Below are 144,179 nucleotides of genomic sequence, written 5' to 3' on the forward strand. Positions count from 1 at the left end.
TGAATGATATGTGCCGGGTCCAGGCTGCAATACTGATATCAAGAATGCTCTTTCCCAGGAAAAGTCAGGGCCCTATGGAGTTCAGGCAGCTTTCTCAATCCCTGTGGTGACGGGTAACAGAAAAGTGATCAAACTGGTGAGAAATAAAAAGGGTTCAATTAAATCTACCAATCTAGTGAGTATAGCTTGTCAACCTCGAAACTCACCAGTGTCTCCTGTTATCTCCACAAGGTTAGCTCTACTCAATATCAGATCACTAGCCAACAAATCCTTGTTAGTAAATGACATCATTATGACCTATAATCTAGACTTCTTACTTCTTAGTCAGTACGTTTACATGACACTTGAAAAAATCGAATTATTGCCTTAATCCGACTATAACTGGACAACTGAAGTGCATGTAAACACCTTAGTCCGACTGAAATCGGAGTTGAGAACTCCGATTAAGACACCCAGATAATGCGATTGGAATTCGATTTTCTCTGTCATGTATACACCTTAGTCGGAGTATAACTGGACAATGCATGTAGGCATGCTCCACAACCGTAGAGACGGCACCAAGTGGAGCAGAGAAGCCGCCCGCACCCGGCAAAGTAAAGAAAAAAACCCAACATCAGCGCCGATTCAATGCATTTCACACAGCGCAACTGAGAAAGAAAGGAAGCCCGTATCCTATTCTCAGCACGCATCCAGACCAGACTGGTACGTCTGGTCGGGAACTGCAGTTGAGAATTTATTATTAAGCTTATAAGTTGTTTATATTCAGTTTTTTAGGAGGTGACAGAAACGTCAACAGGACAGGAGGCGTATTAACCTGCTGAAGCAACGGGTGACGGCGCATGAGGGGGCGGACCCCGTCAGTTATTCGGTTTTTTCAGTTGCATGTATATTGAGACAAGGACAGAACTCCGACTTGACGCCAAAATCGAATTATGAGCATAGCTCGATTAAGCTCTGCATGTAAACGTACTGAGTGAAACATGGTTGACTGAATGTAGCTGTGCTACTGTCATGAAGTTCACGGACTCACTTGCTGTAACTTCACGCTCGGTTTTATTCAGGAGCTACACAGTTAGTCAACACGTAAACATACTGTTGCTACTTCTTTAACTAGCCACAACGATACTAGCATTACCCAGAAGCCCCCACTTCTCTGAGCCCACAATGCACACAGCGACACCTTGTGGTGTAACACAATATAACAATCCAAACTGAATCACACCACATCTCCCCCTTTTAAAGTAGCTCTGTGAGAAAGTACTTAATACTTTAACTGTAACTTCTAATTGAAAATGAATTATATTAATGTCAAAACAGTTCAGTATAATGTTCAAACTCAAACACATTTCCCATGTTTCTTAATAAACAAAAATAGCATTTCACATGCCCTCACATATGTCTCTTTTCTTTTCTTTCTTCTTTCAAAACATATTTAACCCATACATGACATAGGAAATCAACATTGTTATTTCTTCTCCTCTTTTTTACTCTTTATAACTTCACTTTTCAACATAGTCTCTGAACCTGATAGGTGGTTTGATTGCTCTCCCAGCCAAGGTCCTCTTTGGAGTAGACCTGGGGCTGTGAGGCACAGCAGGAGTTGCAGTGACAGAGGCACCAGGAGGAATCGAGACCTGGCCCATGTCACAGGAAGAGTCAGTCCTTAAGTCACAAGTCTCTACTGCTCTAGGTGGCACAGGTGACTCTGGCACCACCTGAATGTGTCTCCTGTTCCTGCGGGCAAGCATGCCTTGCTCCGTCTGCACATAATAAGACCTGGGCTCTGGTGCCTTAGCAACGACTTTTGCAGGAGTTTTCCAGCTTTTCTCTCCATCAAGCTTGATGTTGACACTCTGACCAGGCTGTAGTGCAGGTAATGGTTGTGTAGAGTGGCGCCTGTTATAGAAGAAGCGATAGGCAGCTTTAGTTTGTTGGTCCTTACGTCTGACAGTTTTGTAGTCTATTGGACTCGGATTCAGCTGCTTAGGTAGAATGGGAACTGTAGTCCTCAGCTGTCGACCAATCATAAGTTGGGCAGGGCTCAAACCTGTAGCAGAGATCGGAGTGGCACGGTAACTCATCAAGGCCAAGTGAGGATCTGGCTGGCGCAGAATCCGTTTTGCTGTAGCCACACCCCTTTCTGCAGCTCCGTTGGCTTGGGGATAGTGTGGACTGGATGTTGTGTGTTCAAAGTTGTATGTCTTACTGAACTCTCTGAATTCTCCTGAGGTGAATTGGGTGCCATTGTCAGTTATCAGCTCCAATGGGATCCCCCACCTGACAAACATGCTTTTCAGGCGAGTGATAACTTGTTGACTGCTGATAGTCGGCAGATGTGCAATCTCAATATCACGGGAATAATAGTCCACAACAACAAGATATTGTTTACCATCTTGTTCACAAATGTCTGCTGCTATTTTCTGCCATGGACCTTGTGGCAGTGGTGTGGTCATTAATGGCTCTTTTTTCTGTGTAGGTTTGTTTCTCAGGCAAAACCCACATGTTTTAACCAGTTCATTAATGTCTCTACCAATACCTGGCCACCACACCGACATATTTGCTCTCCTGCGGCACTTGGTGAGGCCTTGATGACCTTCATGAATCTGAGAGAGCACAGTCTCCCGCAGTGAGAGAGGAACAACAATCCTGTCATCATACAGAAGGAGTCCCTCGACTTCTGATAGATGAGCTCTGGCGACATGAAACTTGTGCAATGTGTGTGGTATTTGTGATACCTCTGCAGGCCAGCCCGCATTGATGTAGCGAGCCACAGCTTGAAGATCCGCATCCTGGCTCGTAGCCTCTCTGATAGCATCCAGTCGATCAGCTGTTATTGGTCTTGTAGATATCACTGCCTGCACATAAGCTTTAACCCTAACCCAGACATACAATCATCATGCAGAGGGTTGCGGGACAAAGTATCAGCCACAACCAGCAGCTTTCCTGGAACATGCACAGCTTCAACATTAAACTTCATCAGTCTCATCAACAAACGCTGAATTCTCACAGGTGCTTTGTCGAGGTCATATGAGTTAATCAGCGGGACAAGTGGTTTATGGTCAGTTTGCACACAAAACTTTTCCATGCCTTGTAGGTACCTCACAAATCGCTCACATGCCCAGACACTAGCAAGGCATTCCTTTTCGATCTGTGAGTAACGTTGCTCAGTCTCTGTCAGTGTTCGTGAGCAGAAGGCAACCGGCCGGAGCCCATCTCCCTGCTCCTGGTACAAGGCTGCCCCCAGGCCATAACTACTGGCATCCGCGCTTACCACAGTTGGTTTGCTTGCATCATAGTACGCTAAAACTGGCGCGGTGGTCAACATGGCTTTCACCTGTTTGAATGCCTCCTCTTGTGCAACGTCCCAACTCCACACAGCATCATTTCTCAGCAGGCTGTTGATTGGGTGCATGACAGTTGAAAGGTCTGGGAGAAACCTTCCCAGATAGTTGATCATCCCAATCCTCTGGCGTAGCTCTGTCACATTAGTGGGGCTAGTCAGCTCTGTGATAGCTCTGACTTTTCCTGGGTTGGGCTTGATGCCATCTTTTCCAATGATATGTCCAAAATACTGAATTTCAGTTTTTCCAAACTGACACTTGTCCTTGTTTAGTTTCAGTCCTGAAGCTCTAATAGTCTGCATAACTGTGTTGAGGTTTTGGTCGTGGTCCTCTTTATCCTTACCAAAGACCAGGATATCATCCATCACCACCACTGTGCCTGGATGATCTCTTAGGAGAGTGCTCATCTTTTCCTGAAATATTTCCGGGGCGGAGGTAATTCCGAACGGAAGCCTCCGGAAACAGAATCGTCCCACAGGCGTGATGAAAGTTGTTAATTTTCTGCATTCCGTGTCGAGCGGTATTTGCCAAAACCCGCTTGAGGCGTCAACAGTGGAGAAAACTGTTGCGCCCGAGAGTTGTGGTGCAATGTCCTCCAGTGTGGGTAAAATAAACCTGTCACGTTTCACTGCTTTGTTAAGTTTTGTTAAGTCCACACATATTCTTGGTTTCTTGTTCTTTTTAATCACTGGCACCATAGGCGCACACCAGTCAGTCGCCTCCTTTACTTCCTCAATGATGCCAAGTGACTGCATTCGTTTTATCTCCTCTTCCACTTGTGGCAGGATGGGAAAAGGAATACGCCGTGGTGTAGTGATGCTGTAGGGCTGGGCATCAGGCCTAAGCACTATTTTCACAGGGTCACAGTTCAATAGTCCAATGTCCCCAAAAACATCCTCATATGACTCAAGTCTCTCCACTCTGCGCACAAGCCCCATTTTGATAGCAGTTTTCCGTCCAAGCAGGTTAGTGGTGAATGGTCCTCCCATCACGTATATCCAGAAAGTGTAATTCACTCCCTTATTCACACAATCAGTCATAAATTTGCCTTTGCAAATGAGTTCTCCACCAGGACTTGTGAAAACAGCTTTAGTAGCTTTCAAGGGAGGGCGCTGTGGCAGGCTCAGGTAAGTGTTTTCTGATATAACAGTTATATCAGCGCCTGTGTCAATTCTGAATTGCACAGTAGTCCCATTAATGCACAGATCTTGTAGCCATTTGTCATCATCAGGATAGTCCTCTTCTGTGACAGCCCCTAAAAACCACGCACTGCCGTCATCACTGTCTCTATCTGTAGTCTTTACAGCTCCTACACACTTTGTTTTGCACTTTATCTCAAAGTGTCCGATCTTGTTGCATTTACGGCAGCGTTTTCCTGTTGCAGGACAGGCACCATAATCATGCGTTCTGCCGCACCTCATACAGTCTTTTCCATAATCTGTTTTTGCTGCACTTCTAAACTGTGGATTTGTTCTGTCTTTAGCATATCTCTTTCCGAATGGCTTGAATTTCTTGAATTTACTTGTAACAGCACTTACTTCATTTTCAGTCGATCTGTCACGGGCGTTTTGCACTTTAATGAGTTCGGACTGTCGAGCAATGCTGATGGCTTTTTCCAGTGTTAAGTCCGGCTCCAGTTGTAGTTTCTGTGACACGTCACTGTCCGCGATCCCGATGACGATCCGATCCCTTATCTGTTCATCTTTTGTAGCTCCAAAGTCGCAGTGTTCGGCCATTTCGTAAAGATGTCTCACGAACGCCTCCACACTCTCCCCCTGTCGCTGAGAGCGTCTGTGGAAACATGCGCGCTCGTGTATAGTATTCCTCTTAGGCACGAAATGTTCATCAAACCTTCTGACTAATTCTCCGTAATAGTCAAAATCCTCTTCTTCCATCTCCGGGAATGCGAACGTGCTGAATATGGGCTCTGCCTCCTTCCCCATAGCATATAACAAAGAGTTTACTTGCACTTCAAAGTCTTCTTGGTCAAGTTTAGTAGCGATCCGATATCGAGAGAAACGCTGTCTCCATGTCGGCCATGCCGACGGCCGGGTGAAGTCAAACGACTCTGGCGCATGAAACTTTGCCATGATGCCGCTGCTCCAAACTTGTTTCTTCTCTCAGTCGGCTGGGAAACCACTCTGACACCATGTCATGAAGTTCACGGACTCACTTGCTGTAACTTCACGCTCGGTTTTATTCAGGAGCTACACAGTTAGTCAACACGTAAACATACTGTTGCTACTTCTTTAACTAGCCACAACGATACTAGCATTACCCAGAAGCCCCCACTTCTCTGAGCCCACAATGCACACAGCGACACCTTGTGGTGTAACACAATATAACAATCCAAACTGAATCACATCACAGCTACCATTCTCAATGAGGCTGCACCAACAAATTTCAGTTTTATGAATAAGTGTCGAAGTGGTAAGTAAATCTGTATTTCAGTGCAAGCAAACTATATTTGGTGATTTTAGCTATTTTGAATATCTCTGTTTTTTAGTAAAGGGGGATCCAAAAGTTATCTTCCTAATTATTTACAGACCACCAAGATACCCAGGAAAATTCTTTGATGAGTTTGCCGAACTGCTGTCAGTTATCTGCACTGACTACAACTTTTTTATCATAACAGGGGATTTTTTTTTATTTTTTTTTTATTAATGTTTTTATTCATTTGACAGTTAAAAGTACATACAATGAAAAATAAGGATTTTTTCTTTTTTTTCCAAAAACAACAACCACTTATTCCCTCCCTTTCCCAGCCCTCCCCAATCCTACAAAATGTTGTCACAGATCAGTAATAACACACATCCTTCCTTCTTACCGTAAACAGACATGCAAATATAAAAGTACCTAGACAATTAAGAGAGAGTAATAAAAATAAAATAAAATAAAAAATAAAAAACACCACAAAACTGAGAAGTAATATTTTCAATGGGTTGAGATGAAATAAGGAGGGAAAGGAAATTCAAAAGTCAGTTGTCAGAAGTGAACATTTCACTTGTCCTGTAGTGTCTTTAATTTAGCTATGTAACTAATCATGCAGCCCCAAACCGAATCAAATTTTCCAGGTGTCCCCCTCAGATCGTATTTAATTTTCTCCAGATCTAAGTACAGCATGAGGTCCTTAAGCCACACGGAAGCTTTGGGGGCAACTGGTGCCTTCCATTCCAACAAAATTCTTCTACGTGCTAATAAAGAAGCAAAGGCGATACTATCCTTAAACTTTTTCCTAATTGTTTGGTCTGATAATACTCCAAAAATAGCCAGTTCTGGACAAGGTGTCAATTCCATATTTAGTGCCTCTGCAAGATGTTTAAAAACAGCCGTCCAGTAAACTTGCAGACGGGGACACGACCAAAACATGTGGGTCATGTTTGCTGGTGACAAGTGACACCTATTGCATGTGTCTGCGACATTGGGATAAATTTGGGAAAGTTTGGAATTGGTAAAATAAATACGATGGACAACCTTAAATTGTATCAGATTAAGCCTGGAGCAAGATGTGCTGTTATTTACACGAATTAATGCTGAGTCCCAGTCACCGTCATCGATAACCCTGCCAAGTTCTTGTTCCCAGTCTTTCTTGATTTTATCAAGAGATGTCTCTTTGAGATGGGATATTAAGGTGTACATTTTTGAGATAAGGCCTTTCTGATTTGTGGGAATTTCCAAAATTGATTCAATTACTGAGTTAGGAGGGATATTGGGGAAACAGGTACTATTGGATTTAACAAAGTTACGAACCTGGAAGTATCGGAATAGGTGAGACTTGGGAAGGTTAAATTTTTCACATAATTCGCTGAAGCTAGCGAAGACATTGTTAATATATAGATCACTTAGCCTGACAAGGCCTGAGCGCTGCCATAGAGAGAATGCATTATCAATGTTGGGAGGGAGGAAGAGATGATTGTTATGTATGGGGCTGTGATTAGACAATCCTTTGAGTCCAAAAGTACATCTAAATTGGAACCAAATTTTAAGGGTGGAGACAACGATTGGGTTACATGTATATTGGGATGATTGAAAGGGCAATTTTGATGTAAGTAGAGCTAGGAGTGATGTAGAACAGGATTTAGCTTCTAGTTTACACCAGATTAATTCAGGTTCACGAATCCAGAGAGTCATTTTGCTTATGTTAGCTGCCCAATAGTAGAGTCTTAGGTCAGGGAGTGACAAACCACCAACGGACTTATGCCTTTGTAAAAACTCTCTCCTTATCCTGGCGGTCTTGCCTTTCCATATAAAAGATGAAATTTGCTTATTTATAGCACGGAAAAAGGAATTGGGTAAAAAGATCGGCAAGCATTGGAAAAGATACAAAAAACGTGGAAGCACGTTCATTTTGATGCAATTTACCCTGCCTGCTATAGTTATATGCAAATTACACCATCTTTCCAGATCTGATTTAAGCTTGTCGATTAGGGGTGATAAGTTGTTCTTGTAAAGATCTGACATCTTGCGGCAGATATGCACACCTAAATATTTGAAGCTGCTTTTAGACACTTTAAATGGGAAAGACACATCGGGGATCTCAAGGGCTAAGTTATTTACAGGAAAACATTCGCTTTTTGAGAAGTTCAACTTATAACCGGAAAATGCTCCAAAGTTGTTAAGCAATTCAATTATCTTGGGGATGGTGGTTACTGGATCAGAAATAAACAATAGTAAATCGTCCGCATACAAGGAAAGTGTATGTTCCAAACCACATCTGTGGATTCCCTTACTAAAATTGGCCGATTTAAGTGCGATAGATAAAGGTTCGATTGCCACCGCAAACAATAGTGGACTCAGAGGGCACCCTTGGCGGGTTCCTCTGTTGAGTGTGAAATATTGGGATTTCATCCCATTAGTGCTTACGGACGCTTTAGGGGAAGAGTATAAAAGTGAGATCCAGGATATATACTTAGACCCAATGCAGAACCTCTTCAAGACCTCCAACAGATAACTCCACTCCACCCGATCGAAAGCCTTCTCCGCATCCAGGGAGACCACCACTTCTGGTGTCTCCCTGGATGCGGGAGAAAAAAGAAGATCGAGGAGGCGGCGGACATTGGAAAAAGAGTGTCGGTTTTTCATAAACCCGGTTTGGTCGGGTGAAATGATGCTCGGCATAATTGATTCAAGTCGTAAGGCCAGTGCCTTAGCTAAAATCTTATAATCGGCATTTAAGAGGGAGATAGGACGGTAAGAGCTACAATCAGAATCTTCTTTACCCGGCTTTAATAATAAGGTTATAGATGCCTCGGTGAGAGTTTGAGGCAGAGCACCCCGGTCCAGAGAGTCATTGAACATGTCTAAGAGGAGAGGGATTAATTTATCAGCAATTTTTTTTAAAAAACTCTACAGGGTAACCATCTGGGCCAGGGGCCCTGCCACTTTGCATTAGTTTAACTGAGTTTGCTAATTCACGAAATTCTAAGGGTCGATCCATTTCGCTCTTCTGAGTAGAAGAAATGGGTGGGAAATTTAGGTTATCCAGGAAGCTCATCATGTTTGTTTTGTCAGTTGGGGATTGTGAAGTATATAGTTCAGAATAAAATGTTTTAAAGGTTTCATTTATGACGGATGGCACTACTGTAAGATCACCTGAAGGAGTTCTAATCTGTTTAATTTGCTGGGATACTGATTGGCTTTTTATTAGGCGTGACAGATGGCGTCCTGCCTTCTCACCGTGCTCGTAAAGAAATCCACGTGAACGTAAGAGTAATTTTTCAGTTTCTTGCGTTGACAGCAAGTTATAGTCCATTTGAAGGTTTTGTCTCTCTTTGTCTAATTCAGGGGATGGAGATGTTGATAATTTTCTGTCCAATTCTGTTATGCTTTCCATGAGTTGTTCCTGTTTTTGTTTTTTGAGTTTATTCAGTCTTGCAGAATAAGATATAATCTCTCCTCGGACTACCACCTTTAATGTCTCCCACAGTAAAGATGGGGATATGAGATTAGACTTGTTGGTAACAAGAAAATCATCGATTACTTTGGAGATTGTTTGGCAAAAGTCATCATCGTTTAGCAATGTACAATTCAGCCTCCATGGAGGGCGTGTCTTTTGTAAAAGTGTAAACGAAAGGTCGAGTAGCACTGGAGCATGATCAGATACCACTATCGTTGAGTATTCTATGTTATCGACAACAGGAAGAAAATAATTATCAATGTAAAAGTAATCAATTCTTGAGAATGTTTTATGGACCTGAGAGTAAAAAGAAAATTGTTTTTTATCAGGATAGAGAAAGCGCCAGGGATCCAAACCTCCTATTTGATCCATAAACGTTGAAATTGCTTTGGCAACTTTAGAAGGGGAGACCTGCCGTGGGCAGGATTTGTCTAGCAAAGGGTTTATAGTACAGTTAAGGTCGCCTCCTAAGATTAAGTGGTGGGAAGTTAAGTCTGGTAAAAGTGAGGTTACTTTCCTAATAAATGCCTCATCATCCCAATTGGGTGCATAGAGATTAACAAGAACAACAGGTACATTAATAAGGGAGCCTGAGACTATAACAAACCGGCCTTGGTGGTCAGCTATGACGTTTGTTGGGTAAAACTGTATTTTTTTATGTATCAAAATCGCTGTACCCCTTGCTTTGCTACTAAAATTGGAGTGAAAACTTTGGCCAACCCATGAAGCCTTTAACCTATGGTGATCCTTAGCGATCAAATGCGTCTCCTGTAAAAAAGCAATTTCTGTTTTAAGATGTTTTAAGTGAGAAAATACTCTACCCCTTTTTACTGGGCCATTGATCCCTTTAACATTCCAAGAGACAAATCTCAGACAAGATACCCCTTTTTTTGTAGTATTAGCCATAAACAAATTTGTAAGTATATGGTAGGAAAAAACACTGTTTTGTAGAAGGACGTAGTGTTACAAACGTACAAACAAAAATATAAATAAAAGCAAATCTGTAGGATCCCCCACCCCAGTACCCCAAAACAAAAACCCTTAGAACAGGGAACAAATAAACACACCTAGACCTCCCTAAGCTTGTCCTAAGAACGAGAACTAGCAGCGGGACTCCATAGACTCTGTTACTTCCGTGTGACATAAATCTGTGAACTAAACACTCACCGAGCAGATAGGGCTCCTATATCTGCAATTGTGTCTACAATGTGCATTTAGGCGCAAAATAAGAAGATATAGCTGGGGGCAGTAATACACCCATATCAGCATTCAAATTACAAAGGAATAACCTAAGTAGCCCCTTGGAATTACATCTTGTCCATATCAAATAAAAAGAAAAAAAGAAAATAAAAATGTAGATTTACAATTAAAAAAAAGTTAGTCTAATAATAGCTTTCAGGGGGAAAGAGGAGAAGAGAAAAAAAAATATATATATATTTCAATTACAGAACTGACTGATATGGTGCCAGACGCCACATCATGTTATTCGGATGAATAATAGCTTGGATACAATAAAGTACAAAGTTTTACTGGCGCATCTGTTCCATACCTGATCGTTTATAAACGTCCAAACTTGACCGTGCACTGGGTCCAGATAAAGCCAGCATCCTCAATAAGTCCACTAACCAGTGGGAGCAATACGCTCGTTGTAAAAGTCCTGGGCTTTTTGTGGAGAGTCAAAGTAAAAGTTCTCATTTCGGAACGAGACCTGGAGACGGGCAGGATGCAGCAGGCGGAATTTGATTCCTTTCACGTAGAGAGAGTGTTTGATGGCGTTGAATGCAGCCCGTTTTTTAGCCAAAGCAGCGCTGATGTCTGGATACACTCTCAGCTCGGAGCCGCGGTAATCCATCTTGTGTTGCCTGGCCCATCGGAGGACTTGCTCTTTCTCTTGGAAGCGGAGGAATTTGACGATGAAGGCTCTTGGTTTCCCCGCGCCGGCATCACCTGGTCTGGGGCCGAGGGAGCGGTGAGCTCTCTCTATCTCGGGAGGGCTGTCGAAAACGTCGGGCCCCGTCACCGTCATCAGCAGGTTGGAAACAAACTTCGTCGGGTCTTGGTCTCTCTCGCTCCCTTCTGGTATGTTGATAATCCGCAAATTAGAGCGCCTGGACCGGTTCTCGAGGTCGTCCACTCGTTCCAGGAGCACCGTGGCTTGGGATTGTAAGGTCTTAACCGCGGCTTCCATCTCTGTGATTTTTTTGAAGTTTTCACTCACCACAACTTCAGTGTTAGTGAGGCGGTTGTTAAATGACGTCACCTGCTGACCTAGTGAATCCACTGACTGCTTCAGAGATTCAGTTGATTGTTGAATCAGGATAGCCATGTCAGCTTTGAAGCTATCACGTTGTTTGTTGAAAAGAGCCTCGAGGTCGATCATGGTGACTGGGTCGGAGTGGCCTCCGCTGTCGGCGCTTCTGTCTCCCGGGTCTGGAAGCTCCGGCGCGGCGGCGGCCATGCTAGCTAGCTTAGCTGAAATGCTAGCTGCCCGAGTTGTTACTGACGATTGAGGATTAGAGTTTGAAGAGCTCATTACGTCGCAATACTCTTTCCCACAAAAAATAAGTAATGCACGAGTCAGCCCTAGGAGAAGCACTGTAAAACTGGTAGACTTGAAAGGTAAATGAAAAGTTCGGCTGGAGCTCCCTGCTCGCACGTCTGCTCTCTACCTCATCAAACCGGAAGTCCATAACAGGGGATTTTAACATTCACATAGACAATAACATGGACACAAATGCCAAAGAACTTTGCTCTCTTCTTGACACTTTTGGCCTCTCCCAACATGTGAAAGGGCCCACACACACCCAAGGCCACACTCTGGATCTGGTTATCTCTAGAGGTGTTGACATTACTTCTGTTGATATCAAGGACTTGGCTCTTTCTGATCATTTCTGTGTGTTCTTTGACTTACAGATAACTCCGGACATGCAGTTACCCTCTGTATCTGTTAGGAAAAGGTTCATAAATGAGAATACCAGTGTTAAGTTTATGGAGGCTATAGTCATGCCACCAACTCTGAGTGCAGAGACAGTTGATGAACTCCTGGATAATTTCAACTGCAAAATCTCAAATGTCATTGATACCATTGCACCTATTAAAACTAAGATGACCTTGACTAGACAGAGAACACCATGGAGGAACATGGTAAAGGCTCTGAAAACAGAATGCAGGAAAGCTGAGCGTAAATGGAGAAAAACTAAACTTCAAATCCACAATGACCTCTACAAACAAAGTCTTTGTAATTTTAACCATGGGTTATTCAAGGCTAGACAGCAACACTTTACTGAAATGATTAATAAGAACATCAACAACACTCGTGCTCTGTTTGCTATGGTTGATAAGCTTACAACCCCCCCAAAAGAGATAGCTTCAGAACTCTTTTCCACAGAAAAATGCAATGAATGTGCTTACTTTTTCAATGAAAAAATCAAATCCATAAGGCTAAATATCAACACAAATCAGCAAAATAATACAATGATGCAATCCCTAAAATCACCTAGGAATAAATCAACTGTAATGTCAGAGTTTAATACAGTTGACCAAAAAACCTTAGAAGAAACAGTTCAGCATCTTGAAACATCGACATGTTGTCCTGACACAATACCATCTGACTTTTTAAAACTATTATAAGCTCTGTCCAAACAGATCTGCAGCAAATAATAAATTGCTCACTTCAATCAGGCACATTTCCTAAACCCCTGAAAGTAGCTGCCATCAAGCCACTCTTAAAAAAGAGATCATTGGATACTACAATTTTAACCAATTACAGACCCATCTCAAATCTTCCCTTTATAGCTAAGATCGTTGAGAAAGTGTTTTTTAATCAACTCAGCAACTTCTTGAACTCCAGTGGACTCTTTGACAAATTTCAATCAGGCTTCCGACCTCACCACAGTACAGAAACAGCTCTTATTAGAGTGTTAAATGACATAAGGTTGAACACTGACTCAGGCAAGGTGTCAGTTCTGGTCCTGTTGGATCTCAGTGCTGCGTTTGACACTGTGGATCACAGTATACTGCTGGACAGGTTGGAAACCTGGGCAGGACTCAGCGGGACAGTCCTAAAATGGTTCAGGTCCTACTTAGAGGAACGGAGTTATTTTGTGACCATTGGTAGTTATCAATCCGATCGAGTGGCTATGACATGTGGAGTTCCTCAGGGGTCAGTCCTTGGACCCCTTCTGTTCAACCTGTATATGCTGCCTTTGGGTCAAATTCTACAGAACTCTAATGTCAACTATCATAGTTATGCAGATGACACACAGATATATCTTGCACTGTCTCCAGATGACTGCAGTCCAATAGAGTCATTATGTCACTGTTTAGAGCAAGTCAAAAATTGGATGAGCCAAAATTTCCTTAAGTTAAATCAAGAAAAAACTGAGGTAATTGTTTTTGGAAATAAAGAGAAGAGGGTTGCTGTCAGTAAACACCTTGAGTCACTGTCTTTAGAAACTAAAGACCAAGTCTGAAACCTTGGTGTGCTGATAGACTCAAATCTGACCTTCAACAGCCATATCAAATCAGTCACCAAATCAGCCTTTTATCAACTTAAGAACATATCAAGAATTAAGGGTTTTATGTCCCAAACTGATCAGGAGAAGCTGATTCATGCTTTTATCTCCAGTAGACTAGACTACTGTAACAGTCTTCTGACTGGTCTCCCCCAAAAAAGCATCAAACAGCTGCAGCTCATTCAGAACGCTGCAGCTCGAGTTTTAACCAGAACAAAGAGATCAGATCACATCACCCCGGTTCTTAAGACCTTACATTGGCTCCCAGTCAGCTACAGAATAGATTTTAAAGTTCTGCTACTGGTTTACAAATCACTAAATGGTTTAGGTCCAGAATACATGAATGACATGTTAGTAGAGTATAAACCCAGTAGAGCTCTGAGATCTACTGACTCAGGTCAGATAGTGGAGCTCAGAGTTCAGACCAGACATGGTGAAGCAGCATTTAGCTGTTATGCTGCTCACAAGTGGAACAAACTACCAGCAGAACTGAGATCAGCCCCAACTGTCAGCACTTTTAAATCCAGGTTAAAAACATTTCTCTTTTCACATGCTTATAGCTGAGAACTTAAAACTTTATCTATTTTCTTTTATTTTATTTTTATTTGCTCTTGCTTTTAACTCTGTTTTTAGTGTTTTGTTTGTTTTTATTCTGTCTTATGCTTCTTTTTTTTAATGTTTTGTCTTTATGTAAAGCACATTGAGTTGCCTTGGTATGAAATGTGCTATATAAATAAAGATGCCTTGCCTTGCCTTGCCTTACAGCAGAGCAGAGTGACTGACAGACCCGTGTTTTGGACCAAACACTCTATATAAGTGATTGCCGTCGGAAGATATAACTATTTAAGGGTGTGTTCCAAGCAGGCTTTTGAACCCGTAAGTCACGGGAGAGACTTTATCCTGTACTCAAGACCGGGAGGATCAGATGGTTTGGTGATGAGGAACTACACAAACTTTATTTTGTAAGACTAGATGTTGACTTAAACAGTGACATGTTGGATATAAACACTAAGCACTCACCCTTATTTATAATGATTATTGAGTTACAGTGTTTAATTTGTGCCAAGATCTGGCACCTCGCCAGTTGGGACTGTACCTATTTGCAGAGGTGTCAAAAGTACATTCTGAACTTAAGTAGAAGTTGTAGTATATTATCCACCTGAACATTTTTGCTTTAATATCTTGATTTATCTCATGTTCTTCATGCACTGAAAAAAATTTGGAGTGTTATTTACTTAGGAAAACCTAGGAAAGTTTTTGCACTTAGAAATTGTAAGTAAATTCTACAAGGGCGATCATCAAGTAAACCTTACTTGCAGGATACAAGTTACTTTTACTAGCAAACCTCAAGTAATTTACTGATTATTATTAATATGGACATTGAATTTTACTCTCTCCTTCTTTGTAAGTTTTACTCAGACTCTGACTGCTGCAAACTGAAAAATCTCACCTAAAATCAATGGCCTTTCAAGGTAATTTTAAATACCTTTTTAAGTTTTATTTATGGACTATATGTAAGTAACATTTACACAGCATTTTACATATTTTCTGCAGTTTAAATTGCCTAAATTTGCTCTTAATGTTTTTGTGTATTGAAACAATGACTTTAAAAATGAGGCAGCTGTGAATTCAACACATTTATTTTTCTGTGAAAAAATATGTTTTTCAATCAAACATGTTCCACAAGGTTTGCAAACAATACAACACTCACACCTGTGACCCTTTGAAAATGGCCCCACAATCCAACAGTTGAGAACCTCTGGTTTACCTTGAAAATGCTGATCTAACTTTCCTTCATTCCTTTTCTCTATTCCTTCCCTTCTTCCTCGACCCGAAGACAGCACACATTCATTAAGTGCAACAAGTTGAAATAAAAAATAACATCATTAAAACGAGAACATAGACAAATAGCCACATAAACAAATGTGCCGTTTTTTCTTTTAGTTCCCTCTTTGAAAGGACAACCCTTGGGTCAAACATGTGCACTGAAGCTATAAGCTTGTTTCGCAGAGACAGGATCTTTGGGGACAGCTTAAGGACATCAAGCTCTAGAAGAAGCTTCTGGAACACTTCAAAAGTGTGCTTCATTTTTGGTTGGTAACTCAAGTTCATGGCATAAACAATGCCCATCAGCAGGAGACAGGCCTTTGTGACACTTCCATAGTTGTCAAGTACCTCAGTCCCTTCAACCAATCGACACATCAGCGTCTGATGCACCTTCATCTTCTTCTCCTGTGTGGTAGACACAGATCCTCAGGACTTGCTCAGCCTGGTCCTCTTGAGCTGCCTCTCTGCTGATACCCTGTAAAATATATGTGGATCCATGTTCAGGTGCATAGTAGAGCTTAATTTTTTATTCAAGTTACAGACTACTGTCAAAAATATAAATATTTTGATAACAGCTTAAGTTTGCCATCACTTTTACATTCACAAACAACCTGTAGTAAATCAGGCCTTATGGACCTTATGCACAACTCCAGTGATTCCTGAACTTTATTTCCTGTCTAATTATGGGAAACACTAAATAATACAGATGTGCATGTAGCACGCAGAGGAGAGGAGAAGAGAGAAGGTGGGAGGTAAGAGGACAGAGGAGAAGAGAGAAAATGGGAGAGGAAAGGAGGAGAGAGAATCAAAGAGAGGAGATAAGAGGAGAAAGGAGGGGAGGAGACAGAAAAGAACACAAGAAAAGGGAAGAGAGAGGAGAAAAGAGAAGCGAGGAGAGACAATCGTTACCTCAAATTTTCGAATATCATCGTCTCCAAAAATGATGCGGAGCTTTGCTGGCGTGCCCATCCTGGCAGAGAAAGCTGTATCAGAAACACAAAAAATATTTGTTAATCTTTGCAGACATTCATTCTAATGTTAAGTTTAACTTAACTTTTTTTTTTTTTACCTGAATAGCCAGATGACGTTGTTTTTGACACTGCTTGCTGTAGTTGCTGCTTGAGAAGGGACTGTGTCAACAGCAGAAAGTCGGTGGTTTGGGCTTAAGGACAAAAAAACATAGACAAGATAAGACATTAAAACTACAGAATACAACATTAAAACTACAGAATCATGTAACCAAAATAAACTGTACCATTGTCAAACCCATGTCGTTTTGATAATGTGCTTTCAAAATATTTTAAAATATCACTTTTACTTAAAAAAAACTTGATTGAAAATCAATATAGTTCGATTGAAACTCTGGTTCAGACAGACCGCAGCAGAAGGGGTGCGTTTGATTTCATCTCCGGGCTGCCCAGCGGGCACACAAACAGCGCGTGAACGTCATTCATAGAGGCTCCGCCCGCTCAGTTCTAATGTGCTGAGCGTGAACACAATCAACGCACCCACCGGCGTGAGAGAGAGGAGACGCGGTGGTGTGTGTTTGCTGCTGTCAGGAGTCAGGTCTTGGGTACCGTTAAACTTCAAACAGCCCAACTACTGGTGGGGAGAGAAGCACCGCGCCGTGTCACAGCCTCTGGCCACAGCCTCTGGCCACAGAATGTGATGTCTCTCGGTCAAAGCAGGTCAGGAACAACGGCCCCACACCGGTGGCCGTGGCCCGCTTCGGCAGAGAGATCACCACTTTCTGCAGCTGTAGGACACGGTGCTCGTGCTTTGAGCTGCAGGAGCGAGTCGCGGGTGAACGTGAAGCAGCTGAGCTCCAACACAACCCGTCCATGTGCCTGTGTAAAGTTACGCCAGCGCGAGGGAGAGAGAGAGGCAGGCGAGGCCGCGATGCGACGGTTACACTGTAACACTGGATGCAACGGTTAACAAGTGCCCCCCGCCCCAGTCAACAAAGGAGTATTACAGTAACGTTAGGCTACTACTCGAGTAGTGACCCCGAACCTTCGGATAGTTAAATATGCCACTCGTTGCAGCCCTAAACATGTCCGGCCACATAACCACCGTCAACTTCACATTAAAGGAACGTGCTCGACCTTCCGGAAGCTACACGTTTCATAAACACAAAACAAACCACTCGTTTTGTATAAACCTATGATAATTATCAAAAACGATGATATTTGAACTTTTCATATGCAGGAAAACCCCTGAATGACTTACCTTAAAGGTGATTTAGCCGCTCCTGCTGCCATTAAACCTGACCGCCGTCACCGTCTTCAAATGTTGGCGGTTATAGACGCGCATGCGTCCTGGAGGCGAGCATGGTCACAAGGCGCATGTGCGGATTCATAACGTGAAACACTATTAAAACTTACTTGATATTTCTAAGTTCATGTGCAATGACATGAAACCTTTGAATATTATGTGAAAATATCTAATAAAACTTACTCTTCCCACACTGTTTATTTATTACATGAATGACATATATAGATTTACTTGAATAATTCCAGTTCTCACTGATACTTACAATTACAAAATAAAAATTGTGACAGTTAACCTAATAAATATTACTACACCACAAAATCATTTTTTTCAGTGTGGTGTTTTCTTAGCCTAAAGGTTAAGGGGTAGGTCAGAGGTCATTCACCATTTGGATAGGAACTTCATTTGTGATAAGTAACAGTTTATATTCAAATAGAATAAATATAAATAAATGCAGATCATACAAGAGAGAAAGGCACACATACAGTCTTTACAGCAAATATAAAGATGTTTGGATTATGTGTTCAGTAGTCTAATAGATGAGATAATGAGTGATTCTTGTGAAATGTACCCTGAGAAATGTGTTCCTTGTCATTCACCTTTTTCTGTGGGCCATGGTTTTTGGGGATACTTATCTATGTTTAAGTTAGCCTGGTCAAGAGGTTAAATGTCAGAAAGCATAGGTTAGATTCTGTTTTTAGATCCTGTCTTTGTCTGACCATCTTAGTCAAGACTACAGTATATCCTTCTGTTGGAGAAGGTGGAGTTTTAGAATTAGAAGCGTTTTTGAACACTGTTCTTCTTCTTGTAAACAAACTCTTTTTGAATGCAAGTGAAGACGTGTCGGTGGTGAACACTTCTTTTCATCAACACATCAATATACCACAAAGTGTTACTAAGGATGTATTCACATCTGGTTCATTTGGAGCAGTTGTTCCAAAACAGGGAGCGTTTTACGCCAGAGATTGTAGCGGTTTCGTTGCTGAATCGGAACAAAGAAAATTAACCACAGGTGTGAATATGCCCTTAGTCAACTTCTAGTCTTACAAAATAAAGTTTGCACAGTGTCTGCATGGAGCTGACCTGCTGACAGATAGTGACGTTCCTCATCAGGGACGTGCACATGACTAGAGGGGCAGGGGCTCAACATCAGAAAAGGGCAGTATGTACAATTTTTTCAGGCCTTAATATCAAAATAAATAAATAAAAATAAATTACATTTACTATGTAGTTGGTAGAGAAAGCCTGCACGCCTTCAGGACTGCAGTCAACATGCTGGACCAATTTCCCAACTTCCCGAAACAGAGTCATGACTTCTGAACTGGTAGGCTGAGGCTAATATGGTATTGGGTGCACATTAACATGGCTTGCAGAAAAAAAAATAGAAGTAGGCTAAGCCTACAGGCTACACACACACAACCAAGAAATGACTACTCTGACTGCTACTGTGCATATTTCAGAACAGCAGCAATATTTACCACAGCAAAGTCACAATTACCAGTAACTCAATATCTGGAAACAAATTCAAATAGTCAGTGAAATCAAGCTGAGTGAGTGATTCCTCCTGTTGCTGTTGTTGTTCACTACATTCAGGTGATGTTAGACAGAGGAGGGGGCGGGGCTTAACTCTTAACAAGCAGTCAGCTAAACAAACACAAATGAGCGCTTTTCTGAAATATGGCTCATATTAAACTCGTTGAATAAGTGGAAGACGACTTGTCAGAACCGACAAGGAAGTTATGTTGGTGGATTTATAACTCACCAGATTCGACACAAGTCGCTCCACTGTCACGTCTCATATATGTGCGGCACACACAGAGTTATCGACGAGGCAGCATCTTCTACTTCTCTCTCTCTCTGGACGTGCATGTGAGGGAGCGCGCATCGGGGGGCAGCCCCCCCCCCCCGTGTGTGGCTGTTTTTTTTTTCACCAAGGAGTGTTTTGGGTGAAAAACTAATGCTTGCAATCAATGCGTTGAGTTTGACCCCTCACAAGTTACTCAAAGCCAAATTAAACATTTTGGAATTTTATGAAAATCCACGGGTACCTTGGTCAAGTATCTGATAAAATGCCCTTACGATGAGGATATAAATCTTTAAAAGTGAGGTGACAAAATGAACACGCTGAAAATGATGATTTCTGCCTGGAAATAATCCTTGGTTCTCCCAAAAATCCAGTTTGAGATATGGAAAAACATGACCAAAGCACGATATCTATAGATACAAGGGTATTTCTTGTTTCACTACAAGGGTTGTGTAACCAATCATGGTCCTCTGCGTTGTATTTGGTATGGACTTCCCCGGGTGACAATGCAAACCCTTTTGCCAAGAGGTCAATAACTGCTTGGCAGTCAGGTTTGCACATCTATTATAGGTGAGTGAGTGAACCGCAGACCTCCCGTTACAGTTGCATCAGACATTTATAAATCCACCATATTTTTATATAGTAACATCAAGTTAAAACCTGTCTTAGCATAAAGTAAAATAGGTTTGTTCAACAGAGAGCATTGTAGCACTGTATAATAAAGAGCAATACCAGAACTGTAGCATAACATAATAGCATAAAGCCTACTAAATTCTAGCTGTTTTAGTCTTTGTCAAATATAATCAGTATAACATGTAACTTAACGTTTTCTGCATTGTGTTAGTTTTGTGAAATGTGAGAAAAATACTGTCAATCATTACTAAACAATCAAGTTTCAGGTCTAATATTGCTTATTTTCTGACAAGCTAACATTAGTTTTGTCATTTGGTTTGGTTAGTCACACAATTAGCCGTATAGCCTATACTCCTCGCTCCTTCCGACTGAAGCTACCACTAAGTGATATATTGTGTACCATGTTATGCTTTGTTTTGTCCTTGTCTAAATGTTGTTTTAGTGTGAACTGCGGGACTGCAGATAGAAATTAGCTTTAGAGAAAAATCTGGGATATTTACATTTTGTATGTTCATGAATATGCAGAGTCCTGTTACAATTTTAAACAAATGAAAACATTTCTCATCATAAAGTTCATCTTATCTGATCTTACTCTAGTCTAAGCCATGTCATAGGCTGGAAGACTGATGTTTGAATCCACAATCAGACGACATCAAAGAGGCTGTCTTTACAGCTACCAATCAGTGACCTGCTTTATTGTTCAAACGAATCTTTCTTAAGTCACGAGGAAGAACAAATAAGATGTGGGTATAAATATCCCCCTCATCAGCACAGAATCATCAGCGACTTCTCACCTGCAACTGAATTTACTTTGCAAGTCAAGGTAAGGTAAGCTAAGAGGTTAAGTAGCATTGCTTTTAAAATCACAATTTTGGTGTTTATTTAATTGTTGTGTGTGTTTGGCTAAAGGGTTCATGTATGTTTGTTATTTGCAGCATGTTTTACACACTTGTCTTATAGTATCTCAGATTGTTGAGGGTTCGGTACCTATTTCATTACATCTGTTTAATGCAATTCTTCTCTCCTCAGAACCAGAACAATGAAACCCAGTTCAGCCCTGCTGCTGCTGCTGCCTCTCCTGGGGATGTGCTCAGCTTATAACTACAGTAAGTGAAGTATTATCAAGTGTTAGAATTACAGTAGTGTATGTAGACTGCATGTCCTTGTAGTCACCTAAAAGAAATGATGAAGTGTTGTGCAGTCAAGGTCATTGAGTTTGCAGAGCTGTGTCCAGTGATAGAACAAATATTCAAATCTTTTAAATGAAAGAAACATCACAGTAATGTGTGAGTGACCTCAATAACCAAATGTTATGTCATTTTTCCCATTCACAGAAAATGTGGCTCTGCGTGGTAAAGCGACTCAGTCGTATCTCGGTCATCCGTTGGGTGTCGCCTACAATGCCATCGATGGAAACCGGGAATCAAATTATTTTGCTGGTTCATGCACCTACACCGTCACACAGACCAATCCCTGGTGGAGATTGGACCTGCTGGACTCCTACATCATCACCTCCATCGTCATCACCAACAGAGGAGACTGCTGCCCAGAGAGCATCAACGGGGCACAGATTCACGTTGGCAACTATTTAAGACACAACGGCCTCGCAAACCCACTGTGAGTCCACGTTGGTCGTAAATGATGTAGATGAGAAACCTAACTTTGCTCAAGAATGGGCTGTAACGAAAACCATACTGCAATTGCAATTCGAATCAATTGCCTGCCATATCACAATTTTGATAATACTCTATTTTTGCTTGGAAAAAGGAATTTGAACTTATAGCTACAGTGGCATTAAAAGTACCATCCCAGGCGACTCATTTTTGGCAAAATTTTGGCAAAATCATAAACATCTGAGTATATCTGGTAAGTATTAGACAGTAATCGATGACATAAGTGATTTGATGGGATTCTCCCATCAGAGTGGCGTCCCTAGCAATGGTGATTCCTGATTGGACCGGTTGGGTGGGTGCTTATCAGTTGTGCAACCTGCATATGGACTAGCCAGGTCCTACATCTTGCCATTTTTGTCCATTCTTCGTATGGCCTGAAGCCATAAATCTCTTCTTTTCTGTCCCCCTTGCTTAACTATTAACATTAACAGAAATTTTGACCGGGGGTGGCCCAAAGTTACGATAGAAGACAACAACCCTACGTCACTTGAAAGGCCACACCCCCTCACCGGTGAAAACAAAGGAGAAATCGTTGATGTGTATGCCGAAGAGTTGCAGTGTGGTATATTAACTTAAAAGAACCCAACATAAGGTTTTCCCTTCTCTCCTTAAGCAAGTGGAAATGAAATGATCTCCAAAAGACATAAAGTTACAGACACATTCCCTTTACATTTTAAACTATATAATTTTTTTAATTCTATATAGTAGTAGCCCCCTCTTTTGGAAACTATTGCAGTGTACAAACAGCTTGTCTGATACCAATTGGTCAAAGTTATCTGAGAGCTCAAGTCTTCTGGGTTTCCCATTCTTTTGCAGGCTGTTGCTTGTATTCCCCTTTTCACTCTAAAATTGTAGAAAACAAAAAATAACACACTGATATTGTTTAAAATATTGTTTCATGTTTAACTTTATGCCTTTTGGAGATCATTTCATCTTCTACTTTCTGAACTGTTCACATTAACAGAAATTTGGACCAGGGCTGCCCAAACTTTTTGCATGCCACTGTATAGAGAAATAAGTAAAAAGCAGGTAATAAAAGTGACTCAATAATTGTCTATACTACACTACTCTGCTCCACCCTTTCCAATAATGATACAACAGTATTAAAGCGCTGCTTCCTCTCTCCCTCTCTCTTTCAGGGCTGCTGTAATCCACCAGATCCCAGCAGGCAGATCTCATAGGTTTCCTTTCACCACACGTGTGGAGGGACGTTACGTGACTGTGTCTCTTTACGGTAAAAAGAAGACGCTCGCACTGTGTGAAGTGGAAGTCTACGGTTACCGCTCTCCAACTGGTGAGACATTGTTGCCAAGACCACAGTCACAGCAAAATTCAAACCACATTCACTTCATAGATGCAAACCTCATTCACATCGGGTTATAATTGATATCTACTTGTTAAAACAACAATTATGCTAATAGCAATACACTTTAGGGTTAAGACATACACACACTATTTTCCTGCAGATAGCATTGAGGAGAACTAAATGTTTGATGGCTGATGTCTGCAACTGTGCCCTTTGTGCAGGAGAGAACCTGGCGATCTATGGGAAAGCTGCACAGTCTTCACTGTTTTCCACAGGCTTTCCATCTAATGCCATCGATGGGAATCGAGCCGCCAACGCGGACTCAGGTTCCTTGACTCACACAAAGCTGGACCTCAACCCCTGGTGGCGAGTGGACCTGGGCAAAACCTTCAAGGTGTTCTCTGTTGACATAACAAACACAGACTCGTCCTCCACCCGACTCAACGGAGCTGAGATCCGCATCGGAGACTCTAATGAAAACAATGGCAACAGCAATCCAAGGTAATCTACAGCCTATTGATGAAACCTGTACTATAACTAGCTGTCATACTGGAACAATATTCAAGATCAATCAAAAAAAGTAAACATATTTTCACTTATCTTCTTAGATGTGCTGTTATCTCAAGCATCCCCGCAGGTTCCACCAAAAAGTTCCAGTGTAATGGGATGGAAGGTCGCTACGTCAACATCATCATTCCTGGGAGAAAAGAGTACCTGCACTTGTCTGAAGTGGAAGTGTATGGCTCCAGATTAGATTAGGTTAGAGGGGCCACAGCTGCATTAACCAGGCAAAGGCCCAAGAGCCAAAATGACTCCACATTATTTGGGTTGTTTTTCATTTCTTTTGATTGATTCATTTCTTTGATTGATTCATTTCTTTTGATTGATCTTTTTCAGTCCTAGTGAGAAAAAAGACGTTCATCTGGAAGTAACCAACTCACTCCTCCACACAGGCAAGCTCCACTAGTTCCAGATAAACAGTGGTTATGGTTATGTTTTGGGGGTTAGGAGGGCGAGTCCTAGAAATTTGACATATTTGAGCATTTTATAAAAAAGTAACACAATAGTTACTTTTCCTGGTAATTATTTATTTTTATAATGTAGTAACTCAGTTACTAACTCAGTTACATTTTGGGGAAAGTAACAAGTAACTATAATTAATCAAATGTAACGTGCCCAACACAGCTAATAACTGATAGATCTGACTCAAACTGGCAAACAACAGAGACTGATATATGAGGTGGTTCCTAAGTGGGAGGGGCAGAAGATGTCTGAAACGCTGACAGGGAGGTGGCAGTACACCGGACTATTTTACTATGTTATTGAAATCACTATGCCTGTAAGTTGTTGCATATAAAACAACATTAATCATTTAAATAAAATATCACTTGCATTCATTTCTTATGGCTCTATGTGCATCTTTTCTATAATGAAACCTTTTTTGCACAGGGCGCCTTTGTTTCCAGATGCTTGTACCTGTCGTGGTGTTTTCTTCCATTATGCTACAGCCACACTGTTTCTGTACAGAAGACAAACAGCTTTGCCCTTTCTATCTGCAAACATATACACAGCCTTCCACCTGCCTTGAAAACCCCTGTTTTCAAAGTCCACCTTTCGTTGAGCCATTTTTGGGGGGAGAGAGGTAGCTGAGAGTTGACCACAGGTGACTAGCTCCATAAGGATGCTGATGAACATGTGGGGAAAGGACTCCAAACCCCTGGCTGTGCATTGTGGGATTTGTAGTAGATTTGTAGTGTATTAGTGGTGCATGCAATATACCGACTGGCCAGCTCTCAAAGTAATTAGATATTATCATGCTGGCCAAAGACAATTCCATCCGCCGGCAGGTTTTCGCCCACCGGCCTTAAGACAAGATAAGACCGCGCCTCCTCCTCAAAAATAGATGTCTGTTCATTTTCCGTTGGAGCAACTGTATTTCCAGCCTCACCTTCTGCTTTTCCAGCTCCAGCTTTTCCTGCTCCATTATCAGCAGATCATCTTCTCTCTTTAGAGAATAATAATTTGTGCATTAGCTCAGTGCATCATCACACAGGTTCTCTCATTCACCAATCATATTTCCAACACACACAACATAACACCACCTGGGAACTCTCGCCTAAGCTTCATATGAATGCTAGAAGCGCAGACAATGGAGTACAGTATACAATATTTACAATTACCACCTTTTAATTCTGCATGTAAGTATAACTTAAATTAATCTGTCAACCGACCGGCAAAAGGTATTCAGACACAGCTGTGTGCAGAATGTAAATATTTTATGTTTTATTGTCCAAGCACCTCCATCTATCAATTCGTATGTGTTACATCACATTGAAGGTATTCATTTCCTACCTTGCAGTTCATATTGCCATGTATTTTCTCCAGCTCTGAGGAAGGGGCTACTTTGACGGTGTGCTTCTCTGCAATGATGATGACGGCAGCATTTGTGGAAGACGTCCAAATGAGGGCCAAGCATGTACCGTAAGTGTTTTTGTGTGTTTTCCACATTCTCATTGAACTTCTTGTACTACTTGTTTATTATTTAAATTACATCAGAAACCTTTTGTTTTTGTAGGTAGCCTACTAGGAAAGGGCATTTATGCTCAGTCTCAGCTGAATGCAGCAAAGGAGAAGACGACTAACAAGAGTATCTTCAGCCTTAATGAGCAGGTGTGCATAATATATTATATTAAGAGGCATGGCATCATGGTTAGCTACCACACAGAACCAGACTAAGACAAACAACAACACACACACACACACACACACACACACAAAGAAAAAAAATAGATAGAAAGAAGATGAGGAGAGAGAGAGATACTGTTTCAATATTTGCGTTAATAAAAATACCATTGAAATTCTGTTCTGTTGATCTTTGATAATCAACATTGTTTCAATATTAGTTGAGTGTGGAAACTGGAAGAGAACATCAGCGCATGGAGAACACAGAAAAACGGGCTCCCTCAAGGCTCAGTTCTAGCCCCAACACTGTTTAACATCTACACTAATGACCTACCCAGCACCAAATCCCGCAAATTCATCTATGCAGATGACATTTGCCTGGCACTTCAAGCACCAGACTTTGATCTACTGGAACGGGTGCTCACTGAAGACCTCACCAAACTGGACCAGTATTGTAAAACTTGGCGGTTAAAACCAAGCCCAGCAAAAACAGTTTGCAGTGCATTCCATCCCCACAATGCAAAAGCTGCCAGAGAACTTAACATCCACCTGAGCGGGCTCTCACTCAAGCACGTCCCAAATCCAACCTACCTTGGAGTGGCCCTTGACAGGACCCTTTCCTTCAAGGATCACTTAAAAGGAACGGCGGCCAAGGTGAAGTCCAGGAACAACCTGCTCAGCAAGCTTGCTGGTGCAAAATGGGGCGCTTCAACCTCCACACTCCGAACCTCATCACTGGCCCTTGCATACTCAGCGGCAGAATATTGTGCTCCTGTATGGTCCAGGTCGTCCCACACACTACGTGGACACCCAGCTTAACACAACCATGCGAATCATTACTGGAACAATACGCTCAACACCACTCCCCTGGCTCCCCATTCTATCAAACATTGCACCCCCACACATCCGGCGAGTAGCATCCACTCAAAAGATGCTTCAAAAGGTTGAAAACTCCCCCCACCTACCAATCCATGAAGACATTCTAAACCCACCCACTGCTCGACTCCCATCCAGACGCCCCATCTGGAAGAACACTCCACCAGCTGACTTCACCACCCAATCAGCCTGGAGAAAGGAGTGGGCGTCCAAGGAGGTCCCTAATAAACACCTGGTGTCAGACCCTACTCAACAGGTCCCCGGCACCGACCTCCCAAGGAGACAGTGGTCAACCCTCAACAGGTTCAGGACTGGACATGGCCCGTGCTTGGCCAGCCTTCACAGATGGGGCAGCAGCCTTCACAGATGGGGCAGCAGCCTTCACAGATGGGGCAGCAGCCCTAGCCCACTGTGCTCTTGTGGAGAGGAGCAGACCATGGAACACATCATCGAAGCCTGCCCTCTGCAATGACTGAGAGGAGGATTGGTCAACACTGATGGCAAGACTAGATTACGGCTCATTCGCAAAACACCTTTCAATGGAAACACCCGCAAATAGCGAAGTTTCAGAAATATCGCTTTTATTTTGCAAAAATCTGTAATGGAAACGCAGCTATTGATGCATCTCCATGACAGCACAACAAATGAATCCTGGGACGTCATTTTGCTAATAGATACTTTAAAAAGAAAATTAATTCTTTAAACTTACATGACCTAACAACTGAGTGCATGTTTGGGAACATGTGTGTAGAATTGTGCACGTCACTTACATATTAGAAATATTTACTGTAAATAAACTCCTCTTCTTCTTACAGGTCGGAGCTGGAACGATGACCAATGCTCCTTCAAAAGACCTTTCATCTGTGCCAAACCTTTGGGACTGGCAGTGTCTGTAAACATCAGTACTGACTGATCATCACACCAGACTTCAGTGACAGCAGTGTGAACTCACACACACGTGTCTTCTCCTGAATTTATAATCAAATGAGTTCAGTTAATCACAACTAATCACAGCACAGTCGTTGTTTTTGATTTGTGTGTTCAGGGATATAAGATCAATCTATAACTACAGGCAGGTCAGAGATTTGACCTGGTCTTGTCCTCTTTCTCTTTCTTCCCATCATTTCATTGGTTCTAGTTCTTTGTTCCTCAGTGGTGGATTGTTGGATTTCGATCCTTCAGTATAAACTGTATTGTGTTGCTGAATCCAACAACTTTTGAAATTAACAGACAGAGCATCAGGCAGTAGTCAAGGTACTTTATTTGTCACATATACAGCTAGTACAGTGAAATTCTTTCTCTGCATTTAACCCATCCCTGAGGAGCAGTGGGTAAGTTCATACAGAGTCAAATAATGACTGCTGGCTCTGCCCTGTTCAGAGATCAGTCATGTTTGATGTCCAGGTGGATGCCAACAGGCCCGGGGACCAACTCCAGATTATGAGCCAGTGCCTTTGGTCAGGGGCACTGACTGGAGGATTAACCTAGCCGACATGTTTTTAGTGGTGGGGGAAACCGGAGCACCCAGAGGAAACCCACGCAGACAACATGCAAACTCCACACAGAAGTTTGGGATTCGAACCCAGGACCTTCTTGCTGTGAGGCAACAGTGCTAACCACTGTGCCACCGTGCCCCCAGTCAGTCAGTCTGTCGTAGGGACAGATACAAGAAATCTTTCCTGCCACATGCCATCACACTGTATAATAACAGCTGAAAAACTCTGGTCATAACCTACAGTCTCTACGCACCTTATTTTTATACACACAGTTACACACATTGCACATTCTTCTTGCACTAAAATCAACGCTGCCAATTTGTTTTTGTATATAATTTTGTACATCACATTTTATTTTATTTGCTATTGCTATTTTATTATGTATAGTTTGTTCTTTATATTTTACTATTTTATTATGTATAGTTTATATTCTTATTCTTTATATTCTTATACTATATGTTGTTATCGTCAATGTGTGTCTGTGTAATGCTGCTGCTGCACTGTAATTTCCCAGATTGGGATCAATAAAGTATATCTATCTATCTATCTATCTATATCTATCTATGTCATGTCCATTTACTGTCAGACTAATTGCATACACTTTGATACAACCAGGGAAATGAAAACAACACAGAACTGAGCATGAACAGAGGAGAGAAAAAAAAAACAGCCACAGACCAAACCTTCTGAATCAAATAAGCAGCTGCACTTTGTTTAACATTCGATACAGTTATTAGCTTTATACATCCAACTCCACTGTTACTTAGGTTGACACACTGAGACACACACAGCAATAAAAAAAAGAAATAAAATAAAAGGAAGGACGGAAACTAAGACTAGAAACCTTTCAAGGCCCAAATCAGCTCCAAGTTCAGATGGTTAGCAGACTCAATGAGCTCCGATGTTGTAAATGGTTTGTTGGTTCAGCCTCTCAGAACAGGCAGAATCTGGGAATCAGACAGATTTATGTTTGGAAAAATCATAAATTCTATCCACAGTCAGAATACAAGAGCAAAAAAAGGACATTTCTCCATTAAAATATCAAATTGGCCAATGGTTTAGTATTCTTCTGTGCAGTTGTAGTATTTGCAAGAGCTCACAAAGGTAGAAAGAGAGGACGTGTGAAGTAGCTTAAACCAAAATACTCTAGTGAGATACTGGTACAATGCTCAAAGCTTTTTTTCCCCTCTTTTTTTATATATATATTTTTTGGGGGGCCTTTTTTCTGCCTTTATTTTATAGTTGGGAAAGTGAGTGAGCAGTTTCTTTGGAATCAACCTCTGTATGAACCAATGAGCATGGAGCTGAGAGCTGCAGACAGGAAGTGTTGTGAGACCAATCTTTTCCTTGTGGAACATGTTGACAGACAATACTAAAATATAACAATTTCACCAGTTTTATCTGTTACAAATGTATTATTTTCGACCAGCAATGGTCGGGGCCGGGCCAAATTAGGAAATTTTAAAGTGAAAGTTGCAAAGCCATAGCACATACAGTATGGTTGATAGTTTTGAAATATAGGAATGCTGTAACACCACCGTCAGGCCTATTGTCTTGTGTTACTAGTTGAGAACATCTGGCATATTGAAATGGCATCATCATCACCCTTGCTGTGTCTTGAACCCACATCCTCTGGCACCAAGAACCAGCTCCTAACCCACTGAGCTAATTGTCTGTAAGCGTGTATGGACGTACGCTGGGTCATTGCGCTGACCAGCTTAGTGTGGTCTTTAGTTGGGGTTTTTCACCCAAAAAACTCCCTACTGGAAAAAAAACAGCTACGCCCATATTTCCCGCTCATCGTAATACAATATATATATATTATATATATTAATATAATATAATTTATAGTCTATCTTTTTTACTTTGTAGAACATTATACAGACCCTCCAGGATTTCACAAAATCTATTGAAAATGTATAATTAATGTTATTTATTATGCAGATTTGGAGCAAGCGAGAAAAGATACCGGGCATGCACCAGATTTCACATACCAGCAAAGACTGAAACAAATTTGCCCACACACTGAGCATCACTCTCCATCCAGCATCCAGGCTCTAAAAGCGATTGTTCTTGAAGAATGGAAAAAGATAGATGTTGCAATGTGTCACCAACTTGTTCATTCCACACTAGAAGACTTGGTGCTGTCCTTAAAAATCATGTCAGGTCATACAAAATACCAGTGGTAGTAGCTTTTGTTGTGTGGTGTATTCATTTTTTAAATTTAGGTAAAACTAAAGATTTTGTAATCTAAGTAATATTATTAACCTTACTTTCATTTATGAGTTAAACAAATGCAATAGTATGTCTCTGCAGACCCGGAGACCGCAGATTCAGACCCGCACGTTCAGGCCCCTTGTGGAGACACCTACTGGTTGACTGTAAAACTGCAACTCAACAGGGCAAAGTCAAAATAAAACACCAAGAATCTAATTGTTTGTGAAGTTTGGATTACTTTTAAACAATTTAAAAAAATTTATTTAAAATTTAAATAATTAACCTCCAATGAAATGACATGCTTTTAAATGTTCTGTTGCATGGGGTTATAATGACAAAACAGTCTTAAAATAGCCTACAATGAATTGAATGAAATGAAATGGTTTCAAATGGTTTATTGCACAGGCTTTCACAAATAGTCTTTATATCATGGCAGTGCTCCTTCTTTCCTCATCTGCCTTTCCATCCTCCTGCAGAACTCGTCCACTTCACTGAAAACAGACAAAATGATAAATACTGGAATAGAAAAACCATCAGTTTACATTGTTGACTGATGCCTGCAGTGTGTATACTTTCACAAGAAACCTTACCATGAGAAAAAAAAAAATCCCACAGTCGTTCCCACATGTCTGGCGAGGCAAGCCCTAAAATGAATAATAAGTTTTAGTTTTATTTTTGTTTAATTTAATGCACATGGTATTAACAGTTTCAGTTTCATTAAAAACAAAACGCCAAGAGAGCTTCTAGCAGAAAAATGCTAAGCTTGGTTAGCATTTGACGTGCATACAGTTAATTGAAAACGTATTATAAGTCAAACGTTCGTTACGCTGCAGATGCATTTTCAACAAAAACTTTTATGACATGAAACAAACGATGTGATAAACGTTCAATACCTTTTTTTCTGGGGTCTGCACGTCCATGTTCCGAGTAGGTAACATTAGCATAACACAAACCAGGGGGCTCTGTAGCAGAAAACCAAGGGGTGTGAATGTGCGGGTCCAAACGTGCGGGTCTGAATCTGCAGACACATGCTCCTCAACAAATGTTTTATAAAACTCAGTCTTGTCAACATTTAGCTATTTGTTCTTGTGTTCATTTAGATATAGATTAAAATCTTACTTTATTTATACTGAGCACTGTAGCCTACATACAATATATGTCCAGGAGACTTTGTCCTGTCCTCGAGACGTGAGCGACGGAGGATCAGATGGTAGAATAGGTTTAGTGATGAGGAAAGTCACTATCTGTCAGCAGGTCAGCTCTATGCAGACACTGCACAAACTTTATTTTGTAAGACTAGAAGTTGACTTAAACAGTGACATGTTGTAAGCACTGTATACTCACCCTTATTTATAATGATAATTGAGTTACAGGGTTTAATTTGTGCCAAGATCCGGCACCTCGCCAGTCAGGACTGGTACCTATTTGCAGAGTCAAAAGTACATTCTGTACTTCAGCAGAAGTGTTAGTGTTTATATCCAACTGTCACTAATATCACTGTTTACTAAGGATGTATTTACATCTGGTTCGTTTGGAGCAGTTGTTCTGAAACAGTGAGCGTTTTACGTCAGAGATATCAGTTTTGTTGCTGAGTCGGAACAAAAAAAACAATCCACAGGCGTGATATGCCCTAAGTCAACTTCTAGTCTTAGAAAATAAAGTTTACGCAGTGTCTGCGTGGAGGTGACCTGCTGACAGATGTGCAGCTGATAGTGGCTTTCCTTATCACTAAACCTATTCTATGATCTGATCCTCCCTCGCTCATGTCTCGAGAAAGTCTCCTGGACATATATGTACAGTGCTCAGTATAAATAAAGTAAGATTTTAATCAATATCTCAATGAACACAAGAACAATGGGCTCTATGCACAGCTCCACTACTTCCTGAATTTAAGGCAGCTCCTTTATTTCCTGTCTTACTGTGCGTTCACACCAAAAGCTTCCAAAGCGTCAAAACGCTGGAAGTCAATTCATTTTCAATGAGAGCCCGGCGACACCGAGCGTCCAAAGCGTCAACAGGCGTCGCCGTGCTTCCAAAGCGTCCAAAGCTTCCAAAGCGTCACCAGACGAGAAGTTGAGCCAGGTTTAACTTTAGGGTAATTAGCTATGACGCGGTTCGGCGGCAACCTGTCAGAATAGAGATGTCCGTCGGCTGCCTTTTTTTTGTATTTCGGCTCCCCAATGACCAGCGCGATCGAACTTTGACATCAGTCACCTGACGAGCGGCCAAAACGGCTGAAAATATTTGCCGTTTTGGGAGCTGTCTTGTCTGACGCCCACCCTCGAGCGTTTTTGGCGCTTTGGAAGCTTTTGGTGTGAACGCACAGTTACATTATTGGACAAACTGATGAATCCAGGTGTGTCTGACCATTGTGACTACTCAGACACATCTGGATCAATCAGTTTGTCCAATAATGCAAGACAGGAAATAAAGGAGCTGCCTTAAATTCAGGAAGTAGTGGAGCTGTGCATAGAGCCCATTAACTAAATCTTGACAAGACTGAGTTTTATCAAACATTTGTTTAACTCATTAAATGAAAGTAAGGTTAATAATATTACTTAGATTACAAAATCTTTAGTTTTACTTAAATCAGTTAAGCAAAAATGAATACACCACACAACAAAAGTAACTGGTATTTTGTATGACCGGACAGCACCAAGTCTTCTAGTATGGAATGAACAAGTTGGTGACACATTGCAACATCTATCTTTTTCCATTCTTCAAGAACGACCACTTTTAGAGCCTGGATGCTGGATGGAGAGTGATGCTCAGTGTGTGTGCAAATTAACATATCGTGTTTGCAATCAATGTAGCACATGCTTGTGCTTTTCTTCAGTTTTTGTTGGTATGTGAAATCTGGTGCATGCCCAGTGTCTTTTCTCTCTCCCTCCCTTTCTCTTTTTTTTCACCAAGGAGTGTTTTGGGTGAAAAACTAATGCTTGAAATCAGAATCATGAAAAACCCTGAGTTTGACCCCTCACAAGTTACACTCAAAAAAGTGAATGGGGTGGGTTGTGCACTGTATATTATTTTAATGTGTTCAGTTTACTTAAAATACATATCTTTGTTGAGTTAAAATGTGTTTTTCTAATAAACTCAATGTAATTGTGTGTTTCGTTATGTGTACAAAATAATTATGTGTTGGTTAAACACAAACCATTTAATTTAAGTGAATTATGTGGAAATACTAATTACATCCAGAAGGTGGCAGTAAGAAGAAGATTAAAATGCTTCAGACTGCGCATGCGCAAACAATCAAATTTTCCTTGATTTTCGCGGTGAAGTTGCCAACGGTTTGCCGTCAACAGAGGTAAGAGGACATTTTATTGTTTCATTTCATTCATACTGAGCATGATTTAGTTGTGTTTGTGATACAACACTCGTTCTATATTTGTGCTTGTGTTTTAGAGAGCTGAGGGTCTGGCACTTTTACTAGCTTAAGTCGCACGTTAATGCCACGTTGACGGTAGGTCGGTCTGCTTTTATCCCTGTGAATACGTTAACCGTTAATATAATACATCCATGACGTTAACACGTTCACTGCTTCATATTTAAAGTTTTCCATTTACAAACTTGTGGAGGGCTTTTATTTTGAAACAGGACAGGAAATGCTGCGTGTGTTAACAGCAAATTAACGTTGGGCTACTCGGTTGGTCGAGCATACCGGGACATGTCACGGAGATGCGGACGTGCTCATTGGACCCGCTGGTTCACCGGCAGACCGAGAGGACTGCACCAAGTCTATCCCCGTTAACGTAAACCGAGCCACGGCTGAGCTAAGCTGCTGTCGCGGCTGTTAGCCGTTAGCTGCTAACGTTAGCTGTTAGCACGTCGTCCCCTACAAGTCAGAACACCGAACCGGAGGAGCAGCGCTACAAGCCGGTTCATGGTGCTTCGAGACATCGGTGGCATCAGACAACTCGTATGGTTCGTGTTCACACACACGTGTGTTTCCACTCTGGTCAAAACCGTAGATGAGTGACACGTTTCCATGACGACTGACCGGAAAAAGACATGTCATGTTTACATGAGAAAAATTATTTAGTTTAAATTTTTTTTTGGTCGTTTGAAACAGCATTTGCGTGTGCCTTTTTGAGTTTATATTTAAACACCATCTCTATAGAGGTGTATTGTAGGCCTATATAAATATTGCATTATTTTATTCATTTCCTGTTTGTCATTCATTTCCTATGCTTATAGAAATGCAAGGTGTAGTGTGTGTCTATGTGAAGTCCTAAACTAATTTTCTGTATGTTTTCTCTCTTTAGAATGAAACAAAGAGACTGGAGTGGATTCTCGGGGCACGTTGTATCCACCTGAATGAAGACCCCAACATCCTCTTCAAAGAATACCTGATTGGTAATTTTAATAGTTTAGTTTCTACCTGTATTAAATCAAATCCTGAATAATGAATCATGTTACTTTGTTAAAATTTGCATGGAGTCAGTTTGTTTAAGCTTTTTTGGAAACCTAAATACACTCACAGAGTATTTTCTTAGGCACACCTGTGTAATCCAACAGCTCTACCATACTCTACTCTACTTTTACTAAGCTTATACATGTTCATTTTTTATTGACATTGTCAGAAAGGTGATAATTCTACTTTGTTTATTATTGAGTAAGTAAGAAAAGTGTTGTGTCTACCCTGTTAAAATACTTGAGGGTGGCAAAGTCTTAAGAACATTTTCTGACGCAATGTAAACAAAAACTTAAAATGTATAAGCTTAGCAAAGTAAAAAAAAATGATGGCATTACTTTTGTATTGGATTGCATTAGATTGTTGCTAAAAAAAAATGCTTGTTGAGTGTATATTAGAAATATCTGTGAAGGTTCTTGTTCGTCCAGGTCATAGTTATCTCTCAGAGTTGAATCCGGTCATCTCCACTTCAGTCGGTCAGTCAGTTCATGCTCTTCTGACTAGATTAAGCTAGTCTGACTATGGGGGGGTCGTGGTGCACATAATGAATGCAGTGTTTCCCTTACATTAATTTATTAGTGGCGGCCCGCCGCAAATAGATTTTTCGGCTTTTGGCTCGACCAACGCAATATCGTTTCGTTCCTTTTTCTCCGCATAGTGCTCTTTGTCCGTTATTGGCGTTCACACACACAGAGAGAAGCGCGCATGCATGACAGCAGTACATGGTCAACTCTGAGAGATATATTAGAAGTATCATGCTATTTTCATTAAGGGAAACCTGAAAGGCAAAAGTTAATCTTTGGAATTCTACAAAATCTGTGATTTCATAGATTGGTTGTGTCCTTTCTTTCTCCCCTATGTAAAGGATACTGATGGTGCTGCTGTCCAGAGGGAGCTTGAGCAAGTTACCCATGGCATCTACAGCATCAGAGTTGAGGGAGGTGATGCCACCACCACACCTTCAGCTGATGTTGGCATAGTGATCGAGGATGTTGAAGTTCTACATGACCTGGGAGACGTCGCCTCGGCATATGAACTCTTAATGGGTGTAGCACTGAACCTCAGTTATCCTAAGGAACTGTACTTCAGAGGCTCTTCCTTCAACTGGATGCTGGCAGACTCTCAACCAAGGTACAGATGCTCAAGAACAAACTGTATGAATGAACCAAACATTGATCTGGATGCCGAATGTGAATAAAATGGTTATCTGTTAGAAAATAGCAGAGTTGTTTATGCTGCATTAAGGTGGTTTATAATTGTTAATGTTGGGTAACAATACTACATCACAAGTGACATGTTTGTTAAAGGGATAGTTCAATATTTTGGCAAATTGGCCCATTGCCATAATTGCTGTCGTCATAGCAGTAGGTTCGTTACCTTTAATTGTCGATGTAAGCTATTTTTAGAACGGCAGAGCAGAGCCGTGAGCTGCTCAGAGCTACGCTACGGAGGCTGAAGGAATTTCTTGGTTTCCCTCATCAAACTCATCAAATACACAATCCAACAACTCCACAACGCTCTGGTGGACAAGTTGTGACCTGCACATTCACCACGCTATGAGATAACAGAACGTTACGAGACAGAATTGTTTTAGAGGTAAATTCATGCAAAACCGCTGATGCACGTTGCGTGCAGGGACAGTTTTTCAGCAAGCAGACTCTGTACCCTGTATTTACCTCGAAAACAGTTTCGTAACGTTCCATTATTATCTCATAGCGTGGTGATTGTGCAGGTCACAACTTGTCCACGACAGCGTTTTGGAGTTGTTGGATTGTGTACTTTATGAGTTTGATGAGGGAAACCAAGAAATTCCTTCAGCCTCCGTAGCGTAGCTCTGAGCAGCTCACGGCTCTGCTCCGCCGTTCTAAAAATAGCTTACACCGACAATTAAAGGTAACGAACCTACTGCTATGACGATAGCGATTATGGCAATGGGCCAATTTGCCAAAATGTTGAACTATTCCTTTAATTTAAGTACATTTCAGGGTATTCCCTCCACAATATTAAAATAAAAGTTGACAGCAGCAGGTGTCATGGTTAAATTATCATGCTGTTACAAAAAAAATGGAGAACTGCAAGCCTGTTGTATTGTGGGACTGCAGTTGGATGGTAGTTTAAAACTGTTAGTGTTGAACCATGCTGCACCATAATGTCTTGTGGGGTATTATTTTGTACCAAGTGGCAACAAAATGTTGAATGTATATTGGTGAATAAAGGAAATAACAAAAATATGTTGGGTTTACTAAATTCATTTGTGTGGAACCTGTTGACAAACTAGAATTAGGTCAGACTAATAAGTATAAGTTAAATTGGATGAAAACCTATTTTAATAAATTGAACTTAAATGTATTATGTTGAAAGGACAAATGTAAAATATGTAGCCTGTAAATATATTATTTATGTCCATATAACATAACTAAATTAGATTGGGTGAGCTTAAATATCTCTTGTTGATCAGAAGTAATTTTATCTAGTTGGGTCAATTCACATTGTGTTAAGGTAATACAAATACATTAAGTTAGATGAACCTATCATTTTTGCTTTAAACTAACATAATACACTTGTGTGGAACCTGTTGACAAAATAAATTTAATTAAAGTCAATGTTTCATTTTTTTGAGTGTACTTGCGGCCAAATTAAACATTTTGGAATTTTATGAAAATCCAATTACAGGTACCTTCGTCAAGTATCTGATAAAATGCCCTTACTATAAGGATATAAATCTTTAAAAGTGAGGTGACAAAATGAACACGCTGAAAATGATGATTTCTGCCTGGAAATAATCCTTGGTTCTCCCAAAAATCCAGTTTGAAGCACAATATCTATAGATACAAGGGTGTTTCTTGTTTCACTACAAGGGTTTGTTTGGTACGGACTTCCCCGGGTGGGGTTTGAACTCTGGTCTCCTGTACCCCGGGCGACAATGCAAACCCTTTTGCCAAGAGGTCAATAACTGCTTGGCAGTCAGGTTTGCACATCTATTATGGGTGAGTGAGTGAACCGCAGACCTCCCGTTACAGTTGCATCAGACATTTATAAATCCACCATATTTTTATATAGTAACATCAAGTTAAAACCTGTCTTAGCATAAAGTAAAATAGGTTTGTTCAACAGAGAGCATTGTAGCACTGTATAATAAAGAGCAATACCAGAACATCACTGTAGCATAACATAATAGCATAAAGCCTACTAAATTCTAGCTGTTTTAGTCTTTGTCAAATATAATCGGTATAGCATTTTGTAACTTAAAGGGACAAGAGGAGTTTTTATTTGGTTATAAAAAAGTCTCATATGAATGTGGATGAATCTACGTTACCCACACTTGTTAATGGGCCCATTTTCGATAAATATATCGTTTTGTCTCTATCGTTATTTTGTTATTATTATTAGTGGTGGAAATGCTGGGCGAGCCGACCAGCGGTTCCTTACTTTCAATTTTACAGACACTGCCTGGCGGGACATGGGAATATCGCCGCCAAATCGCCGTTTATGGTCGGAACTACGACGGTCTTCAAACCTCCGACTTTCATTCTTGATGAATGAAAACATTCTTGGCAAGACGTGCCTCTTGCGCCGGTCCAAGAATTTTACCGTGCACGCAGGTGCATTTCAGGTCTAATATTGCTTATTTTCTGACTGCTTTAGAGCAAAATCTGGCATATTTACATTTTGTATGTTCATGAATATGCAATAGGAGTCCTGTTACAATTTTTTTTTAAAAATGAAATGAAAACATTTCTCTCTCTCTCTCCCATCACAAAGAGAGAGAGAAAAAAATAAAGTTCATCTTATCTGATCTTACTCTAGTCTAAGCCATGTCATAGGCTGGAAGACTGATGTTTGAATCCACAATCAGACGAAATCTTTCTTAAGTCACGAGGAAGAACAAATAAGATGTGGGTATAAATATCCCACTCATCAGCACAGAATCATCAGCGACTTCTCACCTGCAACTGAATTTACTTTGCAAGTCAAGGTAAGGTAAGCTAAGAGGTTAAGTAGCATTGCTTTTAAAATCACAATTTTGGTGTTTATTTAATTGTTGTGTGTGTTTGGCTAAAGGGTTCATGTATGTTTGTTATTTGCAGCATGTTTTACACACTTGTCTTATAGTATCTCAGATTGTTGAGGGTTCGGTACCTATTTCATTACATCTGTTTAATGCAATTCTTCTCTCCTCAGAACCAGAACAATGAAACCCAGTTCAGCCCTGCTGCTGCTGCTGCCTCTCCTGGGAATGTGCTCAGCTTATAAGTACAGTAAGTGAAGTATTATCAAGTGTTAGAATCACAGTAGTGTATGTAGACTGCATGTCCTTGTAGTCACCTAAAAGAAATGATGAAGTGTTGTGCAGTCAAGGTTTGCACGAGTTTGCAGAGCTGTGTCCAGTGATAGAACAAATATTCAAATCTTTTAAATGAAAGACAGAAACACCACAGTAATGTGTGAGTGACCTCAATAACCAAATGTTATGTCATTTTTCACATTCACAGAAAATGTGGCTCTGCGTGGTAAAGCGACTCAGTCGTTCCTCGGTCATCCGTTGGGTGTCGCCTACAACGCCATCGATGGAAACCGGGAATCACAGTATTTAGCTGGTTCATGCACCCACACCGTCACACAGACCAATCCCTGGTGGAGACTGGACCTGCTGGACTCCTACATCATCACCTCCATCGTCATCACCAACAGAGGAGACTGCTGCCCAGAGAGAATCAACGGGGCACAGATTCATGTTGGCAACTATTTACGAGATGACGGCATCGCAAACCCACTGTGAGTGCACGCTGACAAAAACAATATTGCAATTGCAATTTTAATCAATTGTCTGCCATATCACAATTTTGATAATACTCCATTTAATTGCTTGGTAAAAGGAATTTTAACTTATAGCTACAGTGGCATTAAAAGTACCATCCCAGGCAGCTCATTTATGGCAAAATTTTGGCAAAATCATAAAAATCTGAGTATACCCACACGGAAAGAACCTATAGGTTTTAATAAAGGTTTGAATATATGTGACATATCAAATTGGCCGTTTTCATATGCATATATGCTATATATATATGGTGCATATATGGTACATATGCACAGATAAACTGCATATAGGTTTCATATATGCAATATATGGTCCAAAGTCCGACCACGAGGAGGAGGATACTCACATCGTCATCGTGGAGGGTTTCTGCTTTACACCTACAGACCTTTGATCGACGTGCTGAACCAACGTTACTTTATTTCCATCCCGTACAAAGAATGCAAGAAGAGGAGGTGCTCGAGGAACTACTCAGTGCCATAGTAGTGGCATATATCCTCATACGTATATGTGCATATACAGTATGAAACCTATATGCAGTTTATCTGTGCATCAGCATACATATATATAGCATATATGCATATATATGAAAACGTATATATATTCGTATATACGCACATATATTCAAACCTATAGGTTATTTCTGTGTGGGTATCTGGTAAATATTAGACAGTAATCGATGACGGGGCGGCAGTGGCTCAGGGACTCACAGTCACTATCGTAGTGTCCTTGGGCAAGACACCTTACCCAACTTGCCTCGTGTGCATGCGTATGAATGATCATGGTGGTGGTCGGAGGGGCTGTTTGGCGCAAATTGGCAGCCATGCTTCCGTCTGTGTAAGAAGCAGGGGCCAAAGTCTGGTCTACCAATCAAATTAGTCTCAGACAACTGTGGTTGATTGGCCCGTCTGCGCTTCATCCAAATCCGGGTCGCGGGGGCAGCAGTTGGAGCAGGGATCCCCAGACTTCCCTCTCCCCGGACACTTCCTCCAGCTCTTCCGGGGGGACCCCAAGGCGTTCCCAGGCCAGCCGAGTGACGTAGTCACTCCAGCGTGTCCTGGGTCTTCCTCGGGGCCTCCTCCCGGTGGGACATGCCCGGAACACCTCACGAGGGAGGCGTCCAGGGGGCATCCTATACAGGTGCCCGAGCCACCTCAGCTGGCTCCTCTGGATGTGGAGGAGCAGCGGCTCTACTCCGAGCTCCTCCCGGGTGACAGAGCTCCTCCCCCTCTCTCTAAGGGAGCGCCCCGCCACCCTGCGGAGGAAACTCATTTCGGCCGCTTGTATCCGGGATCCCGTTCTTTCGGTCATGACCCAGAGTTCATGACCATAGGTGAGGGTGGGAACGTAGATCGACCGGTAAATCGAGAGCTTCGCCTTTCGGCTCAGCTCCTTCTTCACCATGACGGACCAATACAATGACCGCATTACTGCGGCCGCCGCACCGATCCGCCTGTCGATCTCGCGCTCCATCCTTCCCTCACTCGTGAACAAGACCCCAAGATACTTAAACTCCTCCACCTGAGGCAGGAACTCTCCCCCGACCTGGAGGGTGCAAACCACCTTCTTCTGGTCGAGAACCATGGCCTCGGACTTAGAGGTGCTGATTCTCATCCCAGCTGCTTCACACTCGGCTGCAAACCGCCCCAGTGCATGCTGAAGGTCCTGGCTCGAGGGAGCCAACAAGACCACATCATCTGCAAAAAGCAGAGATGAAATCAAGTGGCTCCTGAACCGTACCCCCTCCGGCACTTGGCTGCACCTAGAAATTCTGTCCATATAAATAATAATGCAATCCCACAGGATGCCACGTGGGACACGGTCGAAAGCCTTCCAAGGCAAGGCAAGGCAAGGCAAGGCAATTTTAATTGTATAGCGCGTTTTTACAAACAGTTTGTCTCAAAGGGCTTCACATGACATCATAACAACATCCTCTGTCCTTAGACCCTCACATCGACTGAGGAAAAACTCCATGGAAAACCCTTTTAACAGGGAAAAATTGGAGAAACCTCAGGGTGAGCAACAGAGGAGGGATCATCACCCAGGACGGACAGACGTGCAATAGATGTTGTTACAGACAAGAAAACAGTTTATAACACAGAATGTGGGAAACATGGAAATGTTAACAACAGCTGAAGAAGGAAGCTTCTAGTAGGCAAGGGAGGCAGGGAGAGCAGACCAGCTTAATGGGAGGACTGGATGGCAGACTGGTTCATAGGAAGGGAGGGCAGACCAGCTTAATGGGAGGACTGGATGGCAGACTGGTTCATAGGAAGGGAGGGCAGACCAGCTTAATGGGAGGACTGGATGGCAGACTGGTCCATGGGAAGGGAGAGCAGACCAGCTTAATGGGAGGACTGGATGGCAGACTGGTTCATAGAGGACAGACCAGCTTAATGGGAGGACTGGATGGCAGACTGGTTCATAGAGGACAGACCAGCTTAATGGGAGGACTGGATGGCAGACTGGTTCATAGGAAGGGAGAGCAGGCCGGTTTAACAGCACCGTATTACCATTCTCTGTGGAAACACAGAGAGTGCGAGACACCAAGGGCCAAACTACAGAGTGCAACAGATAATGATAATGACAGTTCAAAATGTGTTCAGTAAACTTTATTGTCAATCACACAATGTAACTGACAGTTACACAGGGGATAGAAATTTCGTTTCCCCAAACTCCAAATGTGCAATTTAAAAACATTTAATTTTCAAGCACCTTAATAGTGTAATTATTTTTCTTTTACAATATTCAACCTGACCGTCCCTCGTGCTCCTACTGGCCCTCATTTATCAAACTTGCGTACACCAAAAAAATGGGTGTATACCAAATTCACCGCAAGGATTGGCATTTATCAATCTCACGCCAGCTCTGACCAGGTGTACGCACATTTGGAACCAGCGTAGAACATGCAGGAAGGAGAAGATCATTAGAGACTTTTTCTTGTTTTTATATATATATATTTTAGGGGCTTTTTCACCTTCAACAGACAGGACAGTTCAGGGGGGGGGGGGGTGACACGCAGGACAGGGCCGCTCGACGCGGGACCCGAACCGGGGCCGCCCGCAGCGAGGACCAAAGCCCCAACACATGGGGCGGGTGCTCCACCAACTGATCCAAACACCGCCCCTATCATTAGAGACTTTGATCAGTGCTGTTGCAGTGCTATAGTGTTCTCTGAATCCAGATTGGAAAGCTTCAAAGAGCTTGTTACTTACATGTATGGTGTAAGACAACTTCCAAAAAGATGTGTCCATGATTCTAACCATTCGTATTCGTAATGATAAACATTTGTATGTCAATAAAAAAGTTGTACACAAAATTCTGCTGTCATACACATGAGTCTGAGAAATTGTTCGGGTTAGGATTGTTTTTATGTGAGTATGAATCTAAAAGCTGTGAGTGTAAAGTCTTGTGAATACAACTCTAATTTCTACGACTACAAAGTCTTCACTGTGAACACGAATTCAAGTTTGTGGGTACGAGTAGAAAAAGTGTTGAAATGACGTCACATGCAGGTCACGGGAAATTCTATGAAAATGGTAGCTTTTTTAACAGCAATTTCATGTTTCATTTGTATTATTTTAACAACTTAAAGCAGAAGTAAGCGGAATGTTTGTGTTAATATAAGTCTTAATAGTTATATCTTCCAACGGCAATCACTAACATAGAGTGTTTGGTCCGAAACACGGGTCTGTCAGTCACTCTGCTCTGCTGTAAGCCAAGGAGAAAACGTCTTGTATACTTCCTTGTATCCTACAAGCTTTACCCAATGAGGAGGGAGAACGGCATAAAGGGGCAGTCCTCTCTGTGTGTGCAGCCAAGGGATGCGCGTGAATGTGGTGACGAAGGGACGAGGACCAATAGATCCATGACGAGGGCGGGGGCTGCTAACTAACGAAGTTAGCCAAAACGACCGGATCATTTACTTCTGCTTTAAATATGGTCACATAACAGTTAACCACTCACCATTATAAATCAACATAAATTACAGCTTACTGTATTTTAATATTTTTATTATATTATATTAAAAAATGCTTATGATGGTTGGTGTTAATGATCATTAATTGGTGTTACCCACTGGTCATTGGTGTTACTAACGAAAACTAGTGCACATTTGGAGGGTGCTCCAGGGTGCTGGAGAGGAGAATTCGGCCGATAGTTGAACCTCGGATTCAGGAGGAACAATGCGGTTTTCGTCCCGGCCGTGGAACACTGGACCAGCTCTACACCCTCCGCAGGGTGCTCGAGGGCTCATGGGAGTTTGCCCAACCAGTCCACATGTGTTTTGTGGACTTGGAGAAGGCTTTCGACCGTGTCCCACGTGGCATCCTGTGGGAGGTGCTCCTAGAGTATGGGGTCGGAGGCCCTCTGCTGAGGGCTGTACGGTCCCTGTATGACCGGAGCAGGAGCTTGGTTCGCATTGCGGCAGTAAGTCAGACCTGTTCCCGGTGCGTGTTGGACTCCGGCAGGGCTGCCCTTTGTCACCGGTTCTGTTCATTATTTTTATGGACAGAATTTCTAGGTCTGTATCGGTCCGTCGTGGTGAAGAAGGAGCTGAGCCGAAAGGCAAAGCTCTCGATTTACTGGTCGATCTACGTTCCCACCCTCACCTATGGTCATGAACTCTGGGTCATGACCGAAAGAACAGGATCCCGGATACAAGCGGCCGAAATGAGTTTCCTCTGCAGGGTGGCGGGGCGCTCCCTTAGAGATAGGGTGAGGAGCTCTGTCACCCGGGAGGAGCTCAGAGTAGAGCTGCTGCTCCTCCACATCCAGAGGATTCAAGATTCAAGATGAATTTATTTGCCATTTTATGTTTAAACATAATTGGAACGTTCTGTGGTGATGTGTGTGTGCCAGCTCACCGGGAGGAGGCCCCGAGGAAGACCCAGGACACGCTGGAGTGACTACGTCACTCGGCTGGCCTGGGAACGCCTTGGGGTCCCCCCGGAAGAGCTGGAGGAAGTGTCCGGGGAGAGGGAAGTCTGGGGTTCCCTGCTCCGACTGCTGCCCCCGCGACCCGACTCCGGATAATGCGGTGGACAATGGATGGATGGATGGATGGATATTTATTTATTTAGTAGTCGGGGCCTGCAGACCGTCCTGGCTACACCTGGACTCCAGTAGCCTACTGCTGATACCGATGCCAACATTTTTGGTGGTATCGGAGGCATTCCCAATACTGGTATCGGAAACGGAATAACTCTACTGGGAATGTTAATACGCTGACATAAGCAGAGAAATTATTAAAAACAACTGAAAACAGCTTCATTGTATTTTCTTCATGGGAACATGTGAATATGAGTTTTGAGATTTAACAGGACAACATCCCATTCATGTACTCTCATCTACTTTGCCTTTCTTCTATGAAGTTCAGAAAAGGGTGGATACGTTATAGCAGGAATATTGTAGGCCTACACTTGATATAAAATGTGAAGGTAATTATCTCCTCCATCATTTGAAAATGGCTTCTATGTTCCTAAAAAGAGTTCATGTTGTGACATTTCATGGTACGTAGCTTATCTTTGTTGGAAAAATATTTACACATTTGATCGAAATGGGTTACTGGGAAAGACTATTACAGTGTAAGATCTTATTACCGTGTTAGTTATGTTGAAACTACCCATACGTTTCTAAGGAACAAAGCCCACTACACTTTGCAGGCAGCAGAAAGGTAATTATGGGTTAACTACGGTGACATTTCCACTGGGCAAGACTATTACAGTGGAAGTTCTCATAACCATGTTAGTTATGCTGAAACTACCCATACGTTTCTAAGGAACAAAGCTCACTACACTTTACAGGCAGTGGAAAGGTAATTATGGGTTAACTACGGTGACATTTCCACTGGGCAAGACTATTACAGTGGAAGTTCTCATAACCATGTTAGTTATGCTGAAACTACCCATACGTTTCTAAGGAACAAAGTCCACTACACTTTGCAGGCAGCAGAAAGGTAATTATGGGTTAACTACGGTGACATTTCCAGCAGTTGCCAGATCTACCATTTGCTTTTGGGAAACAGATATTGCAGCTAACCTTAAGGTAAGACTGTGGAAATTACAATTACATCAGGTTAATCACACTGAAAGTACTTGACTATATCATGGAAACGACAGGCTATTTACTCTGTAATTACCCAATACTTAGCAGTAATTCACTGCAATTCTACTACTACAACTTGTCTATTTTACTAGGCTGTCATTTCTTTGCTATATTTCTTGACATTACCATGCAATTAATTGTTATTTCTGGGCTATATTTCTCAACATTACTACACAATTGACCATTATTACTGGGCTATTTCTACACAATTAAAAGTTATTTCCTGGCTATATTTCTCAACATTACTATGAAATTGACCGTTATTTCTAGGCAATTTCTTGAAATTACTACGCAATTAATTATTATTACTTGGTAATTTCTTGACATAATGACATAATTAACGGCCTGGAAATTAAAGGGTTACCGCTGCTTCCTCTCTCCCCTCTCTTTCAGGGCTGCTGTAATCCACCAGATCCCAGCTGGCAGATCTCATAGATTTTCTTTCACCACACGTGTGGAGGGACGTTACGTGACTGTGTCTCTTTACGGTCACAAGAAGACGCTCACACTGTGTGAAGTGGAAGTCTACGGTTACCGCTCTCCAACTGGTGAGACATTGTCGCCAAGACCACAGTCGCAGCAAAATTCAAACCACATTCACTTCATAGATGCAAACCTCATTCACATCGGGTTATAATTGATATCTAGGCCTACTTGTTAAAACAACAATATGCAAATAGCAATACATTTTAGGGTCAAGACATATACTATTCTGTCCTCACTCTCGCGTATCTGGACAAGGCTAGACAGATAGTGTACAAAAACTCAGCCAAACCGTCTTCAGGTGTATGGTTTTTTACTGATGAAGTTTCTGTTAAACTGAACAATACAGAACAGAATTTACTTACATACATAATATACATAAACATACATAAAATACTGACACTGTAAACATGTTCATAATCACTTTTTACAAACAATACTACTCCAAGGCTGAAACATGAAGAAAACACTGCAGGCTTCTAGTTTTAGACTGAAGCACATGGAGAAGGGAAAATGAAACTTAAGGAAAACAAAACTTAAAGAAGTGACCAATACCAAAAGTCACCAGTAGGTGGCAACAAGGTCAGGGGCTCAGCACATACACGCACTATTTTCCTGCAGATAGCACTGAGGAGAACTAAATGTTTGATGGCTGATGTCTACAACTGTGCCCTTTGTGCAGGAGAGAACCTGGCGATCTATGGGAAAGCTGCACAGTCTTCACTGTTTACCCTAGGCTTTCCATCTAATGCCATCGATGGGAATCGAGCCGCCAACGCGAACTTAGGTTCCTGCACTCACACAAAGCTGGACCTCAACCCCTGGTGGCGACTGGACCTGGGCAAAACCTTCAAGGTGTTCTCTGTTGACATAACAAACAGAGACGTTGTCTCCACCAGACTCAACGGAGCTGAGATCCGCATCGGAGACTCTAATAAGAACAATGGCAACAGCAATCCAAGGTAATCTACAGCCTATTGATGAAACCTGTACTATAACTAGCTGTCATACTGGAACGATACATTCAGGATCAATCAAAAAATTTAAAGAAACATATTTTCACTTGCCTTCTTGTAGATGTGCTGTCATCTCAAGCATCCCCGCAGGTTCCACCAAAAAGTTCCAGTGTAATGGGATGGAAGGTCGCTACGTCAACATCTTCATTCCTGGGAGAAAAGAGCACCTGACCCTGTGTGAAGTGGAAGTGTATGGCTCCAGATTAGATTAGGTTAGAGGGGCCACAGCTGCATTAACCAGGCAAAGGCCCAAGAGCCAAAATGACTCCACATTATTTGGGTTGTTTTTCATTTCTTTTGATTGATTCATTTCTTTTGATTGATTTATATACACATTTCCTTCAGTCCTAGTGAGAAAGAAGACGTTCATCTGGAAGTAACCAACTCACTCCTCCACACAGGCAGGCTCCACTAGTTCCAGATAAACAGTGGTTATGGTTATGTTTTGGGGGTTAGGAGGGCGAGTCCTAGAAATTTGACATATTTGAGCATTTTATAAAAAGGTAACACAATAGTTACTTTTCCTGGTAATTATTTATTTTTATAATGTAGTAACTCAATTACTAACTCAGTTACATTTTGGGGAAATTAACTAGTAACTATAATTAATTAAAAGTAACGTGCCCAACACAGCTAATAACTGATAGATCTGACTCAAACTGGCAAACAACAGAGACTGATATATGAGGTGGTTCCTAAGTGGGAGGGGCAGAAGATGTGTGAAACGTTGACAGGGAGGTGGCAGTACACCGGACTATTTTACTATGTTATTGAAATCACTATGCCTGTAAGTTGTTGCATATAAAACAACATTAATCATTTAAATAAAATATCACTTGCATTCATTTCTTATGGCTCTATCTGCATCTTTTCTATAATGAAACCTTTTTTGCACAGGGCACCTTTGTTTCCAGATGCTTGTACCTGTCGTGGTGTTTTCTTCCATTATGCTACAGCCACACTGTTTCTGCACAGAAGACAAACAGCTTTGCCCTTTATATCCGCAAACATACTCAGCTTACCCACCCCTGTTTCGTTTTCGTTTAGCCATTTTTGGGGGGTGAACAAGTGGGGAAAGGACTCATACTCACTTGGCCCTTGATTGACATGCCAACCCCTGGCTGTGCATTGTGGGATTTGTAGTGTATTAGTGGTGCATGCAGTGTATTGATGGGCTCTTTTCATCCTCTCAAAACAGCCCTGTTCAGAACGGCTGGTTTCAGTGCCTGTCCCTTTAAATGCAAATGAACCACTGCTTGCTCCGCCCCTTCAGCCAGTCCCAGGTAGGGGTGGTATTATGCAAATTCGAGTCCTAGTTACATCACTGTAAGACAACTGAGGGAATAGTTGTCAATTCTCACATTTTGGGGGCCGGAAGGCAAGACAAACACCCTAATATATAATACTGGTTTTGTGTTCTGTTGCCCTATTTCCACCACCCCGAGGCAATAAACTTACTCTGCCTTTTGCATCCAGGTTATTGTGTTGCATCCCTTTTTCCCTACTGAGCCAGGGTTGTAACATAAGTAAACATACATACTTCAAAAAGTGATATTTCCATAATCCTTTAAGTTTGACATATGTGGCCTATTCTAAGGCATGTTCCTCACTTTTCAGCACAATACAGTAGGCTACTACTACGATTAAAAACATTGAAAAAGACCAACACCACACATTCAGCTTCTGTACATAGTTTCCCCTTGTCTGGTCCCATCTCCTCTTCTGTCAGTGTCTTCTTCCATCTGTTTGACACATTTAAAAAAAAAAAAAAAAAAATTAACAATTTTTATTTATTTGTTTTAGTTATCAATGTTAACAATACATTGCAATACAATCTCCTCTGGATTATGGAGAACAAAAAAACAAAACAAAAAACAAACAAACATAAAATACAATCATCAAGAACAGAGCCTGTATACATTTATATAAAATCAAGTCTCTCCTTATATAATAACCATTTCCCCCATCTTTTAGCAAATAAGTGTTCTTTCACTTTCAACTTGTATGTGAGATGTTCCATCACTAGTATATCGTCTATAATTGACATCCATTGTTTGTTACAGGGGGGGTCAGTCTTGAGCCAGTTTTTAGTAATGGCCTTCTTCACAGCCACCAAAACAAATATTAATCAGATATTGGTCTCCTATATGCACCGATCCATCCAAATGTCCGAAATACAGAACAAGACAAGACTTAGGAATCACATATCCCAGCACATTACAGAGAACTGAGTGAACATTCAGTCTGAGGACAGACACAGAATTAACAAAGTGATCAAAAAAGCAGGTCCTATCATTGGTTTGCCTCCTGACTCCTTAGAGGTGGTCATGGAGAAGAGGAAACTCTGCTGCATTCTGCACAATAAGGACCACCCACTCTATGTTTTCTTCCATGAACTGAAGAGTTCTTTTAGCAACAGACTGCTGATGCCGAGATGTTCCTCAGAAAGATTCAGGAGGTCTTTTGTACCTGGTGCAGTGAAGTTTTTTAATGAACATTGTTGTTAATTATTGTTGTTTTCTGTTGTGTGCTATGCTGAGTAATGCATTGCATTGCACTTATTGTACTGCCTGAGTTGTCAGTGCTTGTCATGTTGTAGTATTGTGTGTTGGATGTTGTGCGTACAGAGTGACAATCAATTTCCCTTCAGAGGGATTAATAAAGTCAACCAACCAACCAACCATTCCCCCAGAAGGGCTGTACATTTGTGCATTTCCAAAAGATGTGTGTGTGATCTGAATCTATGTCATCACACAGTCTCCAGCATGGCTGGTGAGTACCTAACTGTTTGCTTTTGATTCTAGGTGTGATAAAATATCGAATTAGATTCTTCCAATTAAATTCTCTCCATCTCAGTGACTGTGTAGTAGTTTGGTGTGCTTTCCACAAATCATGCCATGTCTGTTCTGCCTCCCGCCAGCAGGAGGCACTGTTGTTTTTTGTGTTCATTTTAGATGTGTGACAACAGCTAACAGGAAATGTGAGGGAGAGACAGAAAAAAGAGAGAGGTGATAGAGGTGTGCTTGTGTCTGCGTCCTTCCATCTTTGTTGTTTTTCAGAAGGCATTGTCTGTGAGTATTTACAGTGTTCAACATATTTTCAAGCTGTATTGTTGCTGTTTCCGGTTTGGAGACATTTGAATTTATCACAGTTGATTGAGTTAGCATTACTGGCATGATTAGCTACATAAAAAGTAGCATGTGGTTTATTGCTTGCATTTTATTTAACTTTATACAATGAATAAGCAAGTAAACTTTGTTTGTGAATTTCTCTGGTACTTTAAAGGGGTAAATTACCTAAAAGCTGTATTTTATTATTTTTTCTTGCAGTTTCACTCTGTGGTCTTGTGAAGGTAAACGTCTAAATAAAGAAGACAATACACCTGTCATCTGTCCACGAGTTTATCTGTCTGCTTAGCTGTGTTCAGGCCGAACAGTGAGAGCAGAACAAGCCTCATTCGCCAATATCTTCTTAAGAATCTTCTTAGATTCTTTCTTAAAGCAGATATCAGTGGAATGTTTTTGTTAATATAAGTCCTAAATAGTCCTATTTTCCGTCAGCAATCACTTACATGAAGTATTTCAGCCTAAACACGAGTCTCTCCGTCACTCTGCTCTGCTGTAACCCGAGGAGAAAATTTTCCTTGTGGGATACAAGTGTTATCCAATGAGGAGAGAGAACGGCATGAAGGGCTGTGTGTGCAGCCAAGGGATGCGCGTGAATGTGGTGACGTAGCACGAGGACCAATTGATGCCTGACAAGGGCGGGGGCTGCTAACTCATGGTGCGTTCAAAGAAACTCGTACTTTGTGTTTTTCCTTCCTGTGAAGTCATACCAGTTCGATCTGGTACGAGTTCACGGGTCGGAAGTTACGAGTGGCCGTTATAGGGAACTTTCACAGACAACAGGATGGTAAAAACACGAGCTACGGGTTACCTGGAACGCTACCAAGTCGTAGTTGTGACTTGAAGCTGTAACTTACGGTTTCAAAAGCCTGCCTTGAACGCAGCATTAGCCGAAACGGCCGCGAAGCTGATATCTGCTTTAAGTTGTTCTTAATTAAGAAGTTCCTTAAGAAAACCCTACGTCAGATTCATCAACGTGTTCGTAAGCCTCAGAATTGTTGGCAGCTGTGTTCTTATGCCATCTCCTCGTAAGTTGAGGGCGTGTGCCAGGTGAGTCTAATTAACCCTTATGCCTGATGGGGACAAAAATGTCCCTTGTCATTTTTCAACTCTTGATTGTCTTGCAGTGGTTAGAGTTATTGCCATGAAATTTGGTAAACGGTCATCATTTTTCACAAAAAAAAAAAAAAAAAAATGGAACGATACACCTAACTACCCTAACTAAAAAAAGGTACACTCTTACCACCTGGGGACAAAAATGTCCACGGACAAAACACCATAAAAATAGTATACCTTCATATTTTTTTCCAGTTTTTTTTGCATAGATCTTCTAGTCTACTTCTCCTCTATTGATCCATACCAAATATTCAATTAATTTCAGACTTTTAACCCCTTAAATGCCAGTATATAGGGTCCTAAGAAAAAAAAAATGGCTAAAAACGCACACAAAAAGGGGGGTATTTTCAAAATACTGAATGCAAACTGGATATGTTGGGTGGAGATTTTACCAGGCTTGGACATGTCATTGATTAGTAACACACTTGATTTGAATGGATTTTTATTTTTTTTGCAATCCCATTTTCCACTTTTTACGCACACTCTTACCACATGAGGACAAAAATATCCACGGAAATAACGCCATAAAAATAGTATACCTTGATATTTTTTTCCAGATTTTTTTGCATAGATCTTCTAGTCTACTTCTCCTCTGTTGATCCATAGCAAATATTCAATTAATTTCAGACTTTTAACACCTTAAAATCCAGTGTATAGGGTACTAGGGAAAAAAATCGCAAAAAACGCACACAAAAAGGGGGCTATTTTCAAAATACTGAATGCAAACTGGATTTGTTGGGTGGGGATTATTTCAGGCTTGGACATGTCATTGATTAGCAACAATAATGATTTGGGGGAATTTTTTGTTTTTTGGTAATGTCAGATTAAAAGAAAAGCTCCCATAGACTCCCATTATAATTTATTATAATGGAAGTCTATGGGAGTTTGACGACTATTTCCCCATTATCCTTTTAATGAGGAAATAATGACATAAAAATACTATAAATCTCACATATATGGATAAGGTGGCCTCAGACACACAGTCACGCATGCACACACGCAAGCATGCATGCACGCGCACACACACACACACACACACCCCTCAACAAGACTGCTCCTGTGAGCGACTGTACGTTATTTCTAATTCACTCTGATCCAGGTGTCTGTTTGAAGTAAGGATCAAAGTAATAGTTTAAATGTCTATTTTTACATATAGGCCATATAGGTCATCATTTTTCAAAAAAAAAAAAAAAAAAAAAAAAAAATTCGAACGATACACCTAACTACCCTAACTAAAAAAAGTTACACTCTTACCACCTGTGGACAAAAATGTCCACGGACAAAACACCATAAAAATAGTATACCTTAATATTTTTTTCCAGTTTTTTTTGCATAGATCTTCTAGTCTACTTCTCCTCTATTGATCCATACCAATTATTCAATTAATTTCACACTTTTAACCCCTTAAATGCCAGAATATAGGGTCCTACAAAAAAAAATGGCTAAAAACTGCTCCCATGACCTAACAACAATATGACCCGCAGCAGGGCAAAATGTAAACACACCACCACTGAGTTCATTCAGCTTATTCAGGGATGGCACATACACACACACACACCAGCCTTGGTCTGACGTTTTGTCCATGGACTTTTTTGTTTGTGGACATTTTTGTCCTCAAGTGGTAAATGTGTACGTAAACTGAGGATGAGCTGGAGAATTGAGTCTGGAGTCCTCTCCTTCCTCCACCTCCCATGAAGAGATCTCCAGTGCTGAATGCCCTTCCCCCCCGGCCTGACAGCTCAGTCTGACAGCTCAGTGGTTAGTGAGGAACGCCCTCGTGTGGATTGAATTGAATTGAATTGAATTGAATTGAATTGAATTGAGGAACGCCCTCCTGTGGATGTGGAAGGACAGGCAGGTCAGACTGGTGCTTCCCAAGCTGTGTTTACATTTTGCCCTGCTGTGATTTATGGCTCATATTGTTGTTGTTAGGTCATGGGAGCGGGCATGAGGGGTGGAGGGGGGTGGGGGGGCAGTGGCCTATATGTAAAAATAGACATTTAAATTATTACTTCAAACAGACACCTGGATCAGAGTGAATTAGAAATAACATACAGTCGCTCACGGGAGCAGTCTTGTTGAGGGGTGTGTGTGTGTGTTGTGTGTGTGTGTGCGTGTGGGTGCGTGTGTGCATACGTAACTGTGTGTCTGAGGCCACCTTATCTATATATGTGAGATTTATAGTATTTCTATTTCCTCATTAAAAGGATAATGGGGAAAAAGTCGTCAAGCTCCCATAGACTTCCATTATAATAAATTATAATGGAAGTCTATTAGGGTTAGGGTTAGGGTTCAAGTCGGGGTCAAGTCCAGCGTGTTCAGAAGGGTGGAATTATGGCAGACAGATGCTGGTTGCAAGTCTCTAGGACGTTATGAGCCGTCAAAGTTGGCCATTGAAAGGAATGGGGATGGGATGTGGGTGAAAATTTGCCAAAATGTTTTTGTGAGAAAAAAATTAAAGAACAATTGGAAAAAAGAAAAGAAAATATAGAACATTAAGAAAGACTAAGAGGCATAAAGAACTATTAAAAACAATGGAGGAACATCTCAAAAACATCAAAAACACGAAAGAACATTATACAAAAATGAAAAATGAGCATGTACATCACTGTTGGGATGTATCCATTAATGGGGCAAGGGGGGAACTATTTTTTGCCAGTAGATCAGGATGGCAGCAATGCTGTCGCAGCCTCATCAGGATGGACAGCACATCGGCGTAATTCCTCAAGATTGTCCCCTCAGCAACACATCTGCCCTGCGCGACGTTTCAACACGCACTGTGGGCCGGATTCACTAAAGGTTTGCGTGTATTAAAACGTGTGCAAACGTGATTGCACATGCAAACACACGTGGAACCTGATCTACTACAGTGTTGCCAACTTGGCGACTTTGTCGCTAAATCTGGCGACTTTCCAACCCCTCTTGGTGACTTTTTTTGTCAAAAGCGACTAGCGACAAATCTAGCGACTTTTTCCCGTGATATTACAAACGTTTCTGGACCTGAAATCACGTTATCACAGCTGTTTTCAACGAGCAGCGGCGCTGCCGCGGGCACTCACAGGTATTCAGCCTACACACAGTAGTGTCACGGAGCAGCCTCCGCTGCATTCAGAGACGCACTGCTCCACGCCACAGACATAAAGAGCGCCGCTGGCCGCTGCCGCTGGCCGCACCCCCCCCCCCCCCCCCCCGCTGAGATAATGACGTCATTTAGCGACTTTTAGCGACTTTTACGGCAGCCAATAGCGACTTTGCTTACTGAGGAGTTGGCAACACTGATCAACTAACCGGGCGCACCGAGGATTGCGTCTCTTACACGGGCAGAATAGCACGTGCGATCCATTTAGCGTGTTTGCCTTGATGAATATGTAAATATGGGCGTTTCAGCCAGAACGCGCAAAATACTAGGAGGAGTAGATGCAAATCGATTTATTTAGCGCACGCAATGTGATTTACCAAACCAGGAAGAGATTGCGGTGGCTGTTTTTGCGTCTTTATTTACCACGTCTGAAAACCATGTACTAACTGATACAACTTTGTGAAAACGTATGTGTTTATTGGTTTGATACCTGTCAGAGCCCCGTGATCTTACATCTCTGCATTTCCTCACGTCTGGGTAATTCTGTAACAGTTTTTCAGCCGTGTTAAAAGTCTTTTACGCGCCGTTACGCACGTCACACGTCAGTCCTGCAGTGCGCTCCTCTCCTCTTCTCTCCTCTCCTCTCCTCTCCAGTACCTGGCTGCTCAGCTCCGTCTCTCAGTCCCGGTCCCGGACGCAAAACCCTCATTTGAATACTGCGGGTTTGCATGTGTTTTCATTTAGCGGGTTACTCTTAGTAGATCACCTGTTTTGCGTGCACTAACCAAACACGCAATATTTTAGCAGGTGCAAACTGAGACTCCACTAGTGATGTTAGATACCACAAATTTCCTTTCTGATCCGATACTGAGTAAAATTCAGGCTGGTATCGGCGATACCGATCCGATACCGATACTTTGTGCAAATGCACCTAATGTGCCTGGTAAATCTAATAAAATAAAATAAAAGTAAGTCATAGCTTCCTAAGGATGCAAAATTTCAGAGTAACGTATTTATTTTAAACTCTGAACTATATTGAGGTAGTGGCCTCGTTTAGAATATAGCCGAAAATAGTGTTTCAAACACTTAAAAAAAAGAACATATGTAAAATAATAAAACCATAAATAAAATAAGAAAATTATAAACATATTATTTATACAATTTTTTAAATGTATTTATTTATAATATTGTTTATAAGTTTCCCACAGATATTACAGACTTCGGCTTCACTGTTTGTGGCGCTGAAATAGCTCCACACCTGACTCCTTTCCGCTCCGCCATTGACTCTATACAAGACTGACTTTGTGAGCAGCATGCTGCTGCGCTACGCGTTACGCACTAGTTCAGGGGTACTCAAATACATTTGTCGAAGGGCCAAATTTTTCTTAACAGACACCTTGGGGGCCGCACATTCAAATAGGCCTAGATTGAAATTAAATTCACCTTTTTCGTCTAATAATTTAAATATTTTTATTTTACTTGTAAGCACATAATTTTTATTTATACACTTCACTGTGTTTTGTAAATGTCTTGACATTATCATATCATAATTTACATATCATGAGCTTTACACTGCTGACTTGTATCCTCAGACATGCCCTGTGATTTTCAGCTTAAATATGACCTGACCATCACAGGACATGTCTGACTCTGTTCTGAGGATACAAGTCATTGGTCCTGAAATGTGTGTTTCTCTTCTATAACACACATTCTACATCTCGGAGGCGACGTCTTTCCACACACAGGCTTCCTTCACCTTTCAAACGAGGCAGAGCTCAGTGGGAAACAGTAGGAGAGACACAGGCCGAGGGCACCGGGACACAACACCGGGTGAGAAGCAGGTCGTGCAGCTGTGCGCCGCGGACGTGCACGAAAAAACAATTGCGTCTCATCAAATGCGCGCGGCTACGGCTTTTGAGTTGTGAGCGTGCATGACTCGCGGCTACATTGAATGGGTTTGAGCTCGCGCAAAAGACGCTTCATCTGAACGGCCCCCCATGCATGATGCACACACAGTTGAACCAAGACGGCGGTGAAAATCACCCACGGTCTCTGCAGACAGGCAGGGAAAACCCTGCAGTCCAGCCCGCTCCCCAAACACTCGCGCATGGTGATTTGGGTTCGTCAGCGTTTCTGTATCCCAGTGCAGGGCCTCACAGGCACACACAAACGCTCCGCACGTGTTTCCATGTCCCAGCGCTTTGACTTTCAGGCGCACGGAGCCCGAGAAATACAGTATACAGTAATATGTAAACTAGTAGAACTCAGTCGCGCGCCTGATTGGAAGGTCCGGTGGGCCGGATGCGGCCCGCGGGCCGCCTATTGAGTACCGCTGCACTAGTTCCTACCAACCGTGTGTAATTTAGAGAAGATCTCAATAGTTTTAGTGGGGTCATTCCTATGTTCCCTCAGCCCTATGTTCCCTCATTTCTAACTTTTGTTGTCACTGAAAATTAGGCCCTATGTTCCCTCAGCCCTTTGGTCCCACCATTGGTTGGGTTTAGGCAATGAAGAAAGGAGTTGGTTAAGTTTAGTAAAAAGACCCGGTAGAGGCTAGACAGGCCAGATAGAGAGAGTCCAGATAGGTAGAGAGAGTCCAGAGGGAACATAGGGCTGTGGGAACATAGGCACGCTCCCAGTTTAGTTACTTTCCACTGTGTTTCACTGTGATAAGCATTACCACAAATGACTGAAGTATCAAAGTGCCAAACTCCCCAAGACCAAGCCACGCATTATATACAAGAGAGATTTTAAACATTTTCATGAACAAGCTTTTATTCGTGACGTGTATAATTGTAAATGGGACAGGATCTCCTTATTTGATGATGTGGAAATGGCCTGGAGTTATTTTTATGATGATTTCCTGAATCTAATTAATAAACACGCTCCCTTTCGGAAATTCAGGGTGAAAGGGCGTAATAATCCCTGGTTTCACCCAGAAATAGGAAATCTTATAAAAGACAGGGATGCTGCATGGGCCAGAGCTCGGAAATCAAAATCCGAAAATGATTGGCTTTGCTTCCGACAGTTACGAAATAAATGTACGGCATCAATTAAGAAGGCAAAAGCTGAGTTTTATCTAACAGAAACTACAAATAACTTAAATGACCCAAAGAAATTTTGGAAGGTGGTGAAGTCAACATCTGGTGTTGTTCAGCAAAATGAACTACCAAATTTTTTGGTCCATGGCTCTGTCAATTTAACAGATAATTTGTCTAAACTAAATTTCTTTAATGAGCATTTTGTCTCTGTGGGTCATTTATTCGATAATGAATATTCCAGTCAAATAGAATCTGACGTGGCGAAGGAGTCCTTGGATGAGGCTGTAAATAGCCCCCCAGAGAACTCCTTTTACTTTGAACCTGTGTCAGCTTCTGAGGTGTCTAGAGCCCTAACTGGCTTGGATACTAAAAAATCAGCTGGTCCTGATAAATTGGACCCTATCTTCCTAAAGGTGGCTGCAAATTATATAGCTGAGCCCTTGACACACATTTTTAATCTTAGTCTCAGCACCAATACACTCCCAAAAGTTTGGAAATCTGCCTTTGTCCTTCCCCTGTTAAAAGGGGGTGACCCTTCTGACGTAAATAACTACAGGCCTATTTCAAAATTATGCATTGTTGCTAAAATATTGGAAAAAATAATCAGTGAACAACTAAAAGATTTTTTAGACTCTAATAGTATTTTAAATAACTTCCAATCTGGCTTCAGGAAGCAACACAGCACGGTCACGGCTGCCCTGAAAGTTTTTAATGATTTAATTGAAGCACTTGATCTTAAAAAAGTATGTGTTGCCCTTTTTATCGATCTCTCTAAAGCTTTCGACACAGTTGATCACAAGATATTGATCACAATCTTGAGAAAAATTGGCATTTCTAATCAGGCTTCCACCTGGTTTGCTGATTACCTGTCTAACAGGACTCAGGCAGTCCAGTTAGCCAATGTCACATCATCCTCACTCGAGATCACTAAAGGTGTGCCCCAGGGCTCGGTCCTTGGACCTATTTTATTTTCTATTTATATAAATGATCTCTGTGTCAATTTGTCAAATGCTGCTTACCACTTTTATGCTGACGACACTGTCATTTATTGTTGTGCGTCCTCTGTTGTGCATGCATGTGAGCTGTTACAGTCTGCTTTTAATGTTGTACAGGCCCGACTACAAAGTCTCAAACTGGTTTTAAACACCAGCAAATCAAAAATAATGGTTTTCTCAAAAGCTCCTTACTCAACTGAAAACTTACCCTCTGTAATAACTGCCCAAGGAAACCCATTCGAGGTTGTCACTAAGTATAAATACTTAGGTTTCCTTCTAGATACGGAGCTTTCGTTTAAATTGCACATTGAAAACCTGGTAAAAAAAACTCAGGCTAAAGCTTGGCTTCTTTTATAGAAATCGTGTGTGTTTCTCTCTGCGAGTGTGTAAATTGCTTGTGTCGTCAACTTTCCTACCGGTAGTTGACTATGGAGATGTGTTGTACATGTGTGCTTCGTCCAAAAGCCTAGCAGCTTTGGACACTGTATATCACAGTGCATTAAGGTTTTTCACTGGCTGTGGTCGTCTCACTCATCACTGTCAGCTCTACTCGATGTCCGGGTGGCCATCTCTGAGCACCCGGAGAGAAACTCACTGGCTGCTGATGATCTATAAGGCTCTCCTTGGTATGGTTCCTTCCTACCTCTGTTCACTCCTCCGTCGAACAGAAAATCGATATGCCTTAAGGTCCAGTGATATCTATTGTTTGAGCATTTCTAGAGTGTGGACTGAATTAGGGAAAAAAGCGTTTAGTTATGCCGCTCCATTAACATGGAACAACCTCCAGGCTGAACTGAAATTGTCTGAACTTGTATCTCTTGGTGTATTTCGACACTTCTTAAAGGTCCGACAACAAAAATCATTTGAGCGGTGCCTTTGCTGACCAACTTTGTCACCTTGACCTCCTGCTCCCTGCACTTTTGTTTTAACCTCTATTGTAACATGGCCCTATTTAACATAATGTAATATTGTAATGTATATTGTAATGTATTTTGTATTTTATAATGTTGACGACGTGTGCTGCTGCCCTCTTGGCCAGGTCGCCCTTGAAAATGAGATCTCGATCTCAACGGGTCTTTTACCTGGTTAAATAAAGGCTAAATAAAAAAAGTATCGATATTTTAATTTGAGTATCGATTCTAGAGCATACAGACCTGGGGCCTCATTTATCAAAGAGGGTGTAAAACTGCTACAAAATTTTTGCATAAGGCGAAAAGACGGAAATGGCGTACACCCAATATTTACACCTTTTTCAGATCAATCAAACTGTGCGTACGCACAACTCTCCGCAATAAATCACACAGGACCAAGAATGGTGCACACGTGAACACACTGCTCCTCAGGGATGGGTTAAATGCAGAGAAAGAATTTCACTGTACTAGCTGTATATGTGACAAATAAAGTACCTTACCTTACCTTACCTTACACCTCTTACTCCGCCCCCGGAACGCCTATATACAACTATATATGGTCAGCACGTGCATATTAAGTAGCCATGTGTGCTCTGTGGAGCGGCTACAAAGTGACAACAAGGCGGGCGGAGGACGGGGGAAAGAAGCGGAACTTCTCTGAAAGCAGATACACAGCGACATCGGGCAATAAATCAGTCAGAAAAATGATCTTGCATTTTAATAAGCTACAATAAAAACTAAAACCTCCCAAATCTCAGCAGAAAGAAGAAGAATCTTATGTAATCTGCCCCTTTATCCCAGAAAATCTTTTTTTTTTTTTTTTACCTAGATGTTAAAACAATAAAGCAGGGCGACAGTTACCATTACTTTGCAGGCCTTTCTACACAGTTCCAGCTCTACTGGACTTGGTTTAGGTCATTTTCCATTACAGAGTCCTTCATAGTTCCTCCTCAGAGCCGCGTCGTCTCACTCTTTATTCTCTCGTCAGCTCCAACACACGTGCACCTCGTTAACTCAGGTGACAGATTAATAACAGTCTCAGTAGCTGCAGATCAGTGTGCGCTGCTGCCGATGTGTTTTTAAACTTGGATGGTTTGATCCTTGTCAGACGTCACACAGCCTAATCAAAAAAGCAAAATCCTCAATCCGCTCTGTTTGTCAATTAACATAAAGCCTAGTGTTATTATAGAGCGGGTTGGATTGCCAGCAGCAACGGTCCACCACTAGCCTACTTAGGCTACTTCAAAAAATCCTACTGTGCTCTTCTAAATGTACTCCGCTCCTCTCTCCCTCTCACACTGCAGTTCTCTGACTCAGCAACGGTGTCGCCAATTCCTCCTGTTCCTCAAAACAGGTGTAAATCACGGTACGCCAGGGTCAAAATGGGTGTAAATGTCCGCACTTTTCCCCGTCAGGTTTTGGCTTGATAGATCCCAAATTTGGCGGAGAAAAGTGCGTACACACAAAACGAGGGGAAAATGGTGTAAAAAAAGGTGTATCCACAATGATAAATGAGGCCCCCACATCACTAGACTCCACTGCGAGCCCTGCCAACAACGGAGGTGGTACATGGACGGATCGGGGAGGTCCAAAATTTCTGCCATCCATTATCCACAGAGGGGAAAGTCTTTGTACTGTTTTCCTCCTCCATCTTCCGGTCCCTGCCTGGACATGTACAGATAAGCAGGAAGGGTTAGGGTTTGGGGCCAGGGTGTACATCACTGGTTGGATGTATCCGTCGATGAGGCAAAGGGGGAAGTATTTCTAACATTAAAAAAAAAAGAAAACAAAAAGGGGGTAAGGGTTAAAAAGGGATGAGCGGGTCAATCGATGACACCCTTGAGGGCTTAGGACCCCAATGCTGGTAGATGCACGCCATGGACACACAACACAAACCATTTTCCAAAAGTTCACCAGAGGAGCTGGTGAAAGTTTATATAAAAACTCATGATGAAAAACACAAATTCATATCACACTAACAAATAAATAAAAAAAGGTTCAAAAGGCAAATTCGTAAATAAATACAAGGTTAAAAACAAGAAAGAAAGAACAATTGAAAACAATAAAAATAAAATAAAAAAAAACACTTCCCGGGGGGGCAAAGGGGGGAACTATTTCTAACATTTTAACACCATTCTAAACAACTAAAACCATTAATAACTATTTACAACAATCCAAACAACATTTTTTAACACTAATATTAAACACTAAATCTATTAAAAACTATTTACACTAAACCTAACAAAATAGAAACACTAATATAAAACATTAAATCTATTAAAAACTATTTACACTAAACCTAACAAAATAGAAACACTAATATAAAACATTAAATCTATTAAAAACTATTTACAAAAATTGAAACAAAATGTAAACACTAATATAAAACATTGATACACAATTAATAGTTAATTAAAAGCTCCTCCGTGGTACGCACTCTGTCTCTGGCGGGGGCTGGAGTAGGAGTAGAGGTCGTCCTGCCACTGGCTCTGATGTCCTCGTCCATGTTGTGCATCACACATGGGTTTGAGTTGTCATGGTGACTAGGCTCTGCATGGCTTTGTGGTCCTGCCCGTCTCTCAACCACTCCCGAGGGAGAAACAGTACCTGTAGTAGGAGGAAGGAGAGGGGGAGAAGTGAGAAGAGGAGGGAGAAGAAGAGGGGGAGGGAGAGGAGAGAGAGGAAGAGGATGAGGAGGGAGAGTAGGGAGAGAGATAGGTGAGGTGAAAAGAGAAGAAATAGAGCGAGGGGGAAGGGGGGTAAGAGGAAAAGGGAAAGTGGGTGAGAGACAGGGAGGAGGTCTTGAAGTCTGCTGGTCAGCTTCTGGTCCTGGCTCCTCCCTGATTGGTGACCAGTTTCTTCCTGACCACTCGGTATTAGTGGCCGTGGAGGTGGACGTCCTGGGTGGATCAGGTGGAGGCTGATGCATTTCTGCCTGGTGCACCTGTCCTCTGCTTGGTCCTGGTTCTGGTCCTGGAGCTGGATCAGCTGCTCTGGGTTGATAATAAGAGGGAGAGGGAAGTTAAAGCAACCTTTTGCTCGTACCACGTTGAAAAGTATGTGCATATCGGTCTGTGGAGTGAAACTTTGGAACAGCTTACCAGAAGATATTAAAGATAGTAAAAATGTTGCTCATTTAAAAACAATGTTTAAAAATAATATTTTTGAAAAGTACAGAAGTGAAAATGTAGAGAGCAACAAAGGGAAATAATTAACTTAATTTTGCAACAAACATTAAGTTTTCTTGTTTGTTTGATTCGGACTGTTTCTTAGCTATAGGATTGATATGGGATGTGAAATGTAAACTAGGAAATTTAGACCTGTTTTGTTTTTTGAGTTGTGAAGGTTTGTGGATATAGGATGGTCGGTGGGGGACGTACTGTGTAGGTATATGTATGTATGTGTGTGGGGTGTATGTATATGCGTCATTCCGATCAGACTGCTTATGGTTTTTAATAATGAAATGAGAAATGAGGGTGCGGCAGCTATAAGCTTTGCTTCAGCCGCAACCCTTTTCGACCAGCGGTATAGTTAGTATTTGTTACTACCTTGAATTTGTTTTGTTGAAATTTTGATGCTGTGATCGAAATAAACACTCATTCATTCATTCATTCATTCATTCATTCATTCATTGGAGCTTGAGGGCTCCCCCCTCTGGGCAGCGGCCGCTGTTGCAGGTGCAGGAGCAGGAGGCGGTGCCTGCTGACGCTGTGGAAAAGGAGGGGCCGCAGGCTGCGTGGTGTTGGGAGCAGAGCACGTGTTGCTGGTCGAAGTGCTGCGAGCTGGTCTCAATGGCGGAGACTCCTGTCTGCGCGGCCCAGGTGCCCGGTCCCCTGAAGTGGCGTCATTGTCAATGCAATCAAGATCAAGGAGGTCCAGGTTGTTTTTGAGGAAAAACCTGGTGTCCTCCAGTGTTTTGGCCCTCAATCGGCTGCCAAGTCCCCTGCGTGCCCACCTGGTGGCTATTTCAAAGGGTTCCCTCCATCCCCTTGGTTTCAACTGCGCCAGGTAGTCAATGTTTACTGATATAGAGTCTTGATAATGTTCTCTCAGTATGAGTAACGTAGAGTACTCCCAATTTTTTGCATTACCAATCAACATTTGTTTTGTGCGCTGTGTTGGTGCAGCAGGCCTTATAAATGTCACCAAATTATGTGTAGTGTTGTTGATAACGGATTGAGCCTCATCAGTAGAAACATTGTACAAATGGTGTTTGGCTTTAATGATCTGGGGTCTCATTTATAACCGTTGCGTACGCACAAAACGGGGCTGAAAGTGGCGTACGTGACTTTTCACGCCAAGGTTGTGATCTATAAAAAACAGACTTGACGGGAGAATGTACGCAGCTCTAAGCAAACTCTGACCCATGCGTACGCTGGTTTGGAGGAAAAGGGGAATTGGCGACACAGACGGTGTGGTGGTGAACTGAAGTCAGACTCAGGAAATGATGATTGAGAAGAACGATTATGTTTTTATTATCGGCCGTCACACATTTAATTTCAACCCGTATGCGTTAGATCCATGTTGCCACGGTGATTTAATTCAACAGCGTTATTTTGCATCGGACTGGTGTTGCAGAAACATCTTCTTAGAATTTAACTTAAAATTCAAAATCAAAATTCCTTCTCTATATTTAATCACCACCGTCTCTCCGTCATATTGTCCACTCCCAGAGCGCAGGAGGGGGAGAGGACGGCGCTGCTGCATGGGATAAATACATGGTGTATATTGTACTATATGATACTGTGAACGTATGATCGAGAGTCAATTAAATCTCAAACCCCGGAAAAAAAAAATCCAGTAATCGTTCGCACAATTGTTACATTCTGTTTTCTTGTTATCAAGAGAAGTGTCATGTTTGATCATTCCTCAGAATGTAACTGATTCTGCTAATTATTCAAAGTTTTATCGATCAGTCTAATTACTGTAAATAATACAGCGGTGAGCCCCGTGCGTAATTCTGCACCACGGCACCGCTGGAGGAGAAAGGAGGGAGAGGGAGAAAATGATGACTGGTTAATAACTCGTTTCAGATTAAAACTGTTGTCATTGTTGTAACTATGTGCCGAACCGGGTCCAGCATGTGAGAGGGCAGTGCACCAAAACAACACCGTGTGCGCTCTGAGCCGCTGACGCCGTTAACAGCTGCAGCAACACGTCATGTCGCCACTTTCACACCTGCAACTAATTCACAACACCAACAGAACAAGAGCACGTCAGGCTCATTGACATGCAGATCACATTCATGTGGTGGTTTGCATTGACCATCTAGGGTTAAAACAGGGCGTGTACAGGGCGGAAAGTGAAGCGGATTCAGCTGCGCACACTTGTAGGAACTCTCTGATTTATAAAGGGAAGTTTGCTTGCAAGTGTGCGTACGCAGGGTTTTATAAGTCTGAATATTTACTGGCGCACCCAAACCTTGGCTTTTGGGCGTACGTACACTTTTAGTAACGATCCCACGCACAGTTTTATAAATGAGACCCCTGGTGAATGGTTTTGACTTTAATGGTAAAGTTCGGGTCATCTGAATGGATGTATCCCTCTCCTTGTCTCCGGTCTGTGTCTCTGTCTTTGTCCCTCTTTCTTTTCCTGTCTTGGTCTTCATTTGTGTGGTAATTATTGTAATTTTTTGTGTAATAATTACCTTCAAAACGTTGTGAACCAGGGCGCTGGTCGTAGCGCGACTCTGAGCGCTCCTGATTGTACGCCGCTCTTCCGCGTGCGTCTCTGCGCCGAGGTGAGGAGGGAGCAGCGCGGTGGCGCCAACCAGGCGATGAGCGGCGGTCTCCTCTGGTCACGGACCTCGCTCCGGGTCCGGAACTGGATTCCGGTCCTCTGGTGGCGGCCTGGGCGTAGGAGCGGGACTCAGGTGGAGTGTAGTCTCCGCGTCGGCGGCTGTCCTGCCCTCTTCCCCTGTAGTCATCTCTGTCTCCTCGTCTCCCTTCGTTCCTCCTCCCTCCGTCTCTGTCTCTTCCTCTGCTCCGTCTGTGTCTCACCTCCGTCCATCTTTCGTCCTCCATTTTCGGGCGATGGTTGTTTTTTTTTTTTGTTTTGTTTAAAATTATTTTAAAAGAAAAAAGTCCTCTCTCGACAAAATGTCGGCTTGTGTGAATGTGTGTGTGTGTATGTGAAAATTAGTCGCTTGAAAAAGTTCTTCAGGCAGTAAAAAGTAATTCGAAGAGTCAAAATTCTCTTTCAAAGCACTCGTGCACTTCCAGATCGACAATATCAACCCTAGCAACGCTTCGATGTCTATGCATCTTCATCAGGCTACGAGTTGTAAAAAAGTCTCTCCGAGAAGTGCTGTGCGTCTTGCTCATCCAAAGTCCGCGAAGAAAGAGGAAGAATGGGCGTGGTTAATTCCAGTCCCCATAATCCTCAGCGGAAGTCAGTGGAGAGAGACCACAGCACTGCTCTGCAGCAGAGGCTGTTAAACTAACATTTTTTAACATACACACAACTTTGAATTAAAATAACATTCTTAAAAGTTAACAGCATGTTTTTTATAAATGCAATATGAAAAATAAAAAATGAGTATACATTTAAATTTTCTTTACATTTGAAGTCCCGTAGTGGATCCTAGGGAGATTCAATGTTCAAGAATGTCCAGCAGAGGGAGCCATGATCATGGTCAAAAAAAACCCTGAGTTCTCCCTGATCCAAATGCAGTGCAACAACTCAAAGAGAGCAGAAGTGTAGCAGGTGGCACCATCACTGCTCACCGACATGGAATCCTCTTCATTAAAGGGTAGATTGGCGAGGAGCTGCTCCTCCTCTCTCTCAACCTCAGCCTCAGTACGAACCGGTACATTCCGGGGGTCAGGGGGAGCAGGGGAGGGAAGAGGAGCAGTCTCCCCGCTCGTCCTGATGTCCACGTCCATGTTTTCCACCACACACGGGTTGCGGTTGTGGCGTGCTGTATGCTCTTGACCTACAGTCACCGCTCGCTGGTCACCTTCATCCCCAGGAGGGAGACCTGTAGAAGGAGAGGAAAGAAGAGGGGGGGGAAGAGGAGAGGAGAGAAGAGGGGGGGATGGGTTAAGGTTAGGAGGAGGAGGTGGGGGGTGAGGGTTGTCAGTTGCGCCAGGTACTCTACACTCAGTGACATCGATTCCTCATAATGCTCTCAGTATGATTAATGTGGTGTATTCCCAGTTTTTAGCGTTTCCAACCAATAATTGTTTTGTGTGTTGTGTCAGCACTGCGGGTCTGATAAATGTAGCCAAATTACGTGTTGTGTTGTGAATCACTGGGGGGGCTAAGTCAGTGGAAACGTTGTATAAGTGGTGTTGGGCCTTTATAATTTGAAAGATACATTTAACCTTGGCCGCAAAATTGGGATCAGTCGACTGAATGTACCCCCCCCCTCTTCTCTTCTTGGTCTCTGTCCCCTTCTCTTTTCCTCTTGTTTCTCTGTGTATCATATGTCCGTTCATTGACTCTAATTGAAGTATGATTACCTCTAGATCCTTGTGGTCTGATGTCACGGTCTCGGTCTCGGTCCCGGTGTCGGTCTTGGTCCCGTCTCCGGTCCTGGTCCCATCTCGGCCCCTTGCGTTCTTGGCTGTGCGTCGCCCGTCCGCGCTCCGTCCGCGTGTTGGGGAGGGAGAAGGAGAACGAGGGAAGCGGCGGCGGTCTGGAGAGTTGTAGCGGTCCATCCTGGCTTTGCGGCCCGCTCCGGGTCCGGGCCTTGGCTCCTGTCTTCTCCCAGCCGCCTGTGCATAGGAGTAGGCTCGCGGTGGTGTTTGCGGCGGCGACGGTCGTCATAATGGCGGTCTCGTCTGTGGTCCCCCCATTCGCGGTCCCGATCTCGTCCTGTTTCCCCGTATCTCTTTCTTTTTTTCTTGTAACTCACCTCCGTCCAATCATCCTGTTCTGAGTCTTCCATGTTGTCCGACGTCTTTCTTTGTTTTTCTTTTAGTTTTTCGTATTTTTTGTAAAGTTTTTTTTAAGAATGTCTCAAAGTGTCTGTTGGTCTGAATTCGTGTGTGTGTGTGTGTATGTATATTTCTGTGTATATCCGCTTGCAAAAAGTCGTGTCAGGGAAGCAAAAATCCAGTAAAAATGACAAAATGACTTTCCAAAAAGCTTTTGGCGCTTTATTGCAGCGATATATAACTCAACTCTAGCAACGTTTCGGTATAAAGTATACCTTCTTCAGGCTAATGAGCAATAAGAGTCTCTGAGCAGTGTAATTCGTCCGTCTTCGATGAAGTAGCGTGGCGAAAGAGGGAAGTGAGCGCGCTGAGACCCATAATGCCCTACGGGTTCCCAGACCGGAAGACTATTACACTGCTCTTCAGCTAACGCTGTTACTTTTTTTATACATACACACATCACATTCATATGCAAAGTATTTTCTTATAATACAGAAGTGGAAATGCATTGAAACATTTTTTTAAACATTTTTTTGAAGGGTTAGGGTTAGGGATAATAGGGAAGAGTGCGTTCACCAGCACACACTGCCTGTGTGACGGCAGCTTGGAGACCCTCAACCTCTTCCAAAAGTTCTTTCAGCTTCTCCTTGACCGACCTCAAGCCATTGGCCAAATAGGTCCATGTTGGAGGAGCAGGAGGAGGAGGCACTGTCGTCGGAGCCGCCGGGCTTGGTGGTGCTGCCAGCGGTGGTGGTGGTGGGGGGCATGCAGCCTCTCCTTAATGGCCACTTTTTTTGCCTTGGCCATCAGGCTTGAAAAACGCCTTCCTGTGGGATGAGAATAAAATGCTATTTTAAAGTATATTTTTTTCCTGGAATTCTACCTCAAAAGACCTCCATGCAGCAAGTACCAGAAACACATGCCCCAGACAGTTGCTTGCGGCCTAAATTCGGCCATAAATGCCCCGCACGTGCTCAAAGGCAAGTATTTGGACTCTTTGGTTGTGCCTCAGTGGTCCTGTGGACTCTATGATTGGGTCTAGCCAGCTGGTCTACTACTGCCTTACCAAACAGCAGTAGACCAGCTGGCCAGACCCAATCCCCAGAGTCCACAGGACCACCAAGGCACTTAACCCCCCACGCCACGATAAGGCAGAGTCCATGTGAGGGAATTTTTTATTTTATTTTTTTTAGTAATGTGTAAATAACTAGGTGCTGCTGGTTTTCGGCCTTGGCCTGAAGATCCCTAACCAGGCCCATGTACTACAACGCCCGAGTATCAAGGGCCTGGTTAGTGTCTTTGTGTAGCACTCCCAGTGTCGTGACGACCCCACTGACAGGGTGCTTCCAACGCATGGTCAGATGTGTGTGTGGGGAGTCGGTGTAAGCCTGGACAAATGTCACTTTGCCAGACTGAACCTTCCCCCCACACAGCACAGCTTTCCAGTGTTCGGAAGCACCACTGTCCGTCGTCTGACACAGGCACCAGGGAGGCGCTCAAGAGGTATCCGCCGTCCACGTGTCCGAGGCAGACACCGCGGCACCTCTTGAACGCCTCCCTGAACCCAGCTGATGTCCCCTCCAAGGCCACATGTTTTTTCAGCATGTGGTACTGGGTGCATGCGTGGCTCACATTGAAAACCGGGAGGGTCAGATACGGCACCCGGAGCTGTAGTGCGCTAAGCTCCGTAACCTCCACAACAACGCCGTCAATGTCCATACTGAGATTGACGGCGTCCACCTCCCAATCCACCCTGGCAGGGAATAGGGGGAAGCGCAGTTCAGGGTTGTGGAGGAACTTGTCAATGTCCCCCCCCTCCCCTGCCAGGCAGTCATGAAAATGGGAATTGTTGTCCTCCCCAATTTCAGTGAGGTCAGACACGGGTGCAGCCATTTTTTGTATTTATGCGCTGCTGTCACAGGCTGTTATTTGTTTTTTTCTGATTCAGGCGTTTTTCCTGAGCTCGACAAAAAAAAACACTTCTCTGTAGCTAGACCAGGAGCAGAATGAGCGCCAGAAAAAAGACGTTCCTTTATATAGCCTCTGTTTGTGAGTTATGCAAAGTTTAACAAGTTAAAACTGAGAAAAAGTAAAAGAAATCAATAATATGTGTTTTTTTGCGAATAACTTTTGATAGGAAGAAAATGTTTGTCATCCTACGTCAAAAGGGGGCGGAGTTATGGGCGTTTGAAAAATCCCCATAGGAATACATGTAAAGTCCCAAAATTTTCCTAAGTGTTACATATGTTAGTGACATGCCGGAAACCACTTGGGAGCACGAATCAGGTGATTTGGAGTTGATTTGGTCTCATGTGATTGGCCGACCGGAAGTGGCCATATCTTGGCCCAGGAAGGTCCGCAAACCTTATGTTTGGTGTCTATATGACCGCCGTGGATAGACAAATCGATAGACACCAGAACCAACCTTGTGTGATGTACCGTTGGTGAGATATCGCGAAATATTTGTGTCCACAGGTGGCGCCACTGAGTGTCCAGCATGCAGAAGACCATCCAGCCAGAACCTGGGACTGGTTAAGATTGGTAAAAATGACATGTCCAGGTGTAAATAAGAAAATGAGTGAATCAAGGGATGATAAGTTAATAACTTTGGACAGGAAAGTGCTAGACTCATTAAGCTGAGGACCTACACTTTCCAACGATACCAAGTCCGACGCAACTTTCTCAAGATAAGGGGGCGTGGCCCAGTGTCCAACCTTCCCTTGGCGAGTTATGGCCGAAAACGACCTATGCGGTCTAAAGTGGACCAACATTCTTTTGGCAGCCTTTCAGGCTACAAAATAAACTGGACCAAAAGCGAAGCCATACCGTTAAATATTTTTACGCATACTACTGATCTTGGTCCTGCTCCTTTTGTTTGGAAATCAGAAGGCATGAAATATCTGGGAGTGAAAATTAGATCACCCATTAATGAAATATTTGACCTAAATGTAAAACCTTTAATAGGTACCATTAAAGAGGACCTTAAAAGGTGGAGGGACAGCTCTCCATTCAGACACCCCTCCACTTCGACACCCCGCTGTTCCGAAACACCCCCACTTCGAAACACCGCTACTCCGACACCCCTCCCTCCCCCCCGCAGCTGTCCAAGGTGCTGAACCGCGTGACGGAGAGGAGACTGTAACTAAACAGGAGAAAAAAGAGAGCGAGACGCACGTAGCGGCCGTGATATGACGACCCCGTCCCCGCTGAGGAGGAACTCGTCTGTTATGGAAAAGGACCTAAACCAAGTCGAGTAGAGCCCAGTAAAGCTGAACTGTGTAGTGTAAAGAGCCATTATTGTGCGTCTGCCCCAACTCTGAAGCTGAAGCGGCGCTCTCTCTTCCTCCTTCCTGTCTTTCTCTAGCTGTCCTTTCAAAATAAAAGCACAAAAAGCCAGAGGGGGGAAAAAAAAAAAAAACACGGACTCGTGAGCTGGTGGCGGTGAGATATTTAGCGTGGCAGCCACCACCACATTATCTATGCAGGAACCCTGTACATATATGATTAAGAGAAAATACTACAGTGTTTCTCATTAAATAACAAGAGAGTTTCGTTCCAGTCAGCCCCTCCACCTGCCGCCTCTCTCTTAGTGCGGTCGCACCGCACCTACAGCACCCTCAGCTGGGTCAGCTGAGGGTGCGGCTTCTCCGCTGCTGCCGCTGCACACGCCCCGTCTCTCTCTCTCCCCTGCTCTGTGTGTGTGTGAAGAGCAGCCCCGCCCCTCAGTGATCAGAGAGACAGAGAGCGGCAGGGAAGAAGCAGTTTATGGCGCTGTGGAAAAAACTGCAGCCATCGGCCAAGTTCAGCTGATTCCGATAGTTTGTAAAACGTCCTATCGGCGCCGATTAATCGTTGGCCGACCTCTAATTTACACCTTTTTTTGAGGAACAGGAGGAATTGGCGACACCGTTGCTGAGTCAGAGAACTGCAGTGTGAGAGGGAGAGAGGAGCGGAGTACATTTAGAAGAGACAGTAGGATTTTATGAAGTAATTGTGGTAGTGGTGGACCGTTGATGCTGGCAATCCAACCCGCTCTATAATAACACTAGGCTATATGTTAATTGATAAACAGAGCGGATTGTGGATTTTGCTTTTTTGATTAGGCTGTGTGACGTCCGGCAAGGATCAAACCATCCGAGTTTAAAAACACATCGGCAGCAGCGCACACTGATCTGCAGCTACTGAGACTGTTATTATTCTGTCACCTGAGTTAACGAGGTGCACGTGAGTTTGGAGCTGACGAGAGAATAAAGAGCGAGACAACGCGGCTCTGAGGAGGAACTGTGAAGGACTCAGCTGTAATGGAAAATGACCTAAACCGAGTCCAGCAGAGCTGTAACTTAAGGCTACATTGTTTTAACATCTAGGTAAAAGATTTTCTGGGATAAAGGGGCAGATTACATAAGATTCTTCTTCTTTCTGCTCCCTTTTGTTGAGATTTGGGAGGTTTTTGTTTTTATTGTAGCTTATTAAAATGCAAGATCATTTTTCTGACTGATTTATTGCCCGATGTCGCTGTGTATCTCGCTTTCGGAGAAGTTCCGCTTCTTTCCTCCGCCCTCCGCCTGTTGTCGTTGTCACTTTGTAGTCACTTTGTAGCCGCTCCACAGAGAGCACATGGCTAATTAAATATGCACGTGCTGACCATATATAGTTGTATATAGGCGTTCCGGGGGCGGAGTAAGAGGTGTGTTCACGTGTGCACCATTCTTGGGTCCGGTGTGATTTATCAAAGAGAAATTGCGGAGAGTTTGATTGCACAGTTTGATAGATCTGAAAAAGGTGTAAATATTTTGGGTGTACGCCATTTTCGTCTTTTCGCCGTACGCAAAAATTTTGTAGCAGTTTTACACCCTCTTTGATAAATGAGGCCCCTGGATGTTTTTCATTGGAGTGGGTTTCTGAATTTTTGAACCTCCTGGGTAAGGAGCGGGTGGCAGACACGTTGAATGACACTGGGTTCAGGATCGGGGACATTTGGAACCAGAGGCCTGTACTGCGAAGCCAGTTTAGTGGGTTAGCGAGGTATGTTGAGTGTAAAGCCAGCCTCTCCTGTACTGCGAAGGTGGCTGTCTTTTAACGAGGCTAGATCACCATGGTAACTTATGACCAGGTTATGTTCAGAGTTTAATCTTAAAGTCGGCTTAAGGCGCCGCTGTTTCACTGTGTCATTCAGAGATGGCGTCACCATTTATTGAGAACCCGGTGGACCTGGGAGCGAGGATAATTCGGGCAGCACTGCGACGTGAGCGGCTTCTTCGAGATCGCGCTGATCCGCTGGCATTTCCTGATGAAATTCTGTATGAGCGATATAGATTTTCATCCGACGGAATACGATACATTTGCTCACTTGTTGAGGCGGGGTCATCCCTATGTTCCCTCAGCCCTATGTTCCCTCATTTCTAACTTTTGTCGTCACTGAAAATTAGGCCCTATTCCCTCAGCCCTTTGGTCCCACCATTGGTTGGGTTTAGGCAATGAAGAAAGGAGTTGGTTAAGTTTAGTAAAAAGACCAGGTAGAGGCTAGACAGGCCAGATAGACAGAGTCCAGATAGGTAGAGAGAGTCCAGAGGGAACATAGGGCTGAGGGAACATAGGCACGCTCCCGTTGAGGCGAGTGTCAGGAATGCCACTCGAAGAAGCTGTGCACTCACTGTCGGACAAACCGTATGTGTAGCCCTTCGTTTTTTTGCCACGGGAACCTACTTGCATTCAGTTGGTGATGCAGAAAATTTGAGCAAGAATACTGCGTGTCGCGCCATCCGCAAAGTGGTTCTTGCTCTTACTGAGAAGCTGGATATGTTTGTAGTGTTCCCAAGTCATTTGAACACAATGCTTGTTAAAGCAGATATCAGCTTCACGGCCGTTTCGGCTAATGCTGCGTTCAAGGCAGGCTTTTGAAACCGTAAGTTACAGCTTCAAGTCACAACTACGACTTGGTAGCGTTCCAGGTAACCCGTAGCTCGTGTTTTTACCATCCTGTTGTCTGTGAAAGTTCCCTATAACGGCCACTCGTAACTTCCGACCCGTGAACTCGTACCAGATCGAACTGGTATGACTTCACAGGAAGGAAAAACACAAAGTACGAGTTTCTTTGAACGCACCATGAGTTAGCAGCCCCCGCCCTTGTCAGGCATCAATTGGTCCTCGTGCTACGTCACCACATTCACGCGCATCCCTTGGCTGCACACACAGCCCTTCATGCCGTTCTCTCTCCTCATTGGATAACACTTGTATCCCACAAGGAAAATTTTCTCCTCGGGTTACAGCAGAGCAGAGTGACGGAGAGACTCGTGTTTAGGCTGAAATACTTCATGTAAGTGATTGCTGACGGAAAATAGGACTATTTAGGACTTATATTAACAAAAACATTCCACTGATATCTGCTTTAAGGAAGGATTCTATAAAATATCTGGTAATGTACTATTATACCCCTCTACATCATAATTACTTGTGTAGTGCTGCATTTAATTACCATAGGACAAACGGGTTTACGTGGAATCACACTTCTTCTTAACTCCGTTACACTTGCTTGCATAATGAAATCTAATATAGCCTAAAATATATGTAACTAGGATTTCCCAGGATCATTGGCGCTGTGGACTGCACACATGTCCCCATTACGGGGCCCCTGGGGGAACATGAGGCTGACTACGTCAATCGTAAATCCATCCACAGCATCAATGTGCAGGTGAAATCTCAAAAATAATTTCTGCAGGTCATCGGTGGCACATATGCACAGTGAATGTATAGGCTTTTATCAGTGGCACACAATATTGTCTAGACAGACTTTTCACGTGAGTGAAATATCCAGTTGCATTATAGGTCTTTTTAAAAGAATCTCTTTATGCTTTCCACCTTTGTGCAGTGCTCTTTAAATTTAACCAGAAATCCTGTTAACAGATGACTTGTGACCATCAATTGATCGTCACAAGTGTGGAGGCAAGATGGCCTGGGTCTGTACATGACTCCAGAATTTTCCACGAGTCTGCACTGGGTCATCAGTTACAACAAGGTAGATATGGTAAATTATCCTTTTTCTTCTTTTTCACTGCTTTATGTTGAGAATGACATTTATTTCTCTCTATTAGAGCTCTTTGATGGACTGCTTGTGGGGGACAGAGGGTACGCCTGTACCCAGCACTTAATGACCCCCTATCCTGACCCTGACACACGGCCTCAGAGTCGCTTTAATGTGGGTCTGGGTAAAGCCAGGGTCAGGATAGAAATGACATTTGGGATCATAAAGTGCAGGTTCAACTGCCTGCGTGGCCTCAGGGTGCGTCCTGAGCGTGCTTGTGGGATCATCACTGCATGTGTGGTGCTGCACAACACCGCAATGATGAGGAAAGAACGAACCCCTCATGTACCATTACCACTAGCAGCAGAAGTAATTGATCCAGTGACGGACCACCCAACTGGTGCAGCCATCCGGCAGGCTATTACTGCTCAATATTTTACCCACCAGTGATGTGTGAAACTAAATAAAGAGTCATTCACTGAAATGTGTAGCCTACTAATTTTTTTTATTGCAATGTCTGCATTTGCTGGGAAGAAAAGAGACAGAACATTAGGCATTAGTACATAATGTCATGCTATCAAACCATTACAAAAAAAAAAAAACTCTAACACCTTTTTTTTAAACTCCAAGAGTTCAATTTCCAGTTTCAGTTTTTTTATTTCCAGCTCCTTTTTCATGTTATCCAGCTCCAAGTTCCTCTTGTATATAGCACGGATACTGTCGGTGGTCTGTATTAATTGTTTTGGTTGAAAGGACACTGTCATGTTTAATCAAGCAAACACCTTTATCTTAGTAATTTATTGTTGAACTTTTCCTACAACCCTTACAGTTCTTTCCCTCCCTAACCCAGACGCAGAGGTAGAGGCTGTGGGTAGAGGGAGATCATCTTCCTGTGAAAGATAAAGTTAAAGACTCATTATGTGTAGGCCTACTTAAGATGAGTATGTAAAAATGCACTCTTACCTCCATGGGCCTCTCGGACAGCACAGAGACCGTCTCCTCATCATTTTCAACCTGAAGAATGAGAGGTCTGCATGATATGGGCTGATCACAGCTAATGCAAAGTACCTGACACATTGCTGTGAGTTACCTCTGGGGTGGTGCAGGGCGGCAGCAGCACCATGGTGTCTCCTACAACTGAAACTACACAGTGGATTTTTCTGCCTCATGCCAAAAGCAAATGTTAAAGGAGTCATCACCTGGTTTTTTATGTATCCAATCCCCCTTAAATTGCTTTGAATCAGTTCTTAAAACTTATTGGAAACTTTTTTTTTTTTTTAATTCAAACATAGAGCTTGTTCTGACACTTTTTCATACGGCAACTTTCTCTCGTGAGAGTAGGCGCGAGGTTTTGACTGGTCCGGATGTTCATTGTATTAATATGTAATGAGGCGTGCATTGATTGGACGCAGGAAGGACAGCCGGAATGGTGGCTGGCCCAGTGGGCTACATGCAGGCTGTATTGGAAACCGCATACTATGCTGCTCTGTCGTGTACCGTAACCATGTTATAACTTCATAAAATAAAACAAAATTGTATCGGTTCATTGTAAAACATGTATTTATTGATGCAAATGTGGTGATTTCTGTACGTAGGCTACAGAGCCCCGGTGCAAAGCTGCTGCTGCTCTGTGTGAAGCTTCACTTTTCATTCAAACAAACCTCTACAAACCTGCGGGTAAGTTAATTAACGACCGTTTCCTCCGCGGGCATGACAACGTAGTTTGACCGGTTAACGAGCAGCTGCAGGCGGGTTGCTGACGAGTCACTCTCCGCTCCTCTGCCTCGCTGGAGCTGCACTTCTCCCAACGCGAAGCAAACTTCTAAGCCGTCATTTGGATAAACTAACCGCACATTGGGGATCTAAACCCTTACTTTCTCGCATTAACAAATATTAAAACTTAATAAATTAACGACCCTTTCCTCCGGCGGCACGACGACATTGTTATCGGCCGGCTAAACGAGCACTGCAGGCGGGTTGAGAAGTCACTCCTCCTCCTCTCCTCTGGTGCTCACTGCAGCAGCTGGCTGCACCTCACTTCTCCCAAAGCGGAGCTAACTTCTAAACAGCCGTCATTCGGATAAACTAACCGCACATTGGGGATCTAAACCCTTACTTTCTCGCATGAAAAAATATTAAAACTTAATAAATTAACGATAGTTTCTTTCGGCGGCATGACGATGTCGTTCGGCCAGGTAAACGAGCGCTGCAGGCGGGTTGAGGAGTCACTCCTCCTCCCCTCCTCTGGTGCTCACTGCAGCAGCTGGCTGCACCTCACTTCTCCCAACGCGGAGAAAACTTTAAACAGTCATTTGGATAAACTAACCGCACATTGGGGATCTAAACCCTTACTTTCTCGCATGATTCTGTAGAATCTTAGGATTTGGGATTTGACCAGACCCTTGAATGTATGTTTAGGGTGAAAACTTTGTCTATGTAATAATGCATGCATGTCTGTTGTTTTGAAATGTACCTTGATCTGTAACTGAAAATTACTTGAAAAATCGGGACCCTTAAACACCGTAGTGTCAAAAAAATCTATAGATTGTTTATTAATATCTGTTTTCAATTGTATGGAGGGGTCGTGAGAGTTCAAAATACCTACAAATTGATAAAATTTGTCCAAATATACATCCCATACACCCCAGATATCATCTAAATATCGCAGGTAAATAACTGGTTTCTTTTTGCACTTTAAAAAAACGTTTTGCTCCCAATCCGCCATAAAAATGTTGGCATACGCCGGGGCAAACCTCTTGCCCATGGCAGTCCCAACAAAGTCGCAACAAAATCGTTGCGGGACAAATTAATTTCTAACAATTGTAAAAGTTCCAAATTAGGGGCCGTATTCACAAAGCATTTTATCTTACCGCTAGGAGTGCTCCTAACTCGCACTAAAACTTTTTACGTAGGAGTTTTTTCTTAAAAGCTATTCACAAAGCCGCTGAGACCTACTCTTACTAAGGATAAATCACTAAAAGCAAATTAAGAGTGACGCCCTGGTGACGCCCCGTTGCTATGGATATGGATGCTACGTCCATTCTCGTGCACGAATTCGAGGCGCTCAACACGGCGATTGGTTGTTGAGTGCCGGCGGCGCCCCCCTCCCTCCTCCTCGCCGCCGGCCGCTCCGCTCCACTTTTTTTTAAATTTGCCGTCAGGTCCGACGGGGCTTTAGACTGCTTCGAGTCCAAACCACTCTCTCTGCTGCCGAGTTGGGCTCTGAACTTTCTGTCTTTCTCTCTGCCATCTGCATCTTTCTGCTACAGTTTTTGTCGCGTGTCACTTTCACTTTCAGCAGTGAGTGACGCTGTGCAACTGCAACTCCTATGAGGGTCAGTGCGTCCACTCGCAAAGCAGCCGCTGTTTTTTTTTTCTTCCCACATTTGAATATTAATTTTCACATTCGTTGACAGCCCTAATATTATATGGTGATCATAATAATGATGAGAAAAGAAAATGCATTACCCACATTTGTGGCCTATAGCAGGATTCAAACCCAGACTGACAACAAGTTTACTTTATTGGAGGAGCTGCCCTGTCACATGAGCTATTACTACTAACAGATATATGTGTCTAGCGCACCGACCAACTTTTAAAAAATATTTTTGGCTCACATCAGCGGTCACAGTTACCTCGGTCCGACCGTTGTGACGCCTATATTGGACAGTCCGTCATCGTCACTACTCCCGTTTTATAGCGAAAATGTTGTAGATGACCCCCCCCCAAAAAAAAAACACCGACAAAAAGGCACGTTGGGCATCAAAGGGTAAAGGGGCAGGTGCTCCAGCACCCCCCTCTGCAGCAATTCGCAGTCCTCCATACATTTGCCTGGCTGCAGCCATTTCCGATTCTTTGTGAATAGGTCTTACTGAGTCAGGAGTCCTCACGAGGACTTTTAAGCTCTCCCAGACTTAGGAGCTACTTTTATGCCTAAAATACTTTGTGAATTACTCTTATTTAAAAAAACTAGGAGTCCTAAATTTAAGACTGACACGCCCACTTTTTTTTAGGAGTTGCTCCTAAATTCGGCCCTTAGGAGCTACTTTTAACATTAAAATTCTTTGTGAATACGGCCCCTGGTCTTTTGGGGTCGGGGTATTGTTGAAAGATTTTTTGGACACAATGAATACCTGCCTGGATGGGAATATTTGTATAGAGACTCTCAACATCCATAGAAAAAAAGTAGAAATCAGACGTGATTTTCAAGCTGCGTACAATTTCGATGAAATGATAAGTATCCCTTACATAGGAAGGATGTTTCGTGGAAAGGGGATTTAAATAAAAGTCTAAATATTCGGCTGTAAAATAAGTCTCACTCCCACAATCGGAGACAATGGGTCTTCCTGGTGGGACCTCAAAAGTTGGATTATTTATTGACCTAAAGAAGGCTTTTGATACCCTTGATCACACATTATTATTGAACAAATTTGAAAGATATGGTATTAGAGGGGTTGCAAAGTCATGGATAAAAAACTACTTGGATGATCGATACCAATATGTCCAGATTGATAATGAACGGTCCGAATTGAGAAGAGTCACATGCGGGGTCCCTCAAGGTTCCGTATTGGGCCCGAAACTCTTTATAATGTATATAAATGATATCTGTAAGGTTTCTGGTGAATTTAAATGTGTTTTATTTGCGGACGACACCAATTTATTTTGTTCTGGCCAACACTTGGGACACCTTCTGAATACAGTGGAAACTGAACTTAAAAAAATAAAAAGATGGTTTGATGTGAACAAGTTATCTCTGAATATAAGCAAAACAAAATTTATTATTTTTGGAAATCGTCCTATAAATCAAAGAGTGCAAATTACCATTGACAATGTGGAAGTGGAAAGAGTTTTTGATAATAAGTTCCTTGGAGTGGTTATTGATCATAAGCTGTGCTGGAAGCCACATATCAACTTCTTAAAGAATAAAATATCAAAAACCATGGCAATTCTATATAAATGTAAAAATATCTTAATGACAAATTCTTTAAAAATGTTGTATCAATCCCTAATAAAACCATACATAACTTATTGTATAGAAGTGTGGGGACACACATTCAAGTCAATCACCAAACCTATTTTTTTTACTTAAACTTAAACTTAAACTTAACGGAAAAAAGCAATGCGACTTATAAACAAAGTCGACTATAGGCATCCAACTAATCAATTATTTATTAATTCTAATGAACTCAAATTCAAACAACTGGTGGATTTCAAAACTGCACAGCTTATGTTCAAAATTTACAACAACTTGCTGCCCGACTGTATTCAGAAAATGTTCAATCTAAGACAAAGCCATTACAATCTCAGAGGAGTATGTATATTTAGAAAGTTAAAAACCAGAACCAAATTACAATGCACCACGGTAACAGCTGTTCATTTATGGAACAAATTGGAGAATGACTTCAAAACATGCAATACCATAATCTTATTTAAAAAAGTACTTAAAAACAGGATGATTAATTTATATAAGTTAGAGTAATGAGTGGTGACACGTGCTATGCTGCTGCAATTTTTGTTCTGTTTTCTGTATGTTTGATTGTCTTCTTTTTTTCCTCTTTTCTTTTGAGGAGGAAGGAAGTAGGGGAGGAAGAAGGGAAAGGAGAGGAGAAAGGAAAGGAAAGGAAAGGAAGAAGAAAGGGAAATCGAATCAATCAGCTTCTCTCTTTTCACTGTTTTGTGATTGCTTATTTCTTTTATTAATAAATAACAAATTGTACATTTTAAATGTTTTATTTTTATTTTTTAATTAAACAGAGTTGTAACAGGATAGGCGTAATAAGCTATTCTTCAGCCTATGCCTTTTCGGTCCAAATTTTCTTTTTCTGTTTACTTATTGTTTATTCTGATTGATGTTTTTCTTTATTTACTTTTTCTTTCTGGTTTGTTACTTTTCTTTTAATGACATGTATTGACTGAAATAAACTAAACTAAACTAAGCATGACAAGAAATACTTAATAAAACACTGACTGGGGGCGGTGCGTGGCGCAGTGGTTAAAGCGGCCGCCCCATGTAGAGGCTGCAGTCCTCAACGCAGGCGTCCCCGGTTCGATTCCCGCGTCGGGCAGACCTTTCCTGCATGTCATTCCCCCTCTCTCTGCCTCCCCCTTTCCTGTCTATCTCACTCACTATCAAATAAAGGCAAAAACGCCAAAAAAATATACTTAAAAAAATAAATAAATAAAACACTGACTGAAAAAAAAAAAGGGATTGTCCATTTTTTCTGATCCTTGTGGATCTTAGGCAAGATATAAAATCGCCTTTCTCTAGGTTGTGAACTGCCAAGTAAATATTGTTTTTGTTTTTGATTAATAGGCAAGGCAAGGCAAGGCAATTTTATTTGTATAGCCCGTTTTTACCACCAGTTTGTCTCAAAGGGCTTTACATCCCATCATAACAACATCCTCTGTCCTTAGACCCTCACATCCACTGAGGAAAAACTCCATGGAAAACCCTTTTAACAGGGAAAACCAGGAGAAAGCTCAGGGTGAGCAACAGAGGAGAGATCCCTCACCCAGGACGGACAGACGTGCAATAGATGTTGTTACAGACAAGAAAACAATTTGGCAGTCTCTGGTGAGGGGAGGGGGGGGGGGGGGGGGGGGCAGGGAGAGCCGGTCAGCTCGATGGGAGGACTGGGTGGTACATTTTTTCTTTTTTAATGTGTCCAATATTTTCACCACTATTGGAATTGTGTCCATATACATAGGTCTTGTTAATTTTTTATAATAGACCGGATCATTTAGCTGCCTTTTGACCTCCATAATGTACTGATCTCGACTCATAATGACTATCGCTGAACCCTTATCTGCAGGTTTGATCACTATATGTTTCATATTTTTTAGTTCACGTAAGGCTTTTGCCTCTTCTAGTAAAATATTTAATTTTTCTTTTCCTAATTTGAATTGTTTTTTATAGATCTGACGATCCTTTTGAATGAGGAGAGCAACCTCTGGAGGCAAAAGATGCAGCGGTGGAGCCCAGATAGATGGTCCCATAAAGGGTATTTTGTTTTTCTTTTTGGAATTTTTATAATAAGTGGCTAATTTGATTTTCCTATGATAATTTTGTAAGTCAAATTGAAATTCTAATTTATGATTTTTGTTGACACCTGGAGATCTAATAAAAGATAATCCCTTGCTTAAAAGCTTATGTTGTGGCCTAGAAAGATTTTTTATTTTTGCTAGGACCACCACATCCTCAGGTTGGAAGGACTGAACCAAATCCTCCCCCTCTCCTTCCAGGTTCAGGGGGTGGAAAAGTTTAACGAGGTAAGCCAATGGTCAAGCATAGCCTGAGCTGTTTCCACGGTCCAATGGACATCATCTCCTTCGGTGTTAAACTTGTCCTCTGGCAGGAGCGGGATGTGAGGCATATTTCTCTCCAGATGTTCATTGAGAATATGCAAGTTCTCCTGTTCTTCCTTTGATAGGTTTGAAGAGAAGTTAACCAGTGGAATGTAGATTTCGGCGTAAGGAAACCTGCGTTTGGTGGACCTGAGGGCACCTTGTAAGTTCTTCACCGTTGTCTCCTTACACTTATTCTCTCTGCTGTTGATGCCAAAAGACAGGATGATTTTTTCTACCACCAGGTCCCTAGGTGGAACTGTCTTCTCCATCAGGGCCTGTGCATGACGGAAATGGCTGCCCGGGAAGCTCTCCACCTGCAGGTCCCCCGAAAGAAGTCGGGCAGGCGCGAGATGTTAGAGTCACCGATTATGATGTACTTCTTCTGCGCCACGAAGTTCCAGTCCGTGAGCTTTCTTTGAGTGTTAGGATGCCTGAATACCTTGAACCTAATGGGTTCAGGACCTACAAAATGGTCGAAGGACTCTTCAAAGGTATCCTCCTCCGGACGGTCATCTTTGTGGATCTGGGCAGAAACCTCACGAGACTTCTCTCTCTCCTCCTCAGCCAGCTCGTCGAACAAAGGAGTGCGTGGGGGACCGAAGTACGGGTTCCAGGTCCGGTTCCCGTTCAGGTTCAGGTACCTCTGGTAACTCCAGCTCAACCTGACGAGGGCTGCTTTCCTGAGGTGCTGGTGGGCGCGCGGTAGTTCTGGCGACCCGCTGCGACCTAGGAGGATCTGGTCTGACTGGTTCTGGTCGCGCTTCCAGTACCCGGTCTGATGGTTCTGTCATAGTGGTGACCGAGGTCCCCACTGTGGTCACCTGGGCCCAGTATTTCAAACGTGATCTGACAGGATTACCCTGGTCGGATTGGATTAAATCTAGATCTGATCTGAAAACTGGGTATTTCAACACAGATCAGGAGAATCCTGATCCTGAAGATCAGGGTTTCAGCTCTGGTAATCTAATCCTCCCTTGAATCCAGATAAAAGGCTGATTTGGGTATTTCAAAAGTTAAGTCAGATATCAGGATCAACTTGATACCAAAATTTCAGGATCATTCTGATCCCACCTCAGAGGTGGATTTGACTTGGATTGACAATGTCTCAGCTCCACTTTCCTTGATTTTGTTACTCAATATGTTCATTACACTTCATCTAAATTGTTAGTGTTTAAGTTTTAACAAATAATTGAAGTAATTGAAGAAATTTAAAACATAGCAAAAAAATATTGTTTGGCCATACATCCTGAAACTGCTGTATTTATTAATTTAAATCACATTCAAGCACTTTCCAAGCATTTGCAAGGCATATTTTCATGCTTCTGATTTAATGAAGACAAATTTAACTTCAAAATAAACTTGAAAATGCATTTTTACAATGTTTGTAAAGTGAATGATATTTTAAAACATGCAGATTATGTATTTCAAAACGTGTTTGTATACAAACTGATTATTTTACTTCATCAAATCAAATGTTATTGTGCGATAAATGAACATATGGTAATCATGTTTAGTGAGAGGCTTCTACATAAGGAAGACAAATTAAGAGGAAAGTGTTTCTAATCGGGTCACTGACCAAGCTATAGGCTTATGCTATGAAAAATAATGCAATCACAATTTCAAGCAGTTTCAATGGCTTTATTTCAAGTACAGTTTCAAGCACTTTATTCAAAATCCAAAATCCAAGGATTTCCAAGACTCTTGTTGCACTGTTGTCCTTATTAGCAGTGGTATAGAGATTGCCAAGACACGTGACCAACTGGGCGGCAACGTCATCAGAAATGCAAAGGATTGTGGGTATCTTTGGCCAATTTCCCCCGATCTACATAGCGCGCTAGACACGGGACGATTGATACACAGCGATTTCCTCGAAAACCACACAAGCTTGAACCGTCAGATTTTGTCACTATGTTCAGCACTCAACACCGACCAATCCTGGGAAAGCTTGTGAAATTACGTCACGCCATTCAAAAGTTATTAGCGCGAACCGGTTTTTGACTACGGAAAGTAAAATGTTACGTGCTGTAGTTTTTTTGTGATCAAAAGTTGTATTGTGTGTTTCATGCAATAATAATATGACCTAACAACAGATGAATTCGTACATAAACAGGTCCTAAACTATGCAATGTCATAGTTTTGAAGTTTAGAGGGAAAACAGGTTGAAGTGTCAGTAGTCGCTGCAGGGACGATTGATACAGCTGTTTCAAATGTCCCTCACGCCTCCGTGCGTAGTGATTGTGGTCACATTGCGCGATCAATATCTGTATATAAATCACCAAATTAATACCCTAACTGTTTTGCAATGAACAACAACCGATTTTAATGAACAACATGTATTTTTAATAAACACCACATATTTTTAATGTTCGTGTTTATGACGTGAATCAACAGATATTCAGCAAAGTGAGGGGAAAATGCCGAGGGTAAAATGACAATATGTTCAACTGTGTATCCATAAACATGACTTAGGACAGGGAAATAAGTAAATGAAATGAAAATGCAGTTGTCCAACAACTCGTACAAAAGAAGAAAGGCGAGTTTAATCGTAATGCGGATCTTGACAATTACGCACGGGACAAAAATATTTATTTGACCGATTTATATTGTGAGAAATGATGTGACATTTTGGCAATAACTAGTACACTAGTATGTTGTCCGATATGCTGCATAAAAACGAGAGTAATGTCAGTAGTTTCTGTTTAAAACATGCTGTTTCAACCGTCCCTCCTCTGTGTCTCAAACGACCCGCATAGGTGGGGCGTTTGAGACAAATGTCAACTTACGTTCAAAGTTATAAAACAGCGCGATCATCCAACATATGTGTTAAATTACACTTGTAATTAAGAGAATACACATGTGAGTTGTTGATCACATGATAAAAATGTTTGTGTACATAACGTCATCTTTGAAAAAGACGTCTAAATGAAAAGTGTATCAATCGACCCGCCGGCGCTCCCCTAACAAAAGTACAATAAAAAAACAGAATTAACTGGCACAATGCAGCGGGCAAAGGGAAACAACAAAGAACCATACCGCCTAAAACTAAATCCAGCCGCAAAGAAACGATACGAGGACAAAATAAAGACAATCAAAGGGCTGGATCCCTATGAACATAAGGTGTGGTCCGCTGACATTAACCTGCTGCCCAACTTTCCATGCTGGTAAACAAAAAAACGAAAGTCCATTGCGGATCTTTTTGCCCTGTCTATCGTGCGAACGACTGTTGCAATTCACAACACAGCAGGTTGACGGCATCTTCAAACCAGAGCAGTAGATATTTGAAACTGGCGTTCTTGCCTCCACAAATTCAAGTCTGGCGCGTTTGTTTGTGCCATAGATTCCCACAATGCTTTGCGTTCCCCGCCGGGAATACGTCATGATGACGACACGCTGGCAATCTCTATTGCTGAGTGGTCTATGGCTGTGAGTGGGCTCTGAAAGTAAACAGAGATGGTGTATGAGTATATCTTTGTCATAGTCAGAAATAAACAATAGTCACAGAAATGGTCAAAAACATGATATCACCAGCATTACTGACACTTCTGAATGAACTGTATTGTTCACGTGCTGTGTAATGTTAATGTTACGTTTCCTAATTACTGCAGCAGTGTGGTCTGCACACAGCACAGGTAGCCTGCTTTAAAAAGAAAAAAAGTCCCCTGCATAACGTTAATAAACTCTGAACAGGTTGGTGTAAGTGTAAAACAGTTAACCTCTTCATGCAGAGGCCATTTTTGGCAATTTCCGCCTGTTTTTGTATCACTGCAATTAAAGCTTTTTATTTACAGAAGTACTAATCCCACAACTATGGTTAATGGCTTAAATGAAAGAAAACCTTTGTCCCTTTACATCTATATCTATAAAATATTGAATTGAGTCATTCCATAAAAAAATGGGCTTCTGAAATTACAATTTTCTTTTGAAAAAAAAAAAAACGAGTTTGAAATTTTTGGTGAAAAGGTGATATATCAAAATCCTAATTATAAAACAGGTTGAATTTTACATATATGGTTCACACACTCCCTGTCCACATATGTACCAAATTTTAGGTTGATATGTAAAACTACTGAGGCACTATAGAGTTTTTCCAAACAGTGTCCCTTGGCGATGTACAGCGTGCAAAAACTGTCCAAAATTGTCCAATTTGGCTAAAATGCACACTGCAAGATTTTAGTGAGATTTTTTTTTTCCAACAGATAACTTACTGGGGCCAATCACATACTTGATGGCTTTTAGGAACACCAGTTACATAAGTAAAATGCCATTTGAAAATTTAATTTATGGGGATGAATATTTAGTGTCCAAAACCCATCCAAACAGGAATTTGACCTATTTTCGCCTGTATTATATTGTTATTTTCCTTTAAAACTCCAGAAGTAAACATCCCACAACCATCAGTGATGGCTTAAATTAACAAGGACATTTGAAATAGTTCATTTTGTCTTTTATTATTATTTTAATTAAACTTGGGGCAGTAAAAACACACTTTTTGTGGATACTTGTATTGCTTACTTGTTGACACTAGGGGGAGAGGGAACCACAGGAACCAGCTTGGTGCAGGCTTAAGCTTTGCCCAATCAGGGATCATTATACATCAGGTCCCACCTTAGAGTCTCTGCTATTGGACCAAAAAGTTTTCACCCCCGTGACTTTGATTGACAGGCGACGAGAGATGCGCAAAGCGGGTACGCAGTCTGACGGATAATAGCTCATAGCATTAGCACTGCGGGTAAACGTAACCATTAACGGATTATCTGGTCACGATGGATTAAATCACCCATGCCTGTTTTGTCGAGCACATCTTCAGCTTTAACAAGAGGGTAAGCTTGTAATTTTATTCAGTGTTTTAGTGGGTCTATCATTGACAAATGTCCGTCTTTTTCGGCACTCGAAAATGACTTCCGGGTTTGTTTGTGTTGAGTGAGCAGGCTTGTTTAAACCTTTAATGGGGTAAAAACTGCATTTTTGTGCTTTGCTTTTGTTTATATGACAGTTTATGATTTTTTGGTGGTGAAAGAAGAGGTGTACAGATGGTACATATATGTTTAAATCACCTTCGTTGTTGACGTGACGTCACTTGTGGGCTGCCGTAGTCTGATATTGTTTGAGACATTTTCAGTGACTGTGAAAAAACCGTAGCACCTAGAAACTTCATTTTTTTTCCTACTTGTTGCCGAAAGTGTCCTTAAAAGGTCTGTGGTGGAGTTTTCATTACAGCGTGTATACTTTTCGTTGTATTAAGGACGCCGTTCATGTGTTATTGATTTGGGACGCCGGCGTCCCAACCACTAGGGGGCCTGCGTGAACAGGTTAAGGTATGATGTACGTCAGATTAATTCCCTTGTAAATTAAACCAAAGTCCGCAAAATTGATCAACATAGCAGCTACGTCGCTAGCCCGCTAGCTCCTTAACACACAAGTCAATGGAGCCGAGTTAGCTCCCGTTAGCATGGCCGTGGATCAATTAGGGATCGTTACGCTCTCGTTTCAAGTAGGTGACAAATCAAATAGTTGGCTTGCATGATGTGTTGGTTGGCGTTCGTATGGTCTTAAAACCGCTACACATTAGACGGCAGTAAACTTACACTTTTGACGTGAAAGTCGCGCTCCCAGCTGCTCCTTTGGTGAAGTAGTCCGCCATGTTTCAGATCCGGAGGCGGAGACTTGAGATTTGGAAATCCATATCCGGCCAGGTAGGGATCACGGTGATCCACCCTGCCAGTGTTTTGAAATACTCAGATAAAGTCAGCAGGATCACCGTGATCCATGACTGAGAAAAGGAGGATTTCATTATCCGGATTATTCTGATCCAGATTACAAGTTTTGAAATACTGGGCCCTGGGGCCGATCTGTTCGCACAGGGGCTGCAGTTGGTTGAGGAGCCTGAGGCTGTGCTGGTGGTCCAGCCGGATCCACCGCATCAGACCTGGCTACTATCAGAGCCTCGGCCTGGTCGATCACGTCACGTGTGATTCGATTGTACCGCCGCTGAGCCCAGCGGACAGCAACCTCAAAAGCCTCCTTCCAGTTCGGAACGAGGATGGCTGGAAGTTCCTCCAACAAGTCCTCCAGACCCTTCTCGTAGTGTTCCTGGAGTATGATGTAAGTGGTATGCCCCCAGTTCCTAGCATTCCCCTGGATCATATCGATGGTGTGTTGGGTAGGGCCAGCCGGCCTTATCATACCCGATAAAAGCTCCACCATCCTGGAGATCATAGGTGTGTCTGGCTTGCCTGGCCGGGCGTCACGTTCTGCAGGTGGTGCACCATTTGAATGATGCCGTGCAGTTTTCTGATCAACTTGCCAAGCTGCGGGCCGGCGTACCAAGCAGTCCTGCGAGGAGGCACTGGCCGGCTAGGGTAGGGGAACTTACGGGTTCCTCTCTCCTTACAGCCTGCTCGCACTGGACGCGGAACCTAAGCGCAGCGCCCTGGAGCAGAGGCAGTTTCAGATCGGCGCACATGTTAACCGGTCTGCCTGGTCGCACATCTCGCGCTCTGGAGCGCAGTGCACGCGCCTGCAGCGCTTCAGATCGGTTCATTTCTATTTTTCACGCGAGCCGCGCGAGCCGAGGGCGCCGTCTGTCAAGCTGGGTAGACCGGATCGTACCAGACAGGAAGTCGGGCACAGAAAAGGCGAGAGAATCCGGTCAATTTTCTAAATAAAATAATTAAATGATGTATAACTAAGTTGTTGCTTGTCCATCTATATATATTTGACCGTTGCGTCTGCACATGAGACACACACACACGTTTAAAATGACGTGTGTGTGGAAAACTGAATACGAGTATGAACGACTGCAGTCGATGTCTGACCGGCGCAGAGAGAGGAGGAGAAGTAGCTCCCAGTGCGACCACCCAAGCGCCCGAGAAGCCGCGCGCAGTGCGATCAAGGGGTTAGAGAGGGAAGCTGCACGGTCCTTCCTCGTGGACTCCCAGTAGCCCCAGTCCCCCACTGACATGTTGAGGTTGACTTGGGCGCTGGCCCCTCCTGCCACGCCGCACCACCGTCCACTCATCCTCCATGCTTGTTGTTATGTTGATTTGTTGTATATGTTGTTTTTTGTTTTTTTGTGTTTTTTATGTTTTTTTGAAAAGAAATGTTTAATTTAAACGTAAAAAGACTTCCCAATAAAATGGGTAAGGAGCAAAAAAATATTAATAAGGAAAAAAAAAACTCTTTTCCAAAAGTAGAAAAGGAAAATGTGCTGTTAGCACTAAACCAAATTAGCTCTCAAGACGAGAGTCTAATTATTTTTTTGTTTTTTTATTTAGATTATTATTTAATCTTGTTTTTATAAAATAAAATAAAATATAAATGCGTGCCACCTAGGACAACATTTCAAAGCTAGAGCTTCTTCTTCAGGTCAGGGCACGTCTGTAGGCATGGGAGGTGGCGGCTCCTCCTCTGTGACCTCCTGCACGTCGCGGGTGGCCTTCCTCCTCCTCCTCGGTCCGGGCCTTCTTCGGTGCTGGCAGGGGCGCTGCAGGAGCTGCTGCTGCTTTGGGCTCCTTCAGCCTGGTGGTGATTGTCTCGTGCAACTTCCACAGTCTGAGAGGAGTCCCCTTTGGCAGGAGGTACTTGCTCAGCAGCGGCAGCTCCTGCATGCGGGCCTGTGTCAGGGGCAGGCCTTCCCGGAGGGTCCGCAGGGCCTCGTAGGAAACTAACTGCTGGTTCTCCAACAAGGCCACTGCGGACAGGAACACCTTCCCTTTGGGATCGAGCTCCTTAGGGAGGCGGCGCTCACACTTTTCAAGCCACGGCAGCTCCACCTCCCTCACCCCTTGCTTGCACTGCGCGCGGAAGCCGATTCACTCGGTTTTCCACACACACACATGTTATTTTAAACATGTGTGTGTGTGTGTGTGTGTGTGTGTGTGTGTGTGTCTCGTGTGCAGACGCAACTGACAAATATTTAGGCTATAGACGGACAAGCAACAACTTAATTAATCATCATTTTATTTATTTTATTTTGAAAATTGACCGGATTCTCTCGCCTTTCTGTGCCCGACTTCCTGTCTGGTACGATCTGGTCTATCCAGCTTGACAGACGGCGCTCGCGGCTCGCATGAAAAATAGAAATGAACCGATCTGAAGCGCTGCAGCCGCGCACTGCGCTCCACAGCGCGAGATGTACGACCAGGCAGACCAGTTAACATGTGCACCTATCTGAAACTGCCTCCGCTCCAGGGCGCTGCGCTTCGGTTCCACGTCCAGTGCGACCAGGCTGTAAGTCACTCAATCCGGGAGGAATAGACGAGGCTGTGGCGTTCCATCTCGTCCAGGACGAACCTCTTGATGTTGGCAAGGCGCGTCACCCCTGACATCAACTGCCCCGCTGCCAGCACCTGCTCGTAGGATTTCTTATCCCAACTAGCCCGGGCGTGCGTTTTCTGCCACAACCGTACCGCGGGGAACCACACCATCTTGAGGGAGGCGAACCCCAGCCTGAGGGTTAGGGTAGGGGCCGCAGATTTCTCATTCCCCACCTTGTTTTATTGAGAGTGTTTCGAGACGGTTTTCATGAATGAACAGGCAATATATCACTGTCAGACCGGACCCGTCGGGCCGTATGAGTTTCACTTTACCTTGCTCTCTCTCTCTGCCAATAACAGACAACGAGCGCTATGCGGAGATGAACGGAACGGGCCAAAAGCCGAAAATCTATTCCTGACGACACTTGAAATTATAATTTTCTTTTCCTTAAAAGTTCTCCGAAAACGGCTCTGAACGCAAAGACTGGACCAGGCTACACAATGAAATGAACCACTGACAGTTTCCCGCTGAACAATTAAAAAATGCGCGTTGGCAGATAAGCTGCTTCACTGACAGCTTTTTTTCCATTCAAAATGCTCATCTACAGTAAACACAGCCTCTAGCAGTAACTGTACTACTTGGCGTCACAGTGCGCATGCGCAAAACAAGCTGTCAGCTTTCCAGCTTTTCGCAAGCAAAATGGGACAGATTAGGCACGGATTTAAGACCAAAACAGTAGAACTAAGGTATTGTATAATTGAACACGCTGCCAGATTAATATATTCAATTCTTTTTATTGAAGGGCTTGGGCATGCACTGCATTTATAGCTTATTATGACCGCTCGCCCATGCTATAACATTATTCTGAGTGCTTCATCAAGTGTCCTCAGAAATGGTAAGCTTAATGATGTGAAATTCCACCACTGTTGAGTTACTTGAAAAAAACATTGCTGCATAATGTTGTGGTTTTGTGTTGAACAGGGAGCATATGGAGAGAGTCTAGGTGTGGTGTATCCTGTTGTCAGTGGTGAGTACAGGCATGTGATGGAAGCACTGAAGCTCTTTCTGTAGTGTTGGTTTGGAGTCATGATGATGATGATGATGGTGCGAATAGACCGCAGCAATGAGCTGTCTATTCTTAAACTGTCAATAACTTCTTTACCTCCCGTCACAACCTTCACCAAACTTCAAGTTTTTTCTAAATATGCTTCTGAACTATGTGTGGAAAGGTGGAAAGGAGAAGGACGTAGGCAAGGCAAGGCAATTTTATTTGTATAGCCCGTTTTTACAAACAGTTTGTCTCAAAGGGCTTCACATGGCATCGTAACAACATCCTCTGTCCTTAGACCCTCACATCCACTGAGGAAAAACTCCATGGAGGCGGCCTGCTGGGAAGGCACAATCAGCAAGTTTTGGGTTAGATTTGCCAAATGAACCAGGCGTTTCACATTTTTACATTCAGGCTCCTTTTCATCTCAGTTTCAAGCTAAAGGCAACTTTGGAAGAATTGTCAGGTAAGGAAATATTTAAACAAACTGTCATAGTGCAATAATGTATGATTTATTAAAAAGAAACACTTAAATACCAATGTCACTGTTGCATGTGACTGTAAAATCTGATTTGGTAATTCATACTGAAGAGATACAAATTTTGACCTTCATTACTTTTTTTCTTTTATTACTTACTGTCCAAGAAATGTGATTTGAGCAATGCAGCTTTTAATGTGAAAACAGCTGGTCTGTGATTCCCTCTAGTGGATGTTGTGGAGTATTGTGTTGTCTTTGCTCCAAAGGTTTTTGTACAGAGTCTTGGTGTTTCCTGTCACTGTGGGCTGCAGAGCACAGTAGTACACAGCAGAGTCAGACACCTGAAGCTTCTGGATCTGTAGAGGAACTGATGTCTTGAAGAGTTCAGTCTCAAATCTTCCTGCCAACCTTTTTCCTTTCTCTGAATTGTAGTGCAGTGTCAACATCCTTGGAAAGTCTTTTTCTTCTTGTTTGTACCAGAACAGAGTGTAAGTCACACTGTTTGTCTCAAATGAACAGTGGAGTGTAACTGTGTCTCCTTGAGCAGCAGTGACAGCAGCTGTTGGCTGGATCACTCTGTCTTCTCCTTTACACTCTGGGGAAGAACAGAACATGCAGAGGAAGAGATGGATCAATAAAGATGATTGATTAAAGCACAACAATCAGTAGGTTTAACAAATGTCATGAGAAATGATGAGCTCTGACTTTGTGTAGAATGAAGATTAAAAGCTGTGAGTGTAGAGCTCAGTAACATGTTGAGGTGTTTGAAGAGGAAACATGTTGTGCTTTCTATCTTACCAAAGAAAAGAGCAGCAAGAATAATCCACAGCCAATGTTCCATCTCTACAACAAGGTTGAAATCAACAGGAGAAACTAGCTGATGTTCAACATTCACTCTGACACTTGTTCTCTTCACAGCACCACTTATTACTGACACAGTGGTTGAACACAGTCAGGAAGTAGTGCACCTCCTACTTGATAATGTGGCCCTCTAGTGGAGCTAAAAAGTGGAGTTCACCAGTGGAAAAAAGGCTTCCAGCAGCTTGTCAGTGTGTTTGCAGTGAAATCCTTACAGATGGTCCAGAGTTCAGCAGCTCGTCTGGTTTCAATCAGCCCTGAAGCTCACGGGTGAATTCAAATTCTCCCCTTAGCCCTAGCCCTTGGCCCTAACCCTTCGTTTTGTGCGTTCACGTGAAGTGGTGGTGTCCCAATTCTGGTTCAGACGAGGGTTAGGGTGAAGTAGTAGGGCTATCTCGCACTTGAAACGAAGATTTTTCAGGGGCACACTACAAACCGAGGGCTATGGTAGAAGGAGCTCAACTTTGTAATTCACTGGAAAGGGTATTATACTTTGTTTGTATTCACCAAAACATAGTCACATGTCACAAAAAAGTCCTCTACTTACTTGGTGTGGCTCATTTCTACTCTATTCTCTTTTTTATTTTTTTCAAGCAGAAGTCAGTGAGCCTCTTATACAGGGGTTTCTTTTACCCTTTTCTCATTGAATGTAACTGTAGTCAAGTGGTTAGCTCACTGGGCTGATGATCCTAAGGTTGCAGGTTCAAATCTTGTCCCAACAACTTTGTTAGTGAACCATTCCCCCAGTCTTCCTCTGTTGATTTCTGATAACTTGCTCCTAGTTTAAACTGTGTAAACTACAGCTGCATCGGACAGTGTTTGGTTTATCATGGTATTTAAAACTAAGGATGTTTTATCTACCTCTGTGGTTGAGGGGTTAGTTTGCTGGGTTGCCAATAATGAGGTCCAGGGTTCGATTCCTGCAATACCTGTCTACTTCCTGTCTTTGTCGATTTCTACTGCTAATTCAGCATGGCTTCAGCAATGGCTTTCAGCATTCACACGCATTTTCCGTTAGGAAATGCTCTTTCTAGTTTGTTTTCATGGATTCCTGAGTGTGAAGCCTGATCCAGTTGGTTTGTGGCTGATGTGGATGAGCTGCTCCTGTGAATCCTCCCACAGTGTTTGATTAGCAGCTGTAACCACAGTGACTCTGATACAACAGGAATGAGCAGAATCCATCTGATATGAAGCTGTGGTTTGAATACCACTTCCCTCCTCTTTGAAGAGGAGTCAGATATCTGTGTTCAGGTTTTTGTACAGCCTCTTCTACACTTTGTATCACTGTGTTTCTAGAGCACAGTAGTAGAGAGCTGAGTCTGCCAGGGTTAGGTTGTTGATGGTCAGTTTAGTTGTGGTGTCTGTTGTTTCAGACTGATATCGAGTATCAGGAATATAGTCAACACTACTCAGTGATCTTGCTCCTTTCCAGAGGATAAACCGAGGAGCCTGAAGGTCAGAATCATGTCTGTACCAGTAAAGGTGAGGATAATTATAACTAGTCTGATACTGACATGAGAGTGAGACAGGTTGTCCTTCTGTTCCACTGACTTCACGTCTTTCAGGAGAGATTGAGTCTCCAGCTATCAGTCCTGTAAAAAGTAGAGAAGATGAAGCCGTTAGACTAACATTGTCCATGAGGCTGAGAGGAGAAGACAGTGGAAAATGTCAGTGTCCAGTGTTACTCTGTGGACACAAACAGCTCAACTGTAGCTCACATCATAACTAGATTGTACAGGACTTGATGACAAAGACAGATTATTGTGCAGTTTCAAGTGTGAAAGAATCAAATGGAGGTCAAACATGTAGTTGATGGAGCAGCTTGACTGAGACACTGATTTGTTGTCCAACTCACCTATGAAGTGAGATAAAAGCAAAAAGAGGTAAAGCAACATGTCTTTGGAGGAGTTGAAGCCAAACAGACAGCAGATGAACAATGTTGTTCCACTGCAGTAGAATGAACAAACTAAACAGCCTCTCTGCTGCACAGCCCTTCTCCTCAACATCAAGCTGATTGTGCTTTTAGTTCCTCCAACATTTCTGCTCTGGACTCACTCATCATCTCATTGGCTGAGGGGGACTGAAGTGGGCGGGGCCAGGTAACAGTCTTTGATGTTTCTGTGATGTTGTTGTCATCAGTCCACAGACACAGTCTCTGATAAGTCATTGTTTCAACAGTGTGTGACTCCCTCTAGTGGATGTTGTGGAGTATTGTGTTGTCTTTGCTCCAAAGGTTTTTGTACAGAGTCTTGGTGTTTCCTGTCACTGTGGGCCTCAGAGCACAGTAGTACACAGCAGAGTCTGACACCTGAAGCTTCTGGATCTGCAGATGGACTCCATCTTTTTCATCAGACAGTCGACTCAAGAATCTTGGGTCTGACTTTACAGAATCAGCTTCACTTTTAATGTTCACTCCTGAGATGTACATGAGGAACTCTGGTGGTTTTCCTGGATATTGTCGATACCAGAAGAAATTATCCTGACCAGTTGCTTTCTTTGCATAGATGTAGGACAGAGTAACAGTGCTGCCTTGTGATCTGAAGTCTTCAGTCTGGACTGGACTCAGTTCTTCACAGCTGACTCCTAAAAGAAGAGATAAATTATGGTGAACCAGATTCAATAAACAATTCAATTTTCAAAATAAATGTACAATGCATAATCTAACATACCTGTTAAAATGACAACAAACAGAGGAACCAGACTCTTCAGTGTGAGCATGTTGAATAAAGGTGAAGTTGATGGTTTGTGTATTGAACTCTGCTGAATATGGAAGTTCCTCTCTCTTCTATAGTTCAGTAACAGCTCAGCTCCTCCCTGAATCTCTGACTCTGTGCTACCAACAATGTTGTAGTGTAAAGTCACAATGTGTGATCAGTCAGTAATGTATGGAGCTGTGGAGTGGCCATAGAGTGTGACTCCCTCTAGTGGATGTTGTGGAGTATTGTGTTGTCTTTGCTCCAAAGGTTTTTGTACAGAGTCTTGGTGTTTCCTGTCACTGTGGGCTGCAGAGCACAGTAGTACACAGCAGAGTCAGACACCTGAAGCTTCTGGATCTGCAGAGGAACTGATTTCTTGTTGATGATCGAAGCATCAAATCTCTCTTCCTGGAACTCTGGAGCATTGTTGTTTCCATATGAGCCACGTCTTTGTTAGTGAATCATTCCCCCTGTCTTCCTCTGTTGATTGCTGATAACTTGCTCCTAGTTTAAACTGTGTAAACTCCAGCTGCATCGGACAGTGTTTGATTTATCATGGTATATAAAACTCAGGATGTTTTATCTACCTCTATGGTTGAGAGGTTAGTTTGCCGGGTTGAGGTCCAGGGTTTGATTCCTGCATTAGCTGCTTGTGTTACATGCCATTCCTTCACTTCCTGTCAATTTCTACTGGTAATTTAGCATGGCTTCAGCAATGGTTTTCAGCATTCACACGCATTTTCCGTTAGGAAATGCTCTTTCTAGTTTGTTTTCATGGAGTCCTGAGTGTGAAGCCTGATCCAGTTGGTTTGTGACTGATGTGGATGAGCTGCTCCTGTGAATCCTCCCACAGTGTTTGATTAGCAGCTGTAACCACAGTGACTCTGATACAACAGGAATGAGCAGAATCCATCTGATATGAAGCTGTGGTTTGAATACCACTTCCCTCCTCTTTGAAGAGGAGTCAGATATCTGTGTTCAGGTTTTTGTACAGCCTCTTCTACACTTTGTATCACTGTGTTTCTAGAGCACAGTAGTAGAGAGCTGAGTCTGCAAGGGTTAGGTTGTTGATGGTCAGTTTAGTTGATGATCTGGTTGTTTCAGACTGATATAGTGTCGGGGTGGGATTATATTCACTGCTCCCATCTGCTCTTCTCCAGAGGATAAATTGAGGAGCTTGAAGGTCAGAATCATGTATGTACCAGTAGAGGAAAGGAGAGCCACTACTCTGATATTGACATGAGAGTGAGACAGGTTGTCCTTCTGTTCCACTGACTTCACGTCTTTCAGGAGAGATTGAGTCTCCAGCTATCAGTCCTGTAAAAAGTAGAGAAGATGAAGCCGTTAGACTAACATTGTCCATGAGGCTGAGAGGAGAAGACAGTGGAAAATGTCAGTGTCCAGTGTTACTCTGTGGACACAAACAGCTCAACTGTAGCTCACATCATAACTAGATTGTACAGGACTTGATGACAAAGACAGATTATTGTGCAGTTTCAAGTGTGAAAGAATCAAATGGAGGTCAAACATGTAGTTGATGGAGCAGCTTGACTGAGACACTGATTTGTTGTCCAACTCACCTATGAAGTGAGATAAAAGCAAAAAGAGGTAAAGCAACATGTCTTTGGAGGAGTTGAAGCCAAACAGACAGCAGATGAACAATGTTGTTCCACTGCAGTAGAATGAACAAACTAAACAGCCTCTCTGCTGCACAGCCCTTCTCCTCAACATCAAGCTGATTGTGCTTTTAGTTCCTCCAACATTTCTGCTCTGGACTCACTCATCATCTCATTGGCTGAGGGGGACTGAAGTGGGCGGGGCCAGGTAACAGTCTTTGATGTTTCTGTGATGTTGTTGTCATCAGTCCACAGACACAGTCTCTGATAAGTCATTGTTTCAACAGTGTGTGACTCCCTCTAGTGGATGTTGTGGAGTATTGTGTTGTCTTTGCTCCAAAGGTTTTTGTACAGAGTCTTGGTGTTTCCTGTCACTGTGGGCCTCAGAGCACAGTAGTACACAGCAGAGTCTGACACCTGAAGCTTCTGGATCTGCAGATGGACTCCATCTTTTTCATCAGACAGTCGACTCAAGAATCTTGGGTCTGACTTTACAGAATCAGCTTCACTTTTAATGTTCACTCCTGAGATGTACATGAGGAACTCTGGTGGTTTTCCTGGATATTGTCGATACCAGAAGAAATTATCCTGACCAGTTGCTTTCTTTGCATAGATGTAGGACAGAGTAACAGTGCTGCCTTGTGATCTGAAGTCTTCAGTCTGGACTGGACTCAGTTCTTCACAGCTGACTCCTAAAAGAAGAGATAAATTATGGTGAACCAGATTCAATGAACAATTTAGTTTGTAAAATAATTGTACAATGCATAATATAACATACCTGTTAAAATGACAACAAACAGAGAAACCAGACTCTTCAGTGTGAGCATGTTGAATAAAGGTGAAGTTGATGGTTTGTAAGGCCATATGCCAGAAGTTGTTGTTGTGCACTCTTTAGCTTCTTTAGCCCCTCAGATGTTCCCAGAATTATTAAACTAAGATCAGGGTCTAATTGAATCCCCAAAATCAACGAAAAGAAATCAAATATTTCATGCCAATAATTTTGAAGTTTGGGGCAGAGAGCGAAACTATGAGATAGGGTACCCTCCATGGACTCACATTTCTCACACAGGGGAGAGACTTCAGGAAATATTCTATGCAGCTTTGTTTGGGAGTAATGAAGTCTGTGCAATATTTTAAATTGAATCAAACAGTGTCGGGCGTTTATAGAACATTCATGGATGTGCTCCAAACTCTCTTCCCACACATTGGGAGGAATCAGGGCTCCGAACTCTCTTTCCCATTCTTCTTTTATTCTATCCATCTTGGGAAGGCACATGTTTTGTAAAATCCCATATAGTTGTGAAATTATGTAGCGTGGATTAGGGAACAGATTAAATAAACTCTCTATTTTATCTGGGTTTGCCTTCTCGAAATTAGGGAGGTGTGTTCTGACATAGTTCCTAATCTGAAGATATCTGAAAAACTGATTCCTCTGTAAATTAAACCTTTCCTGGAGTTGTTGGAAAGAGGCAAAAGTCCCTTCTATGTATAGGTTACCAACAATACCAATCCCCAGTCGTTTCCAAGAGGAAAAGGCCTCATCCAGAGCTGAGGGAGTGAAAGAGGGGTTTGCAGTTATAGGTAGCAGAAATGAAACTGCCTTAAGTTTGAAATGGTTCCTTAGTTGTTTCCAAATCTTAATTAAAGCAAAAATTACAGGGTTATGTTTAAAACAAGATCTATTGACTGGAACGGGAGATAGTACAACAGCTCTAATAGAATAGGGTAGACAGTCTTCCCGTTCCATCTCTAACCCATCAAAGGGTATTGGGTTATCATCTAACCAATATACCATAGAGCGTATCCCAGTAGCCCAATAATATAAAATAAAATTAGGCAGCGCCAGCCCTCCATTAGTCTTGTGTTTACAAAGATGGTCCTTCTTTATTCTATGAGACTTGTAATTCCATACAAAGGGGAGAATGATTGAGTCCAATTTAGTGAAAAAAGATTTGGCAAGGTAAATAGGTAGATTATGAAAAAGATAAAGTAGCTGGGGGAGAAAAATCATCTTAATAGCATTCACTCTGCCCAGCAGAGAAATGGGGAGTGTTTTCCAAAATTGTATATTGTTTGCTAACTTATTTAACAGGGTGGGGAAATTGGCCTTGTAAAGATCGTTATACTTCTTGGTAACTACTATCCCCAAATAAGTTAAACTGTCTGACGCTACTCTGAGGGGAAACTGTTTGAGCCAATCTTGATCTATAATTTGTACTGGAAGCAACTCGCTTTTACCCCAGTTAATCTTGTACCCCGAGAAACTGCCAAAGAGTTGAAATGTTTTCAAAATTGAGGGAATTGTAATCCTAGGCTGCGTGACAAATAACAAAATGTCGTCCGCGTACAATGATATCTTATTCTTGGTGTGTTCTGTATTATAACCATGTACATCTGGATGCAAACGAATAGTCTCGGCCAGCGGTTCTATGGCTAACGCGAACAGTAGAGGGCTAAGTGGGCAGCCCTGCCTCGTGCCCCTACCCAGCCGGAAAGGATCAGAAAGAGTTTTATTAGTAAGTATTCTGGCCCGGGGGCTATTGTATAAAAGCTTAGTCCAGGACACAAATTTATCACCACAATTGAATTTCTGCAAGACCGAGAATAAGTATGCCCATTCGACCCGGTCGAAAGCTTTTTCAGCGTCCAAACTGAGGATAATAAGGTCTTTTTGGGGAAATCTGGGAGAATGCATGATATTTTAAAGACGTCTAAAGTTATGGAAGGAATTTCTTTGTGGGATAAACCCAGTTTGTTCTGGGTGAATCAGCTTGCACATAAATACATTAAGTCTTCTAGCCAATGTCTTGGCTAGAATTTTTTGATCCGAATTTAATAAGGAGATTGGCCTGTAAGAACCCACTTCTTCCAAATCTTTCCCTTTTTTGGGGAGGAGGGTGATAGTGGCTTCGGTCAGCGTCTGGGGCAGTATTCCGTCCTCGTACGACTGGATGTACATTTTACGCAGATAAGGAACCAACAATCCCCCAAACCTCTTGTAAATCTCATTGCTGAGTCCATCAGGGCCGGGACTTTTACCGTTTTTTATTGAACCAATCGTCGCTAATAGTTCTTTACATGTAATGTCTGCCCCTAAAGTATCGCAGTCCTCTTGACTCAGTGACGGGAGATCACATTTATCTAGAAATGTCTGCATTGTTTCTCCTACAGAATTAACCTCAGAAGTGTATAGTGTTTCATAAAACTGTCTAAATCTGTCATTAATATCCTTGGGAGATGTAAGGACATTTCCGGAACCGGATTTAATTTTGTGGATAGTCCTGTCGTTCTCAAGTTTTCGTAATTGTCTCACCAGTAATTTGTGCGGCTTATCACCGAATTCAAAATATCGCTGTTTTGTAAAGATAAAGGCTCTGCAAATCCTATCTGATAATATCTTGTTAAGTTTATATTTAAGAGACGATATTTTAGTATGTTTTTCTAATGAGGGGTGCAGAGCATTCTCCATATCGAGTTGGCGGATTTCCTCCTCGAATTCTAATTGTTTTGCCTTATTACGTTTCTTGAGAGAGGATTGAAAGGAAATAATATGCCCTCTCAAGTAAGCCTTAAAGGTTTCCCATAACAGAGTGGGAGATGTGTTTTCATTGTCGTTAGTTTCAAAAAATAACTTAATGTTTGATTCCAGATATTCACAGAACTTTTTATCTGAGATGAGTTGAGGATTGAATCTCCAATTTCTCTGGGCAGGTGCATTCTCGCCAAGCTGTAATGAAAATGATGTCGGGCTGTGATCGGAAATAATAATATTGTGGTATTTTGCATTGTAGGAAAATGGCATTAGTTTACCATCCACCAAGAAAAAGTCTATCCTGGTATAACTATTGTGTACTCTAGAGTGAAAGGAATATTCTTTACCGGAAGCATTAGAAATCCGCCACACATCAAAGACATTCATATTTTCAATATAAGATTTCAGAAGATTAGAGGCCTTGGAAAGTTCCACCCTCTGTGAAGAAGACCTATCCAAATAAGTGTCCAAAACTAAATTAAAATCCCCACCAATTATTAGATTAGTACTGGAAATATCTGGAATCAAATTTAAAACCCTTTTGAAAAATTCTGGATCGTCATTATTTGGTCCATATATATTTAATAATGTTACAGGTGTGGAGTAAAATTCCCCCACCACCATGACATATCTCCCATCTTTATCTGCTATTGTGGACAGATGTTTAAAGGGCACCCCTCTACGAATTAAGATGGCTGTACCACGAGCCTTAACTGAAAAGTTGGAGTGGTATATATGTTGTATCCACCTACACCTGAGCCTAGCATGCGAGTCGTTCTTCAGGTGGGTTTCTTGTAAGAAAATGACATCAGCCTGCAGGGATTTGAGGTGAGCGAGTACTTTACCTCTTTTAACTGGCTCGTTAACGCCATTAACATTCCACGAGCAGAATGTTATATCATCCCTCCTGTTGTTACTATTATACATTACGTAGGGTGGTTGCAGGCATCCATCCTTAGACTCTCTGTTGAATATGTGTAACTATAAGTTAAATGACACTCCATCCGCCCTCCCACCCATTCCCGCCCCCCTCCCACCCAAGACACAGAAAAACAGAAAAACAAAAACATGAGAAATACGTAGTCTAACCTCTCTAACAGAGAAGAAACTCTCACAACCAACTGTGGTTGAACTCTTAATCCTACAATAGCTAGTAGCTCTACAGTTGTTAAATTTCCAACAAAACCTATTCAGTTACAAAAGGGATTCAAGATCCCCCATTAATAGCATTGAAAAGATATGTAAACTTCCACGTCTTAACAGACCTTATTGAAATAAACACAAAACGTATTCGTAAACCCTTAGGGTTAAAAAAAAATGTCCCCTCGTCCGAGTGACTTAAAGCCATGCTGTCTCTGCAGTGCAATGACGTCCAAGGAAATAATGTAATTGTTCTGAAATTAAATTGTTCAAACTTCCAAATGAAATATGCATTCTAGCAGACATGCAGGCTGAAAACAAATAAATAAGCAAACTAAATAAGAAGAATTTAAATAAAAATATTTCACATTATAATAGGGAGAGTGGGACTGAAATCCAAGCCTATAGCAGTCAGAAATAAAAAATATTGATTACAATATCAAGGCATCATTGTGTTCCCTCTCAAATTCAGTGACCATTCTGTCAAGGTAGTATTGTTACCATGGTTGTGGTTATGTTATTATTTGTCCATAAGTGGTTTATAACAATACCTCTGGTCTAGTTGTCATTTACCTCCAGTCTCAATCAGAAGTGAATGGGCCATATTCTTAGATGTGCACCTCAGGTGCCACCCTGACCGAAGTGGCGTTCAGCATACAGACGGGCCTCTTCAGGGTCTGTGAACGTGGTCTCTTTACCATTATGTGTCACTCTTAACTTGGCTGGGTATAGGAGCCCAAATTTGACTCCAGGCTGGTCCCGCAGCAACTTCCTGGCCGGGGTGAAGGCGGCTCTGCGTTTCACGACAGTGGGTGGAAAGTCTCTGAAGACTTGGATTCGCTGCCCTCGATATGTGAGATTTTGGGATCTCATGACCTTTTGCAGGATGCTCTCCAGCGCGTGACAATAGTGCACCCTCAGAATCAGGTGCCGAGGTGGCTCGTTGTCCCCGGGACGCTGCCTCAGGGCTCGGTGGGCTCGGTCGATCACTGGTTTTTCATCCAGTTGTAAAACCTCCATAAGCAGCTGGGCCACGAAATCCCTGGCTTTCTGGCCTCTTTCTTCCCCTTCCTTGACTCCCGCGATTCTCAAATTCTGACGCTTAGACCGTCCCTCCAGATCCAAACACTTCTCAGACAGTTGTTCAACTTGGCTGTGTAGCTGCTTTACCGTAGCTTCGAGGTCCACAACAGTGTCAGAAGTAGCATTAGCATTAGCTTCCAAACTTTTCAGCGTCTCACTTTGGGAGTCTAGTCGGCTGTTTACCACAACAAATGCGGCGTCACTTTCTGTTCTCAGAGCGTCGATTTCGGATCTCAAAGCCGTACTCACGACAGCAATCTTCTCGTCGATTTTGTCGCAAATGTCCGACTTAGCTTGGGACAGCTCCGTTTGCAGTGATGCTATGGCGGCCAGTACAGCTTGAATGTCCGTGTTCGGAGTGCTCGGCACCGGGTCCTCTCCCTCGCTCTGGACCGGTGCTTCAGTCGGGCCTTCATCTTCATTCGGCATATCCCAGGTCTTTCCCGCTCGCGTCGGCATTTTTCGCAGTGCCGTGGGCACTTGAAGAGTTTAGGATGAAAAATACGGTAACCAACAGTCGGAGGTTACACAAGTTTTGTTTTAAATGTAGTTTTAACGTGAAATCTGTAGGAGCTACAGCAAGACGCGTCCTATCTCCTCATTGCTCAACAGCGCCCCCCCGAGTTGTCTTCATTTCTAAAGCTCCTCATCACAACTGTGTCTCATGACTGAAAGGAGTGGAGACTGGATCATCAGGAACCACTGAGGTTCAACAGTGTGTGACTCCCTCTAGTGGATGTTGTTTTTGTACAGAGTCTTGGTGTTTCCTGTCACTGTGGGCTGCAGAGCACAGTAGTACACAGCAGAGTCAGACACCTGAAGCTTCTGGATCTGCAGAGGAACTGATGTGCTGATGATTTCAGTCTGAAATCTTCCTTCTGACTTTTGTCCTTTCTCTGATTTATAATGCTGCATCAACATCTTTGGAAAGCCATTCACGTCTTTTTTGTACCAGAATAACGAGGGATTTAAGTCACTGGTCTCAAATGAACAGTTGAGTGTAACTCTGTCTCCTTGAGCAGCAGTGACAGCAGCTGTTGGCTGGATCACTCTGTCTTCTCCTTTACACTCTGGGGAAGAACAGAACATGCAGAGGAAGAGAGGGATCAATAAAGATGATTGATTAAAGCACAACAATCAGTAGTTTTAACAAATGTCAGCAGAAATGATGAGCTCTGACTTTGTGTAGAATGAAGATGTAGAGCTCAGTAACATGTTGAGGTGTTTGAAGAGGAAACATGTTGTGCTTTCTATCTTACCAAAGAAAAGAGCAGCAAGAATAATCCACAGCCAATGTTCCATCTCTACAACAAGGTTGAAATCAACAGGAGAAACTAGCTGATGTTCAACATTCACTCTGACACTTGTTCTCTTCACAGCACCACTTATTACTGACACAGTGGTTGAACACAGTCAGGAAGTAGTGCACCTCCTACTTGATAATGTGGCCCTCTAGTGGATGTTGTGGAGTATTGTGTTGTCTTTTCTCCAAAGGTTTTTGTACGGAGTCTTGGTGTTTCCTGTCACTGTGGTCGTCTGCTGTGTTTCCTTCATCCAGTTTAAAGCGGCTCAGGATCATGACTGGGTTCTGGTTTCCATCCTGTTTGTACCAGTAGAGATTTGGACCTGTTGAACTGCTGTTATATTGACAGTCAAGTGTTACTGCTTCTCCTTCTGCAGCAGTCACGTCTCCTTCTGGCTGCAGCACGTTGTCTTTCTGTGCTCTGGATTCTGTAAAACACCAACAGACAGTGTCAGTGAGCTGTTAGAGAATCATGTCAGTGTTGGAGTGGTAGCACAGAAACAGTGGTGTTCATACCAAGGCACACAGCAGCCAGCAGCACTGAGATGAACAGAGGCGTCATGTCTGCAGTGTTGAGTCACTGTGAGCTCCAGCCAGGATGAAGCAGCTGTGCTCTGTCTGTTGAGTCTTCATCAACACTAAGGTGGTGGATTAGAAGGAGGAGCCTGATCACAGGCCTGTCTTCTTCCCTCTACTGACAGCGTTACACTCAACACACTGTGGGACTGCTGTGCTCTCCTTCCTCCTCTGACTTGTTGTATGTGGTTGTTACGCCCCAGAACTTCGTTGGTCAGCTGTCAGGACAAACAAAAAGGGTGACAGTGGATCCAACAAGATCAAAATACACAAAGGGCAAACAAAACATTGCCACTCAATGTAAAAGAGTGAGCAGCCAACAGTAGCCACACAAGTGGGTGCCACTCCCACCAGATACCAAAATGGCTACCACCATGAGGAAACTACGAAACGAAGGCCAATTTACCTACCACAATGCAGATGACCAACCAAAAATCGAGTGCAGCCACAACCTAAAGGGTCACACAAGTTGCTAATCAACACACAAAGACCCGAACAAGGTGAACTGCCACTGCGACGAGACAAAATGTGCACCAAGCAGTCTGCCATTAACCAACAGACACTGACCTTATAATTCACTAAGTCAACTCCATCACACAAAGATCCACTGATCTATGGAGTGACACACACAAGGTCCAAACGAAGCCACAACTAATCAACCAGTAACACACAAGTGACTCAACCAAAAGTGCACTGCAACAGCACAACACAAAAGAGGTCACACAGTAGCCACTGCTACACAAAATGTTGCCAACTTACACCTAAGCTGCAACCAAATGACCCAACAAACGTACTGTACAGGTACCACACCAAAAGTCACATACCAAAAGTTACTGTTACTATTTTACACAAAATCCAGACGTAACTAGAGGTAGAGTCAACCCACAAGAGATTGTGATTACGCTGCTGTGCAACTCTGCTGAAAAGTGACGTTGTGGAGAGACACCCTGTGATATGGTTAACTATCTAGTCTTCAGTGGCTTCCCAGGAGGCTTCTTTAAACGTTGAACTCTGCAAGTGAACAATGGACCAAGGCAAGGTCCACTGCCACACAGAAAACGTACCCACACCCAGGTTTCACCACCAAAAATAAGAAAGGCAAAACAACAAAGTGGCAAGAGTCTCTCTCTGCCCGACGACTACCTTACAGGGAACTCTCAAACTAACACAGACAGGCAGTTAAATCACAAACCATCTTGAAAAGAAGACTACTACATCACACAACAGCTACAAACCTTTACTTCACCTCATGATTGTTCAGATCCCGGACGAGCCCCCAATTGTTACGCCCTAGAACTGCGTTGGCCCAGAGGGGCATAACAATGGACCGAACAATGACCCCAACACAAACACAAAGACACTAAATTAACTAAAAAGAGATTTAATACAAAACATAAAAGTGATACAAACAAATTAGAACAAACTAAAACAAACAAAAGCCAATGATGGGAGGCAGGCAAGCCCAGCAGTCCCCAGCACTGCCCCCGTCTTCCAGTGTCAGCTGCAGGGTTCTTAAGCTCAGCAGCACAGGTGAGCCTCGTTGTCCTGATTGGGACCTGGATGGAGCTGTGAGGTTAAAGGGAGAGGGAGAGAGACACAGACAAGCACAAGGCCGAACCCCTACCGGCCATAACAGTGGTGGTCACTGGAAACACCAGCTGACCTGTTTCCTGTTTTCCAGCTGCTGCAGATTCACTTTGTTCCTCAACAGATAAATGGAGCTAATTGTTGTGAAGCTGTTGCAGCTCCTTTAATATCTTTATCTTACTGATGACAGATCAACTCTGAATCAATGTTTGAACATGACACTTGTTCTAGTCTTTTCACAGCCTTTGTTTTCACACATTGAAGTCTGATGAAAAACTCAGTAGAATCAAACTCTAACAGCTGAAGGTTCATCAACGTTCATCATTGGCTGATTGAAGCTTCCACAACAACTCCACCATCTTTGTGTTTGACCAACAGATACTAAACTGTCCATTTACATCCAAGAGAAGAAAGACTGTGAAAAGACTACAACAAGAAAACAAAAACTACTGGTGATTTCAGAGTCTTAGTAGTTGATGCTTTATTGTGTGTCGCTGTGTGTCTCTACATCTTGACAGGGATGGTGAACAATGGAAAGAGCTCATCGTGGCCTAATGAGCCACAGTGTATGAAGAAGATGAAGTGAGGGAGTCAGTTTCCATTCATTTGTTTTGGAGTCTTGAGTGTGAAGCCTGATCCAGTTGGTTTGTGACTGATGTGGATGAGCTGCTCCTGTGAATCCTCCCACAGTGTTTGATTAGCAGCTGTAACCACAGTGACTCTGATACAACAGGAATGAGCAGAATCCATCTGATATGAAGCTGTGGTTTGAATACCACTTCCCTCCTCTTTGAAGAGGAGTCAGATATCTGTGTTCAGGTTTTTGTACAGCCTCTTCTACACTTTGTATCACTGTGTTTCTAGAGCACAGTAGTAGAGAGCTGAGTCTGCCAGGGTTAGGTTGTTGATGGTCAGTTTAGTTGATGATCTGGTTGTTTGGGATTGATATAGAGTCGGGGTGGGATTATATTCATCATTGCTACCATCTCCGTCTTTCCAGAGGATAAACTGAGGAGCCTTAAGGTCAGAATCATGTCTGTACCAGTAAAGGCGAGGAGACCCACTAGTCTGATACTGACATGAGAGTGAGACAGGTTGTCCTTCTGTTCCACTGACTTCACGTCTTTCAGGAGAGATTGAGTCTCCAGCTATCAGTCCTGTAAAAAGTAGAGAAGATGAAGCCGTTAGACTAACATTGTCCATGAGGCTGAGAGGAGAAGACAGTGGAAAATGTCAGTGTCCAGTGTTACTCTGTGGACACAAACAGCTCAACTGTAGCTCACATCATAGCTAGATTGTACAGGACTTGATGACAAAGACAGATTATTGTTGTCCAACTCACCTATGAAGTGAGATAAAAGCAAAAAGAGGTAAAGCAACATGTCTTTGGAGGAGTTGAAGCCAAACAGACAGCAGATGAACAATGTTGTTCCACTGCAGTAGAATGAACAAACTAAACAGCCTCTCTGCTGCACAGCCCTTCTCCTCAACATCAAGCTGATTGTGCTTTTAGTTCCTCCAACATTTCTGCTCTGGACTCACTCATCATCTCATTGGCTGAGGGGGACTGAAGTGGGCGGGGCCAGGTAACAGTCTTTGATGTTTCTGTGATGTTGTTGTCATCAGTCCACAGACACAGTCTCTGATAAGTCATTGTTTCAACAGTGTGTGACTCCCTCTAGTGGATGTTGTGGAGTATTGTGTTGTCTTTGCTCCAAAGGTTTTTGTACAGAGTCTTGGTGTTTCCTGTCACTGTGGGCTGCAGAGCACAGTAGTACACAGCAGAGTCTGTCACTGCAGCAGAGGAGATGGTCATGTTGATTTGTTTTTCCTCAACTTTTATCTCCAGTCAAGGGATTGGATCAGGTACTGATCCTGAAGCAGAATGTGAGATGAGGAACTCTGGTGGTTTTCATGGATATTGTCGATACCAGAAGAAATAATTACTTGTTGACAGTTTGGGGTAGTTGTAGGACAGAGTAACAGTGCTGCCTTCTGAACTGAACTCTTCAGTCTGGACTGGACTCAGTTCTTCACAGCTGACTCCTATAGGAAGAGAGAAATGATGGTGAACCAGATTCAATGAACAATTTAGTTTGTGTAATAATTGAACAATGCATAATCTAACATACCTGTTAAAATGACAACAAGCAGAGAAACCTGACTCTTCAGTGTGAGCATGTTGAATAAAGGTGAAGTTGATGGTTTGTGTATTGAACTCTGCTGAATATGGAAGTTCCTCTCTCTTCTATAGTTCAGTAACAGCTCAGCTCCTCCCTGAATCTCTCCGTCTCCTCTTAGATCTGTATTTTCTCTCCTCTCTTACACTTCCTCCTGCTGAACACACTGTAGCAGCTTCTTCTTCATCTGGTTTCTCCTCACTCTTCTATACCAGGAGTCTTATAAAGCTGTGGTCAACTATCGGTCAATTATTGTCCAATAACTAATACAGAGTATGATTTCATCGCCAATTGTCAGATTACAGTTAAAGAGCCACGACCCACGCACTGATCCTGGTTGATTGCTAAAACTCCCCAAACTCCAAAGTCTTATTGAAGGTGAAGTTGTGAGGAGCTCTTTCCCTCCTGGTCCTGATTCTAGCTCTAAACTAGCAGAGACATTTCTGAGCCATTCTGTGATAAAAGTGGAGAATGTTACCAGTCTCATTGTGGCTGATAAATGTGTCGTACCAGTCTCTCCTCCTCACACTGCACTACTTACACCATTTCAGCCTGTCTCCTTCTCAGTCTCACAAACCACTGTCAGTCAGATCAAATCCTCCTCTCAGCTGCAGATTGTCCCTCCTAAACTTTTAAGGATGTGTGGACAACAGTCAGGTCCTTTATCTTATCCATCATCTATTGCTCTTTGGCCCTTAGCTTTTTCCATCTTGTTTCAAACATGTGACTGTACTGTGACTCCTCTCTACTGGTTGGTTTTATGAATAACAACAGTGTTATGGATCACTGCCAGTCTGGTTTCAGAGCGATTCACATTCATCTTCATTGAGACAGTGAGACCTGGTTTGGTCGAAGAGACCGCAACCTTTACTTCAGTCCTCTCTACCCAACAGGACTTTGTCTGTAGTTGTGGTGAACTCAAATTGCTTGGTGGTGTCCCACAAGTATCAAATCTGGATCTGCTTCTTTTTCAATCTATTTGTTGTCCTTTGGACAATTGATTGGCAAGCTGCAAGTGTTGTGACATTTGTTATCTGGACAAAATCCACAGCTTGTGTCAAGTAGGTTCAGTTCTAAAAGTAAAACAGCAGAGAACATAAAGGACATCATCAGAAGATCTGAATGCTGCTCATCCACTCACTTTTCATCCTGCACCTCATCCTCATCAGTGATTCATTGTTTTATGGTTCAACAAACTCTTCATTTCTCTGCTGCTTCTTCACTACACAGAGTCTAGACTGGATCATCAGGAACCACTGAGGTTCAACAGTGTGTGACTCCCTCTAGTGGATGTTGTGGAGTATTGTGTTGTCTTTGCTCCAAAGGTTTTTGTACAGAGTCTTGGTGTTTCCTGTCACTGTGGGCCTCAGAGCACAGTAGTACACAGCAGAGTCAGACACCTGAAGCTTCTGGATCTGCAGAGGAACTGATATCTTGTTGATGATCGAAGCATTAAATCTTTCTTCCTGGAATTCTGGAGCATTATCGTTTCCAAATGGGCCACGCCTCAATACATATCTGGGGAAGTCATTCACATCTTGTTTGTACCAGAATAAATACTTATTTGTGGAACTGGTCTCAAAAGAACAGTTGAGTGTAACTGTGTCTCCTTGAGCAGCAGTGACAGCAGCTGTTGGCTGGATCACTCTGTCTTCTCCTTTACACTCTGGGGAAGAACAGAACATGCAGAGGAAGAGATGGATCAATAAAGATGATTGATTAAAGCACAACAATCAGTAGGTTTAACAAATGTCATGAGAAATGATGAGCTCTGACTTTGTGTAGAATGAAGATTAAAAGCTGTGAGTGTAGAGCTCAGTAACATGTTGAGGTGTTTGAAGAGGAAACATGTTGTGCTTTCTATCTTACCAAAGAAAAGAGCAGCAAGAATTATCCACAGCACCACTTATTACTGACACAGTGGTTGAACACAGTCAGGAAGTAGTGCACCTCCTACTTGATAATGTGGCCCTCTAGTGGAGCTAAAAAGTGGAGTTCACCAGTGGAAAAAAGGCTTCCAGCAGCTTGTCAGTGTGTCAGCTTGTGTTTTTGTACAGAGTCTTGGTGTTTCCTGTCACTGTGGGCCTCACAGCACAGTAGTACACAGCAGAGTCTGTCACTGCAGCAGAGGAGATCTGCAGATCCATCCTGGTTTTATCACCACTCACTTTAACTGACAGTCCAGACTCTGTTTTATTTTGAGTTCCCAAGTGAGAGATGAGGAACTCTGGTGGTTTTCCTGGATATTGTCGATACCAGAATAAATTATCAGTTCCAGTTGCTTTCTTTGCATAGTTGTAGGACAGAGTAACAGTGCTGCCTTGTGACCTGAAGTCTTCAGTCTGGACTGGACTCAGTTCTTCACAGCTGACTCCTAAAGGAAGAGAGAAATTATGGTGAACCAGATTTAATAGAAAATTTGATCTTAAAAAAGACTGAACCATTCATAATCGAACATACCTGTTAAAATGACAACGAACAGAGAAACCAGACTCTTCAGTGTGAGCATGTTGAATAAAGGTGAAGTTGATGGTTTGTGTATTGAACTCTGCTGAATATGGAAGTTCCTCTCTCTTCTATAGTTCAGTAACAGCTCAGCTCCTCCCTGAATCTCTGACTCTGTGCTACCAACAATGTTGTGGTGTAAAGTCACATTGTGTGATCAGTCAGTAATGTATGGAGCTGTGGAGTGGCCATAGAGTGTGACTCCCTCTAGTGGATGTTGTGGAGTATTGTGTTGTCTTTGCTCCAAAGGTTTTTGTACAAATGAAGAAGAAGATGAAGTGAGGGAGTCAGTTTCCATTCATTTGTTTTCATGGAGTCTTGAGTGTGAAACCTGATGGTTTGTGACTGATGTGGATGAGCTGTTCCTGTGAATCCTCCCACAGTGTTTGATTACAACCCTTAAAAAACAAACTCCACCATTGACTTGTGTTACGGGTGGCTCAGTGTCTGGCGGCCCATGCCTCCCTTTGGAGCGTCTTACCACAGCAGTGTCCTGCTGATGCAGATCTACAAACCCATCTGCAAGAAGCAAGTGCATACAGTTAAAACAGTAAGATGTTGGACAGAAAGCATTGCCACCTTACAAGCATGCTTCCTTTGACAGATTGGGATGTCTTCCATAGTTTATGCGGGGATTTAAATGAACTGACATTAACTGTTTCCTCTTATATCTTTTTGTGTGGACTCTGATATTGCTAGTATTTCCTACAACAAACTGTGGGTCACCAAGGAACTAGAACATGTCATAAATATGAAAAAACGCATGTTTTATACAGGGAGCATTAATGAAATGAAATATATGATCTGAGTGGTATGGAGCAAGATAAGGAAAGCTAAAGAGTTCATAGGGATAAGGTGGAACACAAATACCCCAGTGGAGACCTTCGGGCAATTTATAAAGGAATAAAGTCAATGACCTCCATCCCTCTGGGAAGTAGTGGAAGCAACATGAATCCTATTAAAATTGACTCACCTTCCAAATGCATTTCATCGTTTTTATTCTCGCTTTGAAATGCATGACTTTTCTGATAATATTGCCCTCCTCAGAGACTCTCTTACCTCTGATTCTAACATTATCATTGAGCAGGAGCATGTTGATCTTTTAAAATGGTTCAATATAAGGAAGGCCCCTGGTCCAGACCTTATTTGTGGACGTACACTTTGATATTGTGCTGACCAGTTCTGCAGTGACCTCCAGCATATCTTTCATATGTCATTTGATTGTAACCAGATTCCTGGCATGTGGAAATCCTCTACTGTGATTCCAATCCTGAAAATATCTCATCCTAAACAACTCAGGGATTTCAGACCAGTTGTTAATTATTAAAATCTTTGAGAAAATTGTTAAAGGCCTAGTCATGTCTTCTATAGAGGGATTTGATCCATTACAATTTGCCTATCAAGCAGTGAGAGGTGTAGAGAAGAGCTTCTCATACTCAACCACCTCTACAAACACAAGCCTCAAGCTCATGCCAGGCTCCTATTCGCTGATTTTTCTTCAGCATTTAATACAATGCAGCCGTGTCTCTTAAGAGAGAGGCCCATGTCTAAATTTGAATTGTCTCACCAGCTTGTATCATGGATTTTAGACTTTTTAACTGGCAGAGAGCAAAGAGTCTCTGTTAATGGCTGTCTCTCTGACTCTATAACCATCTCCACGGGTTCACCCAAAGGGTGCCTCCTTTCACTTACTTTTTATTATGTATACGGATGAATGCAGGAGAAGGCAGGAGGACAGCTATCTGATTACAATTTCAGATGACACTGCACTGCTGTCCCTCCTCTGTGGCTCAGAATCAAACCATGAGAGCACCCTAACTGATTTCATCTCCTGGTGTGACTGTAATTTCTTGAATTTAGATATATCCAAAACCAAAGAATTGATTATCGATTTCAGACTAAGAAGGAACTTCCTATTGAGTGCATCATACATAAGGAAAAAATTTAAATTGTTTCATCATACAAATACTTGGGGACTTTTTTTGACGACCATCTCAGATTTGATGTGAACACGGATTTGATTGTGAAGCAAGGACAACAGACAATTCATCTCCTCAGGAAACTAAATTATTTCTCTGTTGGACCTGTTACACTATGTTGATTCTATCAAGCATTTATTGAGAGCCTTATGTGTTTTTCTGTTATTTGCTGGTTTCACTGTCTTTCAGTTAAAAACAGAAAGAGCCTGAAAAGTATTGTTAAATCCTGCTCTGAGATTATGGAGTTCCTTCTGCAACAAGCAAATCCTCCGAAAAGCAGAGTGCATTTTAGTCTCCCCCAGTCAGGTCCTTGCAGGTGAATTTACTCTGTTACCGTCAGGGCGCCCTTATGTCCATCCTAACTATGTGTAAAACAAACCGCTTCTCCAAATCATTCATCCACTCTGCACTTAGACTTTTAAATTCTTCATAGGGTTTTATTCTTTTTTCTTTTATTTTTTAATTCTTTGGAGAAATGTGTTTTGCATTTTTTTTTATGGAGAAGGCTTTCACAGGGTCTTTTTATAGGCTCTTATATTTATTGCCCATACTAAGCTCCCGGTGTGTGTGTAAGTGTATGCATGATGTTGTCTGATGTGATGTATTTATTATTTGACTGTAATGTAGGCTACATGTAACATGAAAACCTGCTGCTCATATCTAATTGCCCCTTGAGGGATTAATAACGTTGTTTCAAATTTGATTAGCAGCTGTAACCACAGTGACTCTGATACAACAGGAATGAGCAGAATCCATCTGATATGAAGCTGTGGTTTGAATACCACTTCCCTCCTCTTTGAAGAGGAGTCAGATATCTGTGTTCAGGTTTTTGTACAGCCTCTTCTACACTTTGTATCACTGTGTTTCTAGAGCACAGTAGTAGAGAGCTGAGTCTGCCAGGGTTAGGTTGTTGATGGTCAATTTAGTTGTGGTGTCTGTTGTTTCAGACTGATATCGTTCATCAGGTATATATTCATAACTATGATTTTGCTCCTTTCCAGAGGATAAACTGAGGAGCCTGAAGGTCAGAATCATGTCTGTACCAGTAAAGATAAACCGTGTCACTAGTTGTCTCATACTGATATGAGAGTGAGACAGGTTGTCCTTCTGTTCCACTGACTTCACGTCTTACAGGAGAGATTGAGTCTCCAGCTATCAGTCCTGTAAAAAGTAGAGAAGATGAAGCCGTTAGACTAACATTGTCCATGAGGCTGAGAGGAGAAGACAGTGGAAAATGTCAGTGTCCAGTGTTACTCTGTGGACACAAACAGCTCAACTGTAGCTCACATCATAACTAGATTGTACAGGACTTGATGACAAAGACAGATTATTGTGCAGTTTCAAGTGTGAAAGAATCAAATGGAGGTCAAACATGTAGTTGATGGAGCAGCTTGACTGAGACACTGATTTGTTGTCCAACTCACCTATGAAGTGAGATAAAAGCAAAAAGAGGTAAAGCAACATGTCTTTGGAGGAGTTGAAGCCAAACAGACAGCAGATGAACAATGTTGTTCCACTGCAGTAGAATGAACAAACTAAACAGCCTCTCTGCTGCACAGCCCTTCTCCTCAACATCAAGCTGATTGTGCTTTTAGTTCCTCCAACATTTCTGCTCTGGACTCACTCATCATCTCATTGGCTGAGGGGGACTGAAGTGGGCGGGGCCAGGTAACAGTCTTTGATGTTTCTGTGATGTTGTTGTCATCAGTCCACAGACACAGTCTCTGATAAGTCATTGTTTCAACAGTGTGTGACTCCCTCTAGTGGATGTTGTGGAGTATTGTGTTGTCTTTGCTCCAAAGGTTTTTGTACAGAGTCTTGGTGTTTCCTGTCACTGTGGGCTGCAGAGCACAGTAGTACACAGCAGAGTCTGTCACTGCAGCAGAGGAGATGGTCATGTTGATTTGTTTTTCTACCACTTTAATCCTCAGTCCAGGGGTTGCATTGTTCAACAGTGCTCCTGTCCCAAAGTGAGAGATGAGGAACTCTGGTGGTTTTCCTGGATATTGTCGATACCAGAAAAAATAATCACCTCCAGTTGGATCTCTAGAAAAGTTGTAGGACAGAGTAACAGTGCTGCCTTGTGACCTGAAGTCTTCAGTCTGGACTGGACTCAGTTCTTCACAGCTGACTCCTAAAGGAAGAGAGAACTCTGTTATAACATGATGTCAATATTTAATTAAATGGTTTATGTTCATTACCCTGTGTGATGTCACATACCTGTTAGAGTAGAGACAAACAGTAGAGACAGTGCACAATAGTCCAGTGTGAGCATGTTGAATCAAGGTGAAGTTGATGGTTTGTGTATTGAACTCTGCTGAATATGGAAGTTCCTCTCTCTTCTATAGTTCAGTAACAGCTCAGCTCCTCCCTGAATCTCTCCGTCTCCTCTTAGATCTGTATTACTAAGAGGAGTCTCCTCTCTTACGCTTCCTCCTGATGAACACACTGAAGCAGTTTGTTCTTCATCTGGTTTTTACTTACTCTTCTACATCAGGAGTTTCATGAAGGTAGCTCTGATCAATAAATTAGGAATACATTTTCAGGATCTATGCAGCTTGATCAGCTAACAATGAAACTCATCATTGGCCATTATTCTTTGCAGAGTTTGAAGTTTACGTTAAACAGCATCTAATTCAACAAACTTTTCTTTGACCTGGTTCAAAGAATTTCATGGTAAAATAAAAGTTTTTGACTCGGAAGGTGTCTGTCAGAAAACTGATGGAAACTGATGTAGAATGAAAACATAACAGAAAATGAAATTGATTTTATTTTCCATATGGAAACACCATATTACTTTAAAAAAAGAGAGAGAGAAGCCCTTTAGTGTTGGATGCTGTCTGAAATTTTTTGTAGTGTTATATAGGAATATTATCAGGATGCAGTGGTCATCTTTAGTTCACTTTATCATCTGACTGATAACAGAATACTGGTGACTGACTGGATTTGACTGTACATGATCATAACTAAACAATACCATATTTTAAAAAAGTTCTGACCCTGAACACTTACTTAATGTGCTTTTGTCACTTATGTATCCCTATGCCATGAGCTATGATAAAATGTATCATTACAACACAATTCCCATGGCGCTTTGTGTTAGCTGGGTAATCTGGGCCTTTAACTGTCCACTGATATGACTAAACCAGGCTGAGATGCCATAAGAGGAGCAACATTTCTGGTTGATACCAACGACCCTTAACTTGCAAAGAAAATGTGATCACTGTTTGACTCTGATGCAGACCCTTTTCAGTTTGAACAGTCCATTGCAATTTGTTGTTGATGTGTATGCACATGTGGCAGGATGAAGGAGGGCCCGGGCGGGGTTTGAACCTTAGTCTCCTGGGTAATAGTCATGCACACTGACCATTCGACCAAAGGGACATCCCTGTGGCCAAGGAGCCAGGGGACATGATCGATTGGAGGCATAGTGACAGGACCATCAACTGTCACACACAGTTATCTGTAGGAGTCAACCTGGACCATGTTCTGGCCATGGATGACCACTGGTGAATGGTCTCAGATGTAAATGGATCATGTCCATTGAAAGTGAGAGGACCAAGGAATGAACCCTGTGGTGCACCACAAGAAAACACAACCTCAGAAATAACAGAGCAACAAGATTATTCCACCAACGCACAGAATCTAGACTGGATCATCAGGAACCACTGAGGTTCAACAGTGTGTGACTCCCTTTAGTGGATGTTGTGGAGTATTGTGTTGTCTTTGCTCCAAAGGTTTTTGTACAGAGTCTTGGTGTTTCCTGTCACTGTGGGCTGCAGAGCACAGTAGTACACAGCAGAGTCAGACACCTGAAGCTTCTGGATCTGAAGAGGAACTGATGTCGTGACGATTTCAGTCTGAAATCTTCCTTCCGACTTTTGTCCTTTCTCTGATTTATAATGCTGCATCAACATCTTTGGAAAGTCATTTTCTTCTTGTTTGTACCAGAACAAAGTGGGACTTGCGTCACTGGTCTCAAATGAACAGTTGAGTGTAACTGTGTCTCCTTGAGCAGCAGTGACAGCAGCTGTTGGCTGGATCACTCTGTCTTCTCCTTTACACTCTGGGGAAGAACAGAACATGCAGAAGAGGTGGATCAATAAAGATGATTGATTAAAGTACAACAATCAGTAGGTTTAACAAATGTCAGCAGAAATGATGAGCTCTGACTTTGTGTAGAATGAAGATTAAAAGCTGTGAGTGTAGAGCTCAGTAACATGTTGAGGTGTTTTGATAGGAAACATGTTGTGCTTTCTATCTTACCAAAGAAAAGAGCAGCAAGAATAATCCACAGCCAATGTTCCATCTCTACAACAAGGTTGAAATCAACAGGAGAAACTAGCTGATGTTCAACATTCACTCTGACACTTGTTCTCTTCACAGCACCACTTATTACTGACACAGTGGTTGAACACAGTCAGGAAGTAGTGCACCTCCTACTTGATAATGTCGCCTTCTAGTGGACGTTGTGGAGTATTGTGTTGTCTTTGCTCCAAAGGTTTTTGTACAGAGTCTTGGTGTTTCCTGTCACTGTGGGCTTCACAGCACAGTAGTACACAGCAGAGTCTGTCACTGCAGCAGAGGAGATCTGCAGATCCATCCTGGTTTTATCACCACTCACTTTAACTGACAGTCCAGACTCTGTTTTATTTTGAGTTCCAAAGTGAGTGATGAGGAACTCTGGTGGTTTTCCTGGATATTGTCGATACCAGAAGAAATAATCACCACCAGTTGCTTGTCTGGAGTAGTTGTAGGACAGAGTAACAGTGCTGCCTTGTGACCTGAAGACTTCAGTCTGGACTGGACTCAGTTCATCACAGCTGACTCCTAAAGGAAGAGAGAAATGATGGTGAACCAGATTCAATAAACAACTTAGTTCAGGAAAAATGAATAATTAAACAATGCATAATCTAACATACCTTTTAAAATGACAACAAACAGAGAAACCAGACTCTTCAGTGTGAGCATGTTGAATAAAGGTGAAGTTGATGGTTTGTGTATTGAACTCTGCTGAATATGGAAGTTCCTCTCTCTTCTGTAGTTCAGTAACAGCTCAGCTCCTCCCTGAATCTCTGACTCTGTGCTACTAACAATGTTGTGGTGTAAAGTCACATTGTGTGATCAGTCAGTAATGTATGGAGCTGTGGAGTGGCCATAGAGTGTGACTCCCTCTAGTGGATGTTTGAAGTATTTAGTTGTCTTTGTTCCAAGTTTTTGTACAGATGAAGATGATAAAGTGAGGAAGTCAGTTTCCATTCATTAGTGTGAATGCTGAAAGCTTTCACACTTGTTCCTCTCCGTCATTTTGTTTAAACTCATTTTTATGTCTTCCGCTCTTTTTTGTCCATTATATAGTCCTTCATACTTTGTGTTCAGTTCAGCTTTTTCAGGACATTATTGCAATGACTTTTCTCATTTCATCTATTCATACTTTTTCAAATATTCAAAATTTTTTCCCCCATAGGAAATACATTGGAACAGTCTTCAAACTCTGAAACTACTGGTCCTATTTGAACCTCATTTGCTTCCACATACTTTTACCTACAGACTTCATTCAAATTCTGAGCTGTAGACAAACTTCTAATGTATTCAACCTGTGTACAACTTTTTCATAGCTTGTACCATTTTGAGATAAATCCTTTAAAATGACATGTGCATTTCTGACTACTTTCACACTTTTCAATGAGTGTGTATGGCGTTTGGTCAGAGTGGTGACATCATCGCTAGAGTGGAGGAGAGCCAAAAAAGCGACTGGAACTTTTCTTCTTAAACTGCCACCAAAGCTACAAATAACACTCTATACTCATGATTTTGCCCACAGTTTGTAGCCACACCTGTCTTCTGGCTAAACATCTGGTCAAAAACGCAAAGAGACTTAGAGAATAATTTCTAATATTTTTTAAATGCAGCCTGGGTGCTCTCTCTCTGCTATTCACCACGGTACAAATTTTTAACAGCAGAGTAGAAGGAGCTCAACTTTGTAATTCACTGGAAAGGGCATTATACTTTGTTTGTATTCACCAAAACATAGTCACATGTCACAAAAAAGTCCTCTACTTACTTGGTGTGGCTTATTTCTACTCTATTCTCTTTTTTATTTTTTTAAGCAGAAGTCAGTGAGCCTCTTATACAGGGGTTTGTTTCACCTTTTTCTTATTGAATGTAACTGTAGTCAAGTGGTTAGGGCACTGGCCTGATGATCCTAAGGTTGCAGGTTCAAATCTTGTCCCAACAACTTTGTTAGTGATTGATTTGTCATTCCCCAGTCTTCCTCTATTGATTTCTGATAACTTGCTCCTAGTTTAAACTGTGTAAACTACAGCTGCATCGGACAGTGTTTGATTTATCATGGTATATAAAACTCAATATGTTTTATCTACCTCTGTGGTTGAGGGGTTAGTTTGCTGGGTTGCCAATCCTGAGGCCCAGGGTTTGATTCCTGCATTTGCTGCTTGTGTTACATGCCCTTCCTGTTTTTGTCATTTTTTTACTACTAATTTAGCATGGCCTCAGCAATGGCTTTCAGCATTCACATGCATTTTTTGTTAGGAAATGCTCTTTCTAGTTTGTTTTCATGGAGTCCTGAATGTGAAGCCTGATCCAGTTGGTTTGTGACTGATGTGGATGAGCTGCTCCTGTGAATCCTCCCACAGTGTTTGATTAGCAGCTGTAACCACAGTGACTCTGATACAACAGGAATGAGCAGAATCCATCTGATATGAAGCTGTGGTTTGAATACCACTTCCCTCCTCTTTGAAGAGGAGTCAGATATCTGTGTTCAGGTTTTTGTACAGCCTCTTCTACACTTTGTATCACTGTGTTTCTAGAGCACAGTAGTAGAGAGCTGAGTCTGCCAGGTTTAGGTTTTTGATGGTCAGTTTAGTTGTGGTGTCTGTTGTTTCAGACTGATAACGAGTCGGGGTGGGATTATATTCACCAGTGGCCCGCTTTCCTGCTTTCCAGAGGATAAACTGAGGAGCCTGAAGGTCAGAATCATGTCTGTACCAGTAAAGATTAACAGCACTTGTTGTCTGATATTGACATGAGAGTGAGACAGGTTGTCCTTCTGTTCCACTGACTTCACGTCTCAGAGGAGAGATTGAGTCTCCAGCTATCAGTCCTGTAAAAAGTAGAGAAGATGAAGCCGTTAGACTAACATTGTCCATGAGGCTGAGAGGAGAAGACAGTGGAAAATGTCAGTGTCCAGTGTTACTCTGTGGACACAAACAGCTCAACTGTAGCTCACATCATAACTAGATTGCACAGGACTTGATGACAAAGACAGATTATTGTGCAGTTTCAAGTGTGAAAGAATCAAATGGAGGTCAAACATGTAGTTGATGGAGCAGCTTGACTGAGACACTGATTTGTTGTCCAACTCACCTATGAAGTGAGATAAAAGCAAAAAGAGGTAAAGCAACATGTCTTTGGAGGAGTTGAAGCCAAACAGACAGCAGATGAACAATGTTGTTCCACTGCAGTAGAATGAACAAACTAAACAGCCTCTCTGCTGCACAGCCCTTCTCCTCAACATCAAGCTGATTGTGCTTTTAGTTCCTCCAACATTTCTGCTCTGGACTCACTCATCATCTCATTGGCTGAGGGGGACTGAAGTGGGCGGGGCCAGGTAACAGTCTTTGATGTTTCTGTGATGTTGTTGTCATCAGTCCACAGACACATTCTCTGATAAGTCATTGTTTCAACAGTGTGTGACTCCCTCTAGTGGATGTTGTGGAGTATTGTGTTGTCTTTGCTCCAAAGGTTTTTGTACAGAGTCTTGGTGTTTCCTGTCACTGTGGGCTGCAGAGCACAGTAGTACACAGCAGAATCAGACACCTGAAGCTTCTGGATCTGCAGAGGAACCGATTTCTTGTTGATGATTGAAGCATTAAATCTGTCTTCCTGGAACTCTGGAGCTTTGTCTACTGATTTTGAGAAACATTTCAGCATGTACTTTGGGAAGTCATTTTCTCCTTGTTTGTACCAGAACAAAGTGGGACCTGGGTTACTGGTCTCAAATGAACAGTTGAGTGTAACTGTGTCTCCTTGAGCAGCAGTGACAGCAGCTGTTGGCTGGATCACTCTGTCTTCTCCTTTACACTCTGGGGAAGAACAGAACATGCAGAGGAAGAGATGGATCAATAAAGATGATTGATTAAAGCACAACAATCAGTAGGTTTAACAGATGTCAGCAGAAATGATGAGCTCTGACTTTGTGTAGAATGAACATTAAAAGTTGTGAGTGTAGAGCTCAGTAACATGTTGAGGTGTTTGAAGAGGAAACATGTAGTGCTTTCTATCTTACCAAAGAAAAGAGCAGCAAGAATAATCCACAGCCAATGTTCCATCTCTACAACAAGGTTGAAATCAACAGGAGAAACTAGCTGATGTTCAACATTCACTCTGACACTTGTTCTCTTCACAGCACCACTAATACTGACACAGTGGTTGAACACAGTCAGGAAGTAGTGCACCTCCTACTTGATAATGTGGCCCTCTAGTGGAGCTAAAAAGTGGAGTTCACCAGTGGAAAAAAGGCTTCCAGCAGCTTGTCAGTGTGTCAGCTTGTGTTTTTGTACAGAGTCTTGGTGTTTCCTGTCACTGTGGGCCTCACAGCACAGTAGTACACAGCAGAGTCTGTCACTGCAGCAGAGGAGATCTGCAGATCCATCCTGGTTTTATCACCACTCACTTTAACTGACAGTCCAGACTCTGTTTTATTTTGAGTTCCATAGTGATAGATGAGGAACTCTGGTGGTTTTCCTGGATATTGTCGATACCAGAAGAAATGATCACTAGCAGTTGCTGTTTTTGCATAGTTGTAGGACAGAGTAACAGTGCTGCCTTCTGATCTGAAGACTTCAGTCTGGACTGGACTCAGTTCTTCACAGCTGACTCCTAAATAAGGTGAAAAATGATGGTGAACCAGATTCAATAAAAAAAATGTGATCTTAAAAATGACTGAACCATTCACAATCGAACATACCTGTTAAAATGACAACAAACAGAGAAACCAGACTCTTCAGTGTGAGCATGTTGAATAAAGGTGAAGTTGATGGTTTGTGTATTGAACTCTGCTGAATATGGAAGTTCCTCTCTCTTCTATAGTTCAGTAGCAGCTCAGCTCCTCCCTGAATCTCTGACTCTGTGCTACCAACAATGTTGTGGTGTAAAGTCACATTGTGTGATTAGTCAGTAATGTATGGAGCTGTGGAGTGGCCATAGAGTGTGATTCCCTCTAGTGCATGTTGTGGAGTATTGTGTTGTCTTTGCTCCAAAGGTTTTTGTACAGATGAAGATGATGAAGTGAGGAAGTCAGTTTCCATTGTTGTTCCTCTCCACCATTTTGTTTAAACTCATTCTTACGTCTTCCGCTCTATTTTGTCCATTATCTAGTCCTTCATACTTTGTGCTATTTCAACAATTCATATTTCAAAACGTTTAGCTTTTTCATGACATTATTGCAATGACTTTTCTCTTTCCATCTATTCATACTTTTTCAAATATTCAAATACTTCAGATTTTTTCCCCCCATAGGAAATACATTGGAACAGTCTTCAAACTCTGAAACTACTGGTCCTACTTTGAACCTCATTTGCTTCCACATACTTTTACCTACAGACTTCATTCAAATTCTGAGCTGTAGACAAACTTCTAATGTATTCAACCTGTGTACAACTTTTTCATATCTTGTGCCATTTTTGAGATAAATCCTTTAAAATGACATGTGCATTTCTGACTAATTTCACACTTTTCAATGAGTGTGTATGGCATTTGGTCAGAGTGGTGACATCATCGTTGGAGTGGAGGAGAGCCAAAAAAGCAACTGGAACTTTTCTTCTTAAACAGCCACCAAAGCTACACATGACACTCTATACTCATGATATTTCATTAAATTTTTTTATGACTTTATTTTACAGGATAGCCCCTTGAGATGTGCCATCTCATTTTCGAGGGGGTCCATTTTACCCACAGTTTGTAGCCACACTTGTCTTCTGGCTAAAAATCTGGTCAAAAACGCAAAGAGACTTAGAGAATAAATTCAAATATTTTTTAAATGCAGCCTGGGTGCTGTTTCTCTGCCATTCACCCCAGTACAATTTTTTAACAGCAGAGTAGAAGGAGCTCAACTTTGCAATTCACTGGAATGGGCATTATACTTTGTTTGTATTCACTAAAACATAGTCACATGCAGGGTTTAAAATTAGCACCCGCCACTCGCCAAATGCGGGTAAAAATATGATTTGGTGAGTAAAATTATTAGGTCACTCGCCATTGGCCGGCAGCTGGAATATGCCAACTTCACTATATAATTGTCATAATAAATGCTGAACAGTGAAACGAACACAGTTTACAGCTACAGGAGATCTACCGACTGTGTTTACAGTGTTTCGAATGTCGGAGTTGCCCCGTTATCCTACGTGATTCAACATTAAGAAAATGTATCAAGTTTTCTGCTGTAACGTTCGCGTTCAGTCGGTCATTCAGAGGAGGCGGTCAGAAGCGAGCGACCTTAGTTTGTGGTAACGTGTTTATGTGGCGACACATCACGATGGTGAGGGGTAGGGTTACCAGGGTTACCACATGTCCCCGACAATATGGAATCATCCCGTATTTGCAGATTAAATAACCCCGTCGGCCTGTCCTGTTTTGCATCAATACGGGACCGGGTTTGTCTCGTATTTCCGAGTTTACTTGAATGCAGCATCACCTCACTCGCAATCCTGTGAAGAGGTGCCGACTCTGCCCGTGATCAGGTGAAACCGGTGAAACTCTGTGTTTTTATCACAGACGAGAGTGGCAGAAATTCAAACACTGGGCTCGACAGTGTCAGTGACACTCTGGGCCATAAAGTATAGCCTACCCCGCAGCCCCCGCCCGTAAAGCCTTTCCACCGAATCAACGGTCTTTTTTTTTTTTTTTTACACCGCAACATATGATTCACGTCATGATAACTTCTGTATTTAGGCTATTCAAACTTCCACAGTCCAAAGTTCTCTTTGTTTGATATTTCAAAAGAAAGTTGCATCCTTCTATAGGCTACTGTAGGATGAACAGTAGGCAATCTACATAAAAAAAAAAAATAAAAAAAAACCTGTGTTCACACCACTTAGGCTATTCAGTCTGAATTAAATGTAGGCTAAGTTTCAAAACTCACATCATCTTCCTCTGAAAGCCTATTTATGTAATGTCTGTTGTCATTCCATCAGCTAATCTAAACCTATTTTTTTTTTAAATATATTTATTGCAACAATTTAGTTTAGGAGGCAGGTGTGTGTTGTTAAGGCAGCTGCCTAACGCAATGGGGAAAACACTGCTGATTTTAATGACTTTGTGTTGTGAGCAGTTCAGTGGCCGGTGAAAACATATTTTGGCCGGTAAAATTTTTGACCTACCTGCCATTGGCAGGTAGGTCAAAAAGTTAATTTTATACCCTGGTCACATGTCACAAAAATGTCCTCTACTTACTTGGTGTGGCTCATTTCTACTCTATTCTCTTTTTTATTTTTTTAAGCAGAAGTCAGTGAGCCTCTTATACAGGGGTTTCTTTTACCCTTTTCTCATTGAATGTAACTGTAGTCAAGTGGTTAGTTCACTGGGCTGATGATCCTAAAGTTGCAGGTTCAAATCTTGCCCCAACAACTTTGTTAGTGAATAATTCCCCCAGTCTTCCTCTGTTGATTGCTGATAACTTGCTCCTAGTTTAAACTGTGTAAACTACAGCTGCAGTGTTTGATTTATCATGGTGTAGGAGCCAATATGAGTTTTTGTTGATTAACTTGTGTTTTGTCATTATGTGAGTGAGAGTGTGTGTGACTGGGTGTGTGACTGGGTGTGTCTAGCCCCATCTGGTGGGCACCTGTGAGGAGGGTGGAGCCAGAGGAGCAGGAGGCCTTAAAACCAAGCAGCACTGCATCCAGGCGTGGTTGGGAAAGGCAACAAGTTTTTGACCGTGCTGTGGCCTGCAATCCTGCCCTAATCCCAGTTCTTATGTTATGTTATTGTGACAGTGGTGGTCCTGTCACTATGCCTCCAATTGATCATGTGCCCTGGCTACTTGGCCAAGGGGATGTCCCTTTGGGTGACTGGCAAGCGCACATGACTCTTACCCGGGAGGTGTGGGTTCAATCCCCGCCCGGGCCCTCTTCACCTTGCCACATTCTGGCGTTGTTGGCAGGATCCATGTAGCACTAGGGGTGGGTCCATGGATTCCTAATGTGTGGCAGCCTGCGCGGAAGCACGAGGACGTGCTTGTGAAAAGAGGGGGAGAGATGTGACAGTGGTGGTCCTGTCACTATGCCTCCAATTGATCATGTGCCCTGGCTACTTGGCCAAGGGGATGTCCCTTTGGGTGACTGGCAAGCGCACATGACTCTTACCCGGGAGGTGTGGGTTCAATCCCCGCCCGGGCCCTCTTTACCTTGCCACATTATGTTGATCAATCTAAAGCACTCTGTATTTACAATAAATTGTCAAAAAGGGACCAACTGGAACTTTTTCTCATAGTCATCTTTCATCTTTCAACCAATTGCATGTGTCAAGCTTAAGTCCGGACCAGCCACCACTGGTATAAAACACAGTATGCTTTATCTACCTCTGTGGTTGAGAGGTGAGTTTGCCGGGTTGCCAATCATGAGGTCCAGGGTTTGATTCCTGCATTAGCTGCTTGTGTTACATGCCGTTCCTGTCTTTGTCAATTTTTACTGTCCTGTTTATTATTCATATCAACAATGAAACCTCCATCTTTATGCTGATGATATAGTTCTCTGTTGTTGTGAATTCTCCCACAGTGTTTGATTAGCAGCTGTAACCACAGTGACTCTGATACAACAGGAATGAGCAGAATCCATCTGATATGAAGCTGTGGTTTGAATACCACTTCCCTCCTCTTTGAAGAGGAGTCAGATATCTGTGTTCAGGTTTTTGTACAGCCTCTTCTACACTTTGTATCACTGTGTTTCTAGAGCACAGTAGTAGAGAGCTGAGTCTGCCAGGGTTAGGTTTTTGATGGTCAGTTCAGTTGATGTTTCTGTTGTTTTAGACTGATATTGACTCTGCTTCGGATTATATTCATCAGTGCCCCCCTTTCCTTCTTTCCAGAGGATAAATTGAGGAGCCTGAAGGTCAGAATCATGTCTGTACCAGTAAAGACAAGCATAGCCACTACTTGTGTCATACTGATATGAGAGTGAGACAGGTTGTCCTTCTGTTCCTCTGACTTCACGTCTTTCAGGAGAGATTGAGTCTCCAGCTATCAGTCCTGTAAAAAGTAGAGAAGATGAAGCCGTTAGACTAACATTGTCCATGAGGCTGAGAGGAGAAGACAGTGGAAAATGTCAGTGTCCAGTGTTACTCTGTGGACACAAACAGCTCAACTGTAGCTCACATCATAACTAGATTGTACAGGACTTGATGACAAAGACAGATTATTGTGCAGTTTCAAGTGTGAAAGAATCAAATGGAGGTCAAACATGTAGTTGATGGAGCAGCTTGACTGAGACACTGATTTGTTGTCCAACTCACCTATGAAGTGAGATAAAAGCAAAAAGAGGTAAAGCAACATGTCTTTGGAGGAGTTGAAGCCAAACAGACAGCAGATGAACAATGTTGTTCCACTGCAGTAGAATGAACAAACTAAACAGCCTCTCTGCTGCACAGCCCTTCTCCTCAACATCAAGCTGATTGTGCTTTTAGTTCCTCCAACATTTCTGCTCTGGACTCACTCATCATCTCATTGGCTGAGGGGGACTGAAGTGGGCGGGGCCAGGTAACAGACTTTGATGTTTCTGTGATGTTGTTGTCATCAGTCCACAGACACAGTCTCTGATAAGTCATTGTTTCAACAGTGTGTGACTCCCTCTAGTGGATGTTGTGGAGTATTGTGTTGTCTTTGCTCCAAAGGTTTTTGTACAGAGTCTTGGTGTTTCCTGTCACTGTGGGCCTCAGAGCACAGTAGTACACAGCAGAGTCTGTCACTGCAGCAGAGGAGATGATCATGTTGATTTGTTTTTGCTCAACTTTTATCTCCAGTCCAGGGATTGGATCAGGTACTGATCCTGAAGCAGAATGAGAGATGACGAGCTCTGGTGGTTTTCCTGGATATTGTCGATACCAGAAGAAATAATCATTAGAAGTTGCTTTCTTTGCATAGTTGTAGGACAGAGTAACAGTGCTGCCTTGTGAACTGAAGACTTCAGTCTGGACTGGACTCAGTTCTTCACAGCTGACTCCTAATGGAGGAGAGAAATAATGGTGAACCAGATTCAATGAACAATTTAGTTTGTAAAATAATTGTACAATGCATAATATAACATACCTGTTAAAATGACAACAAACAGAGAAACCAGACTCTTCAGTGTGAGCATGTTGAATAAAGGTGAAGTTGATGGTTTGTGTATTGAACTCTGCTGAATATGGAAGTTCCTCTCTCTTCTATAGTTCAGTAACAGCTCAGCTCCTCCCTGAATCTCTGACTCTGTGCTACCAACAATGTTGTGGTGTAAAGTCACATTGTGTGATCAGTCAGTAATGTATGGAGCTGTGGAGTGGCCATAGAGTGTGACTCCCTCTAGTGGATGTTGTGGAGTATTGTGTTGTCTTTGCTCCAAAGGTTTTTGTACAGAGTCTTGGTGTTTCCTGTCACTGTGGGCCTCAGAGCACAGTAGTACACAGCAGAGTCAGACACCTGAAGCTTCTGGATCTGCAGAGGAACTGATTTGTTGATGATAGAAGCATCAAATCTCTCTTCCTCAAACCCTGGAGCAATAGTTTTTGTATATCGATTAAGTTGCAATAAATATCTGGGGAAGTCATTCACATCTTGTTTGTACCAGAATAAATACGGAGTTGGGTCACTGGTCTCAAATGAACAGTTGAGTGTAACTGTGTCTCCTTGAGCAGCAGTGACAGCAGCTGTTGGCTGGATCACTCTGTCTTCTCCTTTACACTCTGGGGAAGAACAGAACATGCAGAGGAAGAGATGGATCAATAAAGATGATTGATTAAAGTGAAAAAAGTGATTAAAGTGATGAAGTCATGAGTCTTTCTTCTCTACATGTGGATCATTGAAATGTTCAACTGAGCTTTAGCTCAAAGGAATATCTAACCTGGTTGTGTAAAGCTTTGGAAATGTCCCTGTGTTTGAGGTTTTCTTGTCTAAAACATACGTACCTACGAGAGCTGAGAAGAAGAGAATCACGGTGAGTCTGTCCATGTTCACAGAGCTGAGATGTTGTCACTGGATGTTCACTTTGAAGAAGTGCTCAGTGGTTTTGTGAGTTGTGTTTGGTCTGATGTTCACAGCTGGAATCAAACAGTTGTGTGCCAAGCAGCAGCTCTGCAAGCAGTAGGAGGAGACTCATATGTGGAGTTGTCTTCTTTTCTAAAGCTCCTCATCACAACTGTGTCTCATGACTGAAAGGAGTGGAGACTGGATCATCAGGAACCACTGAGGTTCAACAGTGTGTGACTCCCTCTAGTGGATGTTGTTTTTGTACAGAGTCTTGGTGTTTCCTGTCACTGTGGGCTGCAGAGCACAGTAGTACACAGCAGAGTCAGACACCTGAAGCTTCTGGATCTGCAGAGGAACTGATGTGCTGATGATTTCAGTCTGAAATCTTCCTTCTGACTTTTGTCCTTTCTCTGATTTATAATGCTGCATCAACATCTTTGGAAAGCCATTCACGTCTTTTTTGTACCAGAATAACAAGGGATTTAAGTCACTGGTCTCAAATGAACAGTTGAGTGTAACTCTGTCTCCTTGAGCAGCAGTGACAGCAGCTGTTGGCTGGATCACTCTGTCTTCTCCTTTACACTCTGGGGAAGAACAGAACATGCAGAGGAAGAGATGGATCAATAAAGATGATTGATTAAAGCACAACAATCAGTAGGTTTAACAAATGTCAGCAGAAATGATGAGCTCTGACTTTGTGTAGAATGAAGATTAAAAGCTGTGAGTGTAGAGCTCAGTAACATGTTGATGTGTTTGAAGAGGAAACATGTTGTGCTTTCTATCTTACCAAAGAAAAGAGCAGCAAGAATAATCCACAGCCAATGTTCCATCTCTACAACAAGGTTGAAATCAACAAGAGAAACTAGCTGATGTTCAACATTCACTCTGACACTTGTTCTCTTCACAGCACCACTTATTACTGACACAGTGGTTGAACACAGTCAGGAAGTAGTGCACCTCCTACTTGATAATGTGGCCCTCTAGTGGATGTTGTGGAGTATTGTGTTGTCTTTTCTCCAAAGGTTTTTTTACGGAGTCTTGGTGTTTCCTGTCACTGTGGTCGTCTGCTGTGTTTCCTTCATCCAGTTTAAAGCGGCTCAGGATCATGACTGGGTTCTGGTTTCCATCCTGTTTGTACCAGTAGAGATTTGGAGCTGTTGAACTGCTGTTATATTGACAGTCAAGTGTTACTGCTTCTCCTTCTGCAGCAGTCACGTCTCCTTCTGGCTGCAGCACGTTGTCTTTCTGTGCTCTGGATTCTGTAAAACACCAACAGACAGTATCAGTGAGCTGTTAGAGAATCATGTCAGTGTTGGAGTGGTAGCACAGAAACAGTGGTGTTCATACCAAGGCACACAGCAGCCAGCAGCACTGAGATGAACAGAGGCGTCATGTCTGCAGTGTTGAGTCACTGTGAGCTCCAGCCAGGATGAAGCAGCTGTGCTCTGTCTGTTGAGTCTTCATCAACACTAAGGTGGTGGATTAGAAGGAGGAGCCTGATCACAGGCCTGTCTTCTTCCTTCTACTGACAGCGTTACACTCAACACACTGTGGGACTGTTGTGCTCTCCTTCCTCCTCTGACTTGTTGTATGTGGTTGTTACGCCCCAGAACTTCGTTGGTCAGCTGTCAGGACAAATGAAAAGGGTCACAGTGGATCCAACAAGATCAAAATACACAAAGGGCAAACAAAACATTGCCACTCGATGTAAAAGAGTGACCAGCCAACAGTAGCCACACAAGTGGGTGCCACTCCCACCAGATACCAAAATGGCTACCACCATGAGGAAACTACGAAACGAAGGCCAATTTACCTACCACAATGCAGATGACCAACCAAAAATCGAGTGCAGCCACAACCTAAAGGGTCACACAAGTTGCTAATCAACACACAAAGACCCGAACAAGGTGAACTGCCACTGCAACGACACAAAATGGGCACCAAGCAGTCTGCCATTAACCAACAGACACTGACCTTATAATTCACTAAGTCAACTCCATCACACAAAGATCCACTGATCTATGGAGTGACACACACAAGGTCCAAACGAAGCCACAACTAAGCAACCAGTAACACACAAGTGACTCAACCAAAAGTGCACTGCAACAGCACAACACAAAAGAGGTCACACAGTAGCCACTGCTACACAAAATGTTGCCAACTTACACCTAAGCTGCAACCAAATTACCCAACAAACGTACTGTACAGGTACCACACCAAAAGTCACATACCAAAAGTTACTGTTACTATTTTACACAAAATCCAGACGAAACTAGAGGTAGAGTCAACCCACAAGAGATTGTGATTACGCTGCTGTGCAACTCTGCTGAAAAGTGACGTTGTGGAGAGGCACCCTGTGATATGGTTAACTATCTAGTCTTCAGTGGCTTCCCGGGAGGCTTCTTTAAACGTTGAACTCTGCAAGTGAACAATGGACCAAGGCAAGGTCCACTGCCACACAGAAAACGTACCCACACCCAGGTTTCACCACCAAAAATAAGAAAGGCAAAACAACAAAGTGGCAAGAGTCTCTCTCTGCCCGACGACTACCTTACAGGGAACTCTCAAACTAACACAGACAGGCAGTTAAATCACAAACCATCTTGAAAAGAAGACTACTACATCACACAACAGCTACAAACCTTTACTTCACCTCATGATTGTTCAGATCCCGGACGAGCCCCCAATTGTTACGCCCCAGAACTTCGTTGGCCCAGAGGGGCATAACAATGGACGGAACAATGACCCCAACACAAACACAAAGTCACTAAATTAACTAAAAGGAGATTTAATACAAAACATAAAAGTGATACAAACAAATTAGAACAAACTAAAACAAACAAAAGCCAATGATGGGAGGCAGGCAAGCCCAGCAGTCCCTAGCACTGCCCCCGTCTTCCAGTGTCAGCTGCAGGGTTCTTAAGCTCAGCAGCACAGGTGAGCCTCGTTGTCCTGATTGGGACCTGGATGGAGCTGTGAGGGGAAAGGGAGAGGGAGAGAGACACAGACAAGCACAAGGCCGAACCCCTACCGGCCATAACAGTGGTGGTCACTGGAAACTCCAGCTGACCTGTTTCCTGTTTTCCAGCTGCTGCAGATTCACTTTTTTCCTCAACAGATAAATGGAGCTAATTGTTGTGAAGCTGTTGCAGCTCCTTTAATATCTTTATCACACTGATGACAGATCAACTCTGAATCAAAGTTTGAACATGACACTTGTTCTAGTCTTTTCACAGTCTTTGTTTTCACACATTGAAGTCTGAGGAAAAACTCAGTAGAATCAAACTCTAACAGCTGAAGGTTCATCAACGTTCATCATTGGCTGATTGAAGCTTTCACAACAACTCCACCATCTTTGTGTTTGACCAACAGATACTAAACTGTCCATTTACATCCAAGAGAAGAAAGACTGTGAAAAGACTACAACAAGAAAACAAAAACTACTGGTGATTTCAGAGTCTTAGTAGTTGATGCTTTATTGTGTGTCGCTGTGTGTCTCTACATGTTGACAGGGATGGTGAACAATGGAAAGAGCTCATCATGGCCTAATGAGCCACAGTGTATGAAGAAGATGAAGTGAGGGAGTCAGTTTCCATTCATTTGTTTTCATGGAGTCCTGTGTGTGAAACCTGATCCAGTTGGTTTGTGACTGATGTGGATGAGCTGCTCCTGTGAATCCTCCCACAGTGTTTGATTAGCAGCTGTAACCACAGTGACTCTGATACAACAGGAATGAGCAGAATCCATCTGATATGAAGCTGTGGTTTGAATACCACTTCCCTCCTCTTTGAAGAGGAGTCAGATATCTGTGTTCAGGTTTTTGTACAGCCTCTTCTACACTTTGTATCACTGTGTTTCTAGAGCACAGTAGTAGAGAGCTGAGTCTGCCAGGGTTAGGTTGTTGATGGTCAGTTTAGTTGTGGTGTCTGTTGTTTCAGACTGATAACGACCCTTGTTCGGATTATATTCAGTTGTACTGCCCTTTCCTCTTTTCCAGAGGATAAACTGAGGAGCCTGAAGGTCAGAATCATGTCTGTACCAGTAAAGGTCAACAGTTGAGTAGGATGTTTCATATTGACATGAAAGTGAGACAGGTTGTCCTTCTGTTCCTCTGACTTCACGTCTTTCAGGAGAGATTGAGTCTCCAGCTATCAGTCCTGTAAAAAGTAGAGAAGATGACGCCGTTAGACTAACATTGTCCATGAGGCTGAGAGGAGAAGACAATGGAAAAAGTCAGTGTCCAGTGTCACTGATTTGTTGTCCAACTCACCTATGAAGTGAGATAAAAGCAAAAAGAGGTAAAGCAACATGTCTTTGGAGGAGTTGAAGCCAAACAGACAGCAGATGAACAATGTTGTTCCACTGCAGTAGAATGAACAAACTAAACAGCCTCTCTGCTGCACAGCCCTTCTCCTCAACATCAAGCTGATTGTGCTTTTAGTTCCTCCAACATTTCTGCTCTGGACTCACTCATCATCTCATTGGCTGAGGGGGTCTGAAGTGGGCGGGGCCAGCTAACAGTCTTTGATGTTTCTGTGATGTTGTTGTCATCAGTCCACAGACACAGTCTCTGATAAGTCATTGTTTCAACAGTGTGTGACTCCCTCTAGTGGATGTTGTGGAGTATTGTGTTGTCTTTGCTCCAAAGGTTTTTGTACAGAGTCTTGGTGTTTCCTGTCACTGTGGGCCTCAGAGCACAGTAGTACACAGCAGAGTCAGACACCTGAAGCTTCTGGATTTGCAGAGGAACTGATGTGCTGATGATTTCAGTCTGAAATCTTCCTTCTAACTTTTTCCCTTTCTCTGATTTGAAATGCTGCATCAACATCTTTGGAAAGTCATTTTCTTTTTGTCTGTACCAGAGCAGGGTGTCATCTGTACGGCTAGTCTCAAATGAACAGTTGAGTGTAACTGTGTCTCCTTGAGCAGCAGTGACAGCAGCTGTTGGCTGGATCACTCTGTCTTCTCCTTTACACTCTGGGGAAGAACAGAACATGCAGAGGAAGAGATGGATCAATAAAGATGATTGACTAAAGTGAACTAAGTGATTAAAGTGATGAAGTCATGACTCTTTCTTCTCTACATGTGTATCATTGAAATGTTCAACTGAGCTTTAGCTCAAAGGAATATCTAACCTGGTTGTGTAAAGCTTTGGAAATGTCCCTGTGTTTGAGGTTTTCTTGTCTAAAACATACGTACCTACGAGAGCTGAGAAGAAGAGAATCACAGTGAGTTTGTCCATGTTCACAGAGCTGAGATGTTGTCACTGGATGTTCACTTTGAAGAAGTGCTGAGTGCTTTTGTGAGTTGTGTTTGGTCTGATGTTCACAGCTGGAATCAAACAGTTGTGTGCCAAGCAGCAGCTCTGCAGGCAGTAGGAGGAGACTCATATGTGGAGTTGTCTTCATTTCTAAAGCTCCTCATCACAACTGTGTCTCATGACTGAAAGGAGTGGAGACTGGATCATCAGGAACCACTGAGGTTCAACAGTGTGTGACTCCCTCTAGTGGATGATGTGGAGTATTGTGTTGTCTTTGCTCCAAAGGTTTTTGTACAGAGTCTTGGTGTTTCCTGTCACTGTGGGCTGCAGAGCACAGTAGTACACAGCAGAGTCTGACACCTGAAGCTTCTGGATCTGCAGAGGAACTGATTTCTTGTTGATGATCGAAGCATTAAATCTCTCTTCCTGGAACTCTGGAGCATTGTTGTTTCCATATGAGCCACGTCGCAATACATATCTGGGGAAGTCATTCACATCTTGTTTGTACCAGAACAAAGTGTTACTTGTGGAACTGGTCTCAAATGAGCAGTTGAGTGTAACTGTGTCTCCTTGAGCAGCAGTGACAGCAGCTTTTGGCTGGATCACTCTGTCTTCTCCTTTACACTCTGGGGAAGAACAGAAGATGCAGAGGAAGAGATGGATCAATAAAGATGATTGATTAAAGCACAACAATCAGTAGGTTTAACAAATGTCATCAGAAATGATGAGCTCTGACTTTGTGTAGAATGAAGATTAAAAGCTGTGAGTGTAGAGCTCAGTAACATGTTGAGGTGTTTGAAGAGGAAACATGTTGTGCTTTCTATCTTACCAAAGAAAAGAGCAGCAAGAATAATCCACAGCCAATGTTCCATCTCTACAACAAGGTTGAAATCAACAGGAGAAACTAGCTGATGTTCAACATTCACTCTGACACTTGTTCTCTTCACAGCACCACGTATTACTGACACAGTGGTTGAACACAGTCAGGAAGTAGTGCACCTCCTACTTGATAATGTGGCCCTCTAGTGGAGCTAAAAAGTGGAGTTCACCAGTGGAAAAAAGGCTTCCAGCAGCTTGTCAGTGTGTCAGCTTGTGTTTTTGTACAGAGTCTTGGTGTTTCCTGTCACTGTGGGCTTCACAGCACAGTAGTACACAGCAGAGTCTGTCACTGCAGCAGAAGAGATCTGCAGATCCATCCTGGTTTTATCACCACTCACTTTAACTGACAGTCTAGAGACTGGATCTGATAGTAGTTCCCCTGACTCCTGATGAGAGATGAGGAACTCTGGTGGTTTTCCTGGATATTGTCGATACCAGAAGAAATAATAATCAAGACTTCCTTGTTTCAAGAAGTTGTAGGACAGAGTAACAGTGCTGTCTTCTGCACTGAAGACTTCAGTCTGGACTGGACTCAGTTTTTCACAGCTGACTCCTAAAGGAAGAGAGAAATGATGGTGAACCAGATTCAATAAACACTTTAGTTTGTATGAAATAAAAAAAAGTGTACAATGCATAATCTAACATACCTGTTAAAATGACAACAAACAGAGAAACCAGACTCTTCAGTGTGAGCATGTTGAATAAAGGTGAAGTTGATGGTTTGTGTATTGAACTCTGCTGAATATGGAAGTTCCTCTCTCTTCTATAGTTCAGTAACAGCTCAGCTCCTCCCTGAATCTCTGACTCTGTGCTACCAACAATGTTGTGGTGTAAAGTCACATTGTGTGATCAGTCAGTAATGTATGGAGCTGTGGAGTGGCCATAGAGTGTGACTCCCTCTAGTGGATGTTGTGGAGTATTGTGTTGTCTTTGCTCCAAAGGTTTTTGTACAGATGAAGATGATGAAGTGAGGAAGTCAGTTTCCATTGTTATTCCTCTCCGCCATTTTGTTTAAACTCATTCTTACGTCTTCTGCTCTTTTTTGTCCATTATCTAGTCCTTCATACTTTGTGCTATTTCAACAATTCATATTTCAAAACGTTCAAGTTTTTCAGGACATTATTGCAATGACTTTTCTCTTTTCAACTATTCATATTTTTCCAAATAGTTCTGATTTTTTTCCCCCATAGGAAATACATTGGAACAGTCTTCAAACTCTGAAACTACTGGTCCTACTTTGAACCTCATTTGCTTCCACATACTTTTACCTACAGACTTCATTCAAATTCTGAGCTGTAGACAAACTTCTAATGTATTCAACATGTGTACAACTTCTTCATGTCTTGTGCCATTTTTTAGATAAATCCTTTAAATGACATGTGCATTTCAGACTAATTTCACACTTTCCAATGAGTGTGTATGGCGTTTGGTCAGAGTGGTGACATCATCGTTAGAGTGGAGGAGAGCCAAAAAAGCAACTGGAACTTTTCTTCTTAAACTGCCAACAAAGCTACAAATTACACTCTACACTCGTGATTTTGCCCACAGTTTGTAGCCACACTTGTCTTCTGGCTAAAAATCTGGTCAAAAACGCAAAGAGACTTAGAGAATAATTTCAAATATGTTATAAATGCAGCCTGGGTGCTCTCTCTCTCTGCCATTCACCACAGTACAATTTTTTAACAGCAGAGTAGAAGGAGCTCAACTTTGTAATTCACTGGAATGGGCATTATTACTTTGTTTGTATTCACCAAAACATAGTCACATGTGACAAAAAAGTCCCCTACTTTCTTGGTGTCGCTCATTTCTACTCTATTCTCTTTTTTATTTTTTTAAGCAGAAGTCAGTGAGCCTCTTATACAGGGGTTTCTTTTACGTTTTTCTAATTGAATGTAACTGTAGTCAAGTGGTTAGATCACTGGGCTGATGATCCTAAGGTTGCAGGTTCAAATCTTGTCCCAACAACTTTGTTAGTGAATCATTCCCCAGTCTTCCTCTGTTGATTTCTGATAACTTGCTCCTAGTTGAAACTGTGTAAACTACAGCTGCATCAGACAGTGTTTGATTTATCATGGTATATAAAACTCATTATGTTTTATTTTAGTTTGCCGAGTTGCCAATCATGAGGTCCAGGGTTTGATTCCTGCATTAGCTGCTTGGGTTACATGTCCTTCCTGTCTTTGTCAATTTTTACTGCAAATTCAGCATGGCTTCAGCAATGGCTTCCAGCATTCACACGCATTTTCCATTAGGAAATGCTCTTTCTAGTTTGTTTTCATGGAGTCCTGAGTGTGAAGCCTGATCCAGTTGGTTTGTGACTGATGTGGATGAGCTGCTCCTGTGAATCCTCCCACAGTGTTTGATTAGCAGCTGTAACCACAGTGACTCTGATACTACAGGAATAAGCAGAATCCATCTGATATGAAGCTGTGGTTTGAATACCACTTCCCTCCTCTTTGAAGAGGAGTCAGATATCTGTGTTCAGGTTTTTGTACAGCCTCTTCTACACTTTGTTTCACTGTGTTTCTAGAGCACAGTAGTAGAGAGCTGAGTCTGCCAGGGTTAGGTTTTTGATGGTCAGTTCAGTTGATGTGTCTGTTGTTCTGGACTGATATCGACTCTGCTTCGGATTATATTCACCAGTGGCCAGCTTTCCTCCTTTCCAGAGGATAAACTGAGGAGCCTGAAGGTCAGAATTATGTCTGTACCAGTAAAGATAAGCACCACCTGCTGTTATCTGATACTGACATGAGAGTGAGACAGGTTGTCCTTCTGTTCCACTGACTTCATGTCTTTCAGGAGAGATTGAGTCTCCAGCTATCAGTCCTGTAAAAAGTAGAGAAGATGAAGCCGTTAGACTAACATTGTCCATGCAGCTGAGAGGAGAAGACAGTGGAAAATGTCAGTGTCCAGTGTTACTCTGTGGACACAAACAGCTCCACTTTAGCTCACATCATAACTAGATTGTACAGGACTTGATGACAAAGACAGATTATTGTGCAGTTTCAAGTGTGAAAGAATCAAATGGAGGTCAAACTTTGATGACACTGACACTGATTTGTTGTCCAACTCACCTATGAAGTGAGATAAAAGCAAAAAGAGGTAAAGCAACATGTCTTTGGAGGAGTTGAAGCCAAACAGACAGCAGATGAACAATGTTGTTCCACTGCAGTAGAATGAACAAACTAAACAGCCTCTCTGCTGCACAGCCCTTCTTCTCAACATCAAGCTGATTGTGCTTTTAGTTCCTCCAACATTTCTGCTCTGGACTCACTCATCATCTCATTGGCTGAGGGGGGCTGAAGTGGGCGGGGCCAGGTAACAGTCTTTGATGTTTCTGTGATGTTGTTGTAATTGGTCCACAGACACAGTCTCTGATAAGTCATTGTTTCAACAGTGTGTGACTCCCTCTAGTGGATGTTGTGGAGTATTGTGTTGTCTTTGCTCCAAAGGTTTTTGTACAGAGTCTTGGTGTTTCCTGTCACTGTGGGCCTCAGAGCACAGTAGTACACAGCAGAGTCAGACACCTGAAGCTTCTGGATCTGCAGAGGAACTGATTTCTTGTTGTTGATCGAAGCAATAAATCTCTCTTCACGGAAGTCCGGGGCATTGTTGTTTCCATATGAACCACGTCTCAATACATATCTGGGGAAGTCATTCACATATTGTTTGTACCAGAATAAATTGGGAGTTGTGTCACTGGTCTCAAATGAACAGCTGAGTGTAACTGTGTCTCCTTGAGCAGCAGTGACAGCAGCTGTTGGCTGGATCACTCTGTCTTCTCCTTTACACTCTGGGGAAGAACAGAACATGCAGAGGAAGAGATGGATCAATAAAGATGATTGATTAAAGCACAACAATCAGTAGGTTTAACAAATGTCGGCAGAAATGATGAGCTCTGACTTTGTGTAGAATGAACATTAAAAGCTGTGAGTGTAGAGCTCAGTAACATGTTGAGGTGTTTGAAGAGGAAACATGTTGTGCTTTCTATCTTACCAAAGAAAAGAGCAGCAAGAATAATCCACAGCCAATGTTCCATCTCTACAACAAGGTTGAAATCAACAGGAGAAACTAGCTGATGTTCAACATTCACTCTGACACTTGTTCTCTTCACAGCACCACTTATTACTGACACAGTGGTTGAACACAGTCAGGAAGTAGTGCACCTCCTACTTGATAATGTGGCCCTCTAGTGGAGCTAAAAAGTGGAGTTCACCAGTGGAAAAAATGCTTCCAGCAGCTTGTCAGTGTGTCAGCTTGTGTTTTTGTACAGAGTCTTGGTGTTTCCTGTCACTGTGGGCTTCACAGCACAGTAGTACACAGCAGAGTCTGTCACTGCAGCAGAGGAGATCTGCAGATTAAACTCCTTAGTTGCCTTGTCATGGTTTACAGATAGTCCTTGTTTTGCCTGTGAATAATCTGCGATGAGAAACTGTGGAGATGAACTGGATTTCTGTTGATACCAGAAGATGAAGTCAACAGAGGCTGAGTAGCTGCAGGAGAGAGTCACAGTAGGTCCTTCCAAAGCCGTCATTTCATCTTGAAGTGATTTCACTAAATCCTCAGAGCATCCTGGAGACAACAGAGACGGTTAATCATCACACTTTAAAAATCGTCAAATACAATTAAACATAAATTACTGAAATTACAAATATTTAGAGATATTTTTATTTAATCATGCACTTCCACTAACTCTTAGATCAGATCAATACTGACCAGAATGTACGGAGATGATTATGATCCAAACTGAAAGCAGTAACATAATTTTGACTTGTATTGAATGAACACTGTAGAGAACTGAGCAGCTCTTCACTCCCTAAATGAAGCCTTTCATATTCAGCTGTGTAGCTCCTCCCCTTGTTGTGCTCTGTTTCCATTCAGGTTGATTGGAGCTGTAGAAATGACAGCAACACACACGACTTCCTTCAGCCAATCATCCACTAACATGCCTTCTGACATCACTGTATGTTGACGACACACAGCTTTACCTGTCATTCCCACCAAACCACCCACTGTCTCAGACCACATCTCAGTCTGTTTCTCTGATATAACTGCATGGATGAAAGAACACCACCTTCACCTAAACCTCTCTGACACTGAACTTCTACTTATCCTGACCAATCAGACTCTTCATTATGGTATTAATATCACATCACCTTGTCATCGCTTACCTTAAGGCTCAGTAAACTTGGTTGTCCTGTTGGATGACCAGATCTCCTTCTCTGACCATATTGCTTCATCTCTCAGCCGTTCCACTTTGCTCTTTACAGCATCTCAACAATCAGGCCTTACTTGACTTAGTCCTCCACCCAGCTCTTGGTCCAGACCATGGCTCCCTCTCACCTCAACTGCTGCTCTGCTCTTCTGGTGAACCTTCCTGTGTTTGCAGTGAAATCCTTACAGATGGTCCAGAGTTCAGCAGCTCGTCTGGTTTCAATCAGCCCTGAAGATTTACTACTCATTGACCTACACTAATGCTATTTTCAGAGTAACCTCTGGGTCTGCACCACCTTCTTGAATGTAATTGTTCAGCCTTATTCTCCCTCTCAGCCACTACCTTCTTCCAAGGAACAGCTTCTGGTGTTTCCATCTCTGCACACTAGTTGATCTCAGTCCAGACTGTTCTCATCTGTTGTTCTCTGAGGGACAACAGACTACAGAGTCGTATCAGAGCAGAGGCGTCTTTCTCTATCGTCAAGAACCTCTTGAGAACTCATCTCTAAAGAGAACACCTCCTCTACTAAAACAACAAAATGTTTATTTAGCACTCACTCTGAACTTTTGGTCTAAATCCTTAATATTATCTACTTGCACTTTTTGAATATATGTAGCACTTAATATTTACACTAATGTTCCCACTGAACGTTACAGTGAAAACAAATGTTTTCTAAAAGGCACAGTGTGAGATATTGTCATCACTATCATCATAATCATCTTTGAAGTTCAAACTGGAGGAGAAAATAATTCCCCTGAATCACTGTGGGGAGAAAAACTGTTGTTCTGACTGGGAATCTGAGAGATCTTCAGATAAGAAGTTAAGAAGAAATTATCACCATTCAGGATAAAATATTGTGGTTTATAAACTGTGTGTTTATTATCAGGGCTGTGGTGAACTTCCTAATTTTCTTCTCTGCAGTCCATATCTAAAGATGAGGAAGCAAACTCTCTTCATCGCTGTTGCTTCTACTGATCATAAAATAATTGAATTGAATTGGATCATCAGGAACCACTGAGGTTCAACAGTGTGTGACTCCCTCTAGTGGATGTTGTGGAGTATTGTGTTGTCTTTGCTCCAAAGGTTTTTGTACAGAGTCTTGGTGTTTCCTGTCACTGTGGGCCTCAGAGCACAGTAGTACACAGCAGAGTCTGACACCTGAAGCTTCTGGATCTGCAGAGGAACTGATTTCTCTATGATCGAAGCAATAAATCTCTCTTCCTGGAACTGTAGAGCATTGTCTTTTCCATATCGGTTGCGTTGTAATACATATCTGGGGAAGTCATTCACATCTTGCTTGTACCAGAATAAATAGTAATTTGTGTCACTGGTCTCAAATGAACAGTTGAGTGTAACTGTGTCTCCTTGAGCAGCAGTGACAGCAGCTGTTGGCTGGATCACTCTGTCTTCTCCTTTACACTCTGGGGAAGAACAGAACATGCAGAGGAAGAGATGGATCAATAAAGATGATTGATTAAAGCACAATAATCAGTAGGTTTAACAAATGTCATGAGAAATGATGAGCTCTGACTTTGTGTAGAATGAAGATTAAAAGCTGTGAGTGTAGAGCTCAGTAACATGTTGAGGTGTTTGAAGAGGAAACATGTTGTGCTTTCTATCTTACCAAAGAAAAGAGCAGCAAGAATAATCCACAGCCAATGTTCCATCTCTACAACAAGGTTGAAATCAACAGGAGAAACTAGCTGATGTTCAACATTCACTCTGACACTTGTTCTCTTCACAGCACCACTTATTACTGACACAGTGGTTGAACACAGTCAGGAAGTAGTGCACCTCCTACTTGATAATGTGGCCCTCTAGTGGATGTTGTGGAGTATTGTGTGTGGCCTCACAGCACAGTAGTACACAGCAGAGGAGATCTGCAGATCCATCCTGGTTTTATCACCACTCACTTTAACTGACAGTCCAGACTCTGTTTTATTTTGAGTTCCCAAGTGAAAGATGAGGAACTCTGGTGGTTTTCCTGGATATTGTCGATACCAGTAAAACTCATCACTTCCAGTCGCTTTCTTTGCATAGTTGTAGGACAGAGTAACAGTGCTGCCTTCTGAATTGAAGTCTTCAGTCTGGACTGGACTCAGTTCTTCACAGCTGACTCCTAAAGGAAGAAACATCTGTGACAGTGATCTGAAGGTCTTTTTATCAGTGAAACTCTGTTAAAGTGTAAGTCCTCACCTACCTCTTATTGAGACAAGAGACAAAATCACAAACAGACTGAAGGTCAATGACACCATCTTACAGAAGAAGATAATCTCTCTGTGTGAAGGTTTGGGGTTAGTATCTTTTCTCTACTTGAACTCCAGGTTTGCTCCTCCTCCTCCTCCTCCTCCTCCTCCTCCTCCTCCTCCTCCTCCTCCTCCTCCTCCTCCTCCTCCTCCTCCTCCTCCTTCTCTCAACTGTTGACATCCACAACCTCTTTCTCTCAGTCACTACCCAGACCTCACAACCAAAGGTGAGGACTGAAACAAAGATCACTGAGGAAATCAAACTCATTGACCTCTCGTTCGGCACCACAGATATTTGGTGCAATGTCCACATTACTGCTGATGTATCATCGTCTGTCATCCTCTCTCTCCATCTTACCCTCACTCATAAACAAGATCCTCAGATAGATGGACTCTTCTTTGGGGCGTCACCTCCACCAGAGTCCACCTCTTTCCAGCTGAGAACCTTGACCTCAGTCTTGGAGGTCCGCATCTTTCACGCTGCAAACTGGCCCAGTAAGAAATGCAGGTCAAGTTCTGATGAAGCCAACAGAACCACATCATCTGAAGAAAGTAGAGATCCAGTTCAGAAGTTACAGAATTGGACACGCTGCTCCCATTGCTATGACCTTGATGTCCTCTCCATCAACATCACAAACAAGATCAGAGACGAGGGAGAATCTGCATTGATCCTTCTGAATTTAAGGTTGGACAATCAGTCAGAGCCTCCATTACAGCACCCAGGAGAAAAACCTACCCGAAGAGGAAAGACGAGAGTAAAATCAAGTTACAACAAAACATGTTAGATGTCAGAGAACATGTGATCAAAGGATCACTGTAAGTTTAAATATTCAATATTTTAACATATATTTAAATGTATTTTTAATATTTTGACAGTTGAGATTTTGTCAGAATTTGCCTCACATTAAATACAATTTCAGAATTTAAGCTTTAGTTTTGATTGTGTGAAATAAAACCAAACCTTCGTGTTTGCTTTTATGATTACTACACAGAATCTAGACTGGATCATCAGGAACCACTGAGGTTCAACAGTGTGTGACTCCCTCTAGTGGATGTTGTGGAGTATTGTGTTGTCTTTGCTCCAAAGGTTTTTGTACAGAGTCTTGGTGTTTCCTGTCACTGTGGGCCTCAGAGCACAGTAGTACACAGCAGAGTCAGACACCTGAAGCTTCTGGATCTGCAGAGGAACTGATTTCTCGATGATTGAAGCATTAAATCTCTCTTCCTGGAACTCTGGAGCTTTGTCTACTGATTTTGAGAAACATTTCAGCATGTACTTTGGGAAGTTGTTTTCTTCTTGTTTGTACCAAAACAGGGTGTAACCTGGGACACTGGTCTCAAATGAGCAGTTGAGTGTAACTGTGTCTCCTTGAGCAGCAGTGACAGCAGCTGTTGGCTGGATCACTCTGTCTTCTCCTTTACACTCTGGGGAAGAACAGAACATGCAGAGGAAGAGATGGATCAATAAAGATGATTGATTAAAGCACAACAACCAGTAGGTTTAACAAATGTCATCAGAAATGATGAGCTCTGACTTTGTGTAGAATGAAGATTAAAAGCTGTGAGTGTAGAGCTCAGTAACATGTTGAGGTGTTTGAAGAGGAAACATGTTGTGCTTTCTATCTTACCAAAGAAAAGAGCAGCAAGAATAATCCACAGCCAATGTTCCATCTCTACAACAAGGTTGAAATCAACAGGAGAAACTAGCTGATGTTCAACATTCACTCTGACACTTGTTCTCTTCACAGCACCACTTATTACTGACACAGTGGTTGAACACAGTCAGGAAGTAGTGCACCTCCTACTTGATAATGGGGCCCTCTAGTGGAGCTAAAAAGTGGAGTTCACCGGTGGAAAAAAGGCTTCCAGCAGCTTGTCAGTGTGTCAGCTTGTGTTTTTGTACAGAGTCTTGGTGTTTCCTGTCACTGTGGGCCTCACAGCACAGTAGTACACAGCAGAGTCTGTCACTGCAGCAGAGGAGATCTGCAGATCCATCCTGGTTTTATCACCACTCACTTTAACTGACAGTCCAGACTCTGTTTTATTTTGAGTTCCAAAGTGAAAGATGAGGAACTCTGGTGGTTTTCCTGGATATTGTCGATACCAGTAAAACTCAACATTAGCAGCTGCTTTCTTTGCATAGTTGTAGGACAAAGTAACAGTGCTGCCTTGTGAACTGAAGTCTTCAGTCTGGACTGGACTCAGTTCTTCACAGCTGACTCCTAAAGAAACAGATAAATGTTGTTAAAGACCATGTTAAACTCTGATTGGCTGTTCCAGTGGTTTCTAGCAAACAGATCCTCTTAAGTCATTTCTTCTTCCTGCTTGAACCTACCTGTGAGTATGATGAGAACCAAAGGAAACATTCAACAGTGATGCAGTGAGAGCATCTTACATACAGTGTCTGTGTTATGTGTGGTTTAGATATTGAATGTGTGTGACAGTGGGAGTTGTTTTCTGTTGTGCTCTTTGACAGAGTTGCTCCTCCTCAACCTGTTCCTCCTCTCATATCACTGAACGCTAGGAACCAAAACCACACCTCAATGTCTTTTACAGCTTTAACACCTAAATGATCAGCCTCTGTTATTCTGATGATCTTTGTTTTTATCCTTTCTTACT

At 42.5% G+C, this 144,179-nt stretch overlaps 1 protein-coding gene across 1 annotated transcript; it reads left to right on the forward strand.

Annotated features, from left to right (window-relative positions):
* Positions 1–72,698: 72,698 nt before the first annotated feature.
* Positions 72,699–74,991, forward strand: LOC311000039 (putative nuclease HARBI1; the record flags this gene model as incomplete). The annotated part of the gene is made up of 4 exons (XM_083990675.1): positions 72,699–72,765; positions 74,096–74,211; positions 74,424–74,535; positions 74,612–74,991. The coding sequence occupies 4 exons, from the start codon at positions 72,699–72,701 to the stop codon at positions 74,989–74,991; spliced, it is 675 nt and encodes a 224-aa protein (XP_083846801.1).
* Positions 74,992–144,179: the final 69,188 nt, after the last annotated feature.

Source organism: Trachurus trachurus, assembly GCF_905171665.1.
Source record: "Trachurus trachurus genome assembly, chromosome: 17".
NCBI lineage: Eukaryota > Metazoa > Chordata > Actinopteri > Carangiformes > Carangidae > Trachurus > Trachurus trachurus.